This window comes from Chanodichthys erythropterus, chromosome 17, assembly GCF_024489055.1.
Source record: "Chanodichthys erythropterus isolate Z2021 chromosome 17, ASM2448905v1, whole genome shotgun sequence".
NCBI classification, from domain to species: Eukaryota; Metazoa; Chordata; class Actinopteri; order Cypriniformes; family Xenocyprididae; genus Chanodichthys; species Chanodichthys erythropterus.
The window spans coordinates 15,246,494-15,370,213 of record NC_090237.1 but is presented as its reverse complement, the minus strand read 5'-3'; the positions used below and the strand labels follow the sequence as shown (position 1 = coordinate 15,370,213).

Below are 123,720 nucleotides of genomic sequence, written 5' to 3'. Positions count from 1 at the left end.
CCATGTATTCAACTAGTAACATCTGGAAGTGAGTGAAGGTACTGTAGAAATCTGTTTAAAAGGATATATAAAACAGAAATGTCCTTAATCATTAAGATCATGCATGTTCTTTCAAGTAGCTAGACATGTGAAAAAAAAAATTAATCATTATAATTAAATAATGTCAGTCAATGCTCTTAAAGATCCCTTTATAGATTAACACTCAAAATATCCCTATTATCTGACATATATACAGATACCAGTGAATTAGGTTTCCTAAAATATAAGAAATGTGAATCTTAGTTATTTTTGTATTCAAATATTTAATGCACGTATGGGAGAAGTGAAAAAGGGCTAGAATCACTACCAGCAATCGCCCTTCATGGTAAAATACACTAGGCTCACAGGTTCGTTAAGACCGAGTCTGATACCAGGCAAGGTGGTGTCAATTTCAACAACCCACTGAGCAAATTACGTCCAGAAGACGTCTTTTTGAGGTCTTGTCTCAGGTTGAAAATACATCCACTGAGGGGCCAGAATGAAAGTTTTTTTTTTTTGACGTCTTCTGGACATCCGATATAGACGAACAAGCAGAATCACCAAAGGAGAAAAATCACAATTTTTAAGCCACCATCGTGGAGATGAGTGTTTGCTTTAGTTGGGCTCTTGTCCCTTGACTTATTATATTAAAATTTGTTTTGGGGATGTTTTAACTGAGTCATAACAGCCAGATAAGTAAAGAGAAATGATCAGGTGTTGGTTATTGATGCAAAAACTCGTGAAAATGAGATCCAGGCAGATGATAAAGTTGATGAAAAATTATTTATTCATTACAATTAAATTTAGCCTCACACACAAACTTTAATCGATAATGAAAATACGTAATAAAACCAAAAGGTAAAATAACCATCATAAAGTATTAGTCAATAGTTAATAATAAAATTTAGAGTATTGTAAAATCCAGAGTATTGTATCTAATAGATGAAGATCAAAAAGAGCAATAATTAAGACATTTGCAGATAAGAGACAAGAAGTAGAAGCCAAGGAGAGCAAAGGAGGAAAAAAAAAACTGAATTATCAATAACTCGACTAAACAGTCACCATCTGTTAAATAAAACAATGGTGACCCAGAAAACTCAGTTTTACAGTAAACTACTGGCAACAATGTTGCCAGTATATAACTGTTTTTTAACTTACAGTTTGTAACTGTTAAAATGCATTTTGTGGGTGTGACTTTTTTTCACCTTTAACCCTTTTAACCCCACAGGAACATCCTCGAGTGTCCACACTACAGAGTAAAAGAAACATTGACGCTGTGTTGCAGTGAGATAATTAAGTTAATATTTAAGTGATGATTGAGCATTAATGATGAACACCTGCTGTTAACAAGCAGAACCACTGAAAAGAGGAACAAGAACGGAATAAATATGAGCAGAAACTACAACAACGAGCAGAACTACAACTGTCTTCCAGCCATTACACATTATTACACTTATTACTGACCAGTTTAACTTTATTTCTACAGAAGATCTAATTGAGAATCAACAAAAGTTTAGATGCTGATGTTTTGTTGAAAATGTTTGGTTTGATGTTACCATTGAGGAGAAACTCTTTTGAGTGTTAGTAGTTATGTATTGGTGAGGACATAACAATCACATAGTCTCTTGATTCACACTGTGTTTTATTATATTATTAACAGAGTAAATTTTTTTATTATCACTGTGAAACTACAAGAGCTCCAAGAACAATCAGCTAAAACCAGTTTATTTTTAAACACCATGAACAAAAAACAGCTGTAGCGTTATTTAGACACACACAGATATCAAAAAATCAGCACATCAATCTCAACAATGGTGGCAATAAAAAAGGATCATTCTGCTGTATAATGTATTCATGCTGCAGTGCATGCTGGGAGTTTTGTACTATGCTGGCATCCAGCATGCATTGCAACATTAAACTTTTGGATGTCACCACTGTTGAGATTCATATTCTGATTGTTGATGTCTCTGCTGTGCAAAATTTGCAAGAGCTTAAAATATTTTGTGCATTATAAGACTTATATATTTTCCCTAGTAACAGACTACTGAAACATTGCTGGTTCTTATGCTGACTGTTGAATCACAGATATAACCAATAAAGATAAAATACCCATTAAATAGAAAGACTAAACACAGAAAGACATCAGTGAATTAATCAAGTCCAAGATAATTACAGAAAAAACACCTGATCAATGTCATGTTGGCTTTCTCCTGCCATAACAAATGTGTTTTATAAACACTCAGTTACAGCAGTCAGAGAAAGCTAATGTAAAAGAGCCAAGAGCACAACTAAAGCAGACACTAGTCACCACGATGGTGACTGCAAACTTCAATACATTTTTATTTTCAATAAAACATCAACATCCAAATCTGTTCATTCTCAACAAGAACTTCTGTACACGTATGAAAGAAATAATGTCAAACTGGTTTGTGAACTGGTTTCACACTCAGTGTGGCTGAAGTCAGTTGTAGAGGTGCGTTCACGCGGCCTCGTAATTCCTGTATTTACGAGATTCCTGCTTGTAAAAAGCGTTCACGTCCTTGTAGAGCTCGTAATTACAGCTTGTAAGCTGGGAGTTTTCTGAAAGCTCCCACATGTAGGCTACCACGTGGCCGCTGTACCACCTGACCGCTGTAGATTCATTTAGGCGTTGATAGTGGTGCCATGGAAACGCATAATTCCCAGTCCAAGGACCAAAAGGACGTGAACAGCTCCGAATTTAATGTCACGTGTTGTCATTTCAAGAATCCGGTAAATACGAGGTGACATGAACGCAGCATAGTTCTTGTGTTTCTGCTTGTCTCATTTTTCCGGTCTTGTTTCTCTGTCCTTCAGTGATTCTGCTAATCAGGTGTTCATTAGTGTCTGAATTCACTCACTTCTTTTCATTCACTCAGTCAAGTGGACTATATTAATGAACTAATGTAGGGAATAGTGAATGAGGATATAGGGTGTGATTTAGAACACATTCTGTGTGTCGACTTTGAGCAATGTTAACTCACAGTATATTCCTGTAGGCTACTTTCTCGAAAATGACAAATATTACCCAGAATGCATTGTTTTCTACAGTATATTATTGTTTTAATGGGAATTTTTTTTTTACTCAGAATTTGGCCATTTTTCTACAGCAAGGTCTAACAGTGCACTGGGGACGTTCTGAGAATGTTCTGGGAATGTAGAATTTCTAGCGGGGTATACATAAAAAAAAACAAAACTGGATATTTAAAAACATTTAAAAAACATTCAGAAATAACGTTTTCATAACTGAATGTTGGCAAAAGATTCTAAGAACATATTTTTGTTAGCTGGGAGGGTTGCTTGAGAGTATGTGTGGGTGAGAGGTCCATGTGTCTGAAAAGATTAAAAATCCCTGATTTAAAGTATTCTTTAATGCCAGAATCAGAGGTGGAAAGTCCAGGGGTCAGAAAGTAAAAGTCCTGCCATATTTTTTCTCCACCCACTGAAGCGGTATTAAAGTTAATGAGATAAATAAGTGTTTAATTGAGTGATGATTGAGGCATTATTGAAGACACCTGATGATAACAAGCAGAATCACCAAAGGAGAAAATCACAATTTTTTTACCCGCCATCACAGAGGTCATGGTTTGCTTTAGTTGAGCTCTTGACCCTTGACTTTTTAATGTTAGAGTTTGTTTGGGCTGCTGTAACTGAGTTATAACAACCAGACAAGCAAAGAGAAAAGATGATCAGGTGGTGTTGGTAATGATTTCACATAATCATTATTTGATCTGAATCACTGAACTCAGTTAGAGCCCAATCTCTGAGTTAGTTGATTCTACAGCAGAAGACCAGTTTATTTTTTTCAAAATAATCCAAAAGTTGTTCTAAACAAAAACATTTCTCTCATTTAGACACACAGAGATCAAGAATCAGCGTATGAATCTCAACAGTGGTGACTGTCAAAAAGAATGATGCAATGCATTCTGGGAGCCACCAATCAAAATTCATCCACGGCTCCCATCATGCATTGCTGCATGAATAAATTATGAGCTTAATTGTTTTAGTAATTTTCTTTATCCTCACTATTTTGTTTTTTGCTGTTTTTCTGTGACTTTTTAGTAGCTTGTTTTCTAATGTTCAGAGTTGATCTGTTGATCAGAATATGTTGCTTGTCACCGTCGTTGAGATTCACAGGCTGATTCTTGATGTCTGTGTGTGCGTAACAGAAAAGTTTTTTTTTTTTTTTGATCAGGACAACTTTTAAGAAATTCTTCATATTTTATCGATAAAGCTGATCTTCTGAATCACAGTGCTGCTGTAATCAATAATGTAAATCTAACTCAGAGATTGGGCTCTAAAGGAGTTCAGTGATTCAGATCAAATAATGATTATGTGAAAACATAACCAACACCAGCTGATCTTTTTTTTTTTCTTTACTTGTCTGGCTGTTATAACTCAGTTACAGCAGCCCAAACAAATTCTAAGATTAAAAGTCAAGGGTCAAGAGCTCAACTAAAGCAAACTCTGATCTCTGTGATGGTGTCTTAAAAATAGTGATTTTCTCCTTTGGTGATTCTGCTTGTTATCATCTGGTGTCTTCAATAATGGTCAATCATCACTCAGTTAAACACTTAATTATCTCATTAACTTTAACATAAAACAAAACAAAAATATGGCAGAACTTTTACTTTCTGACCCCTGACTTTCCACCTCTGGCCAGAATACACCAAAAACAGGGTCAAAACCAGAAGAGAGATCCAAAATACTAATCTAAGATTCACAGTCTACATAAACAGAACAAGGTTCAAAATTATCACTAAACCAATACAGGAATGATTGCTCAGAAAGATGAGTGCAATGAGTATGGAAGCCGGACTATTTTTTTTTTCCAGAGATGAAGATAATGTTCAGGAAATTAAAGATAATGACATAACAAATGGTGCATATAATCTCAGGTAGCAGGAAGTGTCTTGCATATTTAATTTTACACAACAGATTTTAGGTGACTTTCAGTAGTCATGTTTAGTCGTATTGTGTAGGCAGTAGACAGAGAACTTACAAATGCAAACAGCAGCTTACAGTATCTCTCCCACTCAGTTTGATGTACTATCAGTTGTCTTGCCCACTATTTGTCCACACAGAGTAGACAAGGATAAGAGTAGGAGTTTGTTTTCAGAAGATCTCATGTAGACTTTTGTGAAATTCCGTGCACCTTCTCCACACTGCTACCAGTTTACAAATATATTGTTGGACAAGCAAACAATTAAATTAATATCTAGATGCACTGTAGGCCAATACAGAAATTCTACTATATATCCTAATTAAAGGACAGAGATGGGTGCTGGTATAATAAATAACACTTCTTATTTCTTATTACAGAATATTCATCAATTAATACTGTTCTACTCCAAAACAGGATACATTAAAATTTCATAATGGAAGACACATGGGCAAGACAATAATAAACCCCATACATGTTAAAAAAACAGAAACTGATCAATCTCCTTCAACGTGATACACTGCAAACAGCACAATATGGTGATAATCATAATGGGAAATAATATTAAAAAGGAAGAGAACCCCACAAGTATAATATTAGATGCAATAATAAACAAACCAATAAATAAATAAATACAATACAAAAATACACAGACCACAATAAAAGGATAAAAAGGAAAATAAAATACAAAACAGTCTCTTTCCCCACATCTCACAACGTGCCCTACTGGATGCTAAGTCTGATTAACCAAGAATAAACAAAATCAGTACATCAAAGACATGGAAGCAAAAGAAAACAGTGGCTGAAAAACTCCCCTGGAACATGGATGAGGACTGCCCCCCTGTATCCTTAACGCAATCTCACGCAACTTTACTGTATCGATTCATTTAGAGTCAAACGCAGAGGTGGGAAGTCCAGGGGTCAGAGAGTAAAAGTCCTGTCATATTTTTATTCCACCCACTGAAGCATTAATGAGATAAATAAGTGTTTAATTGAGTGATGATTGACCATTATTGAAGACACCTGATGATAACAAGCAGAATCACCAAAGGAGAAAATCACATTTTTTAAGTTACCATCATCGAGGTCAGGGTTTGTTTTAGCTTAGCTCTTGACCCTTAACTTTTAATATTATATTTTCTTTAGGCAGTTTTTAACTAAGACCAACCAGACAAGCAAAGTTAAAAGATGATAAGGTGGTGTTGGTTATGTTTTCATGTAATCATTATTTGATCTGAATCACTGAATTCGTTTTGAGCCCAATCTTAGTTAGATTTACATTGTTGATTACAGCAGCACTGTGATTCTACAGCAGAAGATCAACTTTTACAATACAGAGCTATATATATATTTTTAAAGTTCTGATACAAAAAAAAAAAAACTTTATTTAATCCTCTGGAGTCTGAGGCTGATTTGTGGCCTGGAGAAGTTTTGACATGCTCTGACATTTGTGCTTTTTTCATTTGTTCATGAACACATTAATGACACAAGTGTCATTACACTGTATTCAACACAAACTAGGCTACCATAATATGTGAGGAACATGTATGTACATGTTTGTGTTTTTAAAGGAATAACGTTTAAGCATGGTTATTGAAAAAACAAAAAACTTAAGTCACTGAAATAAGGCCAAAAAAGTATATTAAATCTGTGTTCATAAGACTTCTGGGTATTTGAGGTTGTAGACTAGAGTTTTTGCTTCAAAATGAGGTAAAAATTATGCTGCCTGCTTGTTCATATATGAATCTGCATGAATAATGGGCCATTTACACCTGAGAAGACAAAAAAATCACATAATAATGACCTGAAATTACTTGCATATTAATGAGGCCTTTCAGTCAGGTAGGGTGTGAAAAAAACCCTCTGTAATCATGTCTCAGCTCAATTTAAAATAATGGTATTTTATTATATTCTTTAAAATATAATGTATTTCTGTGATGCAAAGTGTCTGAACAATTATGTTACCTCTATGGCATTTCATATAGGCTTTTAGCTTAAAAGAATGCACATTTGGAGAAATATTGATGGATTCTTATATGTTTATGTCAAATTTCTATACAGAGGAGTAATATTTATTCAATATTTATTCGATATATCATCACTATACTGTGTTTTTAATTCATACTTGCAGCCGGAGGGCGCTCTGTACACCTTTAGGCCACAAATTCATATAAAGAAGAGGAAGAACCAGGAACTAACTGCATGTCTTCTAAAGCTCACTAACCATGGCTTTAACATCCAGATAAACACTTTTCAAGATAATAAATACACGATTGAGACGATGTATGCATATTGCTTCTGAATTTGCCTCTGAATAGCGCTTGTTCTGTGGGCGTGGCCGCATTAGCAGTGAGCTGAATCACTGACTTCTGACATTGTTCTCTTTTCATACAGATTACATAAACACAAAATGTTTGGGGAAGTCCAGGGGTCAGAGAGTAAAAGTCCTGCCATATTTTTATTCCACCTACTGAAGCATTAATGAGATAAATAAGTGTTTAATTGAGTGATGATTGACCATTATTGAAGACACCTGATGATAACAAGCAGAATCGCCAAAGGAGAAAATCACTATTTTTAAGTTACCATCATCGAGGTCAGGGTTTGTTTTAGTTGAGCTCTTGACCCTTAACCAAACAAAGTTAAAAGATGATCAAGTGGTGTTGGTTATGGTTTCATATGAATGTTATTTGATTTGAATCACTGAACTCATTTAGAGCCCAATTTTAGTTAGATTTACATTATTGATTACAGCAGCACTGTGATTCTACAAAAGAAGATCAAATTTACAAATACAGTTTTTCTTTAGAGATGTTGCCCTTATCAGAAAAAAAGATTGATTTTAGGCACGCACAGACATCAAGAATCAGCGTATGAATCTCAATAACGGTGACAAGCAACATATTCTGATAAACAGATCAACTCTGAACATTATAAAACAAGCTACTAATAAGTCACAGAAAAACAGCAAAATTTAAATAGTGAGAATAAAGAAAATTACTAAGACAATTCAGCTCATAATTTATTTATGCAGCAATGCATGATGGGAGGCATGGATGAATTTTGATTGGTGGCACCCAGAATGCATTGCAACATGCTTTATTATTCTCACCACTGTTGAGATTCACAGACTGATTCTTGATGTCTGTGTGTTTAAATATATATATTTATATCATCTATCTATCTATCTATCTATCTATCTGAACTTTAAAAATATTTTTTTAAAGTTCTGGTATATAAATATATATTTTTGTATTGTTAAAATTAATATTCTGCTGTAGGGTCACAGTGCTGCTGTAATCAATAATGTAAATCTAACTGAGATTGGGCTCTAAATGAGAAATGTGCCAGAAGCACATACTGGTTGCATCAAACAAGATGTTTTCAGTGAACAATTAACATCTCCACAACTGTCACAAATATAGAAGGTTTCAAAAAATGGTGTGTCACATTTTCATTGCCCTACGCTGTTGAAACGTGTCCAAGCTCGGTAATAGCTCGCTCAATTGGCTCGTTGCCTTCTAACGTCACTTTATATAGGCGGCTGACCTTGAGTCATGTTTGCTAACGCCACCCACCTGACCTGATTTCCCATTTACCACACTTATATGTACTTTAAAGATCTCAGCTGATTTCTTGCTTGTTATTGACTACTAATAATTGAACATAACTTCTCATTTGATTGCAAATAAAATTACTAATTACTATTTAGATTTACATGCTTGAATATTCCAACATGCAACCTTTAAATTCAACTGAATTATGTGGTCAGGAACATTCATAATGAACTGAATGTTTATTCTAATGTGTGCAAGAGTAAAGCTTTTGTATGTCTTTACTTGAACTGAGCCCACTTGAACTCATCACAAATGAATTTTTGGACAAAACAACAAACTGAATATTAGCACAAGTTTTTGAACTGCATTGCCTACATAGATGAATCATTAATCAGATGATCAATAAATAATGTTTGAAGGACCTCCTTTAGCATGAGAGTCCCTTTAAAAGAGACGGTCCAGTTCATCTCATGACCTGGATGATCGCTCCTCATCATGGCTCTGAATATTAGCTGCTGTTGGAAAGAGCTTCTTCTGCTCTCTATCCTTCTGATCTGTGTTAATGGACAAACATCAAGACCGTAAGTTTTTTACAAGTTCTGCTGAGGAAGGCAGAGTTTTGCTTTATAAATATGATAAATCATTAGTGTACCATTAGTCATTGTGTAAGTCTTGATTATTTCTCCTGTATTTAATTGATCTGTGTTGCACAGTAGAGGTTTGCTGTTTGAATGACAACTTAAGACATTTATAAGATTATTAAGGTCAATATTGTTCTGAATAAACATAAAAAGCTATAAATCAAGTAACCAGACTTCATTACACACCCACATAGCAACCAAAGTTGGGAAGTCCAGGGGTCAGAGAGTAAAAGTCCTGCCATATTTTTATTCCACCCACTGAAGCATTAATGAGATAAATAAGTGATTAATTGAGTGATGATTGACCATTATTGAAGACACCTGATGATAACAAGCAGAATCGCCAAAGGAGAAAATCACTATTTTTAAGTTACCAAAAATATATATATTTGTATTGATAAAGTTGATCATGTGTTGTAGAATCACAGTGCTGCTGTAATCAATAATGTAAATCTAACTAAGATTGGGCTCTAATTGAGTTCAGTGATTCATATAAAATAATGATTATGTGAAAACATAACCAACACCACCTGATTATCTTTTAACTTTGTTTGACTGGTTGGTTTTAAAGAAATTAAAACTGCCCAAACAAAATGTAACATTAAAAAGTCAAGGGTCAACCTCATCTAAAACATACCCTGACCTCGATGATGGTAACTTAAAAATTGTGATTTTCTCCTTTGGTGATTCTGCTTGTTATCATCAGGTGTCTTCAACAATGGTCAATCATCACTCAATTAAACACTAATTTATCTCATTAATGCTTCAGTGGGTGGAATAAAAATAAGGCAGGACTTTTACTCTCTGGTACCTGGACCTCCCATCTCTGCTAGCAACATTGTGTCAGCCCAGATCCAGCCTACATCTGGCATGATGATTGAGCCGACATGCTGCAATGAATTATGGTCCTTGTGTCTCATTCATGAAACATGTTTCTTTGCTACTGCAAATGTGTTTTAACAAACACACTGTCACAGCAGCCAGAAAATGCAAATACATAAGAGTGAAGAGTCCAACTAATGGAACCGCTAACCACTGTTATGGTGACTTTAAATGAAACGCATTAGAGTTAAAGCCCTGATAATTCTCAATAACAACTTTTGTAAATGTCTAACATAAAATCAATCTGGTAAGTAATAAGTGAATCTGGTAATGCTGTTTGTGGAGTTGTTTGATCATCCTCTGTTGAGATCTTGAGAGATTTAATGTCTTTTATCTTCAGTTGATTTCATCTAAGGCTGTGGCTGAAGTCAGTTGTAGTTCTTGTGTTTCTGCTTGTCTCTTTTTCTGTTCTGTTCTCTTCTTTCCTTCAGTAAAGTCTGCTTGTTAACAGGCTTATTAAGGCTGAGATGACTCCATACTTAATATACACAGATTTTGTGGCTCAGATAAGGTCCAGTTTTTTATTTCTTTGCTCTTGGCTGACATGTGGCATTGCTGTGTCCAGAGGTGGAAAGTCCAGGGGTCAGAAAGTAAAAGGCCTGCCATATTTTTATTCTACCCACTGAAGCAGTGTTAAAGTTAATGAGATAATTAATTGAGTGATGATGACCATTATTGAAGGTACCTGATGATAACAAGCAGAATCATTGAAGGAGAAAAATCAAAATTTTTACCAGAGAGATCAGGGTTTGCTTTAGTTGAGCTCTTGACCCTTGATTTTGTTTGGGCAGTTTTAACTGCATTAAAACCAACCAGACAAGCAAAGTTAAAACATGATCAGGTGGTGTTGGTTATGCTTTCACGTAATCATTATTTGATCTGAATCACTGAATTAATTTAGAGCCCAATCTTAGTTAGATTTACATTTTTGATTACAGCAGCACTGTGATCTATAATTGATCAAAAGCAACTTAACAGCATTGATTTTTACTCCCAGTTAAGTTATTTATTTATATGTTTCTTGTTTTATCTAACTACTCTGGCAATATTGTATGATCATTGTCTCTGGACAGATCTTTCATGGTGACGTTTCCAGCAGTGATTGAGTCAGGATCTGAGGCCAAACTCTGTGCAAGTTTTCTCAATCCCAATGAAAGCCTTGTCATGAACATTCATCTGGTTCATGGTGACCAGAGCACTTTACTGCTGCAGGAGAAAGCTGAGGAAGAGTTTCATCGCTGCTTTAACTTCAAGGTCTGCCATAAAAATGTGCACAAGATAATGACTATACAATCAATTATGTTAGTTTTGCCATAATGCATCTAGTGTTTGTGAAGGCAGGTTGTGAATACATATTACTTCTCATCAGGCTCCTCTGGTCAAAGAAGAATCAGTGCAGAAAATGAAGGTCGAACTTCAGGGAGAGACTTTCAAGATGACCGAAGAGAGAAAAGTCATGTTCAAGCCTTACCATCCTCTGACCTTTATCCAGACTGATAAACCCATCTATCTTCCAGGACAGACAGGTGAGCTGTGAATGTTTCAGTAAATAATGCTGGTGTCACTGACATCTAAACCCTGATCACAGCTGATGTAACACATATACATCAAGTAAAGCACATTATGATCATGCAATGAGCTGATGGTAAAAGGGTATGAAGTAAACAATTCAATGGATTTACAAACTTTTGAATAGAAAAGAGGAGCAGAAGAAAAGATAAGGAAAGCAGATAAGGATGAGGAGCTTTGGAAACTCAAGAATGGTTATCTAGTAGTGTGTGTTTGAGCTATATATAATTACAAACAACTGATGAAGTAAATCTCATGATATCAGTATCCGTATGACTTTATTTTATATGAAATCTATGGATACTACAGATCAGGGGTGTCTAACTCAGTTCCTGAACAGTGTTGTGAAGAAAAGTAATCTCTTCCTTGCAAATGAAGTTCAAGAGGAAGAGTTCCAGAAGTCAAAATTAGCCTTTATCGAACAAAGCAACAAAGCCGAGACGCCTGTAGGACATCTGAGTGTGTCTCTGGCCAGAGAGCCATTCTTATACCTGTTTTTATCTGTTATTTTGCAGTACTCAGCAACTTAAAAGTTAACCACATCTGTTCCAAACAATATATCTTAATATATCAACACATATCTTTATTTTCTCACTCGTCTTTTTAATTGTGGCAGTCTGCTATGCGCTGGTCAATTACCCTTTATCATAGGCTAGATGTAACATCTTCAAAGGACTCCTGGCTCCTTCCCAGAGGATGGGAGCCTCCACATGGCATCTTCACTTATTTTCATGATAGTAATTTTATTTTTACAACCACCTGCAGTGCCCTGATAATGCCAGTGGTGTATAAAGTACTCGAAAAACCATACTTGAGTAAAAGTATAGATATCTTGCCAGAAAATGAATTTGGTAGAAGTTAAAGTTGCTGTTTAGAATGTTACTTGAGTAAAAGTTTTAAAGTATGTGATATTAAATGTACTTAAGTATTGAAAGTAAAAGTACAAGTAAATGTAAAATACAAAAGGAGCAAAAAAATATAAAAATTTGTTCTATACACAGTTTGAGCAGCAAGATTGTGTTCAGTTTTAACTCTCTTACATTTTGTTTCTTTAAATTGGCTAAAGGTTTATTGTAATTTTTATACATAAAAAAATACTAATATATTAATTATACATTGATGATTTGTTCATGTTAATTTATAGTGCATTATAACTAATGCAAGAGACAACTTTAAAATGTTAAAATGTAAATGATGAAATTAAAAATGAACAATACTTTTATTAGCCTTATTTAATGTTACAAATGTACTCTTATTGTAAAATGTTACTATTTCATATAAATCCAAACAGTCATGCTTAAAAATTACCATCTTTACACACAAAGGCATAGCATGGGTCTATTATATGTGTACTTTCACACATTATTTTGCTCTATTTTAGAAAAATTGATGATTATCTAATCAAAATATGTGTTACAGTGCCGATAAAAACTGAAATTGAATAGGCTACATTTATGATTTGTTAAGCTTCTGTCGCTGTATGAGACTACAGTTTAAATATGCAACTTCGCCGGATAATGAATGCATAACAGCGAACAAATAGTTATAAACTAATGCAAATGAATGGTAACAATCGTGGCATACAGTTGTTGTTGTTTTTTGTCACATTGTTTTAACCGCTTGAGGTTACTACTAATGTCTCAGCCTCGACGACAAACATACTGTTCTCCACTAATGCAGCATCTAGTCAACAAACTAATTACTTTATAGTGATATCAAAACATGTACTGTAGTGTACATTGTATAACATACCGTTTTGTTGTCCGTTTTAAATCGTTTTGAAGTGACCCGTTTTGTGCAGCGCGCAGCCTCACATCACGTGTCAAAAAAAACCATACGAGGCATCAGTGATAGTTTTTTTTTTCGCCTCTAGAGGCCGCTCTCGTAATGTCTCATAATCTCACTTCTCAGCCGCTCCAGCAAATGGACGCAACCCGGAAAATTAAATCAACCGCGGTTGTGCGAGCTCTTGCTTGCACATGCTTGCTTGCAGTCTGTGTTCTTCCGACTTTATTTTGTAGTAAGTAACGAAAATGCTTTGGGAAATGTATCGGAGTAAAAGTATATAATTTATTTAGGAAATGTAGTGGAGTAAAAGTAAAAGTTGACAGAAATATAAAAACTCAAGTAAAGTACAGATTCTCCCAAAAAATACTTAAGTACTGTAACGAAGTATTATTACTTCGTTACATTACACCACTGGATAATGCCCCTAACTTGGCAAAATATTCAGTGAGTCCCACAACTTTCTCCAATGCTCCTGACCTTGTGACAGCAGAATACAGTCGTCAACCCTGTATTTGATCCTTAATACGGTTACATTCACACACAGTGCGGTCATTTACAGGAATTAAATACTGACTATAAGTGTTGTCCCTTACATAAGAGCTGAAGATGTCAAAAGTGAATATTTTTTTTAATACACATTTATATTTTACAGTGAACTTCAGAGTTGTTACCATGGATAAAAACTTGACACCTCTTGATCAACAGGTCTGATGTGTTTATCTTGCATCTTTATCACTCATGTTTCCTTGCATTGTTAAATACACATTTAATAAATAAATGTGGCTTTTAATCATTTACTATTTGCTCTTTTACAGTATAGTACAGTGATTCTTGAGGTAAGAACACAAAACCTTCTGTACAGTCACAACAAACACACCTTTTAAATCTTATTAACACTATAGAAAATTCGGTTATATTTGCAATCATTGTGTTTTCAGAAGGCTAATTAAACATTTCTTCATTGATAGTCAGGTTATGTGTAGCTGACTGCAACTAAATATCTGAACTGTGTCTTTTTTTTAAACAGGACAGTCAAGGTAACCGGATTGGTCAATGGACAAATGTTTCTTCAACAAGATGGATTTTGCAGCGTTCTTATGAATTAAACCCAGAAGCCCGTCAAGGCATGTACAAACTGAAGGCTTTTATTAGTGACAGGATGATCTCACATCATTTTGAGGTGAAAAAATATGGTAAGTCAGAATTTCAATATGTTTGTATATTAATATCTTATTTGACTACTAATAACGTACTCGGTTACTAACGTAAACTCGGTTCCCTGAGATACGGAACAAGTACTGCGTATGGGGAAAAGTCTCCCTTTTTCCCCGTCACTGAAGCCTTTTTCAATAACGCAGTGTAACTGCACTGTCATTGGTTCACTCATAGACAAGTTGTTGAACCAATGGCGGTGCGGTATAGCTGCGCGGCCTATGGCGAGAAAGCGTGCGAACTTTCTCGCCGAAAGGGGCGGGGTTAAGGGCTATATAAGCAGGCGTTTCGCCATAGGATTTCAGTGCCAATCAACTGAAGCGATGACTCTTTAGCTGCAGCCTCGTGGCACGGCAAGTAACGCAGTACACGTTCCGTATCTCAGGGAACTGAGGTTACGTTAGTAACCGAGTACGTTCCCTTTCGATACTTCACTCGTACTGCATATGGGGAACGAATTCATCCACGCTGTGGCACGGCAGGGAACGACGTAACTTGTTCTGGACACTGGAAGGGGACCAAGAAAACAAGTGTGAAGCAAAGCCGCCGTATCCCTTGTTACACTACAAGGAATGAAACCTGTAACGTGTGACGCGGAACTCGCAAGAGGTCGCCCAATCACAGTGAAAGCACCCGAGCTTACAAGGTCGGGATGTCAAGATGATAAAACCTGACAAAAGTGGACGGAGAAGACCAGCCGGCCGCCTCACAGATGTCTTTAATGAAAACTCCATTGGACCAAGCCCATGAGGAAGCCATTCCCCTGGTGGAATGGGCTTTAACTCCTATGGGGCAATCAGCACCCAGAGAGGAGTAACACAGGTTAATGGCGTCGACTATCCAACATGAGAGATGCTGTTTTGAGACCAGAGACCCTTTGGTGCAGCCACCAAAACAAACAAAGAGCTGATCCGACTGCCTGAAGGGCTGTGATCGCTCCACATAGGTCCTCAATGCCCTGACAGGGCAGAGTAGCTCTAGCTCTCGTTCATCCGCAGAGGGAGGAAGAGCAGAAAGCGAGATGACCTGTGCTCTAAACAGGGTTGAGAGCACCTTGGGGACGTAGCCATGCCTAGGTTTCAGAACGACCTTAGAGTCATTGGGCCCGAATTCGAGGCATGCAGGGCTTACAGAGAGGGCCTGCAAATCGCCAACTCGCTTAAACGATGCTAATGCAAGTAGCAGAGTGGTTTTCAGTGTGAGGGGCCTGAGGTCAGCTGAATGCAGCGGCTCAAAGGGTTTACCCTTTAGGGCCCTGAGGACCAGCGAAAGGTCCCAAGTGGGAACAGTGAGGGGACGAGGTGGATTTAATCGCCTAGAACCCCTTAAAAAAACGTTTTGACCTACTGACTGTCCAGCAATAGGAGCGTGGAATGCTGCGATGGCTGCTACGTACACTTTAAGCGTTGAAGGGGAGCGCCCCATATCTAAACGCTCTTGGAGGAAAGACAGTATGAAAGATACGTCACTCTCCACAGGGTCTATGTTGCGCGTTGAACACCAATCAACAAAGACCGACCATTTCTGGGCGTAGAGGCGTCTCGTGGATGGGGCTCTCGCCTGAGATACGTTATTTAGAACGTCCCGGGGGAGGTTGGCCGGCTCCCCTCGAGGGACCAGAGGTGTAGAGCCCAGAGGTCTGGCTATGGGTGCCAAATCGTCCCGTTTGCCTGAGAAAGGAGATTCCGTCTCAGGGGAATCGGTCACGGGGCTCTCGTAGAGAGCTTGAACAGCTCCGAGGACCAAACTTGGCTCCTCCAGAGTGGGGCCACCAGAACGACTCTGTGTTGGTCTTCCCTGATGCGCCTGATAACCTGGGGGATCAGTGCAATCGGGGGAAAAGCATAGAGGAGAGTTTTGGGCCATGTGTGGGCCAGAGCATCGACTTCCTTCGAGAAAAATGTTGGGCAGTGAGAGTTGTCTTCCGAGGCGAAGATGTCTACCTCTGCTTTCCCGAAGAACTCCCAAATCATAAGAACCATCTGGGGAAGGAACATCCACTCGCCCAGGTTGGTTTTGCCAGGAATGTGAGTCACTCTGAGCGACTGGAGTCTCGGCAGGGCCCATTCCTGGAGACGTTTTGCCAGAGCGCATAAGCGGCTGGACGAAAGACCGCCCTGGTGGTTTATGTACGACACCACTGTCATGCTGTCTGATTGGACCAAGACATGGCGTCCTGTCAAGTGTGCCTGAAAGGATTGAAGGGCTTTCATCACTGCTAGCATCTCGAGGCAGTTGATGTGTAGACGGCTTTGCTCGTGACTCCACGAGCCGAAGGCCGGTCTGCCCTCGCACACAGCGCCCCAACCCGTGTTGGAGGCGTCTGTTGAGAGCACTGTCCGTCGTGAGACCGCCTGTAGGGGTACTCCAAGATTGAACCAAGTAGGGTTCAACCAAGGTTTCAGGGCTAGAAGACAGGCCTGATTGACCTTGAGACACAGGCGGCCTTGCCGCCAGGCGTTTGGAGGAACCCGGAACTTCAGCAAGTACTGTAGAGGCCGCATCCGAAGAAGGCTGAGCTGCAGCACCGGGGAGGCGGAAGCCATCAGCCCTAACAACCTCTGGAAGAGCTTCAGAGGGAGATAGGCTTTGTTCTTGACTGAGGCCGCGAGCTGCTGAATCGCCAGAGCGCGTTCCGGCGAGACTACTGCCATCATACGGACTGAGTCGAATACTGCCCCCAGAAACGAGATTTGCTGGCTGGGGCATAGCGAGCTCTTGGCTAAGTTGACCCTGAGACCCAGACATTGTAAATGGCTGAGGAGCACGGATCTGTGGTGTTCCAGCTCGGCTCGCGAACGGGCTAGAATGAGCCAGTCGTCGAGATAATTCAGAACCTGGATTCCCATTTGTCTCAAAGGGGAAAGCGCTGTGTTCATGCACTTGGTGAAAGTGTGAGGAGCCAGAGACAGCCCGAAGGGCAGGACCGTATATTGGTATGCCACCCCCTCGAATGCGAATCTCAAGAATCGTCTGTGATGGGGGGCTATCTGGATATGAAAATACGCAACCTTCAGGTCCAGCGAGCAGAACCAGTCCCCGGGGCAAATGTGCGCGAGGATCTGCTCCAGCGTCAGCATTTTGAACTTCCGTCTCATGAGGGAGCGATTCAAAAGTCTGAGATCTAGGATGGGTCTGAGACTGCCATCCTTCTTGGGGACCAGAAAGTAGCGGTTGTAAAATCCTGACTCGCTCTCTGCAGGGGAAACTATTTCTATAGCTCCCTTCCTTAGCAACGTCATAACTTCGGCTCGGAGAACGTGAGCGTCGTGTTCACCGAAGTTTGCAGCACCCCGCCGAAGCGAGGGGGCCGTCATGCAAATTGGAGCGTGTAGCCCTGAGTTATGATCCCCAGGATCCAGTCTGACACATCGGGGATGGCTTGCCAAACCTCGGCCGGAGTGACGAGGGGTCGTATAACGTCGGATGACAGGCCGCCGGTGAGGGGGCCGTACACCGAGAGATGTGGAAGAGGAAATTTGCTCTTTTTTTGATGAAGTAAAATAGTGTTCGCCGTGAAAACGGCGGTTTGTGTGGGCGCAACAGGTGTGGCCCCAATTACAGCATGAAGCATGTTTCCCACGCCCGGAATTAGACGAGGCGGAGGGGAAACTGCACGCAGGAGCTTTGGGGGTGGTCCGGTCGCAACAAGACAATCCCCCATCCTCTTCCTTTCTGATAAATCAGGACGTCTTCGGAGCCGCTGGGTCCAGCACAATCTTGGGCCGGGGTCCCTGCCGTCTCGGGAAGGAGGGGCGCTTTGCAGGGCGCGAGCGCTGGCGGTGCTCCTTTGGTGGCGCTGCCTGGGAGGCGGGTGGGGCTGGCTTGTTCTGCTGAGCTGGCGCAGTCCTGGGGCGGCTGGAAGCAGAAGCAGAGCTGGAGCGCTTGGGCAGGAAGTGCCTCATAGCCTGAGACGACTTCTGCGCCGCTGTGAAGCGCTCAGTAAAGCCATCCACTGCTGGCCCAAAGAGACCGGAGGGTGAGACCGGAGTGTCCAAAAAGGCTGTCTTGTCTAGGTCCTTGATCTTAGTTAAGTTGAGCCAAAGGTGGCGCTCCAAGACAACCAAGTTGGCCATTGAGCGGCCAATGGCTTGGGCCGTCGCCTTCGTGGCTCGCAGGGTTAGGTCAGTGGTGCTGCAGAGAGCCTTGAAGGCCAGTGCGTCTATGCCAGACTCGTCCAGCGAGCGGAGGAGTTTGGCCTGGAAGACCTGAAATATGGCCATAGTATGGAGCACGGAGGCAGCTTTGCCAGCCCATCCTTCCGCTTCGGAGGCAGCAAGGGACATAGAGTCATCTGCTTCATCGTCCGATCCTCCAAACGAGACGAGGTCACTTGCATCAGCAGAGGGACGCTGCTCGGGTCGGGAGAACAGGACGGGAGAGTGTTCCCTTGGAGGAGAGGGCGAGGCACGTGATGGCTGGGCCGGCATGAGCTCGCTCAACTCCGGGCGCTGTATCGCTCTACCCTGCTGTCTCTTCCTAGCCGGCACGCGGGAGGAAGGAGACGGGAGGGTGCGAGCGGCGAGATCACCCTCAGTGAAAAAGGCGACCCGCGAGCGCAGGGAACCGAGACTCATGCTCTCGCAGTGCGGGCATGAGGCTCCAGCAAGTGCACCGTCAGCGTGGGACTTGCCAAGGCAAGCGACGCACTCGCTGTGTCTGTCATCATCGTGCAGAGGGGCTCTGCACGTGCCACACGAGTGCCGCGGCATTAGTAGAAACACCGCCGCTGTAATAACGGCGATTGGGGGGCTCTTTCAGAGCGGCGAGGGCCGCAGAAGCTCTGCGGAGCGGTGAAAACCGCTGTTGTTTTGCTCTTTTAGAGTGGCAATGAGCTGCGGAGAAGTTCTCAGAAGGCGCCGGATGGCGGCAGGAGACACGCTGGTGAAACGGCCGGAGCGGGAAGCGGGAGGCGGCGGCTCGAAGACGGCGCAGAAGGCTGCAGTCAGCGAGGGCGCCGGCACTGTCTCAGACCGGCGAGTCCAGCTGAGTCCGCTGCAGGAGCCTTTTCTGACGGCGGCGAGAGCTTTTTCGAAGGCGGCGAGCTTCTTCGGCTTCAGACGGAGATCAGCGAGGAGAAGTAGAAGTCGTCGCTGAAGGAGAATGCACTGAAATCCTATGGTTATATATCCTGCTTATATAGACCTTAACCCCGCCCCTTTCGGCGGGAAAGTTTGCGCGCTTTCTCGCCATAGGCCGCGCAGCTATGCCGCGCCGCCATTGGTTCAACAACTTGTCTATGAGTGAACCAATGACGGTGCAGTTACACTGCATTATTGAAAAGGCTTCAGTGACGGGAAAAAAGGGAGACTTTTCCCCATACGCAGTACGAGTGAAGTATCGAAAGGGAACTCTAATTTCTGCCTTCTCACTTCTAGTTTTGCCTAAGTTTGAAGTTACTGTGAAAAGCCCAAAAAAAGTCAGCATTGAAGAAGAGGAACTGATAATTGAGGTTTGCGGAAAGTGAGTGCTTTATTTTATTTCCTGCATTAAGAGAACAGTGTGTTCTTTCTTTCTTGGCACAATTAAGTTACTTTAATTTAATTGTTAATTGTGTTTTTTTTTTTTTTTTTTAAACTCTGGGGTCAGTTAATTACATGTAACCCTCATCCTAATATAGTTGCTGAATTGAACCCTGGGCTGTAGATCATTTGCTTGTATTTTTTTCACAGATACACTTACGGACAGCCTGTACCTGGTAAATCATGGGTGAAAGTGTGTCGTAAAAACTTGTCCTACCAAAGACATCACACCAATCCAGTGTGTTTAGAAGAAACCATTGAGGTGTGTGAGTTGAAACATAGAACAAGTAATGGCAAATATCTTTCCTCCATTTATCCAGTTAAACCACTCTTTAGTTAATATGCTATGTTTGTGTTCATTCATTATAATTAGATAAAAAAGACAGGCTGTGCCGTCCATACCTTAAATGCATCAGTCTTTCTGAACACCACACTAAAGGACAGGCTTCAGAATTCTCTTGATGTTGAGGCAATGGTTACAGAAGAAGGAACAGGTGAGCTGTTGGATTTGATCTGATCCACGTTACATACATTTATTGAATTTCTCATTTTTGAAATTTTATTTTTATTTGAATAATTATTTATTTTGGTGTTTTTACTATTTACAGAGATCACCATGACAAAAACTGAATCTGTATCTCTCACTTATGAAATTGGTAAAGTCATATTTACTGACCTGCCCAAAACATATGAACATGGATCAGTTATAGAAGGAAAAGTGAGTTTAAAATGAGTTTGTTTCTGTTTAACACCATTGATATGTACAGAATTATTCCTTAATTTATTCCTTTAAAATCATATTTTCAACAGATCAAACTTTCAAATTTCAAAGGCGCACCTATTCAAAACAAAGAGGTTTATCTTATGGAGGGTCACACTTGGTCCCCAAAACTGCTCCTAAATCTCACTACAGACAGCGATGGACAGGCCAGCTTCTCTCTTAATACGTCCAGTTATCCTAAAAGTGATATTAATCTGATTGTAAGAGAGTTTGTATTCACTTTGTGTTCCCTGAAGAGTTTAATTGCAGAGTTATTTTTGATTCTTTGTTCATTGTCAGGCAAGTGTCTATCGTGGGGTCCGTTATTATGGCTATAACACACCTTACATCCCTGCGGACATAAAACCAGTTCAGCTCCTCCGGCCTGCCGCTCCATACAATCCAACACTGAGTGAACTGATTATAGAGAATACTGAGCAACCATTAAAGTGTGACTCTGAGTTTACAGCCACCATCAAGTATTATTTTGTTGGAGAGACAATTGAAGACTTCAAAACGGACAATGTCTATATGGTGAGAACATGTGCAGTATGTACATTATTACAGACATGTTTTTGTTTAACAGTGTTCATTGGCAGCATTAGTCAGTTTGTTATCAGAGTGTCATCTGTCTGTTTCAGGTCTTGTCCAGAGGAGTGATCGTTCATCATGGATATGAGAAGGTTGAAGTGAAATCTTCTAATGGAGTAGCAAGAGGCACAATGTCATTCAAACTGTCTATTAGTGCAGATCTGGCTCCAGTAGTGCAGATTCTGGTGTACTGTGTTCTGCCCAGTGAAAATGTTGTTGCTAGCAGCAAAAATTTCAACATTGAAAAGTGTTTCAAAAACAAGGTATGTATTGTAGTTTTAGAAATGAGCCTCTTTAAACTGTATTACTGACTCAAATCTAAAATAAACCCTATTGACTGTATGTCACAGGTGTCTCTGCAGTTTTCTCCTGCTAAAGCAGTTCCTGGTGAGAAAAACACTCTCCAGCTCTCAGCTCAGCCTGGTTCACTGTGCGGCCTCAGTGCTGTAGATCAGAGCGTCCTGATCCTGAAGTCAGGAGAACGCCTGGATACTGACAAGGTATAGATGCTTTAAGATTTAATATTGATTAAATGTGTCTTCATAATGGGAATCTACAGTATGAATGAATCAAGTGATAACAGACTTTCATTATTACTGCTATGATCCATCACTGTTTAAACTGACATCCCGATCTCAGGAGATTTAAAATTAATCTTTATTCTTTCACACCAAAATTGATTTAAAGTTTTACAAAATACATGGATTATTTAGTGTTGAATTATTTAGAAATCATACTGATAGTGTGTGAACATGTCACAGATCTTCAACCTGCTGCCAGTGAAATCGGGGTCAGATTATCCTTATGCTGTAGAAGATGAGCAGAAGTGTCTGCATGTGAGACGCCGTCGAGCTGTGCCGACAGACAACACCTATGAATCCTTAAAGGTAACAGGTGGATTATATGTGTGGCAGTGCAGTAGATAATGATTGGGAGAGTATATACTGCACATGCGCAAATAAAAAAAGCCCACTTGATTATACACTTGATTATAATTTTCATGAATTTTGTATTTTATCTTTTCCATTTAACAGAGAGTGGGATTGAAGATGGCAACAAATTTGGTTGTGCGAGTCCCTGAGTGTCTGTCATACAAAGGCTTGACGTATCACCGTCACCGATACCGTGATATAAGTAGATGTACTGTTATTACGATCCAAGCTGTAATGTTAATATATGTAGTTCTGTCATGACAACTCTCTGAGTGTTTGGTATGGTAATGGATATGACAATGTAAATATGTTTGGTCTTGGCGGAATAGATCTGCTACACTGCTGCTGCTTAATTGCTGCTGCTGCTGTTGATTATTGCTGCTGCTGCTGCAGAGCAAGTACGGGACTTGCTTCTGCCAATACATACACGACCCGCTGCTGTAAGCAAGTAAGACATGCTGCTGCTGTACAATATAGCGTACATGAATAACCCCCCAACAGAGCAGGTGAGATGATATTGGACAATACAAGCCGGTGTATTGTATGTCAGAGATCCCCCATCAAAGCAGAAGGCAAGATGATGATTCACCCTAACCCACAGCAGATCTACCGCCAAAACATATGTACTGCTGCTGCTCCGAAAAGCCATAGGAACCGTGTGTATGCTATCTATGTGTGCCTGGCCCATTTTTTGCCACGACAAGTATTTCTGGGCTGTAAGGCTTGGCTCTAGTAGTCTATTAGACTATGTGTGCCTGGGCTACCATGCCGAATGGCTTAGCTCTAGTGGTCTATTAGACTATGTGTGCCTTGGCTACCACGCCGAATGGCTTAGCTCTAGTGGCCTATGTCTATGTGTGTCTGAGCCAAAAGGCTCAAACATACCAATTAGAACGTGCATTATGTGTGGCTTTAACAAATGATAAAACATTGCAGGCTAATAGAGATAAGAAACCCTCCACGACCACCTGAGCAAATAATAGTATAATGATGTAGCATCATTTGAAAATGTCATTGGACCCTGTATACTCCTAAAAGTAAACTCATTTGGATGAACGGAAAATTAATGAGCAGGACTCCAACATGCATCAGCTGACCCAGCCCGAACACGTAGGTACATGAAACTTCAGCCTTGAAGAGTTGTTGAGTTGAGCAACACTATGAAACATTTAGATTTACAGTCATAATATGAATGAGCTTAATAGAAACTCAATATTTTTAATTAATATTCTATCTTGTCTAAGTTGCATTCTAATGCATTTCTATTATATCTTTGTCCCATATAAAATGGTTGTGTCAGTTGATGCAATTTGACAGTGAATCCCATAACATCATTTCTCAGCATGCAACCGACTGCCGGTCCTCACATAAAAACACAAATGAAACGTATGGCCGCGAGCGTGTAAAACGATGGGTTACTTAACGTAATCCCGGGTTCTTTGATAACAGAGTGAGGTGTTTCACTATGGGATTTCGCTTTGGGCATGACCAACTACGGAAGTTCCAATGACACTATGACTGTCCTTGACAGACAGGTCGATCTGAGATCAGGCTCCGCCCCACCTATTTTACTCAGGTCGACCCCTATTGTAACGAATGGGACTCACAGGCAGGGGATCCAAATGCAGCGTTCTTTATTGAAGTAGAGTGGTCGTACAGGCAGTGGTCAAAAGGAACAAACACAGTGTCAGAGAGCAGGCAGATTCATTGTAGTGAAGCAGGCAGTAAGAGGTCAGGGCAACAGGCAGAGTATCAAAGTCCATAAACAAAGCAGTAATCCAACAGGTAACAGGCAAAGCTTCAACCACGATAAACAGACCAAGACGGTAACAGGCAGACAGACAGGGAGGGAGGGATAGATGCTCAGAAATGCAAACACGGGGTAAGGCAAGACTTCACAATTGACATGAGGAAACAGACAGCTTAAATACAAATCTGATGAGCTACACCTGTGAGGTAATCAGAGTCCAATCACGAGGCTTGTGGGAAGTGTAGTACGAAAGTGCGTGGATGTGTGTCAGTGATTGAATGATGAGGACCAGCTGGTCTGTAGGTCCAGAGACAGGGATTGTGGGAAATGTAGTGAAGCAGTCTGTGCGTGTGTGTGTGTGTGTGAGTGAGTGACTGAATGCTAAATGGCAAGTGCAGGGTGTATGGGAAATGGAGTTCTGGTATGAATGAATATTCCGGATTGGAGTGCCCGGATTGGTGACTGTGACGGGCACTCTCTTCTGTGATCATGACACCTATCAAGATCATTATAGAGAGATTTCTTCCCATTCCTGTGCAAGGAGGGTAGTGTTGGTGAAACACCTCACTCTGTTATCAAAGAACCTGGGATTACGTTAAGTAACCCATCGTTTTTTTTTTAATTTCACTCTGTGTTTCACTATGGGAGATATAGACCACTCCCGGATTGCACAACATGCTATACATAACGATTATGTGGGTCCCAAGCCACTGGCTCCTAGCACCGCATGTGCTACAGATGGCTCTGACACATTTAGTCTATAGAACCGCACAAAAGTGTGCGGCGTAGCCCAACTTGCCGCCGCACAGATATCCTGAACCGAAACTCCACTAAGTAAGGCCATGATGTGGCCATTGCTCTAGTGGAGTGGGCCCTTAAGCCTTCAGGAGGTTGAGATCCTCTGCATTTATATGCTAGAGATATAGCATCTACAATCCAATGGGACAGCCGCTGACACGACAAAGGTTTCCCTTTATGAGGGGTAGCCCAAGACACAAACAGCTGGTCATTCCTTCTGAAACCTGCTGTTCTCTCCACGTACACACAAAGCACCCATACTGGACATAATGCATTCAACCTCCCCTCCTCCGGAGAAGAGAAAGGAGGAGGGTGAAAAGCTGTAAGCTCTGTAGTTGGACATCTATAAGCAGAGTCCACTACTTTAGGTACAAAAGCAGGGTTAGGTCGAAAAGAAACCTTCGTAAACCCTGGAGAAAACTGTAAACAAGACGAGCTGATAGACAGGTCCTGTAAGTCACTCACACGCTTAGCAGTCACCAGTGCTACAAGCAGTGCTGTCTTAAGAAAGAGAAACTTCAACCCAACGCCCTCTAATGGCTCAAAAGGACCTCTAAAACCAACGACAAATCCCACAAAGGGACCATCTGTCTGGCCACTTGCCTCTTACGGCGTGCCCCTTTCATAAAACGACTTATTAAGGGGTGCTGACCCGCTGTCTTGTCACCAAAACCAACATGACAAGCAGAAATAGCTGCTAAATATACCTTCAGGGTAGAAGAAGCCTTCCCTTTATCTAGCAGATCCTGGAGAAAACATAATATGTCCCTCACTGAGCACTGAAAAGGGACAATATGACTCTGCTCACACCATTCTTCAAAGACTCACTATTTATTACTACATAGTGAGCGAGTGGAAGAGGCTCTGGCACTCTGTATAGTGTGTATGATCGATGGGGGCAGACTGCCTGAGACAGGAGGTCCCTCCAGGGAGGGAGGGGCCACGGCTGACCTGCCAGTAGCTGAACTATCTCGGCCACCCAAAGTCTGGATGTCCAACGTGGAGCTATTAGTATCAGTGACAAACCTGTTTTCCTCACTCTGGCCAGTGTGAGTGAAATCAGGCTCAGAGGAGGAAAAGCATACAGTAGGACGTTTGGCCATGGGTGGGCTAGAGCATCCACACCCAATGGTGCATTTTCGTCTGCTAGAGAGAAATACAGAGGACACTGAGCGTTTTCCTGCGAGGCGAAGAGATCTACGGCAGCCTGACCGTACTTCTGCCATATCTGCTTCACTACCTGGGGATGAAGCTTCCACTCCCCATACAGAGGATTTCCTCTGGACAATAAATCTTCTCCCCAGTTCAATATCCCTGGAACATGGGTCGCTCTGATGGATAAAAGCCTTGTGTTGCACCACACGATCAACCTTTTCGCTAACTGATGCAGCTGAAGAGAGCGTGTGCCTCCCTGCCGGTTGATATATGCAACCACTGTAGAATTGTCTGTTTTCACTAAAACATGTTGGCCCCTGATGAAGCTCAGAAAATGTTGCAGTGCTAGAAACACTGCCAGCAACTCCAGGTAATTTATATGCTTGTGAATGAGCTGTGGAGGCCACACACCGTTCACCACTCTGCCCATCAGAGTTGCTCCCCAGCCCTTTAATGACGCGTCCGTCGTCATAGTAACTCTCGATGACACCGCCCCCAAGGGAATCCCTGTTCTGAGAGTCGCGGGGCTTTTCCAATGTCTGAGTGCTCTGACACACGTATGAGTTATTCTCACCGGTCGACTGAGATGTTGCCGGGAACACAGACGTAGATGCGCGACCCAGCGCTGAAAGTCTCTCATCATGAGAAGTCCCAACTGTACTACCGAAATCACTGAAGCCATTAAACCCAGCATCTGTAAGCACAGTCTGAACGGGACAACTTTCCCCGTTTGAAAACGGGAGAGACACTGAGTGAAAGACGTGATTCTCCCCTCTGTCAGATTGACTCGGTAAGAGAGAGAGTTTATTCTGAGCCCCAGATATTCTGTGCATTGCATGGGCTCTAAGCGGCTCTTTTTCATGTTTATTCTGAATCCCAAGCTGCTGAGATGCATTAACACCCTGTCTGCGTCTCTGACCGCTTGCTCCTTTGACGAGGAGCATATCATATAAAATGTAAGACAATTGTTCCTCAATGGAAAAAGTGCTACTTCCACACATTTGGTAAAAATTCTCGGCGCTAAAGACAGACCGAACGGCATAGTTTGAAACTTGTAAGCAGTGTCTCGGAATGCAAACCTGAGATATTTCCTGTGAGACGGGTAAACGTCTATGTGAAAATATGCGTCTGACAGATCGATCGTCACAAACCAATCGCCCTGGCGGATGGATCGACAAAGCGTTTTGTGTGTCAACATTTTGAATGTATACTTTCGTAGGTGCTTGTTTAACACACGGAGGTCTAATATAGGACGCAGAGACATGCTCCCTTTCTTTGGAATCACAAAGTAACGGGAATAAAAGCCTTGACAGCTTACCTCCTTTGGCACCACTTTGATCGCTTGTTTGTTTAAAAGAGTGTCGATCTCGGCCATCAAGACGCGAGCCGACTCTCCCTCGGCCACAGAGGCTATTATACCATTGAATTTGGGTGGTTTCATGGCAAATTGAAGTCTGTATCCCCATAGAATTGTGTTTAAAACCCATGGGTGAGCAGCGCATGCGCGCCAATTGAGTATACGGGCCGAGAGAGTCCACCTGTATACTTCTCCCTCGTGGGCGCGTGTTGATGACGTCATAACAGTCTCTGCTTTGGCTCCCACCGGAGAAGCAGGCGCTCCCTCCTGTGGTGAAACTAGGGGGGCACATTTTATTTGGGATTTTTTTTTTATCGCCCTTGGCAGTCTGCCTGGCTGCGATAGTGAAACCTTTATTGTGTGTTTTATGTTTGGGGAGCATATTGCCCTTAGCTCGTGGCTTGGCTGCGATAGTGCATTCTTTATTATGTATACCCCTGAAACAGTGGGTGTTTGAACACACCGTGTGAGTGCTTGGTGACACTGATGAACATCTTCCTCTATTCTCTGAACATGAGGAGAACATACAGAAACAGCCCTTACCGAACTTAGAACCGCAGGGCTGGAAACCTTCCTTCTTTTTGCAGGCGGAGAGAGAAGTGAAGGGGAACGTTTTCGTGTCAGGTCGCACGCTTCTTCTTCCATTTCTCAGGGTGGGGCGGGCGGTTCCTAGCCACCGCGGCCACAAATGAATGCTTCCCCCATGGATCGGAGCCATCTGACCTCTGACGTTGGCCAGTATGCTGCCCGCTGAGCGCAGGTCTCATGTTCCTGGCCCCCGTCTGTCTCCCTCTCGCTGCAGCGGCCGCTGCAAAGCCCTGTCGCTCTGGCTGAGAGGGTGGACGTGGTGTTTGCTTGCGTGGTAAACAGAGGTTAAAAGCTTAATCCTATTGTTTCCTGAGGGTGCTTGTTTCTCTCATTTTCTCGAGACATGGTCCAAACAGACCTTTAGTTGGATTGTACGCTGCGTCCATCACCTCCTCTTTCTGAGCGTCGCCCAATCCTGACAGGTTTAGCCATAACGCTCTCTCACCTGACATGGCCAGACCCATCACACGGCCACAGCCCTGAACCGCTCCACGCGAAGAGTGGAGAATTAAATCGGTCACCACACATATTTCGTCCCAGAGTGCTGGGTTCGGTACTTCTGTGTCAAGCTGTCGCCCCATCTCCTCCAAAATCTCAGCTTGATACGCTGACAATAAAGTCACTGCGTTCAGCGAGCACACCGATTGCGGCGCATACTTATACATCCTCTGATAGACGGACGCGGTTAAGCGTTCCATCTTGCTCGGCAGCGAAATTTGAGATGAGGCAGAAATAGAGTGCCAATTCGGGTGGAGATGATAGGCCACTGAAGACTCTATCGCTGGGGGTCTGGCCAGCCCCAGCTCTCCCATCCCCTGAATCTCCAGCTTAGAACATCCTTTGTCCGGGAGCTTGCTCTTAAAGGGGCTGCACCAGTGGCGAGACATTTCCTTCATGCAATCAGGCACAGCGGGCAGGAGTTGTCTCGCTGCGGGTTGAGAAGGCGGCAGCCTTTTCCCGTCGTAAAGGTCTCTCTCTGCTCCTTCCGCATCTTGTGCTGCAGGTCAAGCTAGACCCAGTTTCGCCACGGCTCGTTTACACACCTCATGCAGGTTACTGTCTGAGGCTGAGTCAGTCGTGCTGGGGGATCTAGACTGTGGGATAGGGAATGGAGAATTATCTTCCTCTTCCTCATCATCCATGTCTAAGTTGAGGAGGTCAGAGTTGGCGTTCTTCCTCCTCCTGTGCGAGAAGGCGCTCGAACAGAGGAGGCATTTCCGGGGATTCGGCTTCCATCATGTCCGCCCAGCTCGTGGTAGCTCGCGTATGATGCTCAGTAGCCGTAGATTTTGCGGCGGCTCCCGACAGACATGGGTCTTGTTGGTTAGCCACCGCTACTCTTAGCCTTCTCTCTAAGATTTTCACCGGCATTGACGCACAGTGAACACATGTTTGTGGGTCCGCAAGCGACGTTTGAGCGTGTTGGAACATTGGGTGAGGGTCCCTGCCCGAGATGGTTGCTCCACATGACGATGGACACGGGCGGGATGCAGCCTCTCTGCTCTTCAACTCATTCCCTTTGGCGGGGGTAATGACTGTCGACATGATGGCTGAAGAGTGAAAAAGGTTATCGTCGGGTAGTTATCCCTTCCAATGGCTCGCCTTAACGCGTAAACCTGAAGTTGGCTTGACGCCACTGAAGATTGTAACTTAATACAATGTAGTCTAAACAGAATAGCTCGCCTTGACGCGGACACTATTCAGAAATTACGATGTCACTCAACACAATCCAATCCACTGATGTCGCGTTCGGTGGCGTAATCCAATGACGTTCAGAGAACGTCTTGAATGTTCCCTGAAGGTCCACTAAATAACGTCTCCCAAACCTTAAAAGAAATCCACATTGTGACCATCTCTGAACGTACTGGGAACGTTACTAGGCAACATCCTTAACACCAGTGGGGACATTCTGAGAATGTTCTGGGAACTTAAAATTTCTAGCAGGATTATTAGTTCAATTTGAATCAGTTATTATTGGTAAAAACTTAACTTTTGCAAAATTAATATGATGCATTAACTTTGGCAGCTGTAATGTAACTGCTCTGAGACTCGAGGATCCAAATGCAGTTTTATTGAGGGAAAATCCACAATCATAATCGGATCCAATGTACAAGCAACAGGTCAAAAGCACAGAAAGGCAGTCCAAACAAACAACAAAGCAGAAACACACAGGCAAAACAGGGAAACCCAAGAACAGGCTGAGATCAAGAAACATGATATAGACAACAGGAAGAATGCTCAGACTTGCAGCTGTTACACTAAACAATACTTGACTGGGAATGACTGCAGAACCAGGCTGATGAGCTTAACAAGGTAATGAGGTAACAAGCTAACCAGAGGGCGAGGTCCAATCAGTGCAAATGATGTACAAAATACACATAGCCTACTCATCTTTGCATAAATGTGCAACACTTTATATTTTATTACCAAATTTTATGTAATATATAATTAATTTAACTTACAGTCAAATGTTTTCCTTCACATCTCACAATTTCAGGGCATGTGAGTTTACGCTTAGCCTTGAATACCCCTCTGAAGCAGTATTTAAAGGTGCCCTAGAATTAAATATTGAATTTATATTGGCATAGTTGAATAACAAGAGTTCAGTACATGGAAAAGACATACACTGAGTCTCAAACTCCATTGTTTCCTCCTTCTTATATAAATCTCATTTGTTTAACACTAGAAGTCCCAGAGAGCAGCCATTTGGCTTTTCTACCTATAAAACCCGCAGGACAGCCGATGGGCTGGAAGTCTTTAGGCTAATATCCTTAATCAGCTGTGAACAGTTGCTTTTGTTATGTAAACAATGTGGGGCCATGCTGAGCCACTTCAAGGAAACTTGTGTTTCACTTTGCCATCTTAGGGAGAAATCAACACACATGTTTTTTTTACTTTGTTGCTGAGATCTATTGATAAAAATAGTACACAATAAAATAAAGAAACCAACCATTTGTACACATATTTACAAATAATATTAAAAAGTGAGTGAGTACATTCCAGCAATCACTCACAATCCTGGCACTGCATGGCAATATATTATAAATACATTCATTATATATTAATCTTATATTTGAAATACATCATAAGTCCATTTTTAAAAGTGTTTGAAAGATGGGTTCAAGTGTACTACAAGTGGTAACTAAATACATTTTTCTATACAGAGATAGTATGTTAAAAGCACATTTTAGTTCAAATTCATGGTGTCTCAAAATAGCTTAGTTGAGTACACTTAGATGTTCTTAAGATTATCTTAAGAAGTACTAAAGAAGAGCTTTTAGTATATAAGTGCATGGAAATAGAGCACTGGACATTATGGAAGTGTAAAAGTGTACTAAAATAAAGTGTATTTTACGGCACTTTTTTTTTCACCTGGGTAGACACTCCAACACTTTCCGTTTGCATTAAGATTATTTTTATTACCACACTGGCAGATATTGATCATTTTACTTAAGTAAAATGCACTTAATTTAGATCCCCCCAGGAAACAAGACTAAATATCATATATAATTTTCTCATATAGAAAATCCATCTTGATTTAAGATTTTTTTTTTTTTTTTTTTTATTTACTTAAAATAGGATAAAAAAAATACTTAGTATGAAAAGCATTTTTACAGTGTGAATGAGTGAGTTAACTTTTTAAACATCACTTGCACTCCCTCATTTCAGGGTTAACATACTCAGAGTTTTCACTTAACCTCCTTTCTGAAACCGGCCCATGGTCAATCAAGTTCTCTGCTTTTAGCAGCCCTCCCTCCCCCACACATACAAACAAGCCACCAGCAACCATTCACACACACACCCCCAACCCCCCTGCAGATTGCTCAGGTAATGACCATATTTACACATGAATTGATGCTAATGATAGCCAAAAGACTAGCCAGTTAGCATCCACTTGGCTAAAGGAGGGTTACAAATCTCTGGGACTTCTAGTGTTAAAAGACCTCTGAAGAACAGGCGAATCTCAACATAACACTGACTGTTACGTAACAGTCGGGATCATTAATATGTACGCCCCCAATATTTGCATATGCCAGCCCAGGGTCGAGGCATTAGACAAGGGCAGAACGTCTAGATGTGCACAGATGAATCATCATACTAGGTAAGCAATCAAGAACAATAGAGAAAAATGGCAGATGGAGCAATAATAACTGACATGATCCATGACAACATGATATTTTTAGTGATATTTGTAAATTGTCTTTCTAAATAAATATTTCGTTAGCATGTTGCTAATGTACTGTTTAATGTGGTTAAAGTTACCATCGTTTATTACTGTATTCACAGATACGAGAGTCGTCGCTATTTTCATTTTTAAACACTTGCAGTCTGTATAATGCATAAACACAACTTCATTCTTTATAAATCTCTCCAACAGTGTAGCATTAGCCGTTAGCCACGGAGCACAGCCTCAAACTCATTCAGAATTAAATGTAATACATCCAAATAAATACTATACTCACAGGAATCGATGTATGCATGATGAACACTTTGTAAAGATCCATTTTGAGGGTTATATTAGCTGTGTGAACTGTTTTTATGCTGTTCAAGGCAAGCGCAAGCTCCAGGACGTGGAGCATGAGAATTAAAGGGCCAGTAGCCCTGAATCAGCTCATTTATAATGATGCCCCAAAATAGGCAGTTAAAAAAATGAATTAAAAAAAAATCTATGGGGTATTTTGAGCTGAAACTTCACAGACACATTCATGGGACACCTTAGACTTATATTACATCTTTTTAAAAAGTTCTTGGGCACCTTTAAGACATGGGACAGTCTTGCACACTTACTTCCTGTTGCTCTCAAGTGGTCAAGACTGCAAGTGTGGGTATTTGGACAGGGCAAGTGGAGACACAGGGAACACAGGCAGGGATCATGACAGCAGACATATAATACAACAACTAAAATAAAAACTAAATTGAAACTAGAAATCTCGGTAACACTTTAGATTACAGCCCGGAAAGTACTGCCTAATTACAACAAATTTACAGCGTAACTTTCAATAATTATAGTGTAACTATACAGTAAGTATGTGTAAGTATAGGGGAACAATATGTAAAGTATTGGGAATAAAGGGGTAACAACCAGGAAAATAACAAATTATTTATACTGTAAATATTTTATAACTAACGGGTACGTATGACATATAACTAAGGGGTAAGTATGACATTACGGGCCGTAAATTACAGTGGAGCTTGTTACCCTCTTATTTCATGTAGTTACAGGGTAAGTAATTAATAAAAATAAATAAATAAATAAAAAACGCAAACAGTCATATAACTTGGAAAACTTTATTTGAAAAACAACTTATTTCAAAACAGATTTAAATTTGCAACACTTCTTATTTTTTTTCTCTTGCTTGGCTTCCTCCTCTTGTTCCTCTTTTTCTTTCTTTCCACTGATGAATCTTAAGAGGGAATCCCATTTGCTATTCTGTATTATAAGATAAGACAAAATAAGACTTTCCTTCTTAAGATGAATACAAAAAGGATTTTAGGAAAAAAAAAAAATCATCTGGGAACGCTTTATAATGCAAGCTCACGTGTTCCTAAAAGTTGAAGCATCAAACAGCACATACAGCAATAACTACAGTAATCCATACAACCCTAATGGATGAATCGATGTCTTCTGAAATGAAACGATACGTATTTGTAAGAAAAATTCACACGAATCTCCCGCGAGAACGTCATGAAAGCTTCACGTTGCTCATTAATATGCTTCGTCAAACGCAAAGTCGACTCTCATGCAGGCGCTGGTGACAGTTGGTCAGAAGCGAAAAGATGAATAGCCTAAACCATGAGAAAATTTCTGGATGTACTGTATTTTCTTATAATAGCTACAGAACAGCAATGAGATTCCTTCTTAAGATTCATCAGCTGAGAAACAAGAGCAGGAGGAAGCCAAGCGAGAAACAAGAACAACCAAAAAACAGACAAAACTTGTTACTTTCTGTCAGGAAAGTAACTCTTTAGAGTTTGAAATGAAAAGTTGATTTTAAAAAATGAATAATAAGTGTTGTAGACCTGTTTTTAATAAAGTTGTTTTTCAAATAAAGGTTTTGGTGTCAGTGATATCAGATTGTTTGCATTTTATTAATTACTTACCCTGTAACTACATGAAATAAGAGGGTAACAAGCTCCACTTTAATTTATGGCCCGTAATGTCATATTTACCCTATAACTATGAAATAAGAGTGTAACAAGCTCCACTTTAATTTACGGCCCGTAATGTCATACGTACCCCTTAGTTATAAAATATTTTCAGTATAAATAATTTGTTATTTTCCTGGTTGTTACCCCTTTATTCCCAATACTTTACATATTGTTCCCCTATACTTACACATACTTACTGTATAGTTACACTATAATTATTGAAAGTTATGCTGTAAATACGTTGTAATTACGCAGTACTTTCCGGGCTGTAATCTAAAGCGTTACCGAAATCTCTGACAAAACTAAATAAATCTGCATATGAAAATAAAATAATGTGTATTAAAATGATGATTTGCCTTCCATTTGCTGTTCATTTATATCTATATATAGAATTGGTTATTTTGATGTGCTTTTCACATATATTTCACTAAAAACTACAAAATATCACTTTTTTTTCAGTGAGGTTGCGAACTGGTGTTCCAATGAGAATGATGGATTTAGGAGTGGCTAATAGAGGTGCAGAACACACAGATTCTCCAGCAGTGACGATTCGGACCGTCTTTCCAGAAACATGGATCTGGGACCTTGCTGAAGTGGGGTATGTGAAGCATAATCAATACATTTAACATAATCTTATGATAAGATATCTTATATATCTTAATATTTATCTTATTACTTATCTTTAATACATCATGTCCTTTCACACCCACAGGACAGAAAGATCTGATAAAAAAAAAAAAAAAAAAATGGATTCAGAATCTGCAATGTCAGCATTGCAGATTCTGAATCCATTTTTTTTTTTTTTTTTTTATTTATCTGTGTGCTGAATGTTATTTATTACAGGAAAAATGCCTGAGTCAGAATCAAATATGCCTATTGTTGTAATTCCTCCACAGGGACTCTGGATCAGTTCAGGTTCCTGTCACGGTTCCTGACACCATCACTACTTGGGAGACGGAGGCCTTCTGTCTGTCCTCTGAAGGTCTGGGTCTGGCTCCTCCTGCTCAGCTGACAGTTTTCCAGCCCTTCTTCCTGGAGCTCTCTCTGCCTTACTCCATCATCCGTGGGGAGATCTTTGAGCTGAAGGCCACTGTCTTCAACTATCTGTCCAAGTGCATCATGGTGAGATTTCACACTCAGTTTTATCAAATCATATCAAATATGCCACTAATCATGTATGGTTGATTGACAGGTTAAAGTGACTCCAGCTCCTTCCTCAGACTACACTCTCAAAGCCTCCTCTGATGATCAGTATTCATCCTGTCTATGTGCTAATGGAAGAAAAACTTTTAAATGGATCCTCACTCCTTCTGTTCTTGGTGAGTTTTCCAGTCTGAATCATTGTTTCTCAGTGTTTGTGTCTGTTGTATCTTCACGTACATGTCTTGTGTTGTAGGAGTCTTGAATATTACAGTCAGTGCAGAGGCAGAGGCGTCCCAGACTGTGTGTGACAATGAGATTGTGAGCGTCCCAGAGAGAGGACGCATTGACACGGTCACAAGAAGTCTGCTTGTACAGGTCAGCGCACGTCAAACAGATTTCAGACATCATTTATCCATGATCCTAATGCTGCTCATATCAGTATGATGAGTTGATGTGATTGTTTTATGCTGCAGGCTGAAGGAACTGAAAAGACAGAGACTCACAGCTGGTTACTGTGTCCAAAAGGTTTGTCCACAGACTATATTTAGAATCATAGTGTTACTCAGCTGATCACTGATGTGTGTTTCTGTCTCTCTGGTTCATAGGAGACAGTCTCTCAGGGGAAGTGGATCTGACTCTTCCTAAAGATGTGATAGAGGGATCAGCCAGATCCACTGTTTCAGTCATTGGTAACATTTACAAATACAAGCAGAAATTAGGAGATTGGGTTTGGAATATAAAATATATTTTAACTTGTGTATGGTTTATAGGAGACATATTGGGTCGGGCACTGAGGAATCTTCACGGATTATTGCGGATGCCGTACGGCTGTGGAGAACAAAACATGGCTGTTCTTTCTCCCAATATTTACATTCTACAGTATCTGGAGAACACAGAGCAGCTCACCTCAGCCATCCGAGAGAGAGCCACCGGCTTCCTGAAGAGCGGTGAGAGACATAAATCATGTCAAGAAAATTCTGAGATGTTTAGTAGTTATTCAGACACATTTGGTCAACTCAAATGAACATCTTAATCATTGTCAAACTCAACAGGATACCAGAGACAACTGAACTACAAGCATAACAGTGGAGCATACAGCACATTTGGATACGGAGAAGAGAATACTTGGTAAAAACAAAGAAAATATTGAAAGTTGCTTTACAAAAATAACCCAGGCAGACTGTACAAAATATTAGATCCTGTATCTATAAGAGAATATTAAAAAATATTAGTCTGTTTTCTGCATTCTTTTTTTCTTTTAATTCAGTTAATTTCGGTTACCACTGGAGTTAAAGTACTGCTACAGCTAATGACATTGTGTATATTACCACACCACCAGGTTGACTGCTTTTGTCCTGAGGTCTTTTGGCAGAGCACAGAAATACGTATTTATTGATCCACAAATTATTCAGAGTGCAAAGGAATGGTTAATAAACAGACGGGATTCAGACGGCTGTTTTATCCAACAGGGAAGACTGTTCAACAACAGAATGAAGGTATTTCATTTGTTTCTTAAAGTTTGCTGTGACCAGTAGACATCTGGGGCCGTATTCACAAAACATTTTATCTTACCACTAAGAGTTCTCCTAAATGGCAGTACAAGTTCTTAGCTAAGAGTTTTCTCTTAAAACCTATTCACAAAGCTGCTGAGACAAACTTTTACTAAGGAATTGACTAAAGTCTTAAGCTAAGAGTAAGTGCGGGGTTGACCTCGTTGCTATGGAGAATACACACAGTGATTGGCTGATGGGGGAGGAGTCAGCGATTTAATCATAGAAATATTGTAGAATAAGGTGTCATGTTTCCATATTAAAATAAATGTTTTAAAATTCAAATGTTGCGCTATTCAAATAAATATTTTTTAATAAAAATGTTGCCATAGTCAAAATAAAATGTTGCCATATTGTTGCCATGAAGGTTTTAAAATGTAGGCTAAGTGTCACTAATTAAACTAGTATATACAGTTAATTGTCCACCTCTTGGGTGTCTGCATCTCAAGAGAATGCAGAATTCAAGTGACAAATTATATTTTATAAAAAAAGTTTGGGAGAAACACCTTCGAACAGTCTTTCTAATCAGCTCGAGAAGAGGAATATATGCACAGATGAGAGCCGACTCGCCTATAGTTATTATCCTATATAATTCCAAGCTCAGAGCCCTCAATCCTCTTGGACAGCACACCAAATACGCTTATTATTCATATATAATATATTTTATTATATATTTTATTTTATATATAGTTTTTTTTTTTTTTTTTTACTCGATTCATTTGTAAGTGTGAACTCATGAAAACCACTGCCACAGGTAATCAATATTTATTTAACAATATTTATTTATTTGTTAAAGTTTTTTTTTGCCGTCTCATTGTAGATTTAAATTTATAAATCAAAATGTATTGCATTTATGAAGAAAAGGTTCAGCACCCAAGGCTCTATAGCTATCAGAGGTGGGAAGTCCAGGGGTCAGAGAGTAAAAGTCCTGCCATATTTTTATAAACTCATTTAGAGCCCAATCTTAGTTAGATGAATTGTCTTAGTAATTTTCTTTATCCTCACTATTTAAATTTTGCTTTTTTTCTGTGACTTTTAATAGCTTGTTTTTTAATGTTCAGAGTTGATCTGTTTATCAGAATATGTTGCTTGTCACCGTTGTTGAGATTCATACACTGATTCTTGATGTCTGTGTGCCTAAAATAAATCTTTTTTTGTGATAAGGGCAACATCTCTTAAAAAAAAAAGTTTTGTATTGATAAAGTTGATCTTCTCCTGTGGATTTACAGTGCTGCTGTAATCAATAATGTAAATCTAACTAAGATTGGGTTCTAAATGAGTTCAGTGATTCAGATCAAATAATTATTATATGAAAACATAACAAACACCACCTGATCATCTTTTAACTTCGCTTGTCTGGTTGATTTTAATGCAGTTAAAACTGCCCAAACAAAATCTAGCATTAAAAAGTCAAGGGTCAAGAGCTCAACTAAAACAAACCCTGACCTCGATGATGGTAACTTAAAAATAGTGATTTTCTCCTTTGGTGATTCTGCTTGTTATCATCAGGTGTCTTCAATAATGATCAATCATCACTCAATTAAACATTTATTTTTCTCATTAATGCTTCAGTGGGTGGAATAAAAATATGGCAGGACTTTTACTCTCTGACCCCTGGACTTCCCATCTCTGGTGGATTAGGACTGTTTGTGATTTGGTCCTAGTGATTTAGGAGTCCTCTTGACTACTTCTAATGTTTCACAGACTTAGGAGCTAGTTTTAGTGCTACAATGTGTGCCGCGTCACCCCCTGGGTGGTTTCTGCCGCGACCACGTAACACTATCTTGGTCACGAGCCACTTCCTCTATTCATATTACTCAACTCCTGTAAAAGGTTTACCTTTATAGATTCAGGAGGAGTCAGGTAGGCATATAATATTTTCTTCTTAGATTATATTATCTCAGGGTCTACTTCTGATCACTACCGTACTTCCTAGGCCTACGGTTCAGATCTCAACCAAGCCTACCTGGGTGGGGTGGGTTAGCCTTCCGTTCAGTGCACCACAGCTGGCTCTTCGCCCTCAGAGGACAGCTATGCCTGCTAATGCACTCCCACGGCCCACTCTGTTGCGACTGGTTGGCAACCTTGACTGACTTTGTAAAGTCCGTCGGGATATCTTTATAAAAATCTATCTTTTTCAGACAGTCAACTTCTGATACCCCAAATGGATTCTCACTCTACAACAATAAACAGACTGAGACAATACTATCAGAGTTTGAGGGCAGTCCCCATTCTCATTTTATTATTTCTTGCAAAGGAAAAAGCTAAATACACCACTTTATGCCAGCTAAGCTGGAAGTTCCATGGGCCAGATAAATAATTACATTTTAAAGCTTACCCTCTTCTCTATTCAATATATGTTCTTCTCTAAGAAAATCAGGTGTCTTCTTTGATCTTCTGAGGGTTGTGGTCTGGCGACGGCTTCCGCTTGCTGCTTGCTTGTATGCTCTTTCTTTCTTCAGCAAAAACTACACAATATTCTACTACTCCTCCTAGAGCTATTGAGGCCCCTGTTTTTATATTCTCTTTTGACGCATTTTTCTCTTCATTTACGCACATGTGGTTTCTTCTTGCGTTAACATATTACCTGCATGCGTCAATTGCTATGTTACTTGTCTATCACTTTTTTTTTTTACTTGCGTCAATGCTTTTTCAATTTGCGTCAAAGGCTTAAGCAATACACACATTTCTTTATTATACATTTTTATCAGATTTCTACCTTGCTAGACATTTATTACCTAACTGTTTTCATTCTTATCAGTTACACACAACAATATTTCTCTCCCCAGAACCCATGTTCGCCTACACACATAATGCAACATTTGTCATTTTTACAGGATGTGGTATACACTTCACTCAAGCCCACAGCATGTGTTTTTGTATGTCTTGTCTTATGAAAACTTCATAGACCCTAGAGATTCTCCAAGTTCAGTAATTTTCTGCTTTTTATTATATCTTTTAAAATCTTTATCAAATTGTTTTGAAGAGAACACTCCATTTCTCTTGACACCCCCTCCTTGGAGTGTGATCTTCCCCCCATGAATTCCTTCTCTTTCTTGAATTACTATAGTTTGTATGTACGTTTATTCAATAAAATATACAATTTTCCTAACATCTGGTAAGTTACATCTTCAATTCCTTGCTTCAGTGGAGTCTCATCTCGGTATACCAGCCAAGAACTTCTTAAAAATCGACCTTTTGTTTTTATTTTGAATAACAAATCTATATCTACCTTTGCATTTGGTAACCTAACCACTCCATTAATGAGGAACCACCTTCCAACTGGTCCTCCTCTCAAACAGGTTCCGCAGAGGATGCGTTTTTCACGAGTAACCCAAATCCCAAATCTGGTGTGCCTCGCTCGCATTCCCCACACTGGACCTGAATTCAGGGAGTTAAAAATTTAGATGCCACAATCATGTCTCTTAAAAACTGTAGCGTATGCACACGTATCAGGATAATCAATAAACTTTGGAATGTTCAGAACGCCTTTAGCATGCTGGACTGGGTTGTAAAACCCCCCCAGAGACTGACCAGATCCACATTCCAACACCCCACACACACAGGGACACACAAAAACACACAACAGACAGACACAGAAACACACAATCATACATTTTCAACTGTATTTGTAAACTACCACTATGCTGAAATATATATTTCATATATTTTTAGGGCCTATGCATGTTTCCTAGTGTTTAAATGAGTGTATTTGTGCTAGTGTGCATTTTAACGATATAATTTTGTCTGTAAACCATAACTTCTCTCCTATGCCTTTCTGACCTATCGAGTTTGGTCTCTCCGTAAAGCTCCGGACACGAGCTAGTCACTGAGATATGTCACACCGCTGATAAATGCATTTTTCTATGTGTTTAATGATACTGTGAAGAACGCACTCCATTTGGAGATCTGATCTGAAAGTCATAAATCATGCAGATTAAGTCGTGAGGCCAAACAAAGGAAAAGCTTTCCCGCCAACTTTGCACCCATGTTATTGGCTACCCCACCTCAAGGAGGTGTGTCGGCTTATCTGTCATAAAAGCAAAGACGCACAATTTCTGGGTTCTCTCCCGATTGTCTCACGAGCATCTCGTGCACGTTTTTCCCGGACCCCTCCGGTGACCACGCGCTGCCACCGCGCTCAGCTTCGGGATCGCCATCTTCCAGCGAAACTCACTCTCGTCCTCAGTTCAAACCTTCCCGCTGAATGGAGGAAGCCAACGAACTGCACCAGCGCTAACCTGAAATTCGACACACGCAACCAATGCAAGTATACTGCCGTTTCTCAATCTTAGATGATGAAACTGATTTCCGTGCTGGCTTAGGACTGGTTGTGAGTTTGCTACTTGCCTTCTCTCTCTTTCCTTCTCTACTTCTATTCTTGTACATAGGTGTGTATTTTCTTGTATATATATTTAGAACCTCTGTATTCGTAGTTTGCATATATTAAAACGTTATTCATGCTCGATTGTTCTGTTTGTTCTTTCAGCGGAAAACCCAAGTCACTTTAACGTTTTTTCGATCGCTTTATGCTTTAGTTATTTTCATGGCCAGAGAATAACTCCGTTTATAATATTCTGTGAGGGACTTAGTTTGCTGGACAAACGAGCAGTTTCTCTAAATAATTATTAAACCAGAACTAATCATATATGTAATTGATTATAATTCGTTGTAATTGATTCACAATATATGTTTAATTCCCCATTGGGTCGATATATGAATCATAATTTATTCATAACCTTATGAATTATTATATTCATATTTCATCCATAAATTGATTAATAACCGCTACATTTCGTTACATATATTATTTGGTGGAGGATTCGCGAGCAACGTTTTAAACTTGGTTTTCGGTAAAAGAGCAATGTAGACGCACGAGTCCTCTCTACGCACCGTTAACAAGCTGCTGTTTGTGTCTAAAAACACTGCAGGCCTAGCCTTGGTTGACCGTGAAATACACTGCAGTCTATTGAAATTTCAAGCTCGTATCTGTGAAGGACGACAATCTTTGCAGTAAGTTACAGTTTTGAATATTAATTTCCGCTTGAATTAACGAATTGAATCGTATTCAACGCGTTTTGAAAGGAGTATAGTGGCGAATATTCCCACTAAATCTCTTTTAAAGGCCTTTATATTTACCCGCTATTAAATCTGAATTTCTTGTGTCGTCCAAAAATTCACAATAGCCGGTTTGCTCCTGGGTTACGTCGTTTGGACTAGCTACCCAAAACCACGTGATCCCCGTTACAGATCTAATCGGAAAAGCAGTCCGTCTGGTTTATCGATTGATGTGTAATAATTTGGAGCTCGTATCAGCATTCTGATCCAATGTTGATTAGTAACAGCGGCGAAGCAATCCCGCAAAAGTTACATATTCGCGTGCATTAAAGTTTGCACCAAAGGGACTGATTCCCAGAGTTGTGTACCCGTGAGTAAAACGGTACACATATATTTATGAAAGAATCCGCTGAGGTTCTATAGTTGTAATCGTGACCGTGCAGTTAAAACAGCGTAAGGGTCAGAAACCCACAAGCGCGCTCGTTTTTGTATCACGAATTAAGGAAGGGGGATGCAGTAACTCTGACCAGACGCCAGAGGGCAGTCTACTCAGGTGTGGCACCCCTCCCTACTTATTGGTTGTGTGGACTCATTGACGCCACCGCGTGGACGTTATGAGTCAAAGCCGCTCCATGCTTTGAACTGAAATTATCTCCAAATTATCTTTTGCTTCTCTATACTGCGGGGAGTTGTAAAAGTAATTTGCTTTTGGTGGCTATGCTTTCCAATCGTTGTTGGAATGTGGTTTACTGATTTAAATTTAATTTAAACACGTTTAAATCTTTAATTTAGATTAAGTTTCCCTTCCAACAAGGGAATTCACTTTCTGAGAGTGCGCCCCCTGGTGGATACTGCCAGATAAGTCAATTCTCTTTTCCTTGTATCCTTTCCCTGTGTTCACCGGTCTACTCTTATTTTATGTTATTTTATTTTATTTTATTTTACTTTGTTTTATTTCATCCATTCCCTTTTTGTCTTTTCTCTCTCTCAAGTTATTTCTTTAGTTTTACTTTGGAAATTCATTCCCTTTTTTTTTTTTTACTTAATGTTTTATTTTATTCACTCTTAGTTCTGGGTCCTGTGTGTTATTGGCTGGCAATAATATTCACGCACACCCAAGCCTCCCTTATTTCATACACTTATTTTGAATTTAATTAAATAACATTTAATTCAATTTTAAAATTAAGTAGTGGCAATCAGTTGGCATTTTGCTATCAACAAGCAATTCTCTTTAGGAAAAATCTGCAAATAGGGAAGGCTTTCTCTTTTCTTTCTCCCATTCTGTTATTCTATGCACTCATTTAAATTTAATTGAACAAGTTTAATTCAAATTTGAATCAAGTGCCTCTGAATTATCCTCTTTTCGCTTTTTCCCATCCTGTTATTCTATGCACTCATTTAAATTTAATTGAACAGAGTTTAATTCAAAATTTGAATCAAGTGCATCTGATTTGTTTTTGTTTTATGTTATTTTTACTTTTGTTCTGCTTCCAGCTAGTTCCTTTTATACCCCTACTCTTTTATCCTACACACTTAATTTAGTTAAATTCTATTTAAACAAGATTTAAATTGAGTTTAAATTTACAATTAAGTCGTGTTTACCTGACTGTTTGTGCACTTGCAGATAAGGCCCTTTAGCGCCCTGGGGTGAGCTGACGGTTGCTCCAGTGAGTTCCAGTGAGTGGAGCTACCTGGCCTGGCGCTTCTTACACTAACCGTGTGTGAATCGTGGACATTCTGACCTCGTATCACGGGCAACACGCAAGGACATCAGCGAGTTGTGTATCAGGTACAGGGAGGCAACGAGACCCGGGGTGACAACAAGCGGCAATTTTGTTTAATTTCCCTGCTCAGGCTTCTGCATGACAGAACCGCCCGTTTGGAGTAACTGCCCGTAAAGGGGACAGACTCTGAGTTCAGGGAAAACTCAATCTTGACTGGTCACTCGGGCCGTTGGCGCAAATACCTTGCCAAAGTGCGCAATTGTGCTGGTGTTCCCTGTTTGAGTGGTTGCACCGTGGTACAAAGGGGACAGGTGGCCACGGACACCGCAGTAGAGTGTTTGATCGTCGAGGAAAGGTGGCCTGCCATTGAGTTCTTATCTGAGCACCCACGATTCACCCAGGCCTACGACATACAGTCACTTCACCTAATTGAAAGCCACAGAATATTACATATTCTTCAATTACTCAGGTGCGGGCCAACCCTTAGGCTCTCGATCCATACCATCCCTCTAGGTTTTATGATGCAACCGTGCACTCGCCTGACACCGTCATAAACCCAGCTGGAATAGGAAGTTTAAGTTTCACTTCTCCCCTCTAGCCCTTCTGTTTTAGTTTATTGCGATTCTATTTTGATTCCTTTCTATTTGTTTACTGCTCTATTTCTCATTTAATTGCATCCTCCCTGTTCTGTTTTGCTTCTCTACTGTGTTTGTTTCTTTCAGTTCATGTAAAAGCAGAGCCTGTGAGAGCCATCACGGAAAACTGAGTAATAGATAGACGACCGAGCAGCGAGAGTCATCAAAGGACTCTTAGGGCTACCGCCTGTCAAAATCTTTATTCAAATCCGGCACTCACCCACACAAATTGACCCGCGTGGTCCTTTTGGCTATCGACAATTAAGTGTCTAGCCTACATTCCACTAACTGTCTGCACCAGTTAACTGGAACCAAACCAAAGAATTATATAATCATGCATTATTATAAGTCGTTAGCCCTGCGCGTGCTTGCATTGGTTCTGTTTGTGCTGTCTTTCTCTCGCCAACAGCAAGCTAACGGGTTCAGAGCAGCCAGCCCCAGCACCCATGGGGACGGACTCAAGACCGGGTTGGGCTCCCTGACCAGCACAATCCTGCCCAACGACGCTGTGGATCCCCAGCACCTAAGCAACGAGCAGCTGGACGACAACCTGAATCGACTAATGGCCCACGATCCAATGCCGAGCTACAAAGAGTGGGCGAGAGTCATCCGAGCCATCGCCCACAACCTCAAGCTCCAGGCGGAGGACGCCCGGAGGAATCAGGCCCAGATTCATCGTCACCACGATCAGCGACTCGTCGAGACCCAGGACCAGCGTTGGACAGCGGACGAATCCAAACCCGAGCTGCAGGAGGAGCTGCAAAGACTTCAAAAAGCCCTTGCAGAGCTCCACCTGGAGGTGGAGCGTAGAAAACTGACTGGAAAACTCCAACACAGCGAAGCTCCCCTAGCCAAAGCAGAGACTACACTGAAAGACAGACACACTAAAGCCCTGACCTGTGAAAATCATCTCAAACAGGCCCAGAAAGGAGTTATGGCTCCGAAACAACAAAGAGACTATGTGAATGAACTTGACACTGGTTACAGAGTACTGAAAAGTGGCATGGGAGGGGAAACACACATCACCGAGTTTCCCCTAACCAGTCAAGAAGCCCTAATTCCAAATGGGGTTAAAAGTCCACTGCCCAAAACGTCCAACGGCCAAGAACCTTCGCCAGCAGCTGTCACATCCAACTGCCAGCACCTGCGACAGGTTCTGATCCAAAAGCTTTCTGACCCTGCATCAGATCAAGGGCTCCCTGCTGCCATGGACCTAAAACGGGGCAGACTGAATAACCCATACACTTTCTACAGCCGAATGCAAAGAGGGTACTACGGAGCACGTAACCAGCCAGCAACGGAGGAAGATTTCATCTTCAACCCTCTGCTTCTCCGAGAGCTGCACCCTGCGGTGAGTGATCATCTGGCAGCCTTGGCCTGCTCAAGCAGCATGTCTATTCAGCAGCCGCGAGACTTGGTCGACGAAGCTCAAGCCAAGCAGAGAACTGCGTCTAAAAAGACTGTAGAAATTCCAACCAGTTACCCAGACTCCGATCACTGTCCAGAAACCTGTCCTTACCTTTTTGAAAGACTGAGAAATGAAGCTGAAAGACAAACTCAGACTCTCAAGTCACAAAGATGTGAGCTGAATGTGCAGTCGCACAGTCCAAATGAGGTCCACCTTGAACACACAGCTCCCACACACCACACCATTGGTCGAGTGAGCCTGGTACCTCCTGTGTGCGTAGCGCAAATGGACACGTTTCTCTGTTCCACTCACAAAGACCTGCTAGACTGTTTTGAGCCCTTATTGAACGCCAGACCACTGAAAATCTGGGCTCAAGTGTGTGAACTTCTGCCTTCCCAGTCACCCAGGCCACCTGAGCCAGACGGTCAGGTCACAGAGGTCGCGGGAAATCTCCCAGCTAACCGCGGGAACCCGGTCTTAGAGCACAGTTCAAGTTCGCTACCCGGCACACTTCAACCCACCATAGACTGTAGCTCCCTCTGCTCCAAGGTCATGACAGACTCACAGCTGAATGATGTAACTACAACAGACATTATTCTCACACTGTGGGCAGACAACTCAGCCTTCAGCCACACGCTGTTAAGTGCCCTCATTGAAGGAACACCGGACCTCCCATTTGTCAACATGCAAATACGCTTCCCATTGGACTTTCGTCTGTCAACCATGATGACCGTCAAGGACATCTGCGTTGTGAACTTCAAATGGAACAACCGGCATTTAACCCATCACTTCCTGGTCCTTCCAGACATCCTGATGCACTCTAGTGCTCATACGGACAGTGCAAATGAGTTGTTGTGGGCCCCAATGACTGTACAGCTTCCTGTTGTTCCTGTCAACACTGCCAACTTCCTGTCAGGCCAGACTATCCAACAGGTCTGCATCCTGATCAACATACAGGAACCTGTAGTACCACCTTACACCAAAGGGGGTGCTGTTTGGATCAACATACAGGAAATTGTAGTACCACCTTACACCAAAGGGGGTGCTGTTTGGCTCAACAGGCAATGTGGTCAAACCCTAAGCCACATGCTGGGCTCCTTCACACTGTCACCTGAAGGCGTGGAACTTGGACTTGCTCTAAAAGCCACACCGCTAACTGAAGTGTCACCCTACGTAGTTCACAGCTGGCTCAACGAATGCATGGTCACAGACATCAGCATTCCCAAAGCCCACCATCTAGAATGGATAATGGACCACGGCCCCTATGACTTTGAATGAAAGTTAACAGTCATTAACTTAATACCAGCTGCCATGGTCCCAGAAGGAAGCTTAAGCAACACAAGTTTCACAGCATCCTTCAAGAGCATCTCCATCACTTCCATCAAACTGGTACCCACAGAACAGGTGCACAGAACGGAGCTGATGGAGGACAAACACCTTGCAGTACCCACAGTCGCTAACCAGCCTGCCTGTGAAACTCAGGAAAGCGCTGCACCTCGGACAGCCAACCTGACAGCTTACACTACAACAGAGGAGCCCTTCCCAAGGTTTGAGCCTAAAGGCCAACAGATCCAGAAAGATGCAAGTGCGCTAAAGAATGATGCAGACTGTCGAAGACTCAGAAACGTCTTGCACAAATTCAAAGTGACATTTGACAAAGACCTTTTATGCTGTGGTCTCACTAAACTTCACACAGTGCATAGTGCAACACACCCAAATGCTCCTCCCACCTTAATCAGGCAGTACGAAGGTCACATCGCCCCACATGAACCAGTACAGGAGGTTGTTCATTCAACAGAAGGAAAAGGTGTTATCTGCCCATGCAACAGCACCTATTCAGTCCCTACCTGGTCCATTGTCAAACCAGACAGCAAGTGGCGACCCACCAGCGACTTCAGGAGGCTGAACCAGCAGGTGCCACTGCCACAACGTGCCAGAAAGCACAAGTCTGCACGGAGCGGAGATTCAGCTGCCTATCAAAACTGCTATAACAGCACACCAGCGTTGACACTTGAGATACTGGTACCCCAACAACAGCGACCAGCCTGTCACAGATACCTCAAAGAGAATGCGTGCCAAGGAATGCCCACGGCCTATGTCGATGGACGTTCCTACAACCATGAGGGCATCCCACAGGCAAATGCAGGGGTACGATGGTTAAGAAACCAACCCTGCCAACCACAGAACAGCAGGTGGGGTCCCCAGTCATGTCAATATGGTGAAGCAGCAGCTACCCTCAAAACCCTTCACGTCTCCTCAGCTCATAACATCAGGGAACTCATGTGCACAGACTCACACGTTGCCAGACCTTGTTTCACATGCCATCTTCTGGGCTGGAAACAAACTGGTTTCAAGACTGAATGCAACAAGCAGGTGAAACATCAACACATGTTCCAGACACGTGATCACCTCACCCAAGCACACGACATGATCGTTTACTGGGAAAAGGTGAAAAGATGCTTGAAGCAACCAGGGCGTGACAAAGGTGTGAACGACCAAACTAATGCCCTTGCCAAGACTGGCACACTGCATAACAAGCTATGGTCACACCCACCCCATTCACCCACCCTTAGTGTGGCAACAACAACCCGCAGCCAGCGGACTGTTCCTGCAACATTTCCCACCTTACTGCCACTGCCACTGACAACCAAACTTTCCAACATTTCCATTCGACATGTTTTGTACCACCACTCAGACCCCTCCAACCTCCCGTTCCCGGCATCTGGTCCCACGGCGGCCCCTAGCAACAAACGACTGCACGAGACCGACCACATGCTGCGTGTGGGAATAAACTTTCTAAAGTATGTCCCTGATGTCCTCACAGCGCCAAAGCTTGTACTGCCACAGGGCCAAAAGGGGGTGAACTGATATACACCCACGACACACCATGTGCCAAACACCATGGCACCAGAACTACGGACGAGACATTAAAACAAGTGGCGCACTGGCCCAGCATGCAGCAAGATGTGGCAGAGCACGCCAGAGGATGTCAAGTTTACCGTCATGTCCAGACTGCAAACGCAAAGCACCGAGCTTCACTGCAAAACCGAGGAATCACATTTCCACGGTCAGTCGACCAGAAAGACTGGACGGTAAAACCTCCTCTGATGCTCATGGCCATCACAGACACCGTACAGGAGTCAACTCAGGTGTTCCCCACAGAACTACTGATGGCACGGCAGGTGCCACTGCCGTTGCATCTGTACCAACCAGGAGACTTGAGTCTCATCACAGCCTGCTCCCCTCATCAGCATCGCAACAAGCTCCGCCTACAACTGAGAAAGCAACTCGCAACACAGAGCCAAACCCTGCAAACCACCTGCAAATCCTGGAAAGGTATTGCGGTGGTTCTCCGCACTCACAGTTTCCTGCTGATCCAAACTGCGAACTCAAGGAAGCAACTGTTTACAGTCCTCCAGAATGACTTTGCCCAAAATCAGCTGGTTATAGCTCTGTTGACAGACCTGCTGCGAGAAATTAGCTTCTCTATGGACAGAGTGGCTATGAATAGGAGTCCTCAGTATCCTACACAAACTGTGCTGGACTTTGCTACTGGCAGACCCAAAGACATGGTCAATGTCAGGTGGCGGCAACGTAACACCCATGCCAAGAAACACACCTCAGTTGCGGTAGCCTACCACAACAGCAACCCACGGCTGTGCCCGGCTCCCCACTTTCGCAGGTGTAGTTTCACCAAAGACTTTCAGTACTTCTGCCCAAACCAGCTCTTCCTCAGAAACCACACTGAAGGAATGGGCCGGTTGCAGCCCATGACCAGCGACACACGCTGCCCGGCCAAGCCTCGCACCCCAGTTATCGGAACACAAGCCGAGACTGTGGGTGATCGACTGCTCATCCACACCCCCACTCATGCTGCCATCGTAATCTACAATCAGCACAACACCGCCACTCATGTCAGGCTGCCCAATCCAAGTAAGAGGATCCATTTACCCCTGAGTTCCATCCTTTATCACAGCCACCTGGCAGTGCACTGTCTCTCAAGCAAAGAGGACCAGTCAGAACTGGAAATCCCATCTTCCCCCAGGGATCACAATCACACCTTAGATCCAGGAATGGAACTGAGGATTGACAAAGGGGGGTCCCAGCTAAGTGACAGTACTCCCACTGATGCAGCCCTCCAAGCACTCTCACGACTGCCTGTCCTGACCAGCTCACCTAGAGCCCGAGCTTGGACTGCTGCCAACACAATCCGTTGCCTCTCCATGGCAATCAAGTACGCACTCGCCCTGGGCCTGGCCTTCATCCTATCCCAAGGGATCAAAGGGATGCAAGAATCCACGGACAGGTGCTTATCTGCTCTCCCTCAAGGACCAGTAGGAACCACCTGCTGCGTGACCATCCGGATCCATGTGCCATCGAACTTGGTTACCGTCCAACGAAGTCCGCACAGGAACTTCGTTGGCCGAAAGGGGGAATCTGTAGCGTATGCACACGTATCAGGATAATCAATAAACTTTGGAATGTTCAGAACGCCTTTAGCATGCTGGACTGGGTTGTAAAACCCCCCCAGAGACTGACCAGATCCACATTCCAACACCCCACACACACAGGGACACACAAAAACACACACACAGACAGACACAGAAACACACAATCATACATTTTCAACTGTATTTGTAAACTACCACTATGCTGAAATATATATTTCATATATTTTTAGGGCCTATGCATGTTTCCTAGTGTTTAAATGAGTGTATTTGTGCTAGTGTGCATTTTAACGATATAATTTTGTCTGTAAACCATAACTTCTCTCCTATGCCTTTCTGACCTATCGAGTTTGGTCTCTCCGTAAAGCTCCGGACACGAGCTAGTCACTGAGATATGTCACACCGCTGATAAATGCATTTTTCTATGTGTTTAATGATACTGTGAAGAACGCACTCCATTTGGAGATCTGATCTGAAAGTCATAAATCATGCAGATTAAGTCGTGAGGCCAAACAAAGGAAAAGCTTTCCCGCCAACTTTGCACCCATGTTATTGGCTACCCCACCTCAAGGAGGTGTGTCGGCTTATCTGTCATAAAAGCAAAGACGCAAAATTTCTGGGTTCTCTCCCGATTGTCTCACGAGCATCTCGTGCACGTTTTTCCCGGACCCCTCCGGTGACCACGCGCTGCCACCGCGCTCAGCTTCGGGATCGCCATCTTCCAGCGAAACTCACTCTCGTCCTCAGTTCAAACCTTCCCGCTGAACGGAGGAAGCCAACGAACTGCACCAGCGCTAACCTGAAATTCGACACACGCAACCAATGCAAGTATACTGCCGTTTCTCAATCTTAGATGATGAAACTGATTTCCGTGCTGGCTTAGGACTGGTTGTGAGTTTGCTACTTGCCTTCTCTCTCTTTCCTTCTCTACTTCTATTCTTGTACATAGGTGTGTATTTTCTTGTATATATATTTAGAACCTCTGTATTCGTAGTTTGCATATATTAAAACGTTATTCATGCTCGATTGTTCTGTTTGTTCTTTCAGCGGAAAACCCAAGTCACTTTAACGTTTTTTCGATCGCTTTATGCTTTAGTTATTTTCATGGCCAGAGAATAACTCCGTTTATAATATTCTGTGAGGGACTTAGTTTGCTGGACAAACGAGCAGTTTCTCTAAATAATTATTAAACCAGAACTAATCATATATGTAATTGATTATAATTCGTTGTAATTGATTCACAATATATGTTTAATTCCCCATTGGGTCGATATATGAATCATAATTTATTCATAACCTTATGAATTATTATATTCATATTTCATCCATAAATTGATTAATAACCGCTACATTTCGTTACAAAACATAACATTTATTAAAGCCAATTCTATCCTGTTGATTGGCATCTAAACTTCTCTTGTGAAAGAGGTTCACTTTCCGGTGAGGCCCCTTTTAAGACAGGTTCTGCATAGGGTGCGTTTTTCACGATTAACCCAGATCTCGTTGCCTGGTGTATCTCTATCGCACTCCAAATGTTAGACCTGAATTTTTAGAGTTGTTAGTTCAGCTGCCAATACTCAGGAATCCCCTTTTCATTTATACTTTTTAATATTTTTCCCCCATGGCTGATATATCTTTCTGTGAAACCCCCTGAAAGTCTATTCCACACTATTTCACATGTTCTTAGTTTTAAATCTCTCTTATCATAAGGTCCCCTAACTAAAATTTATCTTATTGTGGTTGATATTTCATTTACCACCTTCTGATGTTTAATATTCTTTATTTTAATTTTTACATCTAATTTCCCTTCTAGACATTCATCATGAATTTTTCCTATCTCTGTGGACCATGAGTTTCGACAACAAATTATTTCTTCACCACATAACCAACATTGCTTCTGTTCAATTACTTTGGGTTCTGGGTTTTCTTCATTTACAACAATTTTCAACTTTTCCTCTTTTACTATATACATTATTCCCATTTTCTCCTTTTCCTTTTGCTCCATCTCCTGCTCCCATTCTTCCAATTTCTCTTCCATCATTTTCTCCACCTATTTCAACATACTACATTAGTTCTGCTGATCCTTTTCCTGACATTGCTTCCCTAGCAGTACTTCTATTATTTTAAGTTTGCTCTCTGCCATACTCCAAATTGGTACTATTTTTTCCATCATAATCTTTACAGTTTTTGCCACATCTTCTATCCACATTTGTTTTCTATCTTCTACCATCTGCCATTCCCGTTGATTTATGTATTTTAACCCTCTAACTATCCTAACATACCCAACTATCACTGCTTCTATTTCTCTTGCCAAATTTATCTCCTCTTGTTCTCTTTCTCCAATCAAATTGGCCAAACAATCTTCTAATTTATCATTATTCTCCAAAATTTTATCTTCCTCCTGTCGTGCTCTTTTTCTCTCTGTGGCAGAATCATCACTACTCCCATAGCTATACTCTTCCTCCACTGTGTCACTCTGGTTCAAAATTTCATCACATTCTTTGATCAAATCAGCCAATCTATCACATCCTTCACAATCTTTAAAATTATCAATTTCAGGCATTGACAAATCTGAGGGTTCTTATATCAGTAAAATCATCATCATTGCAGTCTTCTGTGTTCTCACCCCCATTTAGTTCCATTAATGTACGATTGTCAATTTCTCTAACATAGTAATCTAAATCATTTTGAGATAAGGTTTCATGCTTGGTGAGATCCATCACCCCTCTAATTCTTCTTAATGAGGAGCCCATAGGTCCCCTGAGCAGCCCCCTCTCTTCTCCTCTGTTGCTCACGAAGCTCCCGTCTTCATCTGACATTGTTCCTGTCTAAGAAAGCCCAATGTCGTTAACTCTTTCTACTTTTTGCCTGTGGAACAACACTTCAAATAATCCCAACCACAAAATTATCAGCATTTCAATTTTCTTTACTTTATGTGCAATTGCCAATATGGTCAGCACCATTACCCACATTATTCCTTTACCTATTATTATTTTAGTCTCCAATTTTTTCACATGTCCTTTCATTAATTGCTTAATTGGGTTCACAAGATCTGAAACTAGCATTATAGCAGTTGTTATCTCTAGCACACTGAAGGCAATCATCAGATTTTCAATTCTTACTTGTGGAATTTCAATTACACAATCCAAAAATCCATATATAACCAGCATTGTTCTTTGGAAGTCTCCTATGCTTCCTTTTACAAGTTTAAATCTGGTCATAAAACTCAAAATCCATAATTTCAAAATCAGGTTAAATCTGTTGTAGACTAATCTTAATATTAATTTGATTATCATTAAAAGTCCAATTCCAATCCTCATGCTATTTTCCTTGTTTGGGTACCAGGACCCTGGTAGGATGCAATACATCCACCAAACAAAAATTCTTAAGGAAAATCTCACCCATTCCAAATTGTCTTCAGTGCATTCATAAGCTCTGGTGAAGTTGCTTGAATTGCTTGCCATTGTTCTCTTTTTCTTCAGACCCTTTCAGTCTCGTGTCTTTGGTCAATAATATGTGTAAATTGCAATACTTGCCTTTTTTAAACTCACCCCCCCCTGCTACTCGTTGGGCGCAAGTTACCCCTCAAGTTAAATTTCGTTCATGGCCTTTTGAACGTGAACTCTTTGAACCTATTGTTTGGAACACTGTCAATGCTCACTCTTCTTTGAATACCCTTTTCACCTCGTCTTCACCTGCACTTGTGGTTTTACACCTCTAGCAAGCTCTCCAGCGAAGCCTGTCTGCTTTTTATATGTATTTTGGGTCTCACTTTATATCAAGCAGCCCCAACCACCATGCACCACATCAAAAAATAAGTACAATGCACTTATTGGGCTCATATTGATTTGCAAAACACTTTTGCTGACAATGTAGAAACATGTATGTACACAACAAGTGCATTGCATCAAATGATTAATCTAAATGTAAGTACATAGTAGTCAAGGCCACCCAACACAAAGCGGGTCTGTATTTTGCCTAATTATCATCGGCATATTTTTCCCTGGCCCATGGAACTTTGGTATATCAGTTTGCCTACTGCAAGCCCAGCACTGTCCTGCCCTAAGTCCTTGGCTGTACTATCTCTTTTTCTCTAATTGGTTTCCCTTCCTGTGCATCTTTCAATATTTCCATAATTCCTTTTTTTTTTATTTTTTTTTTATCTACCATTAATTTTGTAGATTTCCTGATTTATTATTTCAGACCATTCCTTCACATTACAATTATTTTGCTATATATTTTTTTATTATTCCAATTGTTCTTTCTTTATTAGCTTGTGGAGCGTAACAGGGGGAATAAACTCTCTCAATACCATGATCTGCACATAGCCCATCTATTAGCTTATTCCTAAACGGCGTCCCGTTGTCGGTTCTAAGCTCAAGGTGGACCAAACATTCCCACTGCTCTGTCTAATAATGTCTTCACACTATTTGCATTGACTACCCTACAACAGTGTATCATCGCGTAACCACTTTTACTATCTACCAACACTATAAAGTACTTTTCTCCTCTTTTTCCCCTTACTGATAATGGTCCTGCCGCATCCATTCCTACACTGCCCCATATAATTCTCGATTTGATACTCAATATTTCCTTCCTTTTGGCCCTTTGAACAAACCTCACATTTCTGTAATAAATTTCTTACTTCACGCAAAGTTAAATCATAGCTCAGTTCTTTAATTTTATTATAAGTTGCATCCCTTGATGCATGTCCTATCTCTTCATGTATTCTAATAACCAATTATTCTTTACTGCTTCCGGTACGACAACCTTTCCTGACTCGCTCATTTTCCAATCTTTAGCCCCTATCACCACTAACCTTCTACTTTGTAGCAATTTATATACCTTGTTATTCCCTTTCCATCTCCCTTTTTTACATGACTTTTTTGATAATGCACTTCTATACTTGCTTTTTGTCTTAACTCATTTATTTTCAGCCATTCTCCTTCATGACTTATGGCTTTACCTTTTGCTGTCCTGAATCCATTCTCAATCCATACACTTAAGTCATCCGTCAAGGCCTGGTAGCAATAATAACTATCCAGGATTACCTTATAGCTTCTGATCTTAAGCTGCTCACATAGGACCATACCCTCCAACAGTGCTTGCACCTCCGCTTTCTGCACACTCCCCTCTACTCTGCCTTTCTTAGTTGTAATAGTTTCATTTCTTTTCATTAGGCCCTACATTGCATTACATATAACTTTATCTAATCCATTCAACAAGGAGGTGATGCCACACTGAGTGTAGGCCCTCTTGAGTCTTTTAAGTAACATGAACATATCATGATCCCCTTTGCCTCAGGGGCCCTGACCACACAAATACCACAGACCATTAACCAAGGTCCCTGCTCTGGTCTCAAGAGCCTTCTGTATTTGCCTATCCTCCAGGCTGCCTTCCTGTAACAGCCTTCTGACCCTATGGTCTTTACCTTGCCATCCAGGTCCCACCAGCACAATAGATAGTTTTACCTTCATTGTCGCACTAATGAGGCTTTCAAATAATAGACTTGCGTCAAACGCCCTAAGTAGACTCGATCAGCAGAGTTCTGGTTGCGCTCTGTCCGAGGGGCCCTCTACTTCGTTTCCTTAGCAATCCTATTTGAAACAACTATCCACACACAAAAGGTAGGCCATTTCCCTTAGCCACCTAAATTCAACACTAGAGTTCGCTCGTGCCCCATGTTGGGCACCAAAATGTGCCGCGTCACCCCCTGGGTGGTTTCTGCCGCGACCACGTAACACTATCTTGGTCACGAGCCACTTCCTCTATTCATATTACTCAACTCCTGTAAAAGGTTTACCTTTATAGATTCAGGAGGAGTCAGGTAGGCGTATAATATTTTTTTTCTTAGATTATATTATCTCAGGGTCTACTTCTGATCACTACCGTACTTCCTAGGCCTACGGTTCAGATCTCAACCAAGCCTACCTGGGTGGGGTGGGTTAGCCTTCCGTTCAGTGCACATCTGGCTCTTCGCCCTCAGAGGACAGCTATGCCTGCTAATGCACTCCCACGGCCCACTCTGTTGCGACTGGTTGGCAACCTTGACTGACTTTGTAAAGTCCGTCGGGATATCTTTATAAAATCTATCTTTTTTTAGACAGTCACTTCTGATACCCCAAATGGATTCTCACTCTACAACAATAAACAGACTGAGACAATACTATCAGAGTTTGAGGGCAGTCCCCATTCTCATTTTATTATTTCTTGCAAAGGCAAAAGCTAAATACACCACTCTATGCCAGCTAAGCTGGAAGTTCCATGGGCCAGATAAATAATTACATTTTAAAGCTTACCCTCTTCTCTATTCAATATATGTTCTTCTCTAAGAAAATCAGGTGTCTTCTTTGATCTTCTGAGGGTTGTGGTCTGGCGACGGCTTCCGCTTGCTGCTTGCTTGTATGCTCTTTCTTTCTTCAGCAAAAACTACACAATATTCTACTACTACACTTCACTCAAGCCCACAGCATGTGTTTTTGTATGTCTTGTCTTATAAAAACTTCATAGACCCTAGAGATTCTCCAAGTTCAGCAATTTTCTGCTTTTTATTATATCTTTTAAAATCTTTATCAAATTGTTTTGAAGAGAACACTGCATTTCTCTTGACAAATGCTTTGTGAAATACTCTTAGAGCAAAAATATAGGACTCCTAAAATTAGGACTGACACGCCCATTCTTTTTCAGAGTTTCTCCTAAATATGCAAGTTAGGAGCTACTTTTAGCCTTAAGATGTTTTGTGAATATGGCCCCAGGTCTGGAATAAAATGAATATTTGTCTTTATTTCTGTTTCTGTATTCAGGGTGGAGTGAATGATAATGTGACCATGACTGCCTACATTACTGCATCATTGCTTGAACTGGAAACTCCAGTCACTGTAAGTTCATCTACAGGACACACAATATAAACTCATAGAAAACTGACACTCACAGCTTCTGTTTCTCTGTTTTTGTCACAGGATCCTGTCGTCAGTAAAGGTTTGTCATGCTTGAGGTCCATCATTGAGGATGTCAAAAACATTTACACCGCTGCTCTGCTTACCTACACTTTCAGTCTGGCTAGAGACACGGACACTCGACAGCAGCTTTTCAAGAAACTGGAGGATGTTGCTATTTCAGACGGTAAGAGGTTTGTTTCTGATGACTTTCTGTCATCATTTATGACAGTACTATTGTTTTTTGTCATGCTCATTGAGTTACTCTTGTGTCTTTTGTCATTAAGGGTCTCTTCTCCACTGGTCTCAGTCTGCATCTGCTGATGACTCTGATTCTCTGGCAGTGGAGATCAGCTCATATGTGCTGCTAGCTGTTCTCACTGCAGATTCAGTCACTACAGCTGATCTGGGCTATGCTAACAGGATTGTCAGCTGGCTTGTGAAGCAGCAGAATGCCTATGGAGGATTCTCCTCCACACAGGTTACTCAAACTGCTCCAATAAAACACAGTATTGTTGAATGTGCTGGTGTGAATGAGAAAAAGTGACATTACTGAACTAATTTATTTCCCAGGACACAGTGGTGGCTCTTCAGGCTCTGTCTTTGTACGCCACCAAAGTGTTCAGCTCTGACGGCTCCAGCACAGTGACTGTACAGTCAGCAGGAGACTCTCACCACTTTGAGGTCAATCAGGACAACAAGTTACTGTACCAGGAGAAGCAGCTGCAGAACGTTCCAGCCAAATACAGCATTGAAGTGAAGGGCTCGACCTGTGTGTCTGTGCAGGTCTGTAGTGTTCAGCTTCATTTACTCACACTCACTTTCTCTCTTGGCATTTTATGGTTATTCTGCTTTGAAACGGTTTATTAATTTATTTTTGTTTGTGTTGAATCTCTCAGATGGCTCAGTTCTACAACATTCCCACTCCTGCTGAAGCTAAAACATTGAGCATTGAAGCTAAGATTGAAGGAGATTGCAAGAAATCCTCTGGACAGTACCTATTGTTAAACTTCACTGTGAAGTAAGAACAATAACTTTATGCTATAAGACATGATTTTGGTTATTGCTTTAATTCAGTCATCATGGACTCTGATGGTTGATATTATTTTTTTTCCAGATATGATGGTCCACTGGCAAGAACTAACATGGTCATTGTGGATATTAAACTCTTGTCAGGATTCACAGCTGATACATCAATGGTGCGTTTGACTATGTGAAGTGATTCATTATTAGATTTACTGTACTGTCGCTGTGAATCTACTGTAAGATGATGCAGCTATGGCTGATATTGTCCTGCTCAATCATACATTTATTTCTAAAAAAAATCACTTTTTCCACAGCTTGAACCTCAAAGCACTTCAAGCGAATCACTTGTGGAACGGGTCGATTCTAAAGATGATCATGTCATCGTGTATTTGAAAGAGGTGGGAGAACAGCAACATTCATATGATAAGATACAGTGATTAATTTACATTTTTATTCACTGTTTATCCTCCTGCAGGTTCCAAAAAATATTACAGTCAATCACCAGTTACAATTAAAACAGATTCTTCCAGTGAAGAATCTCAAGCCAGCTGTGATTAAAGTGTATGATTACTACCAAACAAGTAAGATTTTATGTGCCATTTTTCATTGTTTTTATTATGTGATTCAAAAGTATCAGTTGGCATTAAGCTAATTTCTTGGTATCAATATTTCCCTCAGGTGATCTGGCGGAGACTGAGTATTCATCTCACTGTGAATGAAGTGTCGTGCTTCAGTTCTGCAGCTTGGATAGATGTGTTTGAATGCTGACTAAATGTTTTTATTCAGTGTTTATATCTTTTCCTGGGCAAATGAGTTTCCTGATTAGCCTGTTTTATTAAACCCAAACAACCTGAAAACACTTTGGTGAGCTTATTGTATTTTTGTTCTTGATTTGTAGCTGCTTACATACTATGGCAATATTTCAGTGTCAGATTAATTTTTTTTTGCATTCCAATTTATGCATCATTCTAAGCCATTTTATAGTTTAAAGTCATCATGAAATCAAAATTGACCCTATTTACTTTGTTTGTGCATATTACTAGTCTTGTGGTGAACAATTAATCTGTGCAAGTTAATACACAGAAAAAAAATAGGTAATACTTTACAATACTGCTGCACTAATATGCATTAATTCATGTTTAACTAATGCACAGATAATCATGTTTTAATGTATGACTCATGAAGAACTAAACCATTAATTAATGATTACTGCATCAGCAACTAATAAAGAGTCTATATGATTAATAGATTAAGCAATATATGAATTGTTTTTCTGAATTGTTGTTATTAATTAAATGTGTCATAATGTATTCATTTCTTAAAGGGTTAGTTCACCCAAAAATGAAAATAATGTCATTAATTACTCACCTTCATGCCGTTCCACACCCGTAAGACTTTCGTTAATCTTCGGAACACAAATTAAGATTTTTGTTGAAATCCGATGGCTCAGTGAGGCCTCCATAGCTAGCAATGACATTTCCTCTCTCAAGATCCATAAAGTTACTAAAAACATATTTAAATCAGTTCATGTGAGTACAGTGGTTCAACATTAATATTTTAAAGCGATGAGAATATTTTTGGTGCGCCCAAAAACTAAATAAGCAGAGGTGGGAAGTCCAGGGGTCAGAGAGTAAAAGTCCTGCCATATTTTTATTCCACCCACTGAAGCATTAATGAGATAAATAAGTGTTTAATTGAGTGATGATTGAGCATTATTGAAGACACCTGATGATAACAAGCAGAATCACCAAAAGAGAAAATCACTATTTTTAAGTTACCATCATCGAGGTCAGGGTTTGTTTTAGTTGAGCTCTTGACCCTTTAATATTAGGTTTTGTTTGGGCAGTTGCGTTAAAACCAAAGTTAAAAGATGATCAGATGTTTTCACGTAATTGTTATTTGATCTGAATAACTGAACTAATTTAGAACCCTATCTTAGTTAGGTTTACGTTATTGATTCAATAGCAGAAGATCCACTTTATCAATACAAACCTTTTTTTTTTTTAAAGTTATCCTTATCACACACACAAAAAAATTATTTTAGGCACACAGACATCAAGAATCAGCGTATGAATCTCAATGGTGACAAACATATTCTAATAAACAGATCAACTCTGATCATTAGAAAACAAGCTACTAATAAGTCACAGAAAAACAGCAAAATTTAAATAGTGAGAATAAAGAAAATTACTAAGACAATTCAGTTCATAATTTATTCATGCAGCAATGCATGATGGGAGGCATGGATGAATTTTGATTGGTGGCACCCAGAATGCATTGCAACATGCTTTATTACTCTCACCACTGTTGAGATGCACAGACTGATTCTTGATGTCTGTGTGTTTAAATAAAGTTTATATACACATATATATATATATCGTAAAAGTTGATCTTCTGCTGTAGAATCACAGTGCTGCTGTAATCAATAATGTAAATCTAACTAAGATTAGGCTCAAAATTACTTCAGCAATTCAGATCAAATAATGATTATATGAAAACATAACCAACACCACCTGATCATCTTTTAACTTGGCTTGGCTGGTTGATTTAGTTCAGACTGCCCAAACAAAATCTAACATTAAAAAGTCAAGGGTCAAGAGCTCAACTAAAACAAACCCTGACCTCGATGATGGTAACTTAAAAATAGTGATTTTCTCCTTTGGTGATTCTGCTTGTTATCATCAGGTGTCTTCAATAATGGTCAATCATCACTCAATTAAACACTTATTTATCTCATTAATGCTTCAGTGGGTGGAATAAAAATATGGCAGGACTTTTACGCTCTGACCCCTGGACTTCCCACCTCTGTAAATAAGGACTTAGTGATGGCCGATTTCAAAACACTGCTTCAGGAAGCTTCGGAGTGTTATGAATCAGCTTGTTGAATCATGATTCGGATTGCGTGTCAAACCGCCAAACTGCTGAAATCACGTGACTTTGGTGCTCCGAACCGCTGATTTGACACGCTTATTCATAATGCTCATCAAGCTTAACTTGACACATTCCTGTCCCATGAACAACAAAGCTCTGGATGCAGCAGTTCATCTGGTACAGTGGAATCATGGTTGTAGATGGTTGGAAGTTGAAATCCATGGCTTAGTGTAGATGTCAAAACCATAATGGCATATTACTTAACAATTAGTTAATAGTCATGTGCCTCAAGTAAAGTCATAACATAATGATGCATTTGCAAATCATTAGTTAATTATTAATTAAAGCAGACAATTTGAAGTTGAAGTACATGGCTTCAATCCACTTTTACACATTTAAACCCAATTAACACATTAACTTACACTATTAGTTAATAAAATATATTTTAAAGGAATTAATACATCATGAAACATTTAATTAATAGCAATCTATTAATCATATAGAAACTTTATTAGTTGCTGATGCAGTAATCATTAATTAATGATAATTAATTAATAATTTAATTCTTTGTGTGTCATACATTAAGACATGATTATCTGTGCATTAAGCATGAATTAATGCAAATTAGTGCACCAGTATTGTAGTGTTACCAGTGTCACCTTTGCTGCGATGGATTTAACGCATTTATTACAACCATATAATCACTTTTAAATTTACATTTAATCTTAATCTTTATCTCTTGATCTCTATCTCTCAAACAGCCAGACTAACGAATGACTTGAGACACAAATCAAGGCAGAGTCTATAGACAAGGCTTTCTTCTGTGTCCATAAAAATGTGTGTTTAGATCAGAAATATTATTATCCAAACTGTCACAGCTTTCTTTGCATAGCCAAAGGGGAAAGGCTGTCAAACTCCAACACTGGATGACAAAATAGCCTTTTAACCTCACTGGTTAAGGACATATTGCATATTATAATTGCATATAGTGCACTGTTAAATGTAATTAGTTGAGTTTACTTAGAAAGCTTAATTAAACTGTTGGGTTTACATTAAAAAACTTAAGGAAACCAATTGCCTTAAATTTAGCAAGTAAGTTAACGCATCATTTTGAATTGATAAAACTAGCTACCACACAGTACAGAGTACTTAGAAATCTTGAGGATTCACTGTAAAATTTAATTAGTTGAGTTTACTTAGAAAGTTTAATTAAACTGTTGGGTTTACATAAAAAAAACTTAAGGAAACCGATTGCCTTAAATTTAGCAAGTAAGTTAGCTCATCATTTTGAATTGATAAAACTAGCTACCACACAGTACAGAGTACTTAGAAAAGTCCCTGGCGTCTTGGAAAAGATGTCTGGCGCTTTGCAGGGCGAAGGCACTGGCGATGCTCCTTAGGCGGCGCTGCTTGAGAGGTAGAGGGAGCGGGCTTGCTCTGCTGAGCCAGCGCAGGCCTGGGGCGGTTCGAAGCAGACGCAGAACTGGAGAGCTTGGGCAGGAAATGTCTCATGGCCTGAGATGACTTCTGTGCCGCAGTGAATCACTCGTTGAAGCCCTCTACCGCTGGCCCAAAAAGACCGGAAGGGGAGACTGGGGCATCCAGGAAGGCCGTCTTATCCAGAATCACTACTTTTTAATCACTACTTAAAAATACATTTGTGACATATATTAAAAATAGTTTTTAAGCATGCAGTAAAATATTAATGACATTATATATTCATTACTAATACTTAGCCTTTTTACAAAACAAAAAGTTCCTACCTACTCCATTAAAGGTGCCATCGAATGAAAAATTGAATTTATCTTGGCATAGTTAACAAGAGTTCAGTGCATGGAAATGACATACAGTCAGAGGTTGGAAGTTCAGGGGTCAGAGAGTAAAAGTCCTGCCATATTTTTATTCCACCCACTGAAGCATTAATGAGATAAATAAGTGATTAATTGAGTGACGATTGAGCATTATTGAAGACACCTGATGATAACAAGCAGAATCACCAAAGGAGAAAATCACAATTTTTAAGTTACCATCATCGAGGTCAGGGTTTGTTTTAGTTGAGCTCTTGACCCTTGCCTTTATAGTATTAGATTTTGTTTGGGCAATTTTAACTGCATTAAAACCAACCAGACAAGCAAAGTTAAAAAATGATCAGGTGTTGGTTATGATTTCACATAATCATTATTTGATCTGAATTGCTGAACTCATTTAGAGCTCAATCTCTGAATTAGATTTACATTATTGATTACAGCAGCACTGTGATTCAGCTGAAGATCGGCTTATACAATACAGAATTTTTTTTTTTTTTATCACAAAAAAAAAAATATTTTAGGCACACACAAACATCAAGTATCAGCCTGTGAATCTCAATGACGGTGACAAGCAACATATTCTGATCAACAGATCAACTCTGAACATTAGAAAACAAGCTACTAAAAAGTTACAGAAAAACAGCAAAATTTTAATAGTGAGAATAAATGAAATTACTAAAACAATTAAGCTCATAATTTATTCATGCAGCAATGCATGATGGGAGCCATGGATGAATTTTGATTGGTGGCTCCCAGAATGCACTGCAACATGCTTTATGATGGTCACCACTGTTGAGATTCACAGGATGATTCTTGATGTCTGTGTGTTTAAATGAGCTCTGCTTTTTCTTTTTTTTTTTAAATCCGAACTCTTAAAACAAAAAAAGTATTGTAAAAGCTGATCTTTAGCTGTAGAATCACAGTTCTGCTGTAATCAATAATGTAAATCTGACTCAAAGATTGGGCTCTAAATGAGTTCAGTGATTCAGATCAAATAATGATTTTGAAAAAACATAACCAACAACACCTTATCATCTTTTAACTTTGCTTGTCTGTTTGGTTTTAATGCAGTTAAAATTGCCCAAACAAAATCTAATATTAAAAAGTCAAGGATCAAGAGCTCAACTAAAACAAACCCTGACCTCGATGATGGTAACTTAAAAATAGTGATTTTCTCCTTTGGTGATTCTGCTTGTTATCATCAGGTGTCTTCAATAATGCTCAATCATCACTCAATTAATCACTTATTTATCTCATTAATGCTTCAGTGGGCGGAATAAAAATATGGCAGGACTTTTACTTTCTGACCCCTGGAATCTCCACCTCTGCCTCTCAGTGACTTTGGGTAAAGTGATTTGTTATTGATATTTGTTCATATTTTATAATAATTCGGTTGTTAGTTGATGCTGTTCAGTTAATAATGAAGGACAAAAATATATATTCTAGAGCACAAGGACCTACAATGAATATAAATTGTCCTATTATAGTGTGTCAAGACAAGATAAAAAAACTGAGCTGAGGTAAGTTTTTTTTTTTTTAAATCACAAGATATATAGTAATAATCTCATCTGATTCTCAAAATGTTGCCATAGCATGTAAATGCTACACATTCAACGATTCAACCATAATGTGTTTTCATCACTTTTATTAAGCATATGCATTATGAATTGAATAGTCAAGGATTGGAAATGATGAATTGAAAATAATTTTGTCCAGGATAAAGAATAAACATTATAATATTAAACATTAGTGTTCAAACATCTTTATCCAAGCTGAACTACAAGGCGACACACTTCAGCAGCTTCATTCACAGTGGAAGGAGTACTCGGCTTCTGACTGATCACCTGAAGGAAAAGAAAGATGTTCACATTCATACAACAATAGAAACCTGTACATGGAATAAATCTGAAAAAACACTGTGCATCACATGATCAAAACATTCAACACTGGCATATTAAATCTTACTTGTTTGGTAGTAATCGTACACTTTGACCACAGCTGGCTTGAGATTCTTCACTGGAAGAACCTGTTTCATTTGTAGCTGGTAATTCATTGGAATGTTTTGTGGGATCTGCAGGAGGAAACAAACTCATCAGTCATGGACATTATGAATAAAGTGTTTTTGAATCGACCTAATGACATAAAATCATATGAATGTTGCTGTTCTCTCACCTCCTTCAAATAAACAATGACATGATCATCTTTAGAATCGACTCGTTCCACAAGTAATGAGTCTGTTACAGAAGAAGTTCCAAGCTGTGGAGAAAAAGTGCTGGTTAATTTCTAAATAGTGAACTCTGGGAATGTTATAAATTTTGTGATGAATCACTCAAACGCACCATTGATGTATCAGCTGTGAATCCAGATAAGAGTTTAATATCCACAATGACCATGTTAGTTCTTTCCTGCAGACCATCATATCTGGAAAAGAGCAAATGAAAAGGTATGGTTCTTAAATTCCTCATACGGTAAATTTACAAATAAGCGAGAACAAAAGCCAGTATAATTAACAAGACGCATGCAGAGTTTTTATCACTCAAATTACTAATATTTCAATGATAAAAAAAAAAAATCTTGTTTTTCAAGTTAGTGTTTATTGTTGCAGTTTTAATTTCTGAGATATGTCATTTCAGTTTATATTGCTTTTGTGTTAAGATGTTAAAAATATTCAGTAAATTTTTATTTGTTAGTTAACGGGTAACACTTTAGAATACTGATCCTTCATTAATTAATAACTATACAGGAACAAGTGAGTAATGTATTATTAACACTCTAGTAACTACTATTAACTACACTGTTAGACCTTGCCGGGCTTTTTTACAGTAAAATACAGGCAACACTGCTGCCAGTGATTTACTTTTGATTGTACAGTTATTTACTGTAATCTACAGTTTGTTACTGTAAGGATACCATGAACTAAATTCAAACATGTGTTACCTCATTTCAATTACAGAAACCAACTGCCTCAAATTGTCTGACTGCTATTTAAATTTACAAACTAATTTTTATTGTATGTAAATAACATGAGAATATTATTACGATGAACTTATTTTGTTAGAGTTAAATAACAACAACATCTCTCGATCTTCTCCTGAACTTAAGCACAGGCTCTACTCTTCAGCACAATGGTGACCCAGAAATTTTTTGTGGGCATTTTGTGGGTGTGACTTTTTATGCTCACACCTTTAACCCTTTTAAACCCACAGGAACATCCTCAAGTGTCCACTACAGAGTAAAAGAAACATTGACGCTGTGTTGCAGTGAGATAATTAAGTTAATATTTAAGTGATGATTGAGCATTAATGATGAACACCTGCTGTTAACAAGCAGAACCACTGAAAAGAGGAACAAGAACAGAATAAATATGAGCAGAAACTACAACTACGAGCAGAACTACTACTGTCTTCCAGCCATTACATATTATTACACTTATTTCTACCAGTTTAACTTTATTTCTACAGAAGATCTTATTGAGAATCAACAAAAGATTAGATGCTGATGTTTTGTTGAAAATGTTTGGTTTGATGTTACCATCGAGGAGATCAGCGTTTGCTTTAGTTGAGCTCTTTACCCATGATTTTTTATACATAATTTTTTTTCTTTTTTTCTTCTGGCTGCTTAAACTACTTTTGCAAGTCATATTTGTTATGGCAAAAACAAATGTGGAGGAAAAGTTATTGAGTGTTGGTAGTTATGTATTGGTGAAGACATAATAATCAAATAGTCTCTTTGTTTTATTACATTATTAACAGAGTAAAAAAATGTATTATCACTGTGAAACTGCAAAAGCTCCAAGAACAATCAGCTAAAACGAGTTTACTTTTACACACCATGAACAAAAAACAGCTGTAGCGTTATTTAGACACACACAGATATCAAAAAATCAGCACATCAATCTCAACAATGGTGGCAATAAAAAAGGATCATTCAGCTGTATAATGTATTCATGCTGCAGTGCATGCTGGGAGTTTTGTACTATGCTGGCATCCAGCATGCATTGCAACATTAAACGTTTGGATGTCACCACTGTTGAGATTCATATTCTGATTGTTGATGTCTCTGCTGTGCAAGATATGCAGAAGCTAGAAATATTTTGTGCATTGTAAGACTTATATATTCTCCTAAATAATTGATTGCTGGCTCTTATGCTGTTGAATCACAGATATAATCAATAAAGATAAAATACCCATTTATTCAAAGACTAAACACAGAAATAGATCAGTGAACTAATCAAGTCCAAGATGATTACAGGAAAAACACCTGATCAATTTCATGTTGGTTTTTTCCTGCCATAACAAATGTGTTTTATAAACACTCAGTTACAGCAGCCAGAGAAAGCTAATGTAAAAGAGTCAAGAGCCCAACTAAAGCAGACACTAGTCACCACGATGGTGACTGCAAACTTCAATACATTTTTATTTTCAATAAAACATCAACATCCAAATCTGCTCATTCTCAACAAGAACTTCTGTACACGTATGAAAGAAATAATGTCAAACTGGTTTGTGAACTGGTTTCACACTCAGTGTGGCTGAAGTCAGTTGTAGTTCTTGTGTTTCTGCTCGTCTCATTTTTCCGGTCTTGTTTCTCTGTACTTCAGTGACTCTGCTAATCAGGTGTTCATCAGTGTCTGAATTCACTGACTTCTTTTTATTCACTCAGTCAAGTGGACTATATTAATGAACTAATGTAGGGAATAGTGAATGAGGATATAGGGTGTGATTTAGAACACAGCCTGTGAGTGTCGACTTTGAGCAATGTTAACTCACAGTATATACCTGTAGGCTACTTTCTCGAAAATGACAAATATTACCCAGAATGGATTGTTTTCTACAGTATATTATTCTTTTAATGGAAAATGTTTTTTTACTCTCAGAATTTGGCCGTTTTTCTACAGCAAGGTCTAACAGTGTAACAAGAAACTGAATTAGTAAGTAATAGTGCTCAGTTGAAGGTGGTAGTTCACTATTAGCTAATCAGTAACTACTGTTTTTTCATTCCTCCCAGAAAACTACTAAGAACTACTAGATACAGGTTCATAATTAACATGAATGATGCATAATGCATCATTACTTAAACCTAAAAAATTTACAATGACTTCAGTAGTTACTAGAGAGTTATCATGTTTCTCACTGTAGAATACTGATCCAAATAATTAGTAATTCCTTCTGAAGGATTTGGTAATATGATGATCTTCACTTTAGAATTAAATAATGCATTGTTAATAATGCATTACTCATTAATGTGTTAATAATGCATTACTCATTTGTTCCTGTGTAGATATTAATTAATGAAAGATCAGTATTCTAAAGTGTTACCAGTTAAAGTTAAGTCATAATCATGCAATCTTTTGACTGGAATACAAATTTTCTTACTTGACAGTGAAGTTCAAAATGAAATTTTGTCCCAATGATTTGCAATCTCCCTCAATCTTAGCTTCAATGCTCAATGTTTTAGCTTCAGCAGGAGTGGGAATGTTGTAGAACTGAGCCATCTGAGAGATTCAACACAAACAAAAACACATTCATAAATCATCTCACAGCACAATAACCATAAAATGTCAAGAGAGAAAGTGAGTGTGAGTAAATGAAGCTGAACACTACAGACCTGCACAGACACACAGGTCGAGCCCTTCACTTCAATGCTGTATTTGGCTGGAACGTTCTGCAGCTGCTTCTCCTGGTACAGTAACTTGTTGTCCTGATTGACCTCAAAGTGGTGAGAGTCTCCTGCTGACTGTACAGTCACTGTGCTGGAGCCGTCAGAGCTGAACACTTTGGTGGCGTACAAAGACAGAGCCTGAAGAGCCACCACTGTGTCCTGGGAAATAATGAGTTCAGTAATGTCACTTTTACTCATTCACACCAGCACATTCAACAATACTGTGTTTTATTAGAGTAGTTTGAGTAACCTGTGTGGAGGAGAATCCTCCATAGGCATTCTGCTGCTTCACAAGCCAGCTGACAATCCTGTTAGCATAGCCCAGATCAGCTGTAGTGACTGAATCTGCAGTGAGAACAGCTAGCAGCACATATGAGCTGATCTCCACTGCCAGAGAATCAGAGTCATCAGCAGATGCAGACTGAGACCAGTGGAGAAGAGACCCTTAATGACAAAAGACACAAGAGTAACTCAATGAGCATGACAAAAAACAATAGTACTGTCATAAATGATGACAGAAAGTCATCAGAAACAAACCTCTTACCGTCTGAAATAGCAACATCCTCCAGTTTCTTGAAAAGCTGCTGTCGAGTGTCCGTGTCTCTAGCCAGACTGAAAGTGTAGGTGAGCAGAGCAGTGGTGTAAATGTTTTTGACATCCTCAATGACGGACCTCAAGCATGACAAAGCTTTACTGACGACAGGATCCTGTGACAAAAACAGAGAAACAGACGCTGTGAGTGTCATTTTTCTATGAGTTTATATTGTGTTTCCTGTAGATGAACTTACAGTGACTGGAGTTTCCAGTTCAAGCAATGATGCAGTAATGTAGGCAGTCATGGTCACATTATCATTCACTCCACCCTGGAATATACGAGAAATAAAGGATAAATAAAGCACTCAAACTAAAGAGTTAGTTCACCCAAAAATGAAAATTATGTCATTTATTACTCACCCTCATGTCGTTCTACACCCTTAAGTCCTTCATTCATCTTCGGAACACAAATTAAGATGCTTTTAAGATTAAAAAATGTGACTACAGTGGTTCTACCTTAATATTATAAAGCGATAAGAATACTTTTTGTGCTGCAAAATAACGACTTTTCAAAAATATCAAGGGATGGCCGATTTCAAAACACTTCTTCAAAGATTTACTAATCTTTTGTTTCGAGTTAGTGGTTCGGAGCACCAAAGTCACGTGATTTCAGTAAACGAGGCTTCATTAAGTCATAAGAGTTTAGAAAAATCCAATAGTTCATGTGACTTTGGCAGTTTGATATGCGATTCGAACCCCTGATTCAAAACAAAAGACTCATAAAGCTTCAAAGCAGTGTTTTGAATTTGACCATCATAATGTTGAAAAGTTATTATATTGTTTTTTGGTGCACATCATGTATTCTCGTTGATTTATAATATTAAGGTTGAACAACTGTACTCACCTGAGCTGTTTTAAATATGTTTTTAGTACTTTTCTGAGCATCTGAAAGTGTTAATGATCTTGCTGTCAACAGAGGCATCACTAATTTATTTTAATTTGTGTTCTGAAGATAAACGAAGGTCTTACAGGTGTGGAACGACATGAGGGTGAGTAATTAATGACAGAATTAAAATTTTGGGGTGAACTAACCGTTTAAAGGAAAGTTTATCTAGACAGTATCTTTACCAACCTACACTTCACCCAAAAGGCCTGTAGGTGGCACAAAGATTTAAATTTAACCAACTATGATAACTTCGTTAGATGGTAAATCAATACAAAACATGGTTTTGGTGAGCGCTTTGTAACATGTATTCACATTACATTTTAAAGCAACACAATTCGTTTGCAATAAGAAATACCAGATTCAAATTGCCTGGCAAATTCGTAAAGCAAAGAAAAATAATTTCTAGCTGAACAACTATGAAAACTGGTAAAACCTTTAGGAACTTCAAAAGATAAAACAGCCAAATTCCTAATATTACTTCCAATATTTCCAAATTATGTTCATTTTCATAGAGCGGGCCAATATCGTGAGGATTATTTAAAATCAATTGAGAGAAGTAGATATCGTTATCGTGATAAAATATGATTAATCGTGCAGCCCTAATTTAATTTAATTCGACTTGACATTTGATATTCAACAGTATCCTTGACATTTATTCAACAGTGCTTTGATCTGCCTGCATTGACACTATTCTTTAAAAGGAAAAATTATATACCAATTATCAATGTAAAGCTGCTTTGACACAATCTGCATTGTAAAAAGCGCTATATAAATGAAGGTGACTTGACTTGACTCGACAAACTTGATGTTGGCTTGAGAGAGTCTAAATATTTTACAAAAAAAAAAAATAATAATAATATTTTTTTTTAGTTTTCTAAACAGTTACCAGGCCATTTCTAGGTGGTTGCTATGGTGTTCTGGATAGACAGAGAGAGAGAGATACAAAGATAGAAGTTGACAGACCTTCATTCTGTTGTTGAACAGACTTCCCTGTTGGAGAAAACAGCCGTCTGAATCCCGTCTGTTTATTAACCATTCCTTTGCACTCTGAATAATTTGTGGATCAATAAATATGTATTTCTGTGCTCTGCCAAAAGACCTCAGGACAAAAGCAGTCAACCTGGTGGCGTGGAAGATATAATTAAAAAATGTCATCAGGTGTTTCAATGAATTCCAATCATCATCAATCACAAAACAAATAATTGAATTTAGAGACACATTTTTAAAATGTGTTTTTTGTACCATCCTCTCAGGTTTATTATTGTAGATTACCTTGATATTATTTCTGATTAACAAAAGTAATAGTGAAAATATATTTACCATGTATTCCCATCACCAGAACCAAATGTGCTGTATGATCCATCAAAATGCTTGTAGTTCATTTGTCTCTGGTATCCTGTTTAGTGTGATAATGGTTAACACTTCAACAGCTTGTTTGGGTTTACTCAATGTGTCTGATGATTCAGCTTTACTGAATGACATTCAGGTGTGTTGAAAAATGTGTAGTTTGATAAACCATCTCAGTATTTTCTTATTCTTAGTATTTTCTTGACATGATTTATGTCTCTCACCGCTCTTCAGGAAGCCGGTGGCTCTCTCTCGGATGGCTGAGGTGAGCTGCTCCGTGTTCTCCAGATACTGTAGAATGTAAATATTGGGAGAAAGAACAGCCATGTTTTGTTCTCCACAGCCATACGGCATCTGTAATAATCCGTGAAGATTCCTCAGTGCCCGACCCAATATGTCTCCTATAAACCATACACAAGTTAAAATACATTTTATATTCCAAACCCAATCTCCTAATTTCTGCTTGTATTTGTAAATGTTACCAATGACTGAAACAGTGGATCTGGCTGATCCCTCTATCACATCTTTAGGAAGAGTCAGATCCACTTCCTCTGAGAGACTGTCTCCTATGAACCAGAGAGACAGAAACACACATCAGTGATCAGCTGAGTAACACTTTATAATTAACATTCTAATATCATCTGTGCAGTCCCAATAATAATAATAATATAATCACAAGCAGGAGTTATTGAGATTCACGCACTTTGGAAAATGGGAGAAAATAGCCACAATTCAGCAGAGAATAGTTTGGATACTGTATATTTTAGCTCCCTCTACTTGTACTCAAATTTGGTGTGTACTCAAAATGTGCAATATGCAATGTGTACTAATTTTAATAAAGTTGGAGTTTGTGTTTAGAATATAAAGAGCCAATTAGTCTTTACAGACTGTATGACAAACATATTGATGAGTCAGAAAACCCCCAAAAAGGGTTCCTTCATCATCAGTGCTTGTACACCAAAATTGATGAAATATTTGCAGACAAACCATTTGGACATAGTAACCAGCTGTGAGTCTCTGTCTTTTCAGTTCCTTCAGCCTGCAGCATAAAACAATCACATCAACTCATCATACTGATATGAGCAGCATTAGGATCACGGATAAATGATGTCTGAAATCTGTTTGACGTGCGCTGACCTGTACAAGCAGACTTCGTGTGACCGTGTCAATGCGTCCTCTCTCTGGGACGCTCACAATCTCATTGTCACACACAGTCTGGGACGCCTCTGCCTCTGCACTGACTGTAATATTCAAGACTCCTACAACACAAGACATGTATGTGAAGATACAACAGACACAAACACTGAGAAACAATGATTCAGACTGGAAAACTCACCAAGAACAGAAGGAGTGACGATCCATTTGAAGGTTTTTCTTCCATTAGCACATAGACAGGATGAATACTGATCATCAGAGGAGGCTTTGAGAGTGTAGTCTGAGGAAGGAGCTGGAGTCACTTTAACCTGTCAATCAACCACACATGATTAGTGGCATATTTGATATGATTTGATCAGACTGAGTGTGAAATCTCACCATGATGCACTTGGACAGATAGTTGAAGACAGTGGCCTTCAGCTCAAAGATCTCCCCACGGATGATGGAGTAAGGCAGAGAGAGCTCCAGGAAGAAGGGCTGGAAAACTGTCAGCTGAGCAGGAGGAGCCAGACCCAGACCTTCAGAGGACAGACAGAAGGCCTCCGTCTCCCATGAGGTGATGGTGTCAGGAACCGTGACAGGAACCTGAACTGATCCAGAGTCCCTGTGGAGGAATTACAACAATAGGTGTATCTGATTCTGACTCAGGCATTTTTCTTGTAATAACATTCAGCACACACAGAATCTGCAAAGTAAGCAAGGTATTTTCTGTCCTGTGGGTGTGAGGGGAGATGATGTATTAAAGATAAGTAATAAGATAAATATGATGGTAAATGTACTGATGATGCTTCACACACCCCACTTCAGCAAGTTGCCAGATCCACGTTTCTGGAAAGATGGTCCGAATCGTCTTTGCTGGAGAATCTCTGTCGGTGTTACCAAAATCACCAATTTGTGACATCACTGCTACTGGAACATGTTGACGATACATCACTGGGAAAAAAAAGTGTTATTTTGTCATTTTAAGTGATATGTACTGTATGTGAACAGCATGTCAAAATATCTAATTCTACACTGTAAACAATCAAAAGTTGAGAACTTAAAAGTTTAAGGCAACAAACATCAGCAGATTTTTTAGTTCTCAACTTCTTGTATTCAGTTTATGCAACAAAAAGTTGAGAAAACTCAAAAATCTCCTACAAAAACAAGTTGAGAAAACTCAGAAATCTGCTGAAGTTTGTTGCCTTAAACTTTTAAGTTCTCAATTTTCGATTTTTTACAGTGTAGTATATACAGTCATAAGTTAACATCAAACAGAATGCAGATCATCATTTTAATACACATTATTTTATTTTGATATACAGATTTATTTTAGCGTTGTCATAGTTTTCTAGTTTTAGTTTATTAGTTTTTATTCAGGGGTCAAGCCCTAAAAGGGCTGTTGTATTATGGAGCTGGAAATATGACAAAATGATGTGAATTGTGTAAATTTGAATTATAGACAAGTGTCATTTAACAGAACTGAATATTAAGTGTCATTTTATATAGTTTTGAATTTGAATTTTTTAAAACTTGAATCCTGGACATTTGATATTTAACAAAACAGAATTTTTATTATGGCATAATTTTCTACATTTGTATTTTCAAAATATTCACTTCTTAAAAATGCTATTTTTCTCTTATTTTAATTGGATAAATGGAGGGAAGATAATGTGCCATTACTTGTACTGTGTTTCATATCACACACCTCAATGGTTTCCTCCAATGTCTTCACCGTGTGAAAAGGGTTCATTGCATCAGCCAAATCCAGCAGTAAATATTTTAAGTAAATGTTATTTAAATAGTATGTTGGAAATGCACGTTTGTCTAGCCTTGTCTAGATTACTCAGGATATGACGTGCAATATGTAATTATACAAAATATGTTTTTGCTACAAATCCAAATTAAGTGAGCTACTCAAATTATCCAAGTAAATTAACAAACAAAGATTTATTTATATTTTTTTTTTCTTGTTACACTTACAGTCTCAATTATTCATCTTTATCAGTGTTCTTTCAACTTAATTTTGATTTAAAATTCATAATTCAAGGAACGTTGATTTGTAACATTCCAAGAACATAAAAATGTCTAGTTTCCTTAATGTTAGTAGAATGTTATATAAAGGTTAGTTTGATATTCATGAAACATTCTTGCAGTGTTCCTGAAACACTCCAAAAACAGCATTACCAGCTTCACTTATTACTAACCAGATTAACTTTATTTCTGTCAGACGTCTACAGAGGTTCTCACTGAGAATTAACAGAGTTTAGATGTTGATGTCTTATTGAAAATGTTATAAAAATTTAAAGTTTTTTGAATTTTAGAACAATGAATTTGGTGTTTCGAATTAGTTCTTCATGTTAAAAACGTGAAGCTGTATATTAAGAAGTGAATATTTGCAGTCTAAGAATTCAGAACAAAAAATACACTGTTTGAAAATACATATGTAGTGCCACAAAGTACATATGTATGCCATAAAAAATTTCAAGTTTGTTAAATATCAAATGTCCAGGATTCAAGTTTAAAAAAATTCAAAGTCAGACAGCTGCCTTCTAACAATCTGAATCCTTAGTTAGAAATGCTTTGAACAACGCAGAATGTCAGTGGAGAAAGGCATATAGTTCATCATAACAATCGTGTTTGTAGTTTGTAATGTCTCTTCCTTCAAATTTTGCCCAATTCTTATGAAAATTGTCTCAGATTAACTTTTTGGACAGATCAGCACAGAAATGACTGAACAGATTTTTTTTATTCATCTTTGTTCAAAAGCTACGATGTTGTGAACTTAACAATGTTGATCTAAAATTGGTTCAGAGGCTTTATCGGCCAAACTTTGATCAATCGAAATGAAAATTGGTAAGTTTCATCGGAACCATTATCTGATGGTCCATGCCAAATTTGGGAACAGCGCCATCTACAGGTTATGAGATATGAAAAATGGCTATTTTTTAAATCAGAAAATCATGATCTTGGTGTCTATGGATTCCTTGTGTCATGCCGAATCCGAGGAAACCGATCGGATGAAACATCAGTTCGCCATTTTGACATAAATTGCAATATCTTTTAAATAATTTGACATATAATCACAAAATTAGGTAGGGATCATCGACAGCATGTCCTGAAGGTGCATCAGAAGTTTGAGCACAGCTCCACCTAGTGTTCCAGAGATTTTTGCACAAATGCTTTTAACTTGAAAACATTGTCCAAATTTCTGTCGTTTCGTTACCTGATTTATGTTGATTCTGACGATGTGTCATATGTCATTTTCCCTCAGTGTGCCTGCCCGCCATATTGAAGTAAATGAAAAATATTTTCTTCGCTGCTCCACCAACAAATTTTGTCCAATTTTGTCCAAAATCTGATCAGATTAACTTTGGACTGAGTCACACAGAAATGATAGAATGGATATTTTATATTTGTTGACTTACCCTAGTTAGCTTAGCATGCTATCCAGTTGCTATTCTTTCTATTGTCACTCTTCATCTTTCAGGTAAACCATAAATTACATTAGCATTAAGTTAGTTTAGCGTGATAATCTGGTAAATTTGGTTAATATGCTAAGTAAAGCCCTTTTTTTTTTAACTCATTCTCACACAGAAGTAGTGCAAAAGTTGCTTCTTTTCCAGACATTGTCTCTTTCTGAGAATGATCTCATCTGAACTTATTAAAAATAACATGCACTGCATTTATATACAAAATCTGCATTTTGGGTTTATCCTCGCTTGAATCACTGAACCCCAGCAGTACACTCTCAGAAAATAAAGTACAAAATTGTACCTTTAGGGGTACAATGATACAAAGGTACAAATTTGTACCCTTGTGATTTGTACCTTAAGAGACCAGTTTGGTACCTTTGGAGACAATTTTGTACCTTTATTTAACAGTACAAAAATTGACCCTTCAAAAAGGGGACAAAATTGGATTTGACAGCGTACAATCGTTGACTATAATGAGATGTATATATTTCACACACACACACACACACACACACACACACACACACACACACACACACACACACACACACACACACACACACGCTGAATTAAAATCAGAATTTATTAAAACCTTTTAATTTTCACATTTTACAACATTTCATTTTAAACAAATTTTTAAACACTCCATATGATATCTTGCCGGGTGTTAAAAACTGAACACTGAAGCAGTGTTAAAGTTAATGAGATAATTGATTGATGATTGAGTGATGTTTGAAAATTAGTGGTGACACCTGATGTTAATAAGCAGAATCACTGAAGAAACAACAAGAGAAAAAGAGAGAGACACAACTAAAACTGACTTCCAGCCATTAAACATTACACTTATTGTTAACCAGTTTGATCTTAAGCTGCGTTCACGTCACCTTGTATTTACCGGAATCTTGAAATGACAACACGTGACGTTATATTCGGAGCTGTTCACGTCCTTTTGGTCCTTGAACTGGGAATTATGCGTTTCCATGGCAGCACTGTCAACGCCTAAATTAATCTACAGCTGTCAGGTGGTACAGCGCGGCCACGTGGTATATCTGGGAGCTTTCAGAAAACTCCCAGCTTACAAGCTGTAATTACGAGCTCTACGAGGACATGAACGCTTTTTACAAGCTAGAATCTCGTAACTACAGGAATTACGAGGCCACGTGAACGCACCTATATTTCTGTCATACATCAACAAAAGAGAATTAACAGATGTTTAGATGTTAATGTTTTAATGAAAGGTTAGTATGAAGTCACCATGATGGTGAAAAGCATTTCCTTTAGTTGGGCTCTTGACTCTATTCTCTATTCTAACTCATGTTTGCTTTTATTTTGCTGTTGTTTTGTTGTGACAGTAGCTTGTTTTGTGATGTTCAGAGTTGATCTGTTTGTCAGTATTTTGTATTTATCATCACCGTTCTTAAGAATCAGATGCTGATTCTTGATGTCTGTATGTGTTTAAACACTGAAGCTTCAGTGCATAATGTATTATTTAAAAAAAAAAAGTAAAATCACAGGAGTACAATCATTAATACTAAAGCTACACATCAAGCACACGGCCAGAGATTTTGACTCTAAACTAAAATCATTATATGGTAACCAGATCATATTTGCTCTGACCATAACAAATGTGCTTTATAAACACAAAGTTTGAGCAGCCAGAAAATAATTCATATAATCAAAGGTAAAGAGTCAAGAGCCCAACTAAAGCAAACGCTGACCTCTTTCATGGTGACTTGAAATGAAACGTTCAATAAAACATTAATTAACACATTTTTTCTCTCTTTCCTTTAATTATTCTGCTTATTAACATCAGGTGTCACCACTAATTGTCAATCAATTATCTCATTAACTTTAACACTGCTTCAGTGTTAATTTTTAACACCCGGCAAGATGGCCTCATATGGAATGTTTAAAAATGTGTTTAAAATGAAATGTTGTAAAATGTGAAAATGAAAAGGATTTAATAAATTCTGATTTTAATTCAGCATGTATGTGTGTGTGTGAAATATATACATCTCATTATAGTCAACGATTGTACGCTGTCAAAGCCAATTTTGTCCCAAATTTTGGTCAGTTTTTGTACTGTTAAATAAAGGTACAAAACTGGTCTCTTAAGGTACAAATCATAAGGGTACAAATTTGTACCCTTGAGGGTACAGCCCCAGTGACAAGCCATTGTACCCCTAAAGGTACAATTTTGTACTTTATTTTCTGAGAGTGTAGGTGAAAACATGTCGTCCGAGTGGCACACAGCGATAAGCAACAAGCATGTGATCTAAAGGTTGTGGGTTTAATTCCTGCCAGGTACAGCTTTATAAAAGTGTGTGTAATGTTGTTACTTTGATTCATTTTGAGTTCATTCCCACCTTTACTTCTGAAATCAGTTTTTCATACACATTCTATTTCTGCTGTTTCGCCCTGTATCGCTGCTTGCAGCTATTTTAATTTTGGACTTTAAGACTGCCAACATTAATACATTAATTTTAATTTACAATTATATAGTTATATAGTTAAGTTTTTGTTACCCATAATAACACTGATTTAAAGTTAACTAATAAACGCAAAAAAAAAAAAAACATTCCTACTACATCACTATAATTGTAAAATTGTAACAACACAAATTAAACATTAAACTAAAATTACAAATTAAACAAACTGAACATATTTTATTTATATAATATATATATATATATATATATATATATATATATATATATATATATATATATATATATATATATATATATATATATATATATATATTTCATAACAAACACCTACAGTACATAGCTTAGATTGCAATAACAGTATATGTACCTATGTCATGGTATCGGTGATACATCAAGCCTCTGTATGACAGACACTGAGGGACTCGCACAACCAAATTTGTTGCCATCTTCAATCCCACTCTCTGTTAAATGGAAATTCAACTTACTTTTAATTGTCAGCATAATCAAGAGGACGTTTTTATGCATTTACTTACTCTTACTCATTTACTTACATATACATATATGTGATCAGATATGGTACTGCATGTGTAATATACTGCAGATATATTTACTCATGCAGCATAAACACAAATATATGAAGAAATGTATAATTAATATATTTCTTGTATTTAATTACATTATAAACATTTAGTGTTTTTTAAACTGGTTAAGAAAAGTACAAGAACACCAGCATGTACTAATGAGCCTAACAAAGAAACTATCACTGTGCTGCAGAAAGCACAACCATTACTTTTTAAATAAAGTAATTACAATAACAATTGTTTCTGGCCAATTATTAACCTAACCACAGGGTCTACTCTTCAGCACAATGGTAACCCCAAAAACTCAGACATACCAGAAAAACTTTTAAATTCCAGAATAATAGAACATTAAACACTAGTATATCTCCCCCATTATTAATATTGAGCAAAACACATGAAAAAACATTTAATTTTAGCATTTACATTTAAAGTCGGAAGCAAAGCATGCTGGGAACTAGAAAACTGTTGTAACCACTGAATGAGTTACAGTGTGTATAAATGTGTGTACATACAATCAAATCTATATGGGAACATGTATGTGTAATATATGTACACAATAAAAGATTAAACTTTATGAATATTACATGTAATGCTTATTTTGTCTTCATTTCTGTGTTTCATGTGTATCAATATATAGCCATAAATGGTCAATGCATATATTGCAGTATATTGAAAAATATAAGCACTAGTTTCCCATACATGGAAATCTATTATGTAATGTATTATGCATTATATTTTGCAATATATTCCCATATATTTTTGTTCCATAAGGGATACTCTCCCAATCATTATCTACTGCACTGCCACACAAATAATCCAACTGTTACCTTTAAGGATTCATAGGTGTTGTCTGTCGGCACAGCTCGACGGGGTCTCACATGCAGACACTCCAGATCATCTCCAACACTATAAGGATAATCTGACCCCGATTTCACTGGCAGCAGGTTGAAGATCTGTGACATGTTCACACACTATCAGTATGATTTCTAAATAATTCAAGTATTTTCAATAGCAGTAATAACTAAAAATCTCTTATCATAAGATTCATTCCCACAATGAAGACACATTTAATCAATACTAAATCTTAAAGCATCTAAACCTTGTCAGTATCCAGGCGTTCTCCTGACTTCAGGATCAGGACGCTCTGATCTACAGCACTGAGGCCGCACAGTGAACCAGGCTGAGCTGAGAGATGGAGAGTGTTTTTCTCACCAGGAACTGCTTTAGCAGGAGAAAACTGCAGAGACACCTGTGACATACAGTCAATAGGGTTTATTTTAGATTTGAGTCAGTAATACAGTTTAAAGAGGCTCATTTCTAAAACTACAATACATACCGTGTTTTTGAAACACTTTTCAGTGTCGAAATTTTTGCTACTAGCAACAACATTTTCACTGGGCAGAACACAGTACACCAGAATCTGCATAACTGGAGCCAGATCTGCACTAATAGACAGTTTGAATGACATTGTGCCACTTGCTACTCCATTAGAAGATTTCACTTCAACCTTCTCATATCCATGATGAACGATCACTCCTCTGGACAAGACCTGAAACAGACAGATGACACTCTGATAACAAACTGACTAATGCTGCCAATGAACACTTTTAAACAAAAACATGTCTGTAATAATGTACATACTGCACATGTTCTCACCATATAGACAATGTCCGTTTTGAAGTCTTCAATTGTCTCTCCAACAAAATAATACTTGATGGTGGCTTTAAACTCAGAGTCACACTTTAATGGTTGCTCAGTATTCTCTATAATCAGTTCACTTAGTGTTGGATTGTATGGAGCGGCAGGCTGGAGAAGCTGAACTGGTTTTATATCCGCAGAGATGTAAGGCGTGTTGTAGCCATAATAACGGACCTCTGGATAGACACTTGCCTGGATAACAAAGAATCAAAAATAACTCATGCAATTGAACTCTTCAGGGAACACAAAAGTAAACTAAGTGAATACAAACTCTCTTACAATCAGATTAATATCACTTTCAGAATGACTGGACGTATTAAAAGAGAAGCTGGCCAGTCCATCACTGTCTGTAGTGAGATTTAGGAGCAGTTTTGGGGACCAAGTGTGACCCTCCATTAGATAAACCTCTTTGTATTGAATAGGTGCGCCTTTGAAATTTGAGAGTTTGATCTGTTGAAAATATGATTTTAAAGGAATAAATTAAGAAATAATTCTGTACATATCAATGGTGTTAAACAGAGACAAACTGATTTTAGACTCACTTTTCCTTCTATAACTGATCCATGTTCATATGTTTTGGGCAGGTCAGTAAATGTGACTTTACCAATTTCATAATTGAGAGATACAGATTCAGATTTGGTCATGGTGATCTCTGTAAATAGTAAAAAAACACCAAAATAAATATTTATTCAAATAAAAGTAGAACGTCAAAAATGAGAAACTCAAGAAATGTATGTAACGTGGATCAGATCAAATCCAACAGTTCCTTCACCTGTTCCTTCTTCTGTAACCATTGCCTCAACAGCAAGAGAATTCTGAAGACTGTCCTTTAGTGTGGCGTTCAGAAAGACTGATGCATTTAAGGTATGGACGGCACAGCCTGTCTTTTTTATCTAATTATAATGAATGAACACAAACATAGCATATTAACTAAAGAGTGGTTTAACTGGATAAATGGAGGAAAGATAATGTGACATTACTTGTTCTGTGTTTCAATTCACACACCTCAATGGTTTCCTCTAAACACACTGGATTGGTGTGATGTCTTTGGTAGGACAAGTTTTTACGACACACTTTCACCCATGATTTACCAGGTACAGGCTGTCCGTAAGTGTATCTGTGAAAACGATACAATCAACTGATCTACAGCCCAGGGTTCAATTCAGCAACTATATTAGGATGAGGGTTACAGTAATTAACTGACACCAGAGTTAAAAAAAAAAAAAAAAAAAATGAAGAAGAAGCAAAACAATTGAATAAAAGTAACTTAATGGTGCCAAGAATGAAAGAACACACTGCTCTCTTAATGCAGGAAATAAAATAAAGCACTCACTTTCCGCAAACCTCAATTATCAGTTCCTCTTCTTCAATGCTGACTTTATTTGGGCTTTTTACAGTAACTTCAAATTTGGGCAAAACTAGAAGCCAGAAATTTATTAGTAGTCAAATAAGATATTAATATACAAACATATTATTGAAATTCTTCCCATGCAACACTGCAATCGTTTGTTTTTATGACTTACCATATTTTTTCACCTCAAAATCATGTGAGATCATCCTGTCACTAATAAAAGCCTTCAGTTTGTACATGCCTTGACGGGCCTCTGGGTTTAATTCATAAGAACGCTGCAAAATCCATCTTGTTGAAGAAACATTTGTCCATTGACCAATCCGGTTACCTTGACTGTCCTGTTTAAAACCAAAGACACAGTTCAGATATTTAGTTCAGCTACTCATAACCTGACTATCAATGAAGAAATGTTTAATTAGCCTTCTGAAAATACAATAATTGCAAACATAAAAGATTTTCTATAGTGTTAATAAGATTTAAAAGGTGTGTTAGTTGTGACTGTACAGAAGGTTTTGTGTTTTTACCTCAAGAATCACTGAACTATACTGTAAAAGAGCAAATATTAATTAAAGATTAAAAGCCACGTTTATTTATTAAATGTCTATTTATCAATGCAAGAGAAAACAAACATCAGACCTGCTGATCAAGGGGTGCAAAATTTGTATCCATGGTAACAACTCGGAAGTTCACTGTAAAATATAAATGTGTATTTAAAAAAAAATAACACTTACAGTCAGTATTTCACTCCTGTAAATGAGCGCACTGTGTGTGAACATAACCATACCAGACAACTATTATCACATGTAATGATCTATAGCAGGAGTATCAAACTCCTGGAGGGGCCACAGAGTTTAGGGACCATTTACACAACACTTCTTTCAACAAGAAAAAATATTTTGGCTGTTCATTTACATGACAGTCATCCTTATCTGCTTTCCTTATCTTTTCTTCTGATCACCTTTTCTGTTTACAAGTTTGTAAATCCATTGAACTGTTTACTTCATACTCTTTTACAATCTGCTGGTTTGTGCAACATTTGTCATTTTTGACCTATGGTGCTACATCAGCTTACTGCATGATATTAACATGCTTTACTTAATGTATTTATGTTGTATCAGCTGTGATCAGGGTTTAGATGTCAGTGACACCAGCATTATTTACTGAAGTTTAACCTTTGAAACATTCACAGCTCACCTGTCTGTCCTGGAAGATAGATGGGTTTATCAGTCTGGATAAAGGTCAGAGGATGGTAAGGCTTGAACATGACTTTTCTCTCTTCAGTCATCTTGAAAGTCTCTCCCTGAAGTTCGACCTTCATTTTCTGCACTGATTCTGCTTCGACCAGAGGAGCCTGATGAGAAATAATATGTTTTCACAACCTGCCTTCACAAACATTAGATGCATTATGACTAAAATGTAATTATATGTTCATAATAATGTGCTAATGGAAGACCTTGAAGTTAAAGCAGCGATGAAACTCTTCCTCAGCTTTCTCCTGCAGCAGTAAAGTGCTCTGGTCACCATGAACCAGATGAATGTTCATGACAAGGCTTTCATTGGGATTGAGAAGACTTGCACAGAATTTGGCCTCAGATCCCGACTCAATCACTGCAGGAAACGTCACCATGAAAGATCTGTCCAGAGACAATGATCATACAATATTGTTTGAGATAGATAGGTTAGATACACTTAAAAATTAAGTGGGGGTGAAAATCAATACAGTTCATTTGCTATTGATCAACTGAGAAGTGTGAATACAAGAGCAAACTGTGTAATGAAGTCTGGTGACTTTATTACTTTTCATGTTTATTCAGAACAATATTGCCCTTAAAAATACACTGTCATTAATTATGAATGATCTTATATCTTAAGTTGTCTTTCAATCAGCAAACCTCTACTGTGCAAAACAGATCAGTTAAATAAATACAGGAGAAATAATCAAGACTTATTTTACACAATGACTAATGGTATACTAATAATTGATCACACTTAGATTCATTGTTAGTAATTTATTTTGGTACCAGAACGTTAAATTAAATTTACTGGAATAATTTTGCTATTCAAACAAACACAATAGTGAATAACGGCCTTCCTCAGTAGAAATTAAAAAATAAATTTAAAAAAAACTTACGGTCTTGATGTTTGTCCATTAACACAGATCAGGAGGAAAGAGAGCAGAAGGAGATCTTTCCAACAGCAGCTGAAATTCAGAGCCATGATGAGGAGCGATCATCCAGGTCATGAGATGAACTGGACCGTCTCTTTTAAAGGGACTCTCATGCTAAAGGAGGTCCTTCAAACATTATGTATTGATCATCTGATTAATGATTCATCTATGTAGGCAATGCAGTTCAAAAACCTGTGCCATATGCAGTTTGTTGTTTTGTCCAAAAATTCATTTGTGGTGAGTTTAAGTGGGTTCAGTTCAAGTAAAGACATACAAAAGCTTTACTCTTGCACACATTAGAATAAACATTCAGTTCATTATGAATGTTCCTGACCACATAATTCAGAGTTGAACTTAAAGGTTGCATGTTGAAATATTCAAGCATTTAAATATTCTAAATAGTAATTTTATTTGCAGTCAAATGAGAAGTTATGGACTTCAATTCCTAGTAGTCAATAACATCCAAGAAATCATCTTCTTTAAAGTACATATAAGTGTACATGAGATCTTCTGAACAAACTCCTACTCTTATCCTCATCTACAGAGAAATGGTCAGCTACTGACCTTTAACTCTGTGTAGACAAATAGTGGGCCAAGACAACTGATAATACATCAAACTGAGTGGGAGAGATACTGTAAGCTGCTGTTTGCATTTGTAAGTTCTCTGTCTACTGCCTACACAATACGACTAAACATGACTACTGAAAGTCACCTAAAATCTGTTGTGTAAAATTAAATATGCTGCTACCTGAGATTATATGCTATAATTACTTCATGTCCTAAACAGATGTTCAGTGGCATAGGTTTCATATGTAATATTTCAAGACAGAACATTAAATATTTCTGAAGTAAATGTTAAATTATCTTTATCTCTGGAGAAAAAAAAAAAAAAAAGTCTGGCCTCCATACTCATTGCACTCATCTTTCTGAGCAATCATTCCTGTATTGGTTTAGTGATTATTTTGAACCTTGTTCTGTTTATCTCCACTGCAAATTTTAGATTAGTATTTTGGATCTCTCTTCTGGTTTTGACCCTGTTTCTGATGTATTCTGGCATTAAAGAATACTTTACATCAGGGATTTAATCTTTTCAGACACATGGACCTCCTAACCACACTCTCAATCAACCCTGGGACTCTAAATATAAAAAAAAGCTAGATTTTCAAATGAACTTGGTAATGTTGTAACGACTGAGACAAATCAGACACATAATAATTTGTTACATTTAACAAATAATTTTTAAGGCCCACTCTTAGTAATGAAACATCCCCTGAAAAGAGTCACACTGTAATTCCTTCATTCCATCTCGGAAGAAAAAAGCAACTTTACCATCACTGAACAGGCAACCATCAGCTCTTCCTTCTTCTCTGCATCTTCTGTTTGCCATTCTGAAAAGCCTTATCAGATGGCATGATCTACACCCAGCCATGTGCTTACCCATAGAGAGAGAGAGAGCTCTCTCTTAACCAAACTGAGTCAAATTAACTATGCAAATTCATCACAACTTCTTCATTCAACGCGGAAGATATCGATTGAAACTCATTGAAATCCTTCTTCAGGAACTTCACAAACTGCTTCCACTGCAAAGGCCATGCAAGTATCGCACATTTAATGACGTGCTTTGAAAATAATAAGCTGATGGTTATTTTCATGAATAACTCTTTTTGATAGCTTCATTTCCTATTTCCCTTTCGGTTTCATTCTGTCACTTTCCATTATACCCATGTATGTGTGTGTGTGTTTGTTAGATTAGTTGTGTTTGTGATTTAGTTAATAAACCTGTGCACAATACATATTTGGTTCTGATTCTCTGCTTGCAACAAAGTAAATTGAATGATTCCTGGTCTTATTGCACACTCCAAATGCTGTACATGCTAAGAAATAATTATTTTTCGGTGGCCATGAAAAGTACTTTTTCCTTAAAATTAATAAATAATTAATAACTAACAATTGATTGCTGGACGAACGGGTTAGTTGTTTGTGGTATTAATTTTGCTACATCAAGTTAATTCTATTAACTGATCCAAATTTTCATAATAAATAATACCAAGTTATGATTATTAATATTTCCCTTGAGGTAATTTGCTACAATGTCTTCTGATTGGCCTGCAGTTGTTATTGTTTTTTTGTTTGTTTGTTTGTTTCTTGCAGCTTATACAGCCCAGTGCTGTTACAGAAACAAGTGTTATATTTCATGCACCAATTCAGTGGTATCTGTATGTATGTCAGATAATATGTATAATTTGGGTGCTAATCTATAAATGGATCTTTAAGAGCATTGACTAACATTATTTAATAGTTCACCCAAAAATGAAAATTTGATGTTTATCTGCTTACCCCCAGGGCATCCAAGATGTAGGTGACTTTGTTTCTTCAGTAGAACACAAATGATGATTTGTAACTCCAACCGTTGCCGTCTGTCAGTCAAATAATGCTAGTGGATGGGAACTTCTACTATAAGAGTAAATAAAACATGCACAGACAAGTCCAAATTAAACCCTGCGGCTCGTGACGACACATTGATGTCCTAAGACATGAAACGATGAGAAACCGAACAGTATTTATATAATTTTTTACCTGTAAAACACCACTATGTCCAACTGTGTTCAGCATTCGCTTAGTGAGGTCTGATCGCGCTCTGAAACGGCAGTGATGTCTAGAGGTGCGTTCCATCATAAGGTGCGTTCCATTCGACCATAAGTGCACTGCGAAGTGGACTTCACAGGGTATTTCGCCATCTTAAGTGATATTCCATTCCGAAGGGAGCGAACATGTTCAGTTCGAAGGGCACTGCGAACGGCATATGGAATAAGGGAACATCGATACATCGCTTGACAGGAAGTAGAGAGGTAAAATTACCAAACTGTCATTGCGCACCGCGTCACCAGTCAAAACTACGATGAAGCAGAGCAGTTGAAAGAGTTTAACGGCTCTCTGGTTTTGAGTATTCATATGTAACCCAGTAGAATAAAATTCTACAGGTATTGAGTTTATTTCACTTTATTTTATTTTGTTCTTGCTCAGAGCTAAAATGTGAATGGAATATACCACTCTAAATATTGCTGTATAAAATGTGGGTGTGTATGCCGTTAAGAACACGAGCATATATCAGATTTGATTATCATACACATGTGGAAAACATATGGTGTACTGCAAGTCTGTGAGGCCCCCCCGCAAAGAATGAGATGGGGCCCCTCCCACAAGCAGTGATGTCATGTGTTAAAATTTGTTGTGCACCTGAGTCCATCACCCCCACAGTTTACAAAAACTGATTTAACAGTGAATCATGTGGTGAATTATCATTGTATTGTTTCATTTGATGTTATTATCGAATAATATTATAGCCTAGCCTATATAATAGGCCTGTATAATGTTTAGTGATTTTGATATCGCAGACTAAAATACCGGCAGGAATAAATATTTAGGCTAATTTCCTCATTTAAACCAAAGGAGCGCCAAGAGAACGGATAACAGCCGCAACGAGCCGCAATGAGCACTGGCCATGATTTCAGAAACAACACATTCCAGCGGATAGATCGCCTCTTATTTAACACAGACCTACACATTTATTATCAAATGGAGATGTTTCTTTCTTTTAGGTACAGTTATTCGCCGAGTTTAAATTAATTTTTGAGACGTTTCAGAAAGATTCTCGCAGAGAGACAGCTGAAAGCGCACCCTGTTTTTATTTATTGTATTTTACAAAAGTAGCCTACTGTCACGATCACGTCTGTTCCTGTCACATTCCGGACTACATTTCCCATGATCCTCCATTGCTCATCACCTGCACTCACTTCACAATCACTCCACACTAATCACCACACCCAGCTGCCACTCATTACCAGGACTATAAAGGACTGTCACACACACCACCTCACTGCGAAGTCTTGATTACCCAGTGTGTCATTTCTGAGCGTTTCCTTGTTTCCTGTCTGCCTGTGTTTGATCTTGCCTGTTCCTGTTTATTGACCCGTTGCTGCCTGCCCTGATCTTTGCCTGTCCATTGACTAAGACTCTGCCTGTTCCTCACTGTTCCTGTTTGTTCCTGTTTTGACCCTGCCTGTACGACCACTCTCACTTGTAAATAAATGCTGCTCTTGGATCTCCTGCCTGAGTCTCCATTCATTACACCTACACAGTGTTGTTGTTATTGTGAGCGTAAATATAAAATAAAATGTAAAAAAAGTAGACCATTTGTAGCCTTGCATTAATCTAGGCTATCGCCAAAAATGATGGAAGGCCTGTTTTAAGTTGTTTCAGCTGTCATGAGGAAAAAGTCCATCAGAACGTGCCGACGCGTTCGTCAGCCAGAGGGACAAAAATGTAACCAATTTAGTTTCATATTTATATTTAAATATTGGGCTATAGCCTAATATTATTATTTTTTAAATGTCACCTATGTTGATTATGAAAAGTGAATAGCATGAAGGATGCGCAATGTCGGGAGACATGCAGTGGGTCAGACATGAGTTTGACCACTTCATTAAGTTTTGTTTTATAGTAAGTCTTTCTTTAAAGTGAATTTCATTTTGTAGAAATTGTATCTTAATTTCAATCAATGTTTCATCAACCAATTGCCTATATTTAATAAATAGGAAGAAAACCAAAAACGTCGGGTGTGAAATGGATTGAAGTGCGTAACTAACGAACCCATGTTTCCGCGGCCTTTAAATAAGGCTGAAGCAATAGACGTCTTTCTGTTTTTATTACATTTCTTTATTACTTTATTACATGTCTTTATTACTTAATTAATTGATAAGATATTTTTGGTCTAACAATATATTTTAGCTGGTCTAAATTTTAAGTTAGACAAAAATTTGCGTATAGGCGTATAGGTTCCCTTCTAGACAAGCGCGTAAAATGCTGTTTTGGCCGCAAATTTTCAGTAATTTCGATCGGTGTTTCAAATGATGTAGGCCTAAACTAAATTCATGTAGTTACAGTAAAAGAATAAAGAAATAAATAGACTTATTGGCTAGGTTACATTTGGAAAAAAACTTCAGACATTCCGGTAGCTGACCATTAGCAGAGCTGGCAATGGGGTAAATACGTTTGGGCAATATATAATAATATAAATAACAATAATAATGTCTCAGCAAAGACCGAACATATTTATTTGTCTCGGCACACATTACAACAGTAACACACAGCCACAGCATTTTCTATTGATTTATATGGTGTTATTCAGTACATTTAAAACTGTGTTGTTTTTTCAGAGTTACTTTTTGATACTCTGAATTTATTTGGTACATTCGTCTCAAGTGTGTTTGTGATTGTGATAGAGAAAAAATCCATTAATTTCTTCACCATAAGTATTGCATTATTGGTGTAATATTGGTTTGTGATATGCTGTGTGCAAATGCTCACATTCCAAACCATTTGTCAGTTTGAGATAGTTTAATCCTTTTTATTGTTTAATTAAATTATTTACATTTTGTTACTTTCACCAGAGTTTTATTCATTCTAAACATTTATTCATATACAAGTTATTCATAAGTTATTATAGATTTCATTATATATAACCTTCTAAAGGAGAAGTAATTCATTTGTGACACCAGAGGGGCCTAACTTCAACATCAGTAGGCACATAGTAATTGAATTTGGTGCACTGCCCTATTTATTTAATTAAAGACAGGTAGGGGGCGCTACACATACATTTTATACAAACGAAAGTATGAATGGTTATGGCAATGAGTGTTACATTTGTATATTTTATTGTATGAATAGGCATGACAAAGTAAAAGTGTTGAAAAGCAGCTAAGGCTCTATCATGTATTTTATTTTATTTCTGTTACCTCAGGAGTGTTTATGCGGCTGCGCGTGGAAAAGAAAGCACATGAGACCATGGATTAAGAATACATTAATACAGTTAACCAAATGAGAATTTATTTTCATATGGCATGACAGTTACAGCTTCAAATCTGTTAAGAGTCAATTTTAAATTCGAAAGTAAATTAAAATATCTATTTATTTATTTATTTATGTTATCAATCTGCACAACACTGTCATTGACTTTCTTTGATGACGTTTGCAGGGCATTCCAAATGAGCGATTATTGCCAGAGAAGTCCACTTCAACGGATACACCGTGCTCAGGGAGTAGGGAGCAGTGAACACTGCGTAAGGACCCTGTCGCATGGAACGCAGTTTATACTCTAAAAAATGCTGGGTTAAAAACAACCCAAGTTGGGTTGAAAATGGACAAACCCAGCAATTGGGTTGTTTTAACCCAGCAATAGGGTTAAATGATTGCCCAACCTGCTGGGTAGTTTTATTTAACTCAACTATTTTTAAAAATTACTGTATTGCTTAATTAAAATTAACCCAAAGTATGTTGGAAATTAACATTTATTAATGTTCAATGAATAATTATTAAACTATAAACATTTATTAAATTGCTTATTAATAAATTTATATTAATAAAATATTAAACTATTACATTTATATTAATAAAATATTAAAGCTTATTAATAAACATTCACCTTTTGTCTATTATTGTTGTCTCTAATTGCATCTGTTTTTTAATTTCCCAACTATTTTGGGTTCATTTTATGCTAGCCATATAGCACTTTTTAAATAATAGTTGGTTTAAATAAAACTACCCAGCAGGTCGGGCAAACATTTAACCCAACCACTGGGTTAGAACAACCCAATTGCTGGGTTTGTCCATTTTCAACCCAACTTGGGTTGTTTTTAACCCAGCATTTTTTAGTGTGTAGCACTCGTTGAAGTATATATGCGCGAGACATCACTTCCGTTGTCAGAGCGCGAGCAGACCTCACTAAGCGAATGCTGAACACAGTTGGACATGGTGTTTTAGAGGTAAAAAAATTATATAAATACTGTTCGGTTTCTCACACAAACTGATCGTTTCGTGTCTTAGGACATCAGTGTGTCATCACGAGCCGCAGGGTTTAATTTGGATTTGTCTGTGCAAGTTTTATTTACTCTTATAGTAGAAGTTCCCATCCATTAGCATTATTTGACTGACGGCAACGGTTGGAGTTAAAAATCATCATTTGTGTTCTACTGAAGAAACAAAGTCACCTACATCTTGGATGCGCTGGGGGTAAGCAGATAAACATTAAATTTTCATTTTTGGGTGAACTATCCGTTTAACAGATCATTCATGTTCTTTTAAATAGTTAGAGTATATCAAAAGATGTTTTTTTTAAAAGAACATTTCTATTTTTATATCCTTTTAACCCTCTATCGCATGCATTATGATAAATTTATAAAAAAAAATATTTGACTCTTTTTCTTTTCTTAGAATGGCTTAACTTGAAGTGCTGTAAAAAAACATTTGGAAAAAAATATTATTTTAAGGTACTTTATGATATGTTGCCATATGGCAACAACGCGCAATAGTGGAAATAACTTAAAATAAGTGTAAGTGTATATAGTTCATATTTTTCCTCAGAAATGTTGTTTGTATTGAATAAATTGGTGCTATTATAAGCTTCAGCAGTAAATATAAATTTTATTTATGGAATTTATTCTTTTGCTGAATATTCTTTGAATTTCATTACGTTTTTCGTGAATATTATTTAAATTGCAAATGTAGACAGTTAAAAACAAATCTAATACTGTTCATCATGTATCATAAAACATTGACATAAAACCAAAAATATTGTAGTTCATGAAAATTCAACATTACGCAATCTTATGAGAGGAAGGTTATGAACATGAACCCCCATAATTCTTGAAACTTCACCTTTTTTCTGTATGAAACTTCAAAAAGCATTTTTTTTTCAGAGGTGAGACACAGGTACACATCACATTTGGTGCATTTCACCCTAACAATACACTTACATCCACTTGAGACACAATGGTAGGACAGTGGTAGATCTGGGCCAGTATACTGGCTGTGATGGCAGATCTCTAATGTTGATTTAATCCATAATATAAATGTCATGGCAGTCCTTAACATACGACTAATCAACATTATATCACTAGCATTAATGTTTTTATTGTTATAGCTTAACAGACTGCAGCTAACTTTTGCTAGCTTTCTAACCTATTATAATAATGCCATTCCATTATTGCGCAGTGTTGCCATATGGCAACACAGACATTTTATCGATTTACCAAAAACTAATTTCATGAATTTTTTTTTTGAGTGGTGAATATAGGTGCGTTCCTGTAGTTACAAGATTCTAGCTCGTAAAAAGCGTTCACGTCCTCGTAGAGCTCGTATTTTACAGCTTGTAAGCTGGGAGTTTTCTGAAAGCTCCCAGATGTACCACGTGGTCGCTGTAGATTGATTTATTAGGTGTTGATAGTGGTGCCATGGAAACGCATAATTCCCAGTCCAAGGACCAAAAGGACGTGAACAGCTCCGAATATAACGTCACGTGTTGTCATTTCAAGATTCCGGTAAATACGAGGTGACGTGAATGCAGCTTATGTTATCATAACTTACCTGAGATGATGTTAACAATTTTTTTGTGAATGTGACATGGGCGGGTCCTTGTTTGTTTCTGACGTTTTAATTTGCTTTCAGCAACTACATACAAGAGACGGCAGTCTGTCAGAAAATCGCGCCGCAGAAAAAAATTGCATGTCATGTGACTTAACCAAAGCACATCATTGGCTAAACTAAGGTCTTCTCTTACCAACAAAAAAAACGAGAGTGTTCTGTTAAAGAGACGGTGGCAAGGAAATGAACACAAAGTGTATGTTGCCATATGGCAACACTATGCGGTAGAGAGTTAAACAGATTTCTGCTGTACCTTGACTGACTTCCAGAGGTTTCTAGTTTAAAACCCTGACTGCACATGGATCTTAACCGCATTCTTGTAAATGCATCATCTCTTTGCCTTTTCAATACATTCTAATGCTGCTTTCTCGTGTCAGTAGCTGTGTCCCAATTAAATGACATACACTATGCAATTATAATATGCAATATGTCCTCAATCAGTGTATGAGGTTAAAAGGCTATTTTGTCATCCATTGTTGGAGTTTGACAGCCTTTCCCCTTTAGCTACGCAAAGAAAGCTGTGACAGTTGAGTGCATGAAGTGTCCAACATTTCACACTGTAATTTTCATTTATTCATTTAATGATTTGCTTATTAAAGTGCATCATCCATTTAAAGTGCACTATTTCTTTTTTAAACTTTCAGTGTGAACAAACTACCCATTCTACTATAAAATGGCTTAGAATAGTGCATAAGTATGTGAATTGGAATGCAAAAATATCTAATCTGACACTGAAATATTGCCATAGTATGTAAGCAACTACAAATCAAGAACAAAAACACAGTAAGCTCACCAAAGTGTTTTCAGGTTGTTTGGGTTTAATAAAACAGGCTAATCAGGAAACTCATTTGCCCAGGAAAAGATATAAACACTGAATAAAAACATTTAGTTAGCATTCAAACACATCTATCCAAGCTGCAGAACTGAAGCACGACACTTCATTCACAGTGAGATGAATACTCAGTCTCCGCCAGATCACCTGAGGAAAATATTGATACCAAGAAATTAGCTTAATGCCAACTGATACTTTTGAATCACATAATAAAAACAATGAAAAATGGCACATAAAATCTTACTTGTTTGGTAGTAATCATACACTTTAATCACAGCTGGCTTGAGATTCTTCACTGGAAGAATCTGTTTTAATTGTAACTGGTGATTGACTGCAATATTTTTTGGAACCTGCAGGAGGATAAACAGTGAATAAAAATGTAAATGAATTGCTGTATCTTATCATATGAATGTTGCTGTTCTCCCACCTCTTTCAAATACACGATGACATGATCATCTTTAGAATCGACCCGTTCCACAAGTGATTCGCTTGAAGTGCTTTGAGGTTCAAGCTGTGGAAAAAGTGATTTTTTTTTTAGAAATAAATGTATGATTTGTCACACGCCCAACAGGAGACCTATTCTCTGTAAGCTATCATGCTGTTCATCAAGAAGTGAGCAGGACAATATCAGCCATAGCTGCATCATCTTACAGTAGATTCACAGCGACAGTACAGTAAATCTAATAATGAATCACTTCACATAGTCAAACGCACCATTGATGTATCAGCTGTGAATCCTGACAAGAGTTTAATATCCACAATGACCATGTTAGTTCTTGCCTGTGGACCATCATATCTGGAAAAAAATTAATATCAACCATCAGAGTTCATGGTGACTGAACTAAAGCCATAACCAAAATCATGTCTTATAGCATAAAGTTATTGTTCTTACTTCACAGTGAAATTTAACAATAGATACTGTCCAGAATATTTCTTGCAATCTCCTTCAATCTTAGCTTCAATGCTCAATGTTTTAGCTTCAGCAGGAGTGGGAATGTTGTAGAACTGAGCCATCTGAGAGATTCAACACAAACAAAAATAAATTAATAAACCGTTTCAAAGCAGAATAACCATAAAATGTCAAGAGAGAAAGTGAGTGTGAGTAAATGAAGCTGAACACTACAGACCTGCACAGACACACAGGTCGAGCCCTTCACTTCAATGCTGTATTTGGCTGGAACGTTCTGCAGCTGCTTCTCCTGGTACAGTAACTTGTTGTCCTGATTGACCTCAAAGGGGTGAGAGTCTCCTGCTGACTGTACAGTCACTGTGCTGGAGCCGTCAGAGCTGAACACTTTGGTGGCGTACAAAGACAGAGCCTGAAGAGCCACCACTGTGTCCTGGGAAATAAATGAGTTCAGTAATGTCACTTTTACTCATTCACACCAGCACATTCAACAATACTGTGTTTTATTGGAGCAGTTTGAGTAACCTGTGTGGAGGAGAATCCTCCATAGGCATTCTGCTGCTTCACAAGCCAGCTGACAATCCTGTTAGCATAGCCCAGATCAGCTGTAGTGACTGAATCTGCAGTGAGAACAGCTAGCAGCACATATGAGCTGATCTCCACTGCCAGAGAATCAGAGTCATCAGCAGATGCAGACTGAGACCAGTGGAGAAGAGACCCTTAATGACAAAAGACACAAGAGTAACTCAATGAGCATGACAAAAAACAATAGTACTGTCATAAATGATGACAGAAAGTCATCAGAAACAAACCTCTTACCGTCTGAAATAGCAACATCCTCCAGTTTCTTGAAAAGCTGCTGTCGAGTGTCCGTGTCTCTAGCCAGACTGAAAGTGTAGGTGAGCAGAGCAGTGGTGTAAATGTTTTTGACATCCTCAATGACGGACCTCAAGCATGACAAACCTTTACTGACGACAGGATCCTGTGACAAAAACAGAGAAACGGACGCTGTGAGTGTCATTTTTCTATGAGTTTATATTGTGTTTCCTGTAGATGAACTTACAGTGACTGGAGTTTCCAGTTCAAGCAATGATGCAGTAATGTAGGCAGTCATGGTCACATTATCGTTCACTCCACCCTGGAATATATGGGAAACAGAAATAAAGACAAATATTCAATTTATTCTCAGACCTGATGTCTACTGGTCACAGCAAACTTTAAGAAACAAGTGAAATACCTTCATTCTGTTGTTGAACAGTTTTCCCTGTTGGATAAAACATCCATCTGAATCCCGTCTGTTTATTAACCAGTTCTTTGCACTCTGAATAATTTGTGGATCAATAAATATGTATTTCTGTGCTCTGCCAAAAGACCTCAGGACAAAAGCAGTCAACCTGGTGGTGTGGTAATATACACAATGGCATTAGCTGTAGCAGTACTTTAACTCAAGTGGTAACCGAAATTAACTGAATTAAAAAAAAAAAGTGCAGAAAACAGACTAATATTTTTTATATTCTCTTATAGATACAAGATCTAATATTTTGCACAGTCTGCCTGGGCTATTTTTGTAAAGTAACAATTACTATTTTCTTTGATAAAGTTTTACCAAGTATTCTCTTCTCCGTATCCAAATGTGCTGTATGCTCCACTGTTATGCTTGTAGTTCAGTTGTCTCTGGTATCCTGTTGAGTTTGACAATGATTAAGATGTTCATTTGAGTTGACAAAATGTGTCTGAATAACTACTAAACATCTCAGTATTTTTAAAAAAAAATTATTTATGTCTCTCACCGCTCTTCAGGAAGCCGGTGGCTCTCTCTCGGATGGCTGAGGTGAGCTGCTCCGTGTTCTCCAGATACTGTAGAATGTAAATATTGGGAGAAAGAACAGCCATGTTTTGTTCTCCACAGCCGTACGGCATCCGTAATAATCCGTGAAGATTCCTCAGTGCCCGACCCAATATGTCTCCTATAAACCATACACAAGTTAAAATACATTTTATAATCCAAACCTAATCTCCTAATTTCTGCTTGTATTTGTAAATGTTACCAATGACTGAAACAGTGGATCTGGCTGATCCCTCTATCACATCTTTAGGAAGAGTCAGATCCACTTCCTCTGAGAGACTGTCTCCTATGAAACAGAGAGACAGAAACACACATCAGTGATCAGATGAGTAACACTATGATGCTAAATATAGTCTGTGGACAAACCTTTTGGACACAGTAACCAGCTGTGAGTCTCTGTCTTTTCAGTTCCTTCAGCCTGCAGCATAAAACAATCACATCAACTCATCATACTGATATAAGCAGCATTAGGATCATGGATAAATGATGTCTGAAATCTGTTTGACGTGCGTTGACCTGTACGAGCAGACTTCGTGTGACCGTGTCAATGCGTCCTCTCTCTGGGACGCTCACAATCTCATTGTCACACACAGTCTGGGACGCCTCTGCCTCTGCACTGACTGTAATATTCAAGACTCCTACAACACAAGACATGTACGTGAAGATACAACAGACACAAACACTGAGAAACGTCTCGGTTACATAGGTAACCCTCGTTCCCTGAAGGAGGGAACGGAGACGTACGTCGGACAGACCGACGAATAGGAATCTCGCTAGAGAGGCCAATCTACTTCGAGTGTAACTAAAACGAGCCAATGCACATTGGCATGCAATCATATGCATCAGCTGCTCGCCTCGCAGCGCGGGTATATAATGAGCAGCAGGTGCGTTGCATCTTCAGGTTTTCGCTGAGGAGCCGAACCCAGCAGGCGGCAGCATCAGCAGGACAACGCCTGTGGCGACGGGATGTACGTCTCCGTTCCCTCCTTCAGGGAACGAGGGTTACCTATGTAACCGAGACGTTCCCATTCAGTCGTTCACGTTCGACGTACGTCGGACAGACCGACGAATAGGAATCCCTACCAAAGCGCCACAGGAGCTGCCCTCTTCCAGCGCTCTGTCGTGAGCCACCTGAACCCCCTTGCCAAAGGACGGTGGGACCAGGCTCACACAGAGAGGGTCGATCACTGTTGTTCCCAAAACCCACTCAGTGCGACAATTGGATAACGCTGCGGAAGCCATATCCTTCCCCGAAGGAGTTATATGGATAAGTACATATGGACTAACCTTGTAGGTTGTACAACATATGGAAGAACTGGGGTGACTCCACTCGGTGAGAGATGGGTTCTCCTAGAGGGAAAGACACGGGCTTCGTTTAGGAGCAGCCGTGGAAAAAGCCATATGGGATCCCCGTAGGGTCACACATATGGAACCCAGCCTAAATCCGGTTCTCAAGGATACAACGGAGTATAGGCCTGGCGCCAGACGCTCCACCACGTCTGCTGCCGAAGGGTAACCGGAGGACTCAACAGGGTCTGCCCGTAGGGACTCTCTGGAGAATAGAACGCGCATGTAGCGCAGCAAGCTGACACTAAGCCGGGGCCTCTCCGTGCCTCTGACCTGAGGCGAGAACACGCTAGTATCTAGCAAACGTGTTAGGTGTCGCCCAGCCCGCAGCTCTACAAATGTCTGTTAGTGAGGCGCCACGAGCCAGCGCCCAGGAGAATGCCACACCTCTCGTGGAGTGAGCATGCAATCTGAGCGGGCAGGGCACGCCCTGAGCTTGGTAAGCCAGGGCGATGGCATCCACTATCCAGTGGGCCATCCTCTGCTTGGAGACAGCCTTTCCCTTCTGCTGGCCTCCGTAACAGACAAAGAGCTGGTCTGAGGTCCTGAAGCTTCGAGTTCTGTCTATGTACAGTCGCAAGGCGCGAACTGGACAGAGCAAAGCCAGGGCTGGGTCTGCCTCCTCCGAGGGCAGCGCTTGCAGGCTCACTACCTGGTCCCTGAAGGGAGTGGAAGGAACCTTGGGCACATAGCCAGGCCGGGGTCTCAGTACCACGTGGCTGTCACCCGGCCCGAACTCTAGGCACGATTCGTCGACCGAAAATGACTGCAGGTCCCCTACCCTCTTGATGGAGGCCAATGCCACCAGCAGCAAAGTCTTCATAGACAGAATCTTTAAGTCTGCTGACAGCAAAGGCTCAAAGGGAGCAATCTGGAGTGCTCTGAGCACCAGAGTAAGGTCCCAAGAGGGTATGGAGGGGGGACGAGGAGGATTTAACCGTCTCGCCCCCCTAAGGAACCTGATGACCAGGTCGTGCTGACCAACAGATTTGCCATCTATGTGGTCGTGGTAAGCAGATATGGCAGCAGTATGGACTTTGAGGGTGGAGGGGGACAGCCTACGCTCCAACCCTTGCTGCAAGAAGGAAAGCATGACTCCGATCGAGCATCTTCGGGGGTCTTCTCAGCGAGAAGAGCACCACTCGACGAACAGGTTCCACTTCGAGGCGTAAGCACGTCTCGTAGACAGTGCAATTGTCGAAGTGATGGTGTTAAGTACCTCAGGGGGTAAGTCACCTAGAACCTCCGCGTCCCATTCAGGGACCAGACATGGAGTTTCCAGAGGTCTGGACGCGGGTGCCAAAGAGTGCCCCATCTCTGAGAAAGAAGGTCTTTCCTCAGAGGGATGGGCCAGGGAGGGGCTGTCGCGAGGAGTGAGAGTTCTGGGAACCAGGTCCGGTTGGGTCAGTAAGGCGCAACTAACAAGACCTGCTCCTCGTCCTCCCTGACTTTGCACAGGGTCTGTGCAAGTAGGCTCACTGGGGGAAACGCATATTTGCGCAGGCCCCGGGGCCAGCTGTGAGCCAGTGCATCTGTCCCGAGTGTCCCCTCGGTCAGAGAGTAAAACAACTGGCAGTGGGAGGTTTCTGGTGAGGCAAACAGGTCTACCTGAGCCTCTCCGAATTCTCTCCAGTTCAGCTGAACCACCTGGGGGTGGAGTCGCCACTCTCCTGGCAGCGCAGCTCGTGATAGCTCGTCGGCCACACGGTTGAGCACACCGGGGACATGAATGGCGCGAAGCAACCTCAGATGCTTCCGACTCCACAGGAGGAGATGGCGGGCGAGTTGCGACATGCGACGGGAGCGTAGACCACCTTGACGGTTGATGTACGCAACGGTCGCAGTGTTTTCCGTATGGACCAGTACATGCTTGCCCTGAAGCAGGCCTTTGAGGCGGCTCAGAGCAAGGCGTACTGCCAGCAACTCGAGGCAATTGATGTGCCAATGCAGATGGGGTCCCGTCCAAACCCCTGAGACTGCATGCCCGTTGTACGTGGCACCCCAGCCGGTGGCAGAAGCATCTGTGAACACCACAGCATGCCGGGACACCTGTTCTAGGGGCACTCCTGCCCAAAGAAACAAGGGGTCCGACCACGGACTGAAGGTTCGGCGGCACTCCTGAGTGATTGGCACCCGGAACGTGCCGCGCTGCCACGCCCATCTCGGGACTCGGCCGTGAAGCCAGTGCTGAAGCGGTCTCATATGAAGCAGACCGAGCGGTGTTACAGCCGCAGCAGCCGCCATATGCCCCAGGAGCCTCTGAAAGAACTTCAGTGGGACCGCTGTCCTGCCATTGAATGTATTCAGGCAGTTCAACACCGACCGAGCACGTTCCTCTGTGAGGCGTGCTATCTGCTCGACCGAATCCAACTCCATACCGAGAAAAGAGATCCTCTGCACCGGGGCGAGTTTGCTCTTTTCCCAGTTGACCTGAAGCCCCAACTGGCTGAGGTGTCTGAGCACCAAATCCCTGTGTTTGCACAACTGATCCCGGGACTGTGCTAGAATGAGCCAGTCGTCGAGATAGTTGAGAATGCGAACACCCTGTTCTCTCATGGGAACAAGGGCTCCCTCCACGACTTTTGTGAAGACGCGGGGAGACAGGGCCAGCCCGAAGGGTAGGACTCTGTACTGATATGCTCGACCTTCGAACACGAATCTCAGGAATGGCCTGTGTCGCGGAAGAATTGAAACATGCAAACCAATCTCGGGGACGGATGCACTCGAAAATGCGTTTCTGCGTGAGCATTTTGAATGGTAGCTTGTGGAGGCTCCGATTCAAAACTCGCAGGTCCAAGATCGGTCGTAACCCGCCGCTTTTCTTGGGTACAATGAAGTAGGGGCTGTAGAACCCCGACCTTAAATCGGCTGGAGGGACCGGCTCTATCGCGTCCTTCGCCAGTAGGACTGCGATCTCCGCACGCAGGACAGGGGGATCGGCATCTTTCACTGTAGTGAAGAGGACGTCCCTGAACTTGGGGGGGGAAGCCGGGCGAACTGAATCGCAAAGCCGACCCTGATGGTCCGAAGGAGCCAGCGAGACGGACTGGGGAGCGCTAACCCGGCTCGCAGAGACCGTACAAGCAGGACCAAAGGGACCACCGGTGTACCCGCAGCAGAGCAGCGAGGTGGAACACAGGGACGCGGCTCGGGGGGCTCTCTTTGTGAGGCGGCCCGAAGCGGCGTCACAGTGTGCTAGGCAACACTTACCTGGCTCCACGGATGGACAGAGGGAGCAGTCGAGGCTTTGGCTGCTCGCTGCTGTCCGCTGGCGACAGAAGAGGGGGATGAGAGTGGTGAGGTTTTTCTCCTCCCACTGCTCTCCAAACCCTCTTCAGACCTGGAATGGAGGAACTGCTCTTTTAAATTTGGGTACCGCTGCCTCTTGGGTCAGTGGCGGAACAGAAACAAACCCAATAAAGGATTTACCACCTGGCCCTCCTCCAGGGGTGGAAGAGCAGCCCCACCCATCTCTGGGTCGCCCGTCTCAGGGGTGATTCTCACCAACCAGTTAAACAGCTGCAGAGACGGGAGGCGTCATCTCCCCGCAATGGATACAGCAGAGCCTGCTGGGCCGGAGTTTCTTGAAGGGGACGACACCCTTGGCGACGAGCAGACTGAGGGGCGGCCCAAGAGGAACTCAATGGTTTGTCATGGGAAGCTCCCCGATCCGCTACTATCTGAAGAGAACCGCTGGGCTCAGTCCTCGACAGTGTCACCGAAAAGGCCACCTCGTAAGATGGGACAATCGAGAAAGCATTTAGCTTGACAACCTCTCACACCTCACAAGGTAAGCCAGGGGGCACTTCTGGACCACTGAGGTGGACATCGTCTGGCTGAGGGCCTGCGCCGTGACTTTGATCACGGTTAGTCAACAAGCGCAGCTCAACCCCAGCACAGAACTACCCTCATGCAAAAAGAGTGCCTTGGCCTCACATGCAGGGTGGGTGTGGTCTGTGTGCAGCCACCCCATCCAAGAGGGTAGTGAGAGAGGAAAAACTTATGCAGATTCTGGCACCTTTGGCATTCCATATTTATGGCACCAATATACCCCCATACTGCCAAGTTTTCCATGCACATCTGGAAGACCCAGGAAAGCATGGCTGTAAACTCCGAATCTGAGTCAGCATAAGCACACACCATTACAGTGGGCAGCGTCACCCTCATTTCCAGAGCATAACAGCACTTTCTCCGATGCTGCAATCGACGTCTGTCCCTCAGCTGGAGCTCTGAAATGAAATGCTAGGTTCCCCTATTGAAAAGGACCAGCAATCCAATCCAGAAACTGCACAGCTTGCAATGCGCTAGAGAGGGAGGGGCCCTAGGGGGTTGGTTCCACGAAGGAACCCCTCAACCTCATGTCACCCAAGCCATATCAGCAAAGTAGACCTCTTCTGGTGCACCAGAGAGGGCGCTACAATGGAGATTATGCAAGGGAACCGCGCATCTAGAGCGCCGAGCGAGCGCTGGGTTGGCGTGACAACCCGCGCTGCAGCCCGGCAGCTCGACGGCACACGACACGCAGAGGAGCGAGAGGTTTGCTCTCGTTGATCTCCACGGTCTCCCAGAGTGTCGGGCAGACCCGCGGCTGTGCTTTTACACACAAGCGGCAGCTGGCCAACAACAGAGGGGACTCAAGCTTCCCGGAGAAAGAAGAGTCACGACCGGCGTGTCGACGTGATCATATTCTCATATGAAAACATGAACACCCTCGAACAACATTTCAGCACGTGCCCAGACATGTGAAACGGTGATCGTGGCCGTCAGTGAGGACAGGAATGACCGCATCCAGAAACACAAGTAGGATGTCGTCTTTAAAAAGACGCAAATCTACTTGTGTAAGCTCTTTCAGGGACTTTACTCTTAGAAGTGCTGAAGCACGCAGGGGAACGGCCACCGCAACACAGACAGGGATTGTGTGCAGCCTGTCGTGTGCTTTCTCTCTCTTTGAAGGCGCTCACTCTTACCAGCCGTAAAAACGGCTTTTCAGCGCTCAAAAGCGCACCGTACCGGCCGTGAGAACAGCCTTCTGACGCTGTCAAACAGCTATTTGCTCAAAAACGGCAAACGAAACAAAAACAGAAAAAGAGAGGACTTCGACCCCGCTGCTGTGCTGTTCGCCCGCACTCGGAAAAAAAGAGAAGTTCAACCAAAAAGCTTGACTCGTCTTCTAGCAGACACTCGCTTGCAGAGAACAGGAACAAACACCGTTCGGCTCCGAAGCGAAAAGCTGAAGATGCAACGCACCTGCTGCTCATTATATACCCGCGCTGCAAGGCGAGCAGCTGATGCATATGATTGCATGCCAATGTGCATTGGCTCGTTTTAGTTACACTCGAAGTAGATTGGCCTCTCTAGCGAGATTCCTATTCGTCGGTCTGTCCAACGTACGTCGAACGTGACCGATTGAATGGGAACAATGATTCAGACTGGAAAACTCACCAAGAACAGAAGGAGTGAGGATCCATTTAAAGGTTTTTCTTCCATTAGCACATAGACAGGATGAATACTGATCATCAGAGGAGGCTTTGAGAGTGTAGTCTGAGGAAGGAGCTGGAGTCACTTTAACCTGTCAATCAACCACACATGATTAGTGGCATATTTGATATGATTTGATCAGACTGAGTGTGAAATCTCACCATGATGCACTTGGACAGATAGTTGAAGACAGTGGCCTTCAGCTCAAAGATCTCCCCACGGATGATGGAGTAAGGCAGAGTGAGCTCCAGGAAGAAGGGCTGGAAAACTGTCAGCTGAGCAGGAGGAGCCAGACCCAGACCTTCAGAGGACAGACAGAAGGCCTCCGTCTCCCAAGAAGTGATGGTGTCAGGAACCGTGACAGGAACCTGAACTGATCCAGAGTCCCTGTGGAGGAATTACAACAATAGGTATATTTGATTCTGACTCGTCCCCTTTTCCTGTAATAAATAACAATATTCAGCCCAGAGATGAAAAAAAAAATAAAAAAAAAAAAAATGGATTCAGAATCTGCAAAGCAAGGTATTTTCTGTCCTGTGGGTGTGAGGGGAGATGATGTATTAAAGTTATAAGATATCTTATAAGATAATATAACTTATATTAAATATAAGATATATGTTAAATGTATTGATTATGCTTCACATACCCCACTTCAGCAAGTTCCCAGATCCACGTTTCTGGAAAGACAGTCCGAATCGTCACTGCTGGAGAATCTCTGTCGGTGTTACCAGAACCACCCATTGGTGAAGCCATACCTTCCATTACATGATCATAATGATACACCCCTGGAAAAAACGTGATATTTTGTAATTTTAAGTGATATGTATGTGAACAGCACATCAAAATAACCAATTCTATATACAGTCATAAGTGAACAACAAACAGTAGGCAGATCATCTTTTTAATACACATTATTTTATTTTGATATACAGATTTATTTTAGTGTTGTCAGAGTGTTCTAGTTTCAGTTTAATTACTTTGTATTTAGGGGCCAAGCACCAAAGTAGCTGTAGCCCCTACTGTATCTGTTTGTACTATTCTTCTTAATCTTTATTATTATTCCCCCCAATGGAAGTCTATGGCAGCCTTATGAACGGAATATAGGAAAATTATGAAAATTGGCACACTTAAAGGTGCTCTAAGTGATCCTGGGTGGAGTAACTTCCTGTTGATGTTCGAAGTGTTGTCAAACAAAACAGAGGCTAGCTAGACCCTCCCTCCTCCTCCTCCTCCTCCTCCCCCTCCCCTCCGTGCTTCTTGAAACAGTCATGAACGCGCATTTAAAATCATTCTTGTCCGTTATTGGCTGGAGTATGTTTATTATGATTCGTGGTCCAGGCTGCACCAGTTTATTTTTATTGCTGTTTTTGGAGCTTGTGGCAACTACAGAGACCGTGTTTTTTTACAGTGTGTTCAGGGGACAGGCAGCTAGCGGATAGTGAGGAGATGTTTGCTGTATGTGACAAAAAATGTTCTAAAAATGCATGACATCACTTAGAGCACCTTTAATGGCAATGAATGTTAATGAATAGTACTCTGACCAGCTTTGGAGTCTCTACCAACTCTATAGTGCCACCACCAGTTAAAATATTCACGTTTGAATTTCATTCTTATGAAAATGGACAGAGCCACACAGAAATGACTGAACAGAATTTTTATTTTATCTTTGTTCAAAACCTACGATGTTGTGAACTTAACAATGTCGACCTAAAATTGGTTCAGAGGCTGTATCGGCCAGACTTTGAGCAAACGAAATTAAATTTGGTTTCATCAGAACCTTGATCTGACGGTTCATGCTAAATTTGGGAACAGCACCACCTACAGGTCATGAGATATGAAAATGCCTATTTATTAAAATCAGAAAATCATGATCTTGGTGTCTATGGATTCCTTGTTTCATGCAGACCCAGAGGAAACCGATCGGATAAAACATCAGTCAGCCATTTTGTCATAAATTGCAATATTTTTTAAACGATTTAACATATAATCACAAAATTAGGTAGGGATCATCAACAGCATGTCCTGAAGGTGCATCAGAAGTTTGAGCACAGCTCCACCTAGTGTTCCAGACATATAAGGATTTTTGCAAAAATGCTTATAACTTTTGAATACAGTCCAAATTTAGTTTTGTTTCATTCCCTGGCTTATGCTTGTTTGTCATTTTCCTTCATTGTGCCTGTCCACCATATTGAAGTAAATATGCCCCGCCTACCAATTTGCCTATGATTTTTGTCCAATTTTGTCAAAAATCTGATCAGATTATCTGCACAGAAATGACAGAACGGATATTTTATGTTTGTTGACTTATGCTAGTTAGCTTAGCATGCTATCCATTTGCCATTCTTTCTATTGTCACTCTTCATCTTTCAGGTTAACCATAAGTTAGCCTACATTAGCATTAAGTTAGCTTAGCATGACAATCTGGTTAATTTGGTTAATATGCTAAGTAATGTCTTTTTTAGCTCATTCTCACACTGAAGGCTCTCCTCAACAGCCTGGAGAATGTGCGTCAACTGTGTGGCACAGTCGTTTCAGGTCGTGGGTTTGAATCCTGTGGGGCACATGCCCAGACTGCAAGAAGTACTGTGGCCAGAAGTAATGCAAAATTTGCTTCTGTTCATTGTGTCTTTCTGAGAATGATCTCATTTGAACTTATTAAATATAACATGCACTGCATTTATATACAAAATCTTCATTTTGGGTTCATCCTTTCTTGAAGCACTGAACCCCAGCAAACATGTCGTCCGAGTGGCACACAGCGATAAGCAACAAGCATGTGATCTAAAGGTTGTGGGTTTAATTCCTGCCAGGTACAGCTTTACAAAAGTTTTTGTAATGTTGTTACTTTGATTCGTTTTGAGTTCATTACCACCTTTTGATCTTATCTGTTTCTCATGCACGTTTTATTTCTGCTGTTTTTTTCTTTTCTGGCTATTCACTGCTGTCACTGCCCCTTCAGGGCTTGGCCTGGTATTGCTGCTTACGGCTGTTTTAGTTTTGTATTTTAGAGCTGCCAACGATTAATTTTATTTTACAAAAGTTATGTAGTTAAGTTTTTGTTACCCATAATAACACTGATTCAAAGTTAACTAATAACATCAGAAAAAAAATTCCTACTACATCACTATAATTGTAAAATTGTACAAATTGTTTGATTACAAATTAAAAACAAATTGCAAAGTGATTTTTTTTTTTTTTTTTGGAAATCTATTTCATAACAAAAACTCATAGCTGTGATTGCAATAACAGAACATGTACACATACTAACGTATCGGTGATACATCAAGCCTCTGTATGACAGACACTCAGGGACTCGCACAACCAAATTTGTTGCCATCTTCAATCCTACTCTCTGTCAAATGGAAAAGATAAACCACAGTAAAAGTCATGAAAATTCAAATTACTTTTAATTGTCAGCATAATCAAGAGGATGTATTTATGCATTTACTTACGCATGTGCAGTATATCTCTTATAAAAAAGATATATTTCTTATAAATATATATGAATGATCAATATATTAAATGATTTAAAGGTATATTTGAAAATTTACAGAATAATATACTTTGTTAATATGTTACAATAATACATAAGGAATTGCCACTTTTCATATATTGAAAAATATGTGACAATATATTTACTAATATACCATTATGTACATACTTTAATATTCAGTAATACACTTCATAATATATAGATGTATACAGTTGCAAGAATAAGTATGTGAACCACTTGCAGAATCTGTGAAAATGTGCAAAATTTTAACAAAATAAGGGAGATAATACAAAATGCATGTTATTTTTTATTTAATACTGTCCTGAGTAAGATATTTTACGTAAGATGTTTACATATAATCCACAAGACAAAAAAAAAAAAAAAAAATAGCTGAATTTATTTAAAATAAGTATAAGTATGTGAACCATTGATTCTTAATACTGTGTGTCATTACCTGGATGATCCACGGCTGTTTTTTTGTTTTGTGATGGTTGTTCATGAGTCTATTGTTTGTTCTGAGCAGTTAAACTGAGCTCTGTTCTTCAGAAGAAATCTCCAGGTCCTGCAGATTCTTCAGTTTTCCAGCATTTTTTGCATGTTTGAACCCTTTACAGCAGTGACTGAATGATTTTGAGATCCGTCTTTTCAAACTGAGGACAACTGAGAGACTCAAACACAACTATTAAAAAAGTTTCAAACATTCACTGATGCTCCAAAAAAACATGATGCATTAATAGATGGGGGGTGAAAACATTTGGAATTTGAAGATCAAGGTAAATTGTATTTAATTTGTCTTCCGGGAAACATGCAAGTATCTTCTATTGCTTCCGAAGGGCAGTACCAAATGAAAAAAAAATTATATTCAAGCGAAATAAGAAAAATTTGGACCTCTTCATCCATGTTCAAAAGTTTTCACCCCTCGACTCTTAATGCATCGTGTTTTCTTCTGAAGTTTGAACCTTTTTTAAAAGTTGTGTTTGAGTCCGTCAGTTGTCCTCAGTGTGAAAAGACAGATCTCAAAATCATTCAGTCACTGTTGTAAATCTAATATCTAATATTCTAATATGCAAAAAATGCTGGAAAACGTCTCGGGTTACGGATGTAACCCTGGTTCCCTGAGTAAGGGAACGAGACGCTGCGTGAAACGCATTGGGAACCTTCTGCGTGATATCGTCATTGAAGCACTCCTGTATCCAACCAATCGTGTAACGAGACGTCAGAGGCGGGTGACATCACGGACCAGGGAACTATAAAGCATGCCCGGATGCAGAGAACGCTAGCTTCTGTGGAAAATCTGAAGAAAGCACTCGCAAGCATGCAGGGGTACGGCAAGAGACGCAGCGTCTCATTCCCTTACTCAGGGAACCAGGGTTACATCCGTAACCCGAGACGTTCCCTTTCGTGGGAACTATTGACGCTGCGTGAAACGCATTGGGAACGCAATCCCAACTGTGCCGTACTTCAAATGCTTGCTATGTTAGCTAGACAGTACGGAGGACCCCGGAGTGGAGCCCACATCAAGGTTATAATATTTGATAAATGTGTGCTGGTTTGACCATCCAGCTGCATCACAAACGTCACTCATAGAGACGCCAGACATCAAAGCTTTCGACCATACCCCTTGTGGAATGAGCGCGGACCTTAAAGGGAGAGGACTGTCCGACTGCTTTATATGCAAGTGAGATGGCCTCGACCACCCACTTGCTCATCCTCTGCTTGGACGCCGGTCCACCTTTATTAGGAGAACCGTAACAGACGAACAATTGCTCTGTTTTACTCCACAGTGCAGCTCTGTGGACATGAGCGTCCAAAGCCCTCACTGGGCAAAGCAGATTTAGTTTTTCCTGATCCGAAGATATAAATGGAGGAGGATGAAAGGCTTGAAGCACAATAGGACCCGGGACATTGGTGGGGACCTTCGGCACATAGCCAGGTCTAGCATGAAGAAATGCTCTCACCATTCCAGGAGCGAACTCCAAATATGAGGGGGCCACTGAAAAGGCCTGAAGATCTCCAATTCTTTTTAGAGAAGTAATAGCAAGTAAAAATATCGTCTTTAAAGTCAGAAACTTTACAGACACCTCCTCCAGTGGTTCAAAGGGAGCCTCAGCTAACCCACGTAGAACCACTGATAAGTCCCAGACCGGGGTCCTTGTGCGCACTGGAGGCCTCAGCCTCAGTGTACCATGGAGGAAGCGTGACACGAGGGGGTCTCGACCAACTGAAGAATCCCCCCAACATGATAGGCTGATATAGCCGCAACATAAACCTTCAAGGTTGAATAAGATAAGCCCTCCGAGAATTTTTCTTGGAGAAAAGATAGCACAAAGCTGATAGGAGCACGGACAGGGTCCGTTTCATGTTATCTACACCAGGTAGAGAATAAATTCCACTTATAAGAGTAAAGCTTCCTCGTGGAGGGAGCCCTGGAGCTAAGTATGGTCTCAACAACCTCAGATGAAAGACCAGCCTCTATGAACCGGTCCCCCTCAGAGGCCAGGCCCATAGTTTCCATAGTTCTGGGCGGGGATGTATTATCGTGCCGCCCGCCTGAGATAGAAGATCCCGTCTCAAGGGGAGCTCCATCGGAGCGCCGTCTATCATGGACACCAAGTCCGAAGACCATATTCGGGTCGGCCAGTATGGGGCCACCAGTATCAGGCTGACCCCTTCCTGGCGTACTTTCTCCAGGACTTGTGGGAGCAGAGCAAACGGGGGAAATGCGTACAGACGTAGCCTCGGCCACGTCTGTACCATGGCATCCAGACCCAGGGGTGTTGGATGCGTGAGGGAGTACCAGAGCGGACACTGGGTTGACTCTCCCGAAGCAAACAGGTCTACTTGTGCCTGACCAAAGTTTTTCCAAATGAGATCCACCAATTCTGGATGGAGTCTCCACTCCCCGGGCCTCGGCCCCTGCCTCGACAGGGCGTCTGCCCCCACATTCTGACTCCCGGGGATATAGGCTGCCTTCAACAAAAGCAGCTTCCCCTGAGACCACAGGAGGATCCGACGGGCCAAGTAATTTAGTTGGCGAGACCGTAGACCCCCCTGATGGTTTATATAAGAGACCACTGACATATTGTCTGTGCGGACCAGCACATGATGGTCTCTCAGGTCTGGGAGAAAGTGTTTTAGTGCTAGAAACACCGCCATCATCTCCAGCCGATTTATATGCCAGGAGAGTTGATGGTCCTCTCAAAGACCCTGAGCTGAGCGACCGTTCATGATCGCTCCCCAGCCCGTGAGGGAAGCGTCTGTCGTAAGCATTGCGCGACGACCAGAGGCTCCCAACGCGGGACCCTGGGACAGGAACCAGGGGTCTTTCCACACGGCTAGAGCACAAAGGCATCGCCGTGTGACTTTGATCATTCGAAAAGGGTTCCCCCTCAGGGAAAACCCCCTGGTCCTGAGCCACCACTGTAGGGGTCTCGAATGCAGGAGGCCAAAAGGAATTATGTTGGACGCAGCTGCCATTAGACCCAACAGTTTCTGAAACTTTCACAGTGAGAGACTGGCCTAACTTCACCCCTTTTACGACTGACAGAACAGAGCTCACACAGACAGGAGTCAGACATGCCCGCATTGTTGTGGAGTCCCACATAACACCTAGATAATTGGTGGTCTGAGCCGGTATCAGCACACTCTTCTTGGCATTGAGCCTCAGCCCAAGCCTTTTCATGTGAGACAGAACAACATCTCGATGTTGAACTGCTTGTTGCTCTGAGCGAGCTAGAATCAACCAATCGTCGATGTAATTCAGTATGCGAATGCCCTGGAGTCTCAAAGGAGCCAGGGCTGCATCCACGCACTTCGTGAATGTGCTGGGTGATAATGATAGGCCAAACGGAAGAACCTTGTACTGGTAAGCTTCGCCCCTGAAAGCAAACCTGAGGAACTTCCAATGAGAAGGATGGATGGATGGATACATGAAAGTAAGCATCTTTCAAGTCTATCGTCACAAACCAGTCCTCGGACCTGATTTGGGGAATGATCTGTTTGAGTGTAAGCATTTTGAATTTTAGTCTTTGCACCGACCGATTCAACACCCGTAAGTCTATGATAGGACGAAGTCTGAAACGCCGCAGATTGTTTCTTGGTCTCCTGGAACCTCTCGACGACAGTTGTGACTGCGTCACCGAAGACGCCCGCAAGAGACAGCGGCGCATCCATAAGGGCAGACTTATCTCTGTCCCTTATGTCGGAGAGGTTCAGCCACAAGTGCCTCTCCGTGGCCACCAGGGCTGCCATAGAACGGCCCACTTCTTTAGCCGTCTCCTTGGTGGCACGGAGAGCCAGGTCTGTCGCCATGCGCAGTTCCTGGATGCACCCAAATGTGGCCTCCCCGCTGGTCTCAATTTCCCCCAGCACTTCAGCTTGATAAGCTTGCAGCAGCGCCATAGTGTGAAGACACGCTGCTGCCTGCCCTGCTGCCGCATAAGCTTTGCCCACCAAGGAAGATGTAGTCTTAAGGGGCTTGGTGGGCAACGTCGGTGCTTTTAAGGACGATGCCGACTCGGGTTAGAGATAGCCCGCGAGCGTCTCTTCAACCCGGGGCATCGCCGCATAACCATACTGTTTCAGCCCCACGATGTTGCTATAGACCGAGGTCTGGGGGCTGAACACTCTGTGTTGGACTGGTCTATTCCATGATCTAGACACCTCAGTGTGTAGATCTGGAAAGAACGGTAAGCACCGACGTGGAGGTAATGACCGCGCGGGGAGAAAGCGCTCATCGAGTTTTTAGGTCTTACATCTCCCCGCTCTGCTTCTGGCCAGCTAATATTTAATTTGGCAACAGCTCTGGCCACTACCTCCATGAGCTCCTCATCTGCAGAGGAAGAGGATGGCGGTTCCTCTTCCGCTGCGTCGACACTCATCACATCAACATCCTCAGATGAAGACAGATGAAGTGCCAATGTCTCTCCCCGAGGGGAAGAAACCGCTGGGCGTGCTTCCACCACGGCAGGAGAGACAGTGGGTCTGGCAGCTAAAGGGAGAGATAGGGCGGGGCCCGTCTCAACCCCCGCTGCCAGATCCATTTGTGAACCCCATGAATGGAGCCTTCGCTCTGCCTCGGCAGCAGCGGGACCCGATCCGCGGGGAACATCAACCGAGGCACCCTCCGCTCTATCAAAGAGTGCCCAGCGAGATCGCAGCACTCTGAGGGTGAGCCTTTCGCAATGCACGCAGACAGCTCCCTCGAGAGCTGCCTGCGCGTGCTCAACCCCCAGGCAAACAACACACATATCGTGCGTATCCCCATCAGGGATAAAGCGAGTGCAGGGATGGACACATTTCCTGAACCACTTGCTGCTTTCATCCGCCATTTCTTTATATATTTTTGTGTCTTATGAGGTGTATGTATGTATGTATGTTGAAACTCTTGTCCTCAGACAAAGAGAGATAAATCACAAACAATAAGATGCACAACAGCGATCTTAGACACACACACACTTGTTGCTGCAGCTCTTGTCCTCAGACGAAGAGTGAGACCAATAATATATATATGGACAGACAACAATAAATAAGACACACGGGATAACATAGAGTGCTTGCTGAAGATAACAGAAGCTAGCGTTCTCTGCATCCGGGCATGCTTTATAGTTTCCTGGTCCGTGACGTCACCCGCCTCTGACGTCTCGTTACACGATTGGTTGGATACAGGAGTGCTTCAATGACGATATCACGCAGAAGGTTCCCAATGCGTTTCACGCAGCGTCGATAGTTCCCACGAAAGGAACTATCGGATTTTATAGATTTTTTCTGAAGAACAGAGCTCAGTTTAACTGTTCAGAACAAACAAGAGAACAAACAAGAGACTCATGAATATAGCGTCTGGACCAATCAGGCACACAAAATTATTCAATATATTTATTAAATTACCTATGAACTCACTTCATCAAAGTTTTGTGAACCCATCCCCCTAAAACTGCAACCAGCACACAGGCCAACCTAGGTGTCCTGTTACAGATATATGGTACTTTTATGATCGGGAAGAATGCTGTAGAGACTAGTGACTCACTCTTCCTGAGAAGGACAAATAAACTCTCTTAATCCTATGTATTCTCTATATAACCACTTGGGAATTGTATAAACACGTATCCAATTTTCCCATCTCATGACTTTCCTTTTATAGGTTTTATTCTATGTATTAATTCTCTCTTTTGAACTATTTTGGTATTAATGTTCCATAGTTGCAAATGTATAGTTAACTGAGATCACATTGGCAGCATGTTTGGTATCTACGGACTCCAACTTTCATTTCCTATTTGGTAATTTATGTTACATGTTACTAACTCTGTGACCCATTAGTATTATAAGAATCTAGAGGGTTCTTTTCTCATTCATCCAATCCAGTGTCTTATGCTAATATCTTGCTACAGAACAAAGACTCGTAAAACTTCCTTCCGAGGGGGCAACTCCTTATTGGCTCAGACACCTTAAGAGGGTGTGACATCTTCACCCCTTATATTCACTGATCACAAGATCAACCTTACTCTTCCTGCTCTTCCTCCTCTTCTTCTCTTTTACTGACAAATGCTGACGTCAAGATGACGCTTTAAGAAGCTAGAAGCTTCTAAGGAACCCCAAGCTTGTGCCAGGCCTCAGCCTAGACCTTCCATTCACCAAAGATCCTCTGAATCCAACTGGTTCTCTTTTGTCAAGACAATATCAGCAAAGATTCAATGGAAGCCTCCACAAATTGCATCAGGACAGTTTTAATTCAACTTGGAGAGACATGCAAGTATCAAACTTAGTCTCATTATCGGATACATTGAGTATCCTTACCCCTTTTAAAGAAGGGCCTGTTAAAACTAAACTGATGGTTTGCTCAAGGCTGTTGATCTGCTGAATGTCAAACAACGCTGTAACCTCTTGCTTCCTGTACTCTGTTTTAGCTCTCTCTCTCTCTCAACTGTGTGCTGCATGTATGTGTGTGAATGTTAGAGTAGTTTAAGTGTTTAGTCTAGTTAATAAAGTCTCGTTCATGTCACATGTAAAGTTGCCTGTGTTTTGTGCTCATATACTGGAGTCCCTATTCATGTCGATCCTGACTACAGGCTTTTTATAGAATAAGATTGTTATTTCCCATAACCTGGAAATGAACATTTCTTAGAATTAATAAACAATTAACACAGTGGGCCCTATAATACACCCGGCGCAATGCGACGCAAGGCGCAGCGCAAGTGTGTTTGCTAGTTTGCGTCCGGCGCCGTTCGCGCTTTCCCGGTCAGTGCCACGTCCTTAAATTAGTAAATGCATTTGCGCCAGTTAGTGCGCCCATGGGCGTGCTGGTCTAAAAAAGAGGTGTGTTCAGGCGCATTGCCGGCGCATTGCTATTTTAAGGAGCTGAAAATAGACTGCGCCATAGACCAACTCAAACCTGGTCTAAAGTCTAAAGTCAATGGCGCAATATTTTTTTGTTAGGGCGCGTTGGTAGAAACTGCGCCTCTGCGTTGACTTTGCTTATTACACACAGGGATGCGCATCACACAAACATGCCAAATATTAAAAACAAAAGGATTACAGTGTAAAAGAATATTATTGTGTAGGCTACATAAATATAAAAATGTAATCATGAATAGTCATTGCGTGTATTAGAATTAGGCTACCTATTTTCAATTCAGCCTATTACTACTTATAATGATGAACGAAATTGGCTAATTAATTGGACAATCATGCCAATACACACATATATATTAACTGACTCATCGCGCGGAGCTATTTGAAAGCCTGCATCCAACACAGACGACTGAAAGATTGACTGAGCACTTAACAGGTAATTTAGGCAAAACATCACTCGTTGAACTCCTCAGCTGAATCGGTGTGGTTAATAAGTCAGTGTATTTTATAATTTTACGTATTTTCAAATTGTTCAGCCAAATGGAGTACCTGCTCGGCCAAACAATTGAAAGACCGAGGAGGCATAGGATCTACCGGCCGAGGTCCACATATCTGTCCCTGTCTGAGGTGGAGTGTCGCCAGAAGCTTCGCCTATCCCGCCAGGCAGTAACAGACCTTTGTCATCTTCTGGCAGATGATCTGCAGACAAATTCATATTGCCCATATGCACTCCCTGTTGCTGTTAAAATAACTGTTGCGCTAAATTTTTTTGCGAGTGGATTATTCCAACATCCTTTGAGTTCGATTGGAGGCATATCCCAACCTGCCGTAAGTTCGGCAATACATGCAGTGACATTAAGCCTAGTCCGACATGCACGCGAATTCATTAAATTCCCCATGACGCCTGCTACCCAAAATAGGGTTAAAGAGGAGTTTTTGACTAACTTTGGGTTCCCTGGAGTTTTGGGTGCGATAGATTGTACGCATGTGCAACTACGTGCCCCGTCAGAGAATGCTCAGGTTTACGTTAATCGTAAGGGAACCCATTCCATCAATATCCAGGTGATTTGCGATGCAACGTGTAAGGTTACACATGTATTCGCAAATTATCCTGGATCAAGCCATGACTCCTTTATTTTGGACAACTCTGTCATTCCTGCAGTCTTCCAGGGTGACCCTTCCCTGGACGGGTGGCTGTTAGGGGACAATGGCTATCCATTAAAGACATGGCTGATTACACCTTATATCATGCCTACAACAGTAAGGGAAGGTTTTTTTAATCGCAAACACGCGAACGCACGAGCTGTCATCGAGAGGACGTTTGGCATGCTAAAAATGCGCTTTAGGTGTTTGGATAAGTCAGGGGGGACATTGCAGTACAGCCCTCAGAAGGTCGGAGCATTCTTTGTGGCGTGTTGTGTGTTGCATAACATTGCCATACGCCATGGATGTCTCGTAGACATAAATCAGGACAGATTAGAGGACTTTAGAAGGCGTGAAAATTAACTGTATGTGCCGATGCCAATTAACCGAAACCATCAAGCAGCACCACGGGCGAGGAGAGAGCAGCTGGCAGAAGAGCTGCTTCTAATGTAGCCTGGTAAGCTGAAATGTTTGCTAAAAGTTGATTGTATTGATTTTATATATAAATAAATAAATATAATCAATGCAATATATATATATATATATAAGTATCACACACCTCAATATACACATTTTTTTAATGCTAACCCACACTTATCACTCCATGACATTTAATGAAAACCAAAGCTTTAATGAAAAAAAAAATCCATTTCTATTAATAATAATAAACAACTATTTTATATTTTTCCTCTTCGGCCTCACAGGCGGGAACCACCACGGCGGGACGGGCGACGGGATGATAAAGGAGCAGAGCGCAGCGTGGACATGGATCGGGTGGACAGAGAAGATCCGGTAGAAGGAGGAGTTATTGCAGGAGATGTTGCAGGTGTAATGCGCTCAACTGCATCAGCGAGCCTTCCCACACTGTCTGCGATGCGTCCGAGGGGCAGCAGCAACATCTCCAAGCGGCTCAAGCGAGTGTTCACCTGCCGCATACTCTGATTGAGTGTACCCATTACCCTCTCCAGCATATTAAAGCCGTCCTGCTGGAGTTTCAGGAATGGGTGGTCTTCGTGCCTGACGTTCTCGCGTCGTGCTCTGGGTAGCCTCGCCTCTCCCCTCAAACTAGATGGTTGTTCCACCGTTTCTTCTCCATCCGAAACGGCCCCCTCCTCCTGCCTACTGGGTCCGGCCACACAATCTTCAGCCAGCGGAGCTGAATGAAATGTCATGTTTATATATTTTATGACTATTGTTAAATAAAATATTTTTGTGCTTGAAAGTTTTGTACATATTTTCACATTATCACTTCATTACCTTGGATGCCCACCTCTAAACCCCCTTTCAGCATTGAGGGTAGAGGCAGCGATGTCCTCCGCTGGCGTTAGGTCCGTGGTGGGTGTATGTGGCCCTCCTCCCGTGGCCACCTGCTGTTTTTTATTAGCAGCGAGCTTTTGTTTTCCCCGTCTCCTGACATCATTGTACCTTTTTCGGCATTGTAAAGCAGTTCTTCTGATGCCAGAAGACGAGGACACAATCACTGCTAATTCATCCCACGCCTTCTTCACCTCGGGAAGCTTTGGTGGATTCCTGCTTGTCCCGTAGATGATCTGCTCGCACGCTTTAACTTTGCGCACGAGCAGATCGGTTTCTTCGCTTGAAAAGTGTTCAGCTTTTCCGCCAACAAATTCCGCCATGTAAATATCAATTCGCCTTGGCGCGAGCGCATCTCGCTCTTAAAGGGAATGGGAGATGACACTCTGATTGGTTTATTGAACATTACGCCCATTACTCATTAAGAGAATAGGGACAACCCATTTCAAAAATGCGCCCCGGCGCACGGACCATTTTTCCGTCGTTAAAATAGCAAAAGTGGATTTGGACACGCCCTGAGTGCACCTGCGCCGTGCGCTTTACACTTTGCGTTTAGATCGTTAAAATAGGGCCCAGTGTGTTCATTGGACAACAGGTTAATTGATTGTAATATTAATTTTATTACATTAAGTTAATTTTATTAACTGATTCAATTATGTACTAGTTATGATTAATTATTAATATTTATTTTGAGCTAATTTGCTACATGAACAACCATCGCAAAACAAACAAACAGTCATAGATCATCCAGGTAATGACACACTGTATTAAGAATCAATGGTTCACAAACTTTTGAATGGGGTCATTTGAATAAATTCAGCTATTTCTTTGTCTTATGGATTACATGTAAACATCTTTGTGTAAAATATCTTACTCAGGACAGTACTAAATTAAAAATAACAAGCATTTTGTACGATCTCTCTTATTTTCTTCAAATTTTGCACATTTTCACAGATTCTGCAAGTGGTTCACATACTTATTCTTGCGACTGTAAGCGATCAGATATGGTACTGCATGTGTAATATATTGCAGATATATTTACTCATGCAGCATAAACACACATATATGGAGAAATATCTAATTAATATATTTATTATACTTCATACTTATTTACATTATACACATTATATATATATATATATATATATATATATGTGTGTGTGTGTGTGTGTGTGTGTGTTCGGCCAATAAACGCTAATAGATCTCCCCCATAATATTATTGAGCAAAACAATTGAAATAACACTTTAACGAGTTCGTTTGTCCACATAATCTTTAGGGTATTAGGTTAGCTAATTTGGCTTGCTGTCCACTGAGGAGGGGCTCAAAGAAGCATATTCAAGCTTAGATTAGATGGGCTCGCTCCTCCCTAAATTACGTTTAGGAACTTCACTAATTTTAACATTTACTCTCCTTTAATAGTCAGAAGCAAAGCATGCTGGGAACTAGAAATCTTTTGTAACCACTGATTGTAACTCATTCCGTGAATGTGTGTATAAATGTGTGTACATACAATCAAATCTATATGGGAACATGTATGCGCAATATATGTACACAATAAAGGATTAAACTTTATGAATATTACATGTAATGCTCTTTTTTTGTCTTCATTTCTGTGTTTCATGTGTATCAATATGTAGCCATAAATGGTCAATGCATATATTGCAGTATATTGATAAATATAAACACTAGTTTCCCCATATATGGACATGCATTATGTAATGTATTATGCATTATATATTGCAGTATATTCATGAATATTTTTGTTCCGTAAGGGATACTCTGCCAGTCATTATCTACTGCACTGCCACACATATAATCCACCTGTTACCTTTAAGGATTCATAGGTGTTGTCTGTCGGCACAGCTCGACGGGGTCTCACATGCAGACACTCCAGATCATCTCCAACACTATAAGGATAATCTGAAGCCGATTGCACTGGCAGCAGGTTGAAGATCTGTGACATGTTCACACACTATCAGTATGATTTCTAAATAATTCAAGTATTTTCAATAGCAGTAATAACTAAAAATCTGTTATCACAAGATTCATTCCCACAATGAAGACACATTTAATCAATACTAAATCTTAAAGCATCTAAACCTTGTCAGTATCCAGGCGTTCTCCTGACTTCAGGATCAGGACGCTCTGATCTACAGCACTGAGGCCGCACAGTGAACCAGGCTGAGCTGAGAGATGGAGAGTGTTTTTCTCACCAGGAACTGCTTTAGCAGGAGAAAACTGCAGAGACACCTGTGACATACAGTCAATAGGGTTTATTTTAGATTTGAGTCAGTAATACAGTTTAAAGAGGCTCATTTCTAAAGCTACAATACATACCTTGTTTTTGAAACACTTTTCAATGTTGAAATTTTTGCTACTAGCAACAACATTTTCACTGGGCAGAACACAGTACACCAGAATCTGCACTACTGGAGCCAGATCTGCACTAATAGACAGTTTGAATGACATTGTGCCTCTTGCTACTCCATTAGAAGATTTCACTTCAACCTTCTCATATCCATGATGAACGATCACTCCTCTGGACAAGACCTGAAACAGACAGATGACACTCTGATAACAAACTGACTAGTGCTGCCAATGAACACTGTTAAACAAAAACATCTGTGTAATAATGTACATACTGCACATGTTCTCACCATATAGACAATGTCCGTTTTGAAGTCTTCAATTGTCTCTCTAACAAAATAATACTTGATGGTGGCTGTAAACTCAGAGTCACACTTTAATGGTTGCTCAGTATTCTCTATAATCAGTTCACTTAGTGTTGGATTGTATGGAGCGGCAGGCTGGAGGAGCTGAACTGGTTTTATATCCGCAGAGATGTAAGGCGTGTTGTAGCCATGATAACGGACCTCTGGATAGACACTTGCCTGACAATGATCAAAAAATCAAAAATAACTCATGCAATTGAACTCTTCAGGGAACACAAAAGTAAACTAATTGAATACAAACTCTCTTACTATCAGATTAATATCACTTTTAGGATGACTGGATGTGTTAAAAGAGAAGCTGGCCAGTCCATCGCTGTCTGTAGTGAGATTTAGGAGCAGTTTTGGGGACCAAGTGTGACCCTCCATTAGATAAACCTCTTTGTTTTGAATCGGTGCGCCTTTGAAATTTGAGAGTTTGATCTGTTGAAAATATGATTTTAAAGGAATAAATTAAGGAATAATTCTGTACATATCAATGGTGTTAAACAGAGACAAACTCATTTTAGACTCACTTTTCCTTCTATAACTGATCCATGTTCATATGTTTTGGGCAGGTCAGTAAATATGACTTTACCAATTTCATAAGTGAGAAATACAGATTCAGATTTGGTCATGCTGATCTCTGTAAATAGTAAAAACACCAAAATAAATATTTATTCAAATAAAAGTAGAACGTCAAAAATGAGAAACTCAAGAAATGTATGTAACGTGGATCAGATCAAATCCAACAGCTCACCTGTTCCTTCTTCTGTAACCATTGCCTCAACAGCAAGAGAATTCTGAAGACTGTCCTTTAGTGTGGCGTTCAGAAAGACTGATGCATTTAAGGTATGGACGGCACAGCCTGTCTTTTTTATCTAATTATAATGAATGAACACAAACATAGCATATTAACTAAAGAGTGGTTTAACTGATAAATGGAGGAAAGATAATGTGACATTACTTGTTCTGTGTTTCAACTCACACACCTCAATGGTTTCCTCTAAACACACTGGATTGGTGTGACGTCTTTGATAGGACAAATTATTACGACACACTTTCACCCATGATTTACCAGGTACAGGCTGTCCGTAAGTGTATCTGTGAAAAAGGTACAATCAAATGATCTACAGCCCAGGGTTCAATTCAGCAACTATATTAGGATGAGGGTTACAGTAATTAACTGAACCCAGAGATAAAAAAAAAAAAAAAAAAAAAAAGAAGAAGCAAAACAATTGAATCAAAGTAACTTAATGGTGTCAAGAATGAAAGAACACACTGCTCTCTTAATGCAGGAAATAAAATAAAGCACTCACTTTCCGCAAACCTCAATTATCAGTTCCTCTTCTTCAATGCTGACTTTATTTGGGCTTTTTACAGTAACTTCAAACTTAGGCAAAACTAGAAGCCAGAAATTAGAGTTATTGGTAGTTAAATAAGATATTAATATACAAACATATTATTGAAATTCTTCCCATGCAACACTGCAATCGTTTGTTTTTATGACTTACCATATTTTTTCACCTCAAAATCATGTGAGATCATCCTGTCACTAATAAAAGCCTTCAGTTTGTACATGCCTTGACGGGCCTCTGGGTTTAATTCATAAGAACGCTGCAAAATCCATCTTGTTGAAGAAACATTTGTCCATTGACCAATCCGGTTACCTTGACTGTCCTGTTTAAAACCAAAGACACAATCAGGATATGTGTAGCTGACTGTAACTAAATATCTGCACTATCAATGAAGAAATGTTTAATTAGCCTTCTGAAAATACAATAATTGCAAATATAACAGAATTTCTTTAGTGTTAATAAGATTTAAAAGGTGTGTTTGTTGTGACTGTACAGAATGTTTTGTGTTCTTACCTCAAGAATCACTGAACTATACTGTAAAAGAGCAAATATTAATTAAAGATTAAAAGCCACGTTTATTTATTAAATGTCTATTTATCAATGCAAGAGAAAACAAACATCAGACCTGCTGATCAAGGGGTGCAAAATTTGTATCCATGGTAACAACTCTGAAGTTCACTGTAAAATATAAATGTGTATTAAAAAAAAATAACACTTACAGTCAGTATTTCACTCCTGTAAATGAGCACACTGTGTGTGAACGTAACCATACCAGACAACTATTATCACATGTAATGATCTATAGCAGGAGTATCAAACTCCTGGAGGGGCCACAGAGTTTAGGGACCATTTACACGACACTTCTTTCAACAAGAAAAAAAATATTTTGGCTGTTCATTTACATGACAGTCATCCTTATCTGCTTTCCTTATCTTTTCTTCTGATCACCTTTTCTGTTTACAAGTTTGTAAATCCATTGAACTGTTTACTTCATACTCTTTTACAATCTGCTGGTTTGTGCAACATTTGTCATTTTTGACCTATGGTGCTACATCAGCTTATTGCATGATATTAACATGCTTTACTTAATGTATTTATGTTGTATCAGCTGTGATCAGGGTTTAGATGTCAGTGACACCAGCATTATTTGCTAAGGTTTAGCCTTTGAAACATTCACAGCTCACCTGTCTGTCCTGGAAGATAGATGGGTTTATCAGTCTGGATAAAGGTCAGAGGATGGTAAGGCTTGAACATGACTTTTCTCTCTTCAGTCATCTTGAAAGTCTCTCCCTGAAGTTCGACCTTCATTTTCTGCACTGATTCTGCTTCGACCAGAGGAGCCTGATGAGAAATATTGTTTTCACAATCTGCCATCACAAACACTAGATGCATTATGGCGAAACTAACATAATTGATTGTATAGTCATTATCTTGTGCACATTTTGATGGCAGACCTTGAAGTTAAAGCAGCGATGAAACTCTTCCTCAGCTTTCTCCTGCAGCAGTAAAGTGCTCTGGTCACCATGAACCAGATGAATGTTCATGACAAGGCTTTCATTGGGATTGAGAAAACTTGCACAGAATTTGGTCTCAGATCCCGACTCAATCACTGCAGGAAACGTCACTATGAAAGATCTGTCCAGAGACAATGATCATACAATATTGTTTGAGATAGATAGGTTAGATACACTTAAAAAATTAAGTGGGGGTGAAAATCAATACAGTTAATTTGCTATTGATCAACTGAGAAGTGTGAATACAAGAGCAAACTGTGTAATGAAGTCTGGTGACTTTATTACTTTTCATTTTTATTCAGAACAATATTGCCCTTAAAAAAAACACTGTCATTAATTATGAATGATCTTATACCTTAAGTTGTCTTTCAATCAGCAAACCTCTACTGTGCAAAACAGATCAGTTCAATAAATACAGGAGAAATAATCAAGACTTATTTTACACAATGACTAATGGTATACTAATAATTGATCACACTTAGATTCATTGTTAGTAATTTATTTTGGTACCAGAACGTTAAATGAAATTTACTGGAATAATTTTACTATTCAAACAAACACAATAGTGAATAACGGCCTTCCTCAGTAGAAATAAATAAATAAATTAAAAAAAACTTACGGCCTTGATGTTTGTCCATTAACACAGATCAGGAGGAAAGAGAGCAGAAGGAGATCTTTCCAACAGCAGCTGAAATTCAGAGCCATGATGAGGAGCGATCATCCAGGTCATGAGATGAACTGGACCGTCAATTTTAAAGGGACTCTCATGCTAAAGGAGGTCCTTCAAACATTATGTATTGATCATCTGATTAATGATTTAACCGTGTGGGCAATACAGTTCAAAAACCTGTGCTAATACGAAGTTTGTTGTTTTGTCCAAAAATTCATTTGTGATGAGTTTAAGTGGGTTCAGTTCAAGTAAAGACATACAAAAGCTTTACTCTTGCACACATTAGAATAAACATCCAGTTCATTATGAATGTTCCTGACCACATAATTCAGAGTTGAACTTAAAGGTTGCATCTTGAAATATTCAAGCATTTAAATATAGTAATTTTATTTGCAGTCAAATGAGAAGTTATGAACTTCAATTCATAGTAGACAATAACATGCAAGAAATCATCTTCTTTAAAGTACATATAAGTGTACATGAGATCTTCTGAAAACAAACTCCTACTCTTATCCTCATCTACAGAGAAATGGTCAGCAAATGGTCAGCTACTGACCTTTAACTCTGTGTAGACAAATAGTGGGCCAAGACAACTGATAATACATCCATTGGCACATACACCCACTCAAACTGAGTGGGAGAGATACTGTAAGCTGCTGTTTGCATTTGTAAGTTCTCTGTCTACTGCCTACACAATACGTCTAAACATGACTACTGAAAGTCACCTAAAATCTGTTGTGTAAAATTAAATATGCTGCTACATAGGTTTCATATGTAATATTTCAAGACAGAATATTAAATATTTCTGAAGTAAATGTTAATTATTATAGCATGGTTTGTTATGTCATTATCTTTAATTTCCTGAATATTATCTTTATCTCTGGAGAGAAAAAAAAAATAGTCTGGCTTCATACTCATTGCACTCATCTTTCTGAGCAATCATTCCTGTATTGGTTTAGTGATTATTTTGAACCTTGTTCTGTTTATCTTAAATTTTAGATTAGTATTTTGGATCTCTCTTCTGGTTTTGACCCTGTTTCTGATGTATTCTGGCATTAAAGAATACTTTACATCAGGGATTTAATCTTTTCAGACACATGGAC

At 40.1% G+C, this 123,720-nt stretch overlaps 3 protein-coding genes across 4 annotated transcripts; 1 reads left to right on the top strand and 2 right to left on the bottom strand.

Annotated features, from left to right (window-relative positions):
- Positions 1 to 8,962: 8,962 nt before the first annotated feature.
- Positions 8,963 to 59,381, top strand: LOC137004765 (alpha-2-macroglobulin-like). 2 transcript variants are annotated; one of them, XM_067365378.1, is made up of 34 exons: positions 8,963 to 9,116; positions 11,132 to 11,312; positions 11,428 to 11,584; positions 14,068 to 14,120; positions 14,231 to 14,251; positions 14,443 to 14,608; positions 20,006 to 20,090; positions 20,300 to 20,411; positions 20,523 to 20,643; positions 20,758 to 20,867; positions 20,960 to 21,130; positions 21,210 to 21,443; positions 21,551 to 21,763; positions 21,851 to 22,000; positions 22,262 to 22,387; positions 22,535 to 22,634; positions 34,690 to 34,828; positions 35,127 to 35,352; positions 35,423 to 35,549; positions 35,627 to 35,748; positions 35,847 to 35,898; positions 35,979 to 36,062; positions 36,144 to 36,320; positions 36,426 to 36,501; positions 36,713 to 36,869; positions 57,000 to 57,074; positions 57,156 to 57,318; positions 57,419 to 57,612; positions 57,705 to 57,917; positions 58,031 to 58,152; positions 58,249 to 58,330; positions 58,472 to 58,555; positions 58,633 to 58,738; positions 58,836 to 59,381. In XM_067365378.1, the coding sequence occupies exons 1-34, from the start codon at positions 9,031 to 9,033 to the stop codon at positions 58,874 to 58,876; spliced, it is 4,326 nt and encodes a 1,441-aa protein (XP_067221479.1). In that variant the 5' UTR covers positions 8,963 to 9,030; the 3' UTR covers positions 58,877 to 59,381. The 2 variants fall into 2 exon arrangements, with proteins under 2 accessions (XP_067221479.1, XP_067221478.1); XM_067365377.1 differs by having other exon boundaries at positions 22,535 to 22,640.
- Positions 59,382 to 64,489: 5,108 nt separating this feature from the next.
- On the bottom strand, positions 64,490 to 84,270 carry LOC137004490 (alpha-2-macroglobulin-like). The gene is made up of 34 exons (XM_067364863.1): positions 84,146 to 84,270; positions 83,468 to 83,648; positions 83,209 to 83,365; positions 82,651 to 82,703; positions 82,539 to 82,559; positions 82,187 to 82,352; positions 81,997 to 82,081; positions 81,669 to 81,780; positions 81,436 to 81,556; positions 81,206 to 81,315; positions 80,943 to 81,113; positions 80,622 to 80,855; positions 80,302 to 80,514; positions 80,065 to 80,214; positions 79,793 to 79,918; positions 78,752 to 78,845; positions 73,277 to 73,412; positions 72,858 to 73,083; positions 72,661 to 72,787; positions 72,462 to 72,583; positions 72,312 to 72,363; positions 71,807 to 71,890; positions 71,549 to 71,725; positions 71,298 to 71,373; positions 70,941 to 71,097; positions 69,286 to 69,360; positions 69,042 to 69,204; positions 68,748 to 68,941; positions 68,444 to 68,656; positions 68,212 to 68,330; positions 65,176 to 65,257; positions 65,009 to 65,092; positions 64,802 to 64,907; positions 64,490 to 64,680 (listed from the first exon to the last, which is right to left on the bottom strand). The coding sequence occupies exons 1-34, from the start codon at positions 84,229 to 84,231 to the stop codon at positions 64,640 to 64,642; spliced, it is 4,314 nt and encodes a 1,437-aa protein (XP_067220964.1). The 5' UTR covers positions 84,232 to 84,270; the 3' UTR covers positions 64,490 to 64,639.
- Positions 84,271 to 93,463: 9,193 nt separating this feature from the next.
- Positions 93,464 to 122,703, bottom strand: LOC137004471 (alpha-2-macroglobulin-like). The gene is made up of 34 exons (XM_067364829.1): positions 122,567 to 122,703; positions 121,888 to 122,068; positions 121,618 to 121,774; positions 121,059 to 121,111; positions 120,947 to 120,967; positions 120,590 to 120,755; positions 120,395 to 120,479; positions 120,068 to 120,179; positions 119,836 to 119,956; positions 119,612 to 119,721; positions 119,349 to 119,519; positions 119,025 to 119,258; positions 118,705 to 118,917; positions 118,468 to 118,617; positions 118,196 to 118,321; positions 106,334 to 106,421; positions 103,716 to 103,854; positions 103,231 to 103,456; positions 103,034 to 103,160; positions 96,761 to 96,882; positions 96,611 to 96,662; positions 96,447 to 96,530; positions 96,189 to 96,365; positions 96,005 to 96,080; positions 95,636 to 95,792; positions 95,462 to 95,536; positions 95,218 to 95,380; positions 94,924 to 95,117; positions 94,619 to 94,831; positions 94,384 to 94,505; positions 94,206 to 94,287; positions 93,919 to 94,002; positions 93,736 to 93,841; positions 93,464 to 93,638 (listed from the first exon to the last, which is right to left on the bottom strand). The coding sequence occupies exons 1-34, from the start codon at positions 122,650 to 122,652 to the stop codon at positions 93,598 to 93,600; spliced, it is 4,314 nt and encodes a 1,437-aa protein (XP_067220930.1). The 5' UTR covers positions 122,653 to 122,703; the 3' UTR covers positions 93,464 to 93,597.
- Positions 122,704 to 123,720: the final 1,017 nt, after the last annotated feature.

Excerpts from the sequence above, each read along its gene's own strand:
- LOC137004471 (XM_067364829.1), bottom strand. The coding sequence starts at position 122,652 with ATGGCTCTGAATTTCAGCTGCTGTTGGAAAGATCTCCTTCTGCTCTCT. Across the intron at positions 95,381-95,461 it reads AACTGGAAACTCCAGTCACT|GATCCTGTCGTCAGTAAAGG; the intron begins GTAAGTTCATCT and ends TTTTTGTCACAG. Across the intron at positions 94,832-94,923 it reads GAGGATTCTCCTCCACACAG|GACACAGTGGTGGCTCTTCA; the intron begins GTTACTCAAACT and ends TTTATTTCCCAG.
- LOC137004490 (XM_067364863.1), bottom strand. The coding sequence starts at position 84,231 with ATGGCTCTGAATTTCAGCTGCTGTTGGAAAGATCTCCTTCTGCTCTCT. Across the intron at positions 71,374-71,548 it reads CACCGGCTTCCTGAAGAGCG|GATACCAGAGACAAATGAAC; the intron begins GTGAGAGACATA and ends CACACTAAACAG. Across the intron at positions 69,205-69,285 it reads AACTGGAAACTCCAGTCACT|GATCCTGTCGTCAGTAAAGC; the intron begins GTAAGTTCATCT and ends TTTTTGTCACAG.
- LOC137004765 (XM_067365377.1), top strand. The coding sequence starts at position 9,031 with ATGGCTCTGAATATTAGCTGCTGTTGGAAAGAGCTTCTTCTGCTCTCT. Across the intron at positions 57,075-57,155 it reads AACTGGAAACTCCAGTCACT|GATCCTGTCGTCAGTAAAGG; the intron begins GTAAGTTCATCT and ends TTTTTGTCACAG. Across the intron at positions 58,153-58,248 it reads TTGTTAAACTTCACTGTGAA|ATATGATGGTCCACTGGCAA; the intron begins GTAAGAACAATA and ends TTTTTTTTCCAG.